The 144,179-nt window shown below is 43.6% G+C and overlaps 2 protein-coding genes across 3 annotated transcripts in view; both read right to left on the minus strand.

Moving 5' to 3' along the window:
• Positions 1-23,463: 23,463 nt before the first annotated feature.
• On the minus strand, positions 23,464-106,235 carry tbc1d8b (TBC1 domain family member 8B). Of its 2 annotated transcripts, XM_084320248.1 has the most exons (20): positions 105,984-106,235; positions 100,853-100,963; positions 96,905-97,023; positions 80,035-80,260; positions 72,258-72,498; positions 64,143-64,350; positions 56,984-57,151; positions 53,833-53,994; positions 48,864-49,014; positions 46,136-46,350; positions 45,053-45,170; positions 43,909-44,194; positions 42,827-42,956; positions 42,636-42,734; positions 42,489-42,557; positions 42,077-42,317; positions 35,932-35,997; positions 30,401-30,448; positions 29,373-29,470; positions 23,464-28,492 (listed from the first exon to the last, which is right to left on the minus strand). In XM_084320248.1, the coding sequence occupies exons 1-20, from the start codon at positions 106,108-106,110 to the stop codon at positions 27,947-27,949; spliced, it is 3,429 nt and encodes a 1,142-aa protein (XP_084176374.1). In that variant the 5' UTR covers positions 106,111-106,235; the 3' UTR covers positions 23,464-27,946. The 2 variants fall into 2 exon arrangements, with proteins under 2 accessions (XP_084176374.1, XP_084176375.1); XM_084320249.1 differs by lacking the exons at positions 23,464-28,492; positions 29,373-29,470; positions 30,401-30,448; positions 35,932-35,997 and having other exon boundaries at positions 42,178-42,317; positions 42,811-42,956.
• Positions 106,236-133,828: 27,593 nt separating this feature from the next.
• The window catches only part of LOC311233307 (charged multivesicular body protein 1b), a 15,813-nt gene continuing 5,462 nt past the window's right edge, over positions 133,829-144,179 (minus strand). Inside the window, exons 4-8 of the mRNA XM_084320254.1 lie at positions 140,485-140,553; positions 140,260-140,367; positions 138,339-138,382; positions 137,262-137,334; positions 133,829-134,989 (exon numbers count right to left, since the gene is read on the minus strand). Coding sequence (XP_084176380.1) covers positions 134,945-134,989; positions 137,262-137,334; positions 138,339-138,382; positions 140,260-140,367; positions 140,485-140,553 — 339 coding nt within the window. The 3' untranslated portion in view covers positions 133,829-134,944. The remainder of the gene's footprint in view (positions 134,990-137,261; positions 137,335-138,338; positions 138,383-140,259; positions 140,368-140,484; positions 140,554-144,179) is intronic.

Consider the following 144,179-nt stretch of genomic DNA (forward strand, 5'->3'; position numbering starts at 1 on the left):
CTTATATACTATGATTCTACTGTCACCATGTATGCATATGCTCACTACATGTATTTATTGCTCCATCTCCGCCCACTACAAACATGGGAACTGTCTAACCCCTGTCCCAACCCCCCCCCCCCCCCCCCCCATCTCTCTGAGTGCTTGTCTCGTAGTGCTGACCAAGGTGGTGGATGTGTTGGGGTCTTGGCCAAGATTGCAATGACTGTTCTACGTGTACCACCGAGGCCATGGATCAGCTTCTTACCATCTTCTGTCAAGTTTCAAGTTTCTTTAATAGTTGTCATACAGAAGTACAGAATACTTTTATACAAAATGCTTCTTACTGTTACGCTCCAGAGACTGTGCTAGACAAGATAAGTATGAAATAAAATAGTATAGCATGTAGAATAGAAGTAAAAATAGAGGTCACAGTGTTCAGTATAGACATATGTACAATGTTCGATGCAGAATAGAAGTAACTGAGTTAACATACAATATACAATATACTATGCAATGTACTAATATACAATACTATATAGTGCAGAGCAGAAATGGGATGAGGTACAATTTAGGTACAATTTACAGTAAGGTGTACGAGTTGTAGTGCAAATCCTTTACCAATAAATATAAAGTGTAAAGTGTGTTTAGGTGATCTAAAGTGTGGAGAGTGGGTGCTGCAGTGTGTTGTTTAAGTGAGTGTGTGGGTGTGTGTGCTGTGTGCATTTGATGGTTGTTGCATAGTGTTTATTGTTCGTTGAGCAGCCTGATGGCCTGGGGGTAGAAGCTTCTTCTGAGTCTTTCTGTGCTCGCCTTAAGACTCCGGTATCGCTTGCCTGACCGCAGCAGTTCAAAGAGGCAGTTGTTCGGGTGGCTGGAGTCCTTGATGATTCTCTTAGCCTTACCCCTGCACCGCTTGTTGTAAATGTTCTGGAGGGTGGGAAGCCCCCCTCCAATTGTGTGTTCGGCTGAACGTGTCACTCTTTGTAGTCTGCTACGGTCTTGTGCAGTGCTATTCCCAAACCAGGAGGTGATGTTGCCAGTCAGGATGCTCTCTATTGTACATGAGTAGAAGTTCTTAAGGACTGTTTTCTTTCTACGTTTTTGTTTTCTTTCTTTCTACCATTTTTTAACCAGTGATCTTAACTGATCACAGTGACTTTTGCTCTTATCGTTTATGCTGTTGGATTTATTGGTTTATGTGACTTTTTACTGGACGTGACCTAAGCTATTGGAGCTTGTTGTTGCCATAGCTACAGCTACACGCTACAGTACTCACAGTGCTAAACTCCCCCGAGGAAATGGCTCCAACGTCAGATGTCGCAGAAATGCGAACGGAACTGAAGTCCATCGAGATACTAGTAATGGATCTTCTCAAGCGTCAAACGGAGCTCATGTCCAGGCTGGCTAGCATGGAACAAGCGGACGCAGGCTGCACCAGTAGTCCCTCCTGAGCGACAGTGGTGAGGGGCCGAAGGAAGCTCTCCCTTCCTCTATATGATCCCGTTGATTCACCTCAACTATCAAACCGATTCAATCCTCTTTGTAATGATCCCAGCCTCCTAGGCTCTCCCTAGTTTCCGTCTCCTGCTAGTACTGTAGCTTTTCTCAAAGACTATCCGATGCTAGCTACTACTAGCCTAGCTACTAGCCAGGCTCCAAGCGAAGCTGCCAGGACGGCGGCCCTCTCCAGCTCACGACTCAACCATGGAAATATAGCTGCAACCCGGAGCAGAAAGCGATCTGCCCTGTTTGCTCTCGCATCGCCAAATTCCCCAGACTCACGCGATGGGTCCGACTCCCCAAAGTTTAAACGTCCTCGCCTGCGGTGCTCTGCAGCCCATGCCAGTACGATCATTCAAACGGCGAGTGTTATCGATAGAAATGCTGCTGTGAACGAGCCCCTCCACACGGCGCTGCTGCCCGACCAACCGTCTAACCCCGCCAGCAATGCAGACGCTACTCCTGCGGCTTTTCACCATAGAAACCTGGCCATCTACGACGGGGAATGCATCCATGAACAGCCAGAGATCCTACTCATCGGAGATTCCATCACCAGGTTTTTGCAAATACCACACGGCATTACATATTCTTTTTCCGGTTTAAAAGTTACTGACTTACTAGAGTGTACTCCCGAAATCATCGACAGATATCCGTCCGCCCACACCGTTATCATTCATATCGGAGCAAATGACGTAATGGCTAGACAATCCGCTAAACTCCAATCTGACTTTGAATCACTAATACTCACTATTGAAAGCCTGGGTAAAATATGCATTGTGTCTGGCCCCATTCCATCCATAGGTCGTGGATCTGAGCGATTTAGCCGTCTGTTCTGGTTGCACCAGTGGCTACAGACCTACTGTACTACTATAGGACTTTGCTATATAAATAACTTTGATCTGCTCTGGTCCAGGAAAGACCATTACAGACCCGATGGCATCCATCCAAACATATCGGGGGTAAATGTGCTAATACATAACGTCATACAATGTGTAGCATCACTGGCCTGACAACCAACCATATCTAGCTCTGTAGACTATATACAGAAGCAGCCTAAGCTACAAAGGAACACGTTGAGTGTCATCCCGATTCTGATCACCAGAAGACTAATCAATTACTCATTATCACGTCCCATATGTAAATCGAACCTTATCAATATCAGTGTTCAACCACAGACTATCTCACGCCCCACTACAGAACCCGTACAGCTAAAACTAGCACTGTTCAACGTTAGAGCGCTGAAACAAAAATCATTTCTGATAAATGAACTCATAGTAAAACATGGTGTACATTGTATGTTTTTAGTAGAGACATGGCTAGACAACATCACTGGTGTAGCAACACTGATTGAGACCTGCCCTTCCAATTTTAAATTCTATCAATCAAACAGACAGAGTGGGAGGGGAGGCGGAATAGCAGCAATCATCTCTCAACATTTTTTATCATTTGAATACCTTGCTATTGTATTGAAAACAGAAATGCCAGTAGTATGTGTGACATTGTATCGACCACCAAGGTACTCGCCACTCTTCATACAGGAATTTTCAGAACTCATATCAATCTGCATTACGAGGTATGATAGAATCATTCTTAATGGAGATCTAAACATTCATATCAACAAAAAGGATGACCCCAGGGGTTGCGAGTTTCTGAACCTACTGGACAGTTTTGGACTGATGCAACATGTTCACGAGGCCACCCACCAACATGGCAACACTCTGGACCTACTAATAACAACAGGGCTAAACATTGAGAATGTATCAGTAAAACAAATTCCAATTTCTGACCATTATTGTGTGTTCTATGGTACAAGCCTAATATTACATAAGACCAGAAGCGAATTCCTAGTTCACAGAAGGCTTCTGGACGCTAGAGCTGAAGCAAAATTCTCTAGTATGATGAAATCATATGACCAATGCAGTGAATCCTCCTTAAATCAGAAAGTGCAAAACTTCCACAGCACCTTGTCAACAGTGTTAGATACTGTTGCCCCTCTGAAGGTTAAAAAGGTAAAAACTGATAGAATCTCTCCATGGTTAAATAAAACCAATGTTAAAGATAACAAGAGAAAATGTAGGATAGCCGAGCGAAAATGGAGGAAATTCAAACTCACAGCTCACTTTAATTTATACAAAGACGCCATGGGCGCATACAATAAGGCAATACAACTTGCGGGAAAGGAATATTTTTCCAAAATGATCTCAGAAAATATGGGTAACTCCAGGGTACTTTTTTCCACCATCGACCGGCTGATTAACATGCCACCCCCCCCATATACCGCAGCAATCAGCCACAAAATGTGAAGAGTTCGCAGTTTTCTTTAATGAAAAAATATCATTGATTAGAGCAAGCATTGTCGTCTTGAAAGATTGGTTGGCTTTTCCGATAATGTACTAAATTGGCTCATAACATACATTAAGGGGAGAAGGTTCTATGTTAAGCTTGGAGACAATGTATCCGAGGAACATGACAGCAGCTTTGGAGTTGCACAAGGAAGCTGCCTTGGTCCATTACTCTTCTCACTATATATGCTGCCCCTCTGGGACATCATTCGAGACCACAATGTATGCTTCCATAGTTATGCTGATGATACACAACTATATATCTCCGCAGAACCAAATAACACTACAGCCATACAGTCCATTACAAATTGTCTGTTAGCAATAAACAAGTGGATGAACAATAACTTCCTAAAATTAAACGAAAGCAAGACCGAAATCCTATTGATCGGCCCAAAAGCGGAAAGGGAAGTGCTGTGTGAAAACCTGGGGAGTCTGTCATCCTATGTAAAGACTGAGGTTACAAGCCTAGGTGTCATCTTGGACTCAGACCTGACCTTTAAGTCTCATATAAATAAGGCCATGAAAACGTCATTCTTCCACCTAAGAAACATAGCGAAAGTAAGACCTTTCGTAAATAAAAAGGATGCAGAGACACTGATTCATGCTTTTGTATCAAGTCGGCTTGACTATTGTAATGCACTGTTCACTGGTCTTCCCAAAGCAACCATTGGGAAGCTTCAGCTTATCCAAAACTCTGCAGCTCGATTACTAACTCATACAAGGAGAAGAGAACATATCACTCCAGTCCTAGCCACTCTGCACTGGCTTCCAATAACTCATAGAATTGATTTTAAGGTCCCTTTCCTAACATATAAAGCTCTTAATGAGCAAGGCCCAAAATACATAGCAAATTCCCTAGTTAGTTATCTGCCCTCAAGAACGCTACGGTCATCCACTACAGGTTTACTAGACACGCCCAGAAACCAAAAGAGGATAGGAAGTATGGCATTTGCCAACTATGCCCCAAAACTATGGAACACACTACCAACACACATCAGAAACGCCAGCTCCATACACATTTTTAAAGGAAAATTAAAAACGTACCTATACAGTCTAGCTTACAAATAGTTATGGCTTGGAAAAACCTGATGGATCCATGAGGCTAGGATAAGCCTTGTGGACCCAACTTTTTAGATGAAGGAACGGGTACATACGCACACAATACACGACCACTGATGGATTCGTAAGGCTTGGATAAGTCTTATGGACCCAACTCTTTAGATGAGGGAACGGGTACATACGCACACAATACGCGGCCACTGATGGATCCATGGGGCTTGGATAAGTCCTATGGACCCAACTCTGACCACTGACCACATGAGGGAACGGGTACATACGCACACAATACGCGGCCACTGATGGATCCATGGGGCTTGGATAAGTCCTGTGGACCCAACTCTGACCACTAATAAAAACGTAACTACACTAGCGTTATAAGAGCTAACATTGCTACCTACCGTACAAGTGCATTGGTTTAGTGCATTTCCTACTTCCGGTTGCTACTGAGCGGACATGTTTGTGCGGACCTGTTCTCCCAAACTGGTAAGCAAATGACTGTTTTCATGTTTTCATTTTTACGTTATTTTCATTTTTACGTTATTATTATTATTATTATTATTATTGTTGTTGTTGTTATTATTATTATTATTATTATTATTATTATTATTATTTTTTTTTTTAAACATTGATCTTAACTGATCACTGTGACTTTATTGCTTTTATCGTTATATATGCCTATGTTTGTGTACAGCACTTTGAGCTACATGACATGTATGAAAGGTGCTTTATAAATACTTACTTACTTACTTACTTACTTACTTACTTACTTACTTACTTACTTACTTACTTACTTACTTACTTACTTACTTACTTACTTACTTACTTACTTACTTACTTACTTACTTCTGACTAACTTGGAACTTCCTTAGGCGCCTGAGGAAGTAGAGGCGTTGTCGTGCCTTCTTCACACCACTGTCAATGTGTGTGGTCCAAGTCAAGTCCTCGGATATGTGGGCTCTGAGGTACTTGAAACTGTTCACTCTCTCAACCGGTGCCCCGTCGATGCTGAGGGGGCTGTAGTCCTTGACCCCCGACCTCCTGAAGTCTACAATCATCTATTTTGTTTTGCTGACGTTCAGGGAGAGGCAGTTCTCCTGACACCACTGTGACAGATTCTCTACCTCTTCCAGGTAGGCCCTCTCGTCGTTGGCAGAGATCAGGCCCACCACTACTGGAAATGGATCTAGTCGATCAACGTCAAATAAGTGGGATCTTTTTCCTCCAGTCTAATCGGCGAACTGTAAGAGGACAGTAACGTTATTTTCAAGGCGATTGTACATTTCTTTATTTACAAACCATCTGATCAATAAATCAACCCATACTACATAAAGCATTTACTGACAATCACGGAAATATAAACGACCCCCCCCCGTTCATCTGCGCATGATGAGTCATAACGTTTAGGATCATGTACAGTTGACATTTTTAATATAGCGTGTATCGGGAATTACTGCAGAAAACGATTAAAACATACTTATATTCTAGACGGTATTTTTGGAAGAATCTATGAATGAAAAAGTATAACGTTCCTACATCCTGAACGATAGATAATCGATGTTGAATGGGCCATAGTAATGTCAATTTAGCAATACAATTTAAAAAGTTATAGCCCTGCAAAGAAGGTGAACATCTCCATAGGCTTAGACTGGTGGCAGTTATCATACATTGATGGATAGAAGCGTGTCAGTCAATGTGTTAACAATTGTGTGTATATATTGAGCTGTACTGTACCCATTCTGCAATCTGTTAATTAAAATGTTCAATCAATCAGTATATATTTGTTATTTATTTTTGGTATAGTGCTTAACAAGCATAATTTAATGTTGCCCAGTTGTGGCCTGTTGAGGGGCAATACATATAAAACGTTCCAAAACATCTATTGTGTTTGTATTTGTATGATCCACTATATAAACATAGTAATTATAATATCTACATACATGGCATTTGATTGGAGGCTAATCTCACTTTGTCCCACAGCAACATTAAAATAGTTTAGATTTGTGTATGTTGTTTATGTAAAAAAAAACTTTTATAATTTACAGTTACTTTTATAATTTGTAACTGAGTAAGTAATTTAGTTAGTTAGTTAGTGGAAGAATGAACTAGTAACTGTAACTAGTTACTTTTTAAAAGTAACTTGCCCAACACTGACGATCACAGTTCTGTGTTTCACCCGACGAAAAACATGGTCAGCAAACAAGATCACAGTTTTGAGTTAAAACAACCCCCCCCCCCCCTGACGATTTTGTGAAGGTACATATATACATGTCATATACCTTTGATTTGGGAGTATTTGGGGTTTCAGGGGATCAGCCAGAACGGTTTGGGCTTATTGCACATAACACGTTTTATCTCGATCTATGAAAAAATACTGGATAATCGTGGAAATGCGCAATGTTTAGCATGTAATAAACTACAAACTGCAGCGTGTGGAAACAAACTATTATTCCCATGTTGCACTACAAGTAATGTTTGTCAAAATGAGCTACACCATGTCTCCACAGCTATAATACAGAACACACACACACAGCTTCGCAAAAAACATAGTGAAACGACTAGGGGTCAAAATAAGCGATACGCGTGGCACCCAAAGTGTTAACCCTCATGTTGTGTTAGGAATTGGCACCACTGACCGTTGTTAGCGGGTCAATGTTGACCCGGGGTCTAACTCGGTCCTGACCACTAAAAAGAAAGGAGTATCACTCAATATAGTTAATACTACATCCTAACTAACATTATATGCATTCATAACAATATAATCCGATTGTAATTCGATTTTATGGCCCCTGAGACACTGTATCATGTCCCTTATTTTTAAGATGAAAATGAGGTTGTTCAATCATAATATACTAAATGTGAAACCCATAGATAATGTTTTCTGACTATAATAGAACAATATTAGAATATAACTTCTGAAAAAAAGTTTAGTATATTTATTTTATTTATTTATATTTAGTATTTTTATAGTATAGTTTTACCTTGCCGGGTCAAGAATGACCCTAACACCACAGTTGTACCTTTTTTTCTGCAGATACCTTCAGAATTTTCAAAATGGTGAAACATAGTTTTGCTGTGCTTATATTGTGGAGGATATCATAAAGCCTTGTTCTAATAAAATCAACTACATGGTAGTTATTACATATTATAACGAAGGTTATTCTATAACCCTAGTTATATGAATTATGGCGAGCGCTCTGCTCTATTGGAACTTTCACCCACGTGTACGCACCCACCTGCCTGACCACACCCACATCCGCTCACAGCAGGGTCATGGCCATACTACCAGCTCCTTCCCCAGTCTTTCACCGCCTAAATGGAAGACCGTGGGGTCCTCAGTGAGTCAGAGCAGAGCGCTCGCCATAATTCATATAACTAGGATTATAGAATAACCTTCGTTATATTTCATTTATGGCTTTGCGCTCTGCTCTATTGGAACGCAAGAGTGGAGCAGAGTGGAAAGCTTGACAGATGTACCCGCTGAGGTCCCCTACAACCATCAGAATCCGGGGAGGATCCGGGCCCCCCGGCCCCCCCTATTGAGGGACGGGAGGGAGACCGAACCCGACTGTGCCAAGAGGGTTTAGCACCTCAAACGCACAGGGTGAGCAGACCATGGGACTTACCGTCGTATAGAAGGGCCTGCGACTACTCAGACACGTATCCCGCACGCCACCAGGGAATGGACGTGAAGCAAAAAAAAAACATCACAGCCCCCAACACCGCGGGTCGGGGTAAAAAAAAGAAGAAAACATGGCAAGGCCATAGCAGCGGGGCGCGGAGGAGGTCCCAGCCCCAGGCCACATCCCGGGGGCTAGGACCCCCTGAAAAAAGGGGCCTGGTGAGGTCAACGAGGCCGCGGCATCGAGACCCCACCAGACGGTCACTGGTGACACCACCCCCCACATCGCCAGCGTATCGGACAGGGCCTAAAATAGGTGAAGGCCCTTCTCCCCCTGGTACTCCGCTCCAAAGCGCTCCCAAGGAGGCTTCACCCCCACAACGTCGTGGGGCCAGCTGGCGCGCCGGGGAGACAACCCCCCAAGGAGGTTGATCCCTCAATCCAGGTCGACGGGTCTTAAGAGCAGAACTCGACCTGTGCCCGGAGCACTGCGGACTAGACAGGAGCCTAAGGGGCCTACTGTAAGAACCGTATCCCGGCGGAAAGGGTGTTCGGTATGCCATGCACCATGTCACAATCTCACGGGGCCACGAACCTCGCGGAGTCGGAGTTAGCCAACTCCGCCAGCGAACAGATTCCACCACAAACCCTGACCCTGCCAATTTATTAATCCTGCGGGTCGAGGTTCAGAGAAAGAGTTTGACACAATTGGCAGACATCACGAAACATGCAGGGGCATACTCTCGGGCAGCCGGGGTCAGACCCGGGCTCAACCAGAGAGTCGACTCTGCTACCAACACACCGGGGAGACAACCACCCCCCTATGTTTATGAACAGAAAATGGTTGCTCCCTTAACCCATTAAGAAACCCCGGAAACATAACTGTGCGTATACACAGGCTATACAATGCAGTTCAAGGCGTTTCAGGTTTAAAAAGGGTTAACCCAGGCCAACAGGTCAACGAGGGCAAGGCCCGACCTGGGCCTGGAGGACCGGGACCTACACAGGGATGCATAGAGGAGTTGACAGAAGCAGCCTCCCATCCCCGGTTTAGCAGGGGGGGAGGGGTGAAAATTAACGGAGAAGGACCAACCCACCTAACATTGTGCAAAAAGTACAGTATGGACCAATGCACAGCACTGTTAAGGGCAACTCGTAGTGGCATCTATATGACACACACATTCATGACATCAACCCCTGTGACGTCCGGCCCGCCCAGGCATTTTCGCCCCGGAAAAGCTCAGGGTCCTTCGGGGTACCAGAACTTGTCTGCGCCCCGGTGGACAACGGGTTAAACTGATCCGGTCCAGCGTGACCAAGACAAGTCCCGTGCCCTTGTCACGCCGCCGCCCCCAGTCCTAAGAGGGGGGTAGGTACGTGTGTCGATCCAAAACATCACAGAGGGCGCCACCAAGACGGTCAGTACGCGAACACACTGCTCCCGGTGGCCCACCTAACGGGTGTGAAACCCCCCTGCTAATCTGTTTGATCTACTCCGTCATCTCCCCCCGGAGATGCACGCGAGTCCTCGAGTCTAACCTAGTGCACTGGTGCTCGGCAGAGACAAAAAATCTCCTTCCCAGCCGACCGCATAAAAAAAGCTGTTTTTATGATGTTGGGCAACCAAGGTGCGCCGGCCCCAAAAAGCGGATTCAATCATTGAAAAACACCTTGGGCCAGCGCTGATCTGTCTCGTAAGACCAAACGCTGATTTATGAAACAGCGTGTATGCTCGTAAAGAACCCGAGAACTGTGACGGTGAATTTCTAACAAGAAAGAGCCCCACAATGTTTCCCCTCACTGTCTGGGACGAGCAGCAGGAAGCCGGTACTAGAGACACAGACACGGGCTCTCATACGACGAGCCTGGGAATAACAACCGCGTCAATTCTGCTCTTTATGTAAGAGGGGAAGACAGCGGTTTTCCCAGAGAGACCTCAACGTGAGTAAAACAATTGAAAAAGGTTCATGTAACAATTGGACTAAGTAGACTAAGTCTCTGAGGAGAAGGCTCCTATGAGGAGGCTCTCTCACTGAGAGGGAGGCTCTGAAACCCTCTGAGGAGGCTCTGAAACTCTCTGAGGAGGCTCTGAAACTCCCTGAGGAGGAGGCTCTGAAACTCTCTATGGAGGAGGCTCTGAAACTCTCTGAGGAGGAGGCTCTGACACTCTCTGAGGAGGCTCTCTCACTGAGAGGGAGGCTCTGAAACTCTCTGAAAAGGAGGCTCTGAAACTCCCTGAGGAGGAGACTCTGAAACTCTCTGAGGAGGCTCTGAAACTCTCTGAGGAGGCTCTGAAAACTAAAAACGGCCCAATATACACTACTGGTAGGGAGCAGAGCAGAAGAACCAATAGTCTTGACTGCATTGCATCCCCTCCTTTACAATGACAGCGGCCCTGTAACTCACGGACATGTCTCTTGGCCAATAAGAAAAAGAGCCTGTGATGTCTTCAAATGGCCGGGGGAATCCCGTGTCCCACCTATCCTAATTTGGTGTGGGAAACAGGGAAATCCCCCCCCCCCCTTTCCCGTGATGAGAGAGAGAACACCCTCGTCAGGGAAACTGATAAGCAGAAAGGAACAACCTCCCGGCCAATCAGTTTCATAAAGGATATAACTATATCCGGGGGGAGGTTTATTCTGTCCACCCCCCTCAACACTTCACCCCTGATACGACGCCATAAAAAAGCAGAGCCGTGACACCAGTTGCATAGTGCGCTACATGAAAGCACATACTTACCTGTAGAGTAAAAGCTTTACATCATGCACGCCAACCTCAGCCAATAACCTCGTTCGTGTAAAAAACGGTTTTACCCACGGCTCTGGCTTATGTGCGAAAAAACTTGCCACCTGCTATTTTTTTACCTTTACCCTTAAGCAAAGAAAAAATTAACAGACTGAAGAGAGGGACAAAAAGTCCTTGGTTCACATGCATACGTATAAATCTGTAAGCTAACAATAGCACACCAGTTGCGGACTCAAATGCTACGTTTAACCTAAAAACTTATTTCATGAAACACACACAACCCTCATCATACAATGAAGCCGTCAAGTTCACTCTTACCATGTAAGAAAAACACTGGCTTAGGTAGAGAAAGGACATAAGCCCCGGCTAAATGCTAGAACACAGCCTAAACACACGTTTTGTTAAACAAAAACATTCCCCCCTAGGAGGGACCCTTTGTGTTATTAACCAAAACATTTGGGGGGGGGGGGGGGGGAGTGGGGCATAGCGGTAACGTGTCCTACCTGACCCCCGGACGCAGGACGAATGGCCGCAACAATGGCTGGTCCACCTCGTTGACGAGGCCTCTTGCTGGCGAGGCCAGAAGTGGCGACGGCTGGAGTCCTGCTCCGGCGTTTTGCCCACATCCTGCGGCCGGCCATGGTGCAGGCTGATGACATCTTCTGCCAGAGATGACGCCGAATCAGAATGTTCAGGGCTCGCTACCTCCCCACGGCTAACACCAACGGTTAGCAACAAGCTAACGGCTAACTCCATGCTGACGGTTAGCCCCTTACCGGCCCACCGTTAGCTACCGGCTAACGCAGCAGCAAGCTAACGGCTAGCTCTCAAAGTCCCACTGTTAGCTACCGGCTACCACTGAAGCTGTGTAATGTGAGGAATAGCGATGCAGGCCTGATCACTTCAGACAGCCGACTGCCTCTTCTTTAGCCCAAAGAAAAAAAGGGCAGACAACACCCGCCTCCCTCACAGGACGGCGTTGCCAGAGATACAGTGGCGTCGGCAGCGAAGCCCCGTTTTATGCGGGCTGCTGCCGCCTTGAGCTCGGGCTAAAAAACACGCAAGCTCGCACCCCTCGTGCCGGGAAGCACAACCCACTTTCTTATTGAAAGGCGGGGGCCAACATCCAGTGCGGATGGCAGAGGGCATCCCTCCTCAGAGACTGGGGACTCGAACCCAGATTCGGAATCGGGGCTCCCAGGAAAACAAAGCCTCTGTTTTCGTGGGGCATCAAACAAGAACCCCCCGTCCCCTCCACGCAATCCCAATTGTCCATAGGACGTTAACGGCTAGCTACAAGCTAACGGCCAGGCCTGTATCTCGGACGTGATGGAGAGGTAATGGAGGAATCCTCGCTTGGAGCCGGCTGTTCTGCGGGGCCGTATGCTTGAGCAGCCGACCCCGCACAACTGACACATCTGTTTAGACCGTCCGCCCTCGCCGCTCACCGCCAATTGACGTGATCGAACAGAGGCGGAGAGCCCGCGTCGCAAGACACCACCCACCCAGAGAGACCATCGGCCAGCCGACTGCCTCTCGCAGCAATAGTATCCAGCTGCACAGCCGGAGAGCAACGCTGGCGGGGGAACTGCCCAGCGACACGCACTCCCCTCCGGGCGCCTCTGAGGCTCACCTGCCTGCCACAACCGTGGAGCAGGCAAGCCCCACTACGCCCCGAGGAAGCCCAAATGTGAAGCGCCGGTGGAGGTCAGAATAATCCTTTCTTTCTCCCGTAAATTAGTGAGAGAGGGAAAAACAAAAGACAATGCCAACACAGCTCCTATAACTAAACTAACTACTTCAGCACTGATCTTGAAGAGGTGCTATACACAGACTTCACGGTGGTGAAAGTAGGGAAGGAGCTGGTAGTATGGCCATGGCCCCGCTTATGTGTGAGCGGATGTGGGCGTGGCCAGGCAGGTAAGGAGCGTGCATGTGGTTGAAAGTTTTCATGATAGCATAATGATTAAAGGGACAGTTCCAATCGAGCAGAGCGCAAAGCTATAAGAAAAATAACTGTTTTTCAGGAAGAGGTGTCGAAAGGCAAAGGGTGGGTTAAAGAGGGAAACCATCTAGATGAGTCAGAACTGACGCGCTGCTCTCACTAAGCACAGTAATAAGGAAGAGGGAGGGTTAAAGTGGGAAACCATCTAGATATGAGTCGGAACTGTCAAAATACTTCCCAAAGGTCAGTGAATACCACGATCACAACACCAGAGGGAGCTCCACAAATCATGTTAAACCCAGATTCGGCTCAAACAAGGGACTAAACACGTTTCGCAATTATGCCACATCAATGTGGAATGCCCTACCCAAAGCTGTAAAGGAATGTGAATCACTACCCACTTTCAAAAACACTCAAAGAACACCTATGGGAGACTGCAATTCGAAACTGGCCCATGTAAATGTCCTAACCCAACCCCCTACAATGTACAGTAAATGACCAAGTATGGTTGTCAATATTCCAATGTACAGTTTTGCTTGTACAGTTGTACAGTGTTCCCCCCCCCACCCCTCCTACCCAACCCCCCCCACCCCACCCACCTCCTATGTACAGCGTTCCCACCCACCCCACCCCATCTACCCAACCTCCCCCAATGTACAGTTTTTACGTCAAATGTATATACTCTTTTCTGGACTCTTTTTGTATCACAAACAGTACTGTATTTGCAAATCTGGTATGTCATAAATGTATAGATGTAGCAGTACTGGCTATCTGTATGTCATGTATGTCATATGTTATGATGAATTGAAAATGGGGGACCCTGATGTAAACAAGACGAAAGTCTTTCTCTGGTCTGCATCCCCTTAACAATTGTGTGTATTGAGCTGTACTGTATTGTACCCATTCTGCAATCTGTTAATAAAGTTTTCAATCAATCAATCAATCAATCAATCTCACTAAGCACAGTAATAAGGAAGAGGGAGGGTTGCAGTATCATTAAAATGCTCTCATCATTGTTTTATCACAAATGACATTGTTATAAATATTAGCTGCTGCACTGCTCATCACACAAATGCATGTTCCTTACAAATGGGGCACCATTTAAAAGGGAAATAAACAGGCTATCCAACGGTATTTAATGTATTGCCAAGAATAATTGTTACAAGAGTATTACTTATTATCACAAACACAAATTTCTGAACTTTTTGTTTGGGGTTTATATATCACAAATTACATTGTTGGATTGCACCATGATTCTTTTGATTGATTGATTGATTGATAACTTTATTAACAGATTGCAGAATGGGTACAATACAGTACGGCTCAATACAAACAACTGCTACGAGGATGCAGACCAGAAAAAGACTTTCGTCATGTTTGCATCAGGGTCCTCCATTTTCAATTAATCAGGACATTTATGACATACAAGACATACAAATATACAGCCCTGGCAGCACATCACCCACACCCTCATCCACCTCCACTGGCTCCCAGTCAAGTTCCGCATCACCTTCAAACTCCTGCTCCTCACCTACAAATCCCTCCATGCCCTTGCCCCCAGATACCTGTCTGATCTCCTCCACCAGCACACTCCATCCCGGAACCTACGATCCTCTGATCTAGGTCTCCTCTCCATCCCTCGCACCAAGTTACGGACTTTCGGGGACAGAGCCTTCAGCGTGGCGTCCCCTACCCTCTGGAACTCTCTCCCCCCCAAAATCCGCAACGCCCCAACCCTGGACACCTTCAAAACTGCTCTTAAAACACACCTCATCACCAAGGCTTTTCCCCATCAGTTAGTTTAGATTAGATTAAGTCCATTATCCCTTACCTGCCCTCATCCCCCTTTTTCCCCCCTACTTCCCTAGCCCTATTTTTTTGTCCTGATTGTGAAGCGACCTTGGGTTCTATGAAAGGCGCTATAGAAATTCTATTATTATTATTATTATTATTATTATTATTATTATTATTATTATTATTATTATTATTATTATTATTATTATACAAATATACGGTACTGTTACTGTGTAAGAAAGGGAAAAAAATTATCATAAGACAAATATATACATCCGAAGGGGGAGAAACTGTACATTGGAGGGGGTTGGGTGGGGGGGGATTTGGACATTTACTGGGGCCAGTTTCTAATTGCAGCCACCCGTAGGTGCTCTTTGAGAGTGGTTTTGAAGGAGGGTAGGGATTCAGATTATTTTCCGGCTGTGGGCAGGGCGTTCCACATTATTGTGGCATAATTGCGAAACGTGTTTAGTCCCTTGTTTGAGCCGAATCTGAGTTGAACATGATTTGTGGAACTCCCTCTGGTGTTGTGGTCATGGAATTCACTGACCTTTGGGAAGTATTTCGACATGTACATGGGTATCTTAGTGGTGTAGTCGTGTATCTTGTAGACCAGGCCCATTGCAAGTTGCTGTACTGTCGTCTACTCTAAGCCATCCTAGGTTGTCAAAATGGGTAGGGGTAAGGTGGGTTTTAGGAGTAAGGCCAAGCAGTAGTCTGACCAGTTTGTTTTGTGATGTTTGTAGCCTTGTTTTTAGGGCCTTTGATGTGCTTTGGTACCATGTCAGTACCATGGTACTGACCATCACTAACAGCCAGGTCAGTAGGCAGCTCTCCAAGATTAGTGTAAATAAGGCCAGAGGACCAGGGTGCTCAAAGCATGTGCGGAGCAGCTGGCAGCACCGCTCCAACATCTCTTCAACCTCTCCCTGAGGCTGGAGAGGGTGCCCCAGCTCTGGAAGACCTCCTGCATCGTCCCGGTGCCCAAGAAGGGACGACCCAGCACCCTCAACGACTACAGGCCAGTCGCTCTGACGTCACACGTCATGAAGACGTTTGAGAGACTGGTCCTGCAACACCTCAAGCCCCTGGTGTGTGACTCCCGCGACCCCCTGCAGTTTGCATACCAGGCAAACATCTGGGTGGAGGACGCCATCATCTACTACATGCTCCACAGAGCGTACACACACCTGGAGAAGCCGCGCAGCTCAGTGAGGATTATGTTATTTGATTTCTCCAGCGCCTTCAACACCATCCAGCCGTCACTGCTAGCGGAGAAGCTCTGCTAGCTGGAGCACGGCTTGGTGGCCTGGATCAAGGACTACCTCACTGAGAGACCGCAGTACGTCAGACTAAAGGACAGTCAGTCTGACGTACTGGTGAGTAACACCGGCGCCCCCCAAGGAACTATGCTGTCACCCTTCCTCTTCACCCTCTATACCTCAGACTTCTGCCGCAACTCAAGCGGGTGCCACCTGCAGAAGTTCTCAGACGACTCCTCCATCGTAAGCTACATCACCAACGATGATGAGGAGGAGTACAGAGCCCTGGTGGAGAGCTTTGTGGGGTGGAGCGACAGCAACCACCTCCAACTCAACACCAGTAAGACCAAGGAGCTGGTGGTGGACTTCCGGAGGGGCAAGAAGAGGCCCCCCCCCGATTCCCATCACCATCCGAGGGGAGGAGGTGGAGGTGGTGGACTCATATAAGTTCCTTGGGGTACACCTGAACAATAAACTGGACTGGTCGGATAACACAGAGGCCCTCTACAGGAAGGGACAGAGCAGGCTGTTCTTCCTGAGGAGACTCAGGTCCTTCAACGTGTGCAATAGACTGCTGCAGTCATTTTACCAGTCTGTAGTGGCCAGCGTCCTCTTCTATGCTGTGGCATGCTGGGGAGGCTACATCAACTCAAGGGACACCAACAAGCTCAACAAGCTGGTGAGGAAGGCTAGCTCCGTGGTGGGAGTCGAGCTACCTAGACTAGAGGTGATGGCAGAGTGGGGGATGAGAAGGAAGCTGGCTGCCATCCTGGAGAACCCCTACCACCCTCTCTACAACGAGCTAGTCAAGATGAGAAGCATGTTCAGCCACAGACTCATACCCCCCCAACACTCAACTAACCGCCTCGGACAGTCCTTCATACCAGCGGCCATCAGGCTCCATAACAGTGGGCAGCGACTGCTGCCAGACATTGACCTAGAACTAATAGGAACCCAAGGAGGACAATAACACTACCTTAGTCATACTGCACCTTATGTGGATACTGTGATACTGTGAATAATGTATATTTCAGTTAGTTAGATAATAAATTATAACACTACCTTATGCATACTGCACCTTATGTGACACTGTGAATACTGTGAATATATATTTCAGTTAGTTAGATAGTAAATTATATTGACCTATTTGTTTACACTGCTTGTGTTGTTTTTACTACCTGTACCTCCCCCCCTTCCCCCATGCTGCTATGATGCCTGAATTTCCCCAAGGGGATCAATAAAGGAATATCTTATCTTATCTTATGAGGTGCAAGCATAGTCGTAGTACCCTTGAATGAGTGCTCCTGTTAGAGTCTTCAAGGTATTCTTGTTTACCAGAGAGGATATCCGGTACAGGAATCTTGTTCGTTGGTTGACTTTTTTGATTACATTGGTTGCCATTTTGTCACAGGAAAGATTTGCCTCTAGGATGGATGTTTGCATAAATTTGCATAAATTAGGAACAGTAAAGGTCCTAGTATGCTTCCTTGTGGAACTCCGCAGCTCACTGGGAGGGGGGGGGGGGGGGGGGGGGCAGTGTACCGTTCACCTCCACCATCTGTTATCTCCCCTCCAGGTAAGATTGCATCCAGATCACTGATGAACTATCAAAACCAATTGCATTTTAGCTTATCAATCAGAATGGAGTGATTGACAGTGTCAAAAGCCTTTTGGAAGTCCAGCATGACCATGCCGCAGTATTTGCCCGTGTCCACCTCGTGTTTGATGTGGTCGTTCAAATAGAGAAGGCATGTGTCAGTGGAATGGGATGTTCTAAAGCCAGATTGTAATTCGTAGATTAGCTTTTTTTCCACAAGGTACTTTTCGACCTGTTCGTAGACAATTTTTTCCATAACTTTCGAGATGGAGGTAAGAATAGAAACAGGGCGGTACTTGCCTGGGTCTAATTTGCTGCCTTTTTGTGCAGGGGGGTCACTCTTGCTATTTTGAAATCTTTGGGGACGTGTCCCTGTTTTATGGAGAGGTTTATTATGTGGGTGATGACTGGCAATATCACCTCCTGGTTTGGGAATAGCACTGCACAAGAGTGTAGCAGACTACAAAGAGTGGCCCGTTCAGCCGAACGCACAATTAGTTGTTACCATTTCGAGTTCCACAATAACCCACAATAACAATTCAGTTGTATCATTTAAACACATTTTACATTTACAGAAAGTGTTCCTTGTGGTAGTAGGCACAGACAAATAAAATAAATCTCCACATCCTGACGTGTAGCTGTGTGTGTTCAAAATAGACTGTGTTCCCACAGTTATCCCCCGAGCCAAGTTATGCATTCGTGATTCGTCCCAACTTGTCCCAAGGAGCAACACGAACAATGCACCGCTTCTGGTGACGTCTTGTTGCGTGCTTTCAGAAATACTGTCTTATACTATCATGCACTCTTCCTACTATACTAATGTCTTTACTACTATGCACTAATCACTGCAGCACCCAAGTTTCAGCACTGTTTGATGAACATTTTTACTCAGTTGTAAGAGTTATGTACATTATGCCACAATAATGTGGAACGCCCTACCCACAGGCGTAAAGGAATGTGAATCTATACCCTCCTTAAAAACCGCTCTCAAAGAGCACCTACGGGTGCCGGGTGGCTGCAATTAGAAACTGGCCCCTGTAAATGTAAAAATTCTCCCCCACCCCACCCAACCCCCTCTAATGTAGTTTCTTCCCCGGATTTAAATTTTTTCATGATGTTCTCTCTTTCTTATACAGTACCGTATATTTATAGTACCCTTATGTAAACAAGACAAGTCTTATACAGTACTATATATTTATAGTACCCTTATGTAAAAAAGACAAAAGTATTTTTCTGGTCGTCATCCTCTTAGCAGTTGTGTGTATTGTACCCATTCTGCAATCTGTTAATAAAGTTTTCAATCAATCAATCAATCAATCGTACCCTTCCTGCTGAAAGAGTCAGCTAAATGACTAAATGTAAATACAATCTGGTGCTCCAAAGATATTCCATTTGAACAGATACAAGAATGCTTGAGGGACAAAAGAGGATGAATACAGTAGAGATTAATTTATGCATTTTTTTTTTTCGTGAATATGTTTATTCATTGATCGGTAATTAGTGGCCAAGACTGATAATTCAACCACTAGAGTGCAATGTCTACTCATTAAAGTGTAACCCGTCATGCCACTAAAATGTCATCTTAAATTCAACCACTAGGATAAACTCTAAAATAAATTGTTTTTAAATACAAGTATTCCCCATATGATGCCAATACTCTAACGTTATATTAGGGTTTCTCAACGGGTGGTACCATCCCCCAGGGGGCCTTCAGAGAGTGTTGGAGGGCGCTGGGTGCAGAATTGTTGAAAGGGGCGTTGAGATGCTCAAAGGGGGCACTCGTTTATTTAATTTATTATCATTGTTTTAATATCAGGACAATAACTTGACTGGAATCAGAGGAGCCAAAATCAGATGGGGGCGTTGACCCCAAAAAGGTTGAGAACTACTGGCTCTATACCCTATAGTACATAGATTACAGTATCAATCTTGTTGATCTGCTTATGAGATCTCAGACACGCACAATTGTATGCCTACACTTTGTTTCAGTCACAGTCACGGTGAAGTGCCATAACTCAATGGCATTAACAAACGGTATGCTACACCATGGACTCTGAAGCTGTGGTCATCCAGTAAACTAAGATGATCAAGCACAAGAAGTGGATACAGATGATAAGTAGTAGTTTTAGACATTTAGGTTAGCATGCTGACCCATATACTAATTTATTTCTCAAGTCTTTATACCTGTACAACTCATGTATATATCTTATTAGCACTATTACTCAGTACTAATTTATATATATTATACCCAGTTTAATCACCTGTACATTGTATATTACTATTGCACTTTACGGTTACATTTGCCCTCTGGTTGGATGACAAACTTATTTTCATTGTAGTGTACTTGTGCTGTATAATTACAATACATTTTAATCTAATCTAAGACATACAGTAGTACTACCCAGATAGAACATTTGGTGTGGCCCAGTGACGGCCCCCATAGCCCCTTTTGCACTCAGCCTTAACAAAGCAAAGAATGACAGTCTGTATGGGTGGTCCAGGAACCATTATTTGGGCCAGGATGTAACCATGTCTAGGCAGTAGTTCCAATATGACGTCTGGGCCAAATATCCCCATCGACAATTGGCCCAGACCTCGTTTGCCGTCTAAACTCTATGGACCGCACCTAGAAGCACTATCCTTTCTGCTCCTGCACTCACGGAACTAGTTCTGCTGCATCCACATGTGGCATGAGTTGTGTGTTCGCACCAGATCCCAGGCTGGGAAAACACAAGAACCTCTGGTATAAAATGTTAAAACATGTGATATTAAACCTAAAAGAATACTCCAGGACTTATCATACTGAATAACTCTAGAGGCAGTGGAGTTCCATTTCAGAAACCGATACATCTATTCTAGATGGACTATTCCCATGTATAGAAACGCCTGAACTCACTATTCCATGTATAGAAGTCATGGATACATCTAGACTTACTATTAAGTAGAAGTCATGGATACATCTAGATTAACTATTCCATATATACAGTAGAAGGCATGGATACATCTAGACTGACTATTCCATATATACAGTAGAAGTCGGTTTGAGACGTTCAGATGAGCAGCCACATGAAAGAGCTCCCGGTCAATCAATATAAAAAAAAAAGGAAGTAAAACAATTCAAAACGAAATAAAAAGTGAAGATTCAAGGACAAAAGAAAGAAGGAAGAATGAACACAAGGACAAATGAAAGAAACGCAACCCCAGATGAAGTAAATACACCGATGGAAAAGACTCAACACGAGACAATGACGCAACAGGCAGAACAAGCTAGCGGGACGCTGAATGTCAGTGCAGAGAAACTACAGGCTAACATACAAACTAGCTTACAAGCTAACATAGAAGCTAACCTGGCCACCACGCAGATTGGATTAGAAGCAATGCGGAGCATACAATGTAACATTGAAAAATCCAACGGAGGTGGCAATGAAACGTCGGAGCTATGTAGAAATAAAGAAAATTCAGAAAAAGAAAGGAATCAGGTCCCAACAACGTGCAGAAGGCGGCGAGGGACACGGCGCGGAGAGGATGGAAGGTGCCGGGAGGGGAAGGAGAGAGGCCTACGCTGACGCAGAGGATGGAGAGGGCGTGCAGGTGGACCAGAACTGAGAGATGAGGAGAGGAGGACAGCAAGAGGACCTGAACTGATTCAAAGCAGATCAACTATGAAGAACGACAAAAGGACACGAGAAAGGGGCATGGAGGAGAAGAGACGTGAAGGGCCACGGTGATCCAAGGAAGGATACACGACAAAATCAACATGGAAGAGTAACCAATACAAACATACACACGGGGGACCTGGGGATGAGAATAGATGCAACAGAGAAAGATAATTGAACAGTTACCCCAAGAAGTATAAGAAAACTATAACACCAGAATTTAGAATAATTAACACTATGATCTACAATACACATGTTATAGACAAACGATTTGATGTATATTTTTTTTAAAAGGGACACACTTATTAGGAAACATATTGGGGAATAATACACGTTGGACTGATATGAAGGAACTACAGGATTACACGTGACACACAATACAAATGAACACTAACATAAGAAAGACAAATTCAGAGCATTGACCGGGAGCTCTGAGGCCGTTCACAGAACAAATGTTGGACTTATATAGTGCGCAGGGGGGAACCGTCACAAGAGGTTTCTTCGCCACTAGGGGAAGCCCTCTCACCAGGAGAGCCACTACTCCTCACCCACCAACAGGGAACAGAGGGATACGATTATGATCCTCTAACACAGGGGTTCCCAAAGTGGGAACCCCCGGGGGGGGTCGCCAGATGATTTCCACACAAAACCTGGGAAGTGCCAATTATATGGCCTATTTTGTTTTCATTATTATTTTGTAAGTCATGTTAGAATAGTGTTTGCTATAAATGTACATAGTGATATCAGTGACATGGGAGGTACAGAAGTGGGCGGGCTTTGTTCAGTGGGGGTGGGTGTCGGGGGGAGAGGCCATCGTTCTGGCGGTTCGACCCAGGAGAGGGGGGCCTTGCTTGTTGTGGGGTCGGTACGGGTGGGGTGGGGTTCCTTGGGGCCCTCGGCCTCCGTGGCCTGGGCGATCTGGTCACGGGGCCGGGGGGACACCAGACTTGGGGTCGCTGGGGGTCTGGGGGCCATTGAGGCGTGGTGCTCTGGCCTTCTGCGGGCCTGGGCTTGGGGTTCTTGTGGGCCGGGGGCCTGGCGGTCGCGGCGGGTAGGGGCTCTGTGTGCTCGGCTCCGTGCATGGTGGACCTGGGATATGGGGGTGTTGTTTCTCGGGAGGATGGCGGGAGGGAGGGGTTTCTCTTATGGGGGTCAGAGCGGCTGAGCTTTGCCCAGTGGGGTTTTGTGTGTTGCGGGGTCGATGTGCGTGGGGTGGGGTTCTCTGTGACATGGGAGGTAGCGGGCTTGGCTCGGTGGGGGGGCGAGTGCCCTCTCCTCTCCTGGGCCTGGCCCAATTTAATTCAAGGGACCCGTGTCGCTGGGTGCTCAGCGGACCTGGGATATGGGGGAATCCTACGGGCTTAGCTCAGTGGGGGGGACTGTCGGGGGGGGGGCATCGTTTCCGCAGTTCGGCCCGGGAGAGTGGGGTCTTGTATGTTGTGGGGTCGATGTGCGTGGGGTGGGGTTCTTGGTGACATGGGAGGTAGCGGGCTTGGCTAGGTGGGGGGGGGGGGGGGGGGGAGTACCCTCCCCTCTCTCCTCTACTGAACCTAGCCCAATCTAATTCAAGGGACCCGTGTCGCTGGGTGCTTGGCCCCGCGTGGGACGGACCTGGGATGTGGGGAGTCCTATTTCTCAGGGTGGATGGCGGGAGGGGGGGGGTCCCTCTTATAGGGGTCTGGGCTGCTGAACGCAGCCATATATCATAGGAATTCAAGGGACCCATGTCAGTGTATTGTTATGTGTTGGATGTCATTTTAAGTATTGTCTAAGACAGTGTTGTATGTCTATAAATGTCAATACAAATTTAAGTTTAAAAAAAGAAGTCATGGATACATCTAGAATAGATGAACTATTCCATATAAACAGTAGAAATCGTGGAACAAACTCCTAAACCCACATGGTGACAGTTGTAATTAATTTTTTATTAAAAACATAGATGATTGATATGAATTTGGCACCCTGCTGTACATGGTCAGCTAAATATACCAGTAATTGTATTTGCAAAGTTCTTTTTTTTAAGTAACTTACAGACAGACTTGTACACAAGTGCTTCCTGAATCCAATCTTTAATTTCTCATTAGGCAAATATTTGCATAAGATTCCTTATGTTCTAACAACTATACAGTTCCTCTATACTTCACAAACAATACACCACTCAAACAGAATTAATAATGGTCTCAAAGTATTGGCTGACTTTGACCAGTAAACATAACATTTCAAGTTTTTATTTTATTTAAAATGTTCATAGCTAAACGTTTACTTTGAAATGTACACTCAATAAATGGATTCACTGTTAAGACCATCACTGATATAGAATGTCAAAGATGCCAAGGTATTACATGAACACCTAATGAGAGCCGACATGAGGATTGGATCAATATTAATGAATGCACTGTGGGAACACGCCTAGATTCAAACAGCTCTCGCATGGTAAGCCAGGCGTCTATTGATCAACCAAAAAGGACCCTGTAGAGAGGCTTATTGGCTTCTAAACACTCATTTAAGCACAAAGCCATGAGACTAAACAAAAGTGGTGTAGCGGTATAGAATAGTGGTATCAAGTTTGATGTACTATATGCAGACAGATGGCAACAAGCAGGAATGTTCATTGTTCTTAACCCTTTCACTACCACACTACAGAAGGTTAAAGGTTAAGTACTGACTATCTGTATGTCATGTATGTCATATATGTCCTGATGAATTGAAAATGGGGGACCCTGATGTAAACAAGACGAAAGTCTTTCTCTGGTCTGCATCCCCTTAACAATTGTGTGTATTGAGCTGTACTGTATTGTACCCATTCTACAATCTGTTAATAAAGTTTTCAATCAATCAATCAATCAAACCCTTTCACTGCCACACTACAGACCGTATGTAGTGTGGTAGTGAAAGGGTTAACCTTCTGTATTGTGGTAGTGAAAGGGTTAACCCTTTATCGGGTAGCGGTGAAAGGGTTAACATTTTGTATTGTCGCAGTGAAAGGGTTAACCATTTGGTAGAGTGGTAGTGAAAGGATTAAACTTGTCAACCTCATTATTCCAATGTATTCATATGGAAAATAAACATCCATCACAAAGCAGGTCATATAGAAATATCTATGCTTCACTTATAACGTTCAAAAGAGGTTTTCAATTACAAGCCACCGAGTGTCTCATCACACAGACCCCAAGTAAAGGACATTTTGCGACGCATTTAGCATTATACAATATTTAGCATTAGGAATGATAACTCGTCAGGACCTGATGAGGCCTGTGCTCCTTCCTGTTCACACAGTGGCCACTCGGGTTCCTTTCCACCCGTTCCCTTAGGTCAAAGGTCAACAGTAGAGGTCGCAATGAGAGTCCTCTCCTTCTACTATTGCTTTCCCTTTGATCATAAAATGTCCTCTCAGTGGTTAGTTTATTAACCCCTGAAGGTCCCATAGACATCCAACATGCTTCTCATTCAGCTCATATCTTGTGCTTTTTTATCAATTGTTTTTTAAGCAAAAACAGGTCACCAATGTCATACGATTGAAAAAAATATATATATATATTCTTTCTTCACACAGGTAAACTGCAAGCAGGACAAAATGCAGATTTGACAAATGCATGGTTAACTCCACGACAATATAATGTGACCGGCTTTTCAGAGACACTTTGGTGGGTTGCGGTGTTGTAGGCTGTTGGCTATTATCACGTGGTGATAATGATGCTACAGAGGCCAATAACATGAGAAAATAAATGTTAAGCCGTCGGATTGAGTCACACGCCCCCCCTCCGCCTTAAATATGTTCTTTTTACACACAGAAATCATACGCTTGATCTTATAATAGCAAAATATATTCCAAAGATACAACTGTATCCATTAAAATCCACTAACTCATCATGCCCAGTCTCAAATATACAATAAATCAAATGACCCATTATAAATTAATCATGACGTGAACAATATTCTGTAATGTTCCTGGAAATGTACAGAATGATACAATATTAAAAAGAAAAGAAACATGCTTTTTTTTTGTATTCAGAAAACAGTATGACCATTCATATCTTCTCTTCCACCATTCTTTTTAATTTTAATTTTTTTTAAAGGTGATTTATGCTGTGTCTGACTGACAGTGTAGTTGTCAGACTGGTACATTGTGTAGTTGTCAGACTGCTACATTGTGTAGTTGTCAGACTGTTACAGTACATTGTGTAGTTGTCAGACTGACATCGTGTTTGTCAGACTGTGATTCCAAAATATGACATTTCTGCCACTGAGACAATAGAGTGTTCTGTAGCTAGCCACTGTAGCAGCCCCTCTCATGTGTTATGGCTTAAGCATCATTATTACAGAAAACAATACCTTATCTTCTCATCCAGTATGGTTTCAGAAAATAACAGATATTCCAATGTATGCCTAGCCTGACAGGGCTACACTCCTCCTACTCCTCATTCTGTGTCTGTCCCCATTGAAAGGTTAGCGTTTCTGATTTAAGAGGGGAATAACACTTGATATACAGTATGACCACTAGTTTGGGTCAGGAGTTTAATTCCCCCCAGGGCTACACATAGTTAAAAAGGTGCTATATTCTAGATTCAACCACTAGATGTCACTAGAGCACCAGCATCTCAAAACGAAAACAAAAGAGTGCATACAGTCTACGCAACGGACACCCCCTCCACCCCCTTTGTGTCCTTAGCAGGCATGCGTTGTTCATGGGACGGGGTAGCACGGTGTGCAACCTCACTCGCTATTTGCATATCAATAGCTCCAGTCGTCAGGTGTGTTAAATACGTTCTCAGACACATTCACACCTAACCTTGTTGTGAAGACGTGTTACATTCCATTCGTAGAGGCAATTAGGCACTGTCTTTAGTCTGTGCCCAAGCGAGGGGACATTAAATGCGCATTCGCGGGAGCGCGCGTGCACGTGGTGCGTGTCACCCCAGATGATTTCAATAACGCACCACTGGTCCTTAGCAATGTAATTATTTCCTGAATATTTCAAGGAAGTATTTGTAAGAAACAATTTCTTGCCTAAAATGTTGTCAAACTTATTTTAGTTAGCCATTTGGGTGGAAAATGGTGGAAATAAAATATAGCACTTTTAAATATAATGCAATCATTCCATTGTTAAGTGCTTTGAGTAGTACTTGTACTAGAAAAGCACTGTATGCAGCCATTATCATTTGACATAGGCTATTCCTCTAACCTGACACAGTTCAATCAATGTGTTATCAGCAAGAACAAGCCTCTCAAAGCGAGAGACCACAGAACCAAGACTTTTAATCTTTCATGCCAATGCTATTTACAAGCTGCAGTGGTTCTGTCAACAAGAAAAGGGACACTGGCTTCCTAAACTCATAGAATGCTTTCACACCCAAATCACCCTCATCGTCATATGTAGTGATAAGCACTCTGAGTCTTCATCTGTTCCAAGTTGTTCTGGAGGTTGACCATACCTTATTACAGGAGCAGGGGGAAACTCTTCTGTTACATTTCTTGCTATAATAATATAAAATATTTATTATAATTTATAATACAATATTGGGAATATTCAATAATGTAAATTTTACTGTCCTAAAAGGTATTGCAAATTCCGACTCCTCCACCCCACAATAATTTATAGCATTTTGGAGCTCTACTTACAGTATGGTCAAAATGATTAACACTGAGTGCCAGCAGGGGGTGCACGATTTAGCATTTGAGTGCCAGCATCCGATCCATTTCATTCAGTCCAATCCAATGGGTGCAATACCATCTGGAGAGACGATAGGGGGTGGTATTTTCCCTGTTCGAGCTCAGAGAGATCCCCAATGGTAACGTGAGGCTAGATTGGTGAAAAATGAATGGAAATCGCGAATAAAAAAAAATAACGATTAAATAACGAGATTTCTCGTCGTTGGCACTCAACGCATGGCATGAAATAACGAGTTTCTCGTGGCTGGCACTCAAAGTGTTAATAAGGTTTACTGGTGTAAAAATGACCTAGGATGAACCAAAGTATAATGAATCAATCTGGACAGGCTTAGAAGAGGATGGTTACGTTGACGTTTAAAGTTACTCATACAGCTGTAGATCTAAAGTATTTAAGGAAGTCATCATTGGACATTTCCGACATCTTCTTACTCGATGACCTTAGCGACACACAGGTTACACAAACACAGGTCTCTACTTCTCTCTGGGGAAAACAACGATGTGCTTCAAGCTGCTTTTCTGGCATCAGAGCTAGACGTCACATTCTGACGGCGCTGTAGCCGGGCAAGCAATGGCCTAATACGTCAAGCTTTCAACAGCAGGCCTCCAGTCTTTGATCCCTCATGATCCATGATGGCATTTGAAAAGATATCTTAAAGCCTACGATCTTTACAAAACTGCCATCTTTTTACAGCCCATTTTTATAGGAGGAGGAAAAGGGACTTAAAGAGGTCATGGCGACGGCTTTGACTGGGAGCTAGAGACACCGTTATCTTCTTCACTTGTTTGCCTTGGCTTTCACCTGGGCGACCCTGGCTTGGTCCAGTCGCGTCTGAATATCCATGGGCTTGTCAAAGAAGCCCACTATGACAGGCTCGTTGAGTAGAGACGCCAGCAGCTGCTCAAAGGCAAAGGACCATTCGATCTCCTGGGCTTTGGGCCCCACTTCCTGGTGAGCGGGGGCACTCTGGGTGTCTGAGCCACACGCGTCCTCCAAGGTGGCAGAGGCCGCTTCCTTTTGAGCGCGGGCACTAGGCGCATCTGAGCCACATGCTTCCTGGTGAGCGGGGGCACTCGGGGTGGCAGAGCCACACACGTCCTCCGAAGTGGCAGAGGCCTCCGGGTCAGCCGGAGGAGGAGCCTGGCTGGTGCCGGCCGTGGACTCCTTGTTGAGGCCGCCTGGCTCCTGCTGCAGTCTACGTCCCACTTCCTCCATCCGCAGGAGGAGGCTGGTCACATGGGCCACAGCCCGGTACAGAGGCTCCTCCTCTGGGTCTCCATGGAAGAGGTTGTACAGGGTCTTGGAGAACTGGATGAACTGGGCCTGATGATCAGAAGCGAGAGAAGAAGAAGAGAGGGTCATCATGCATCTGCACCATTTAACTGGGTTCCCACAGACATTGCACAATGACATTCAAGGACTTTCAAGTACTTTCCCAAGCACTATTTTTCATTTGCGACAATTAGTTACACTTTAGATTAAAAATATATATATTTCTTGATTCAGAAATTTTTTATCATGGATGAACAAAACTTTCAATGTGAATGGTTGAATTTCAAGGACTTTTTAAGCACCTTGTTAAAAATGGGCTGTTTTCAAGGAATTCCAGGCCTTGACTTTTTTGGTAAAAAATCAAGCACTTTAAGCACTTCAAGGACCTTGTGCGAACCCTGGTTTAAGTTAAGATACCGTGATGTATTTCACTCTGCCAATAAATAAAGCGGATACATTATGACCATATATCTCACATACATCCCAAACCTATTATTGAGTTGGAATGTGTGATGTCATTATGATGTCACATGTTCCAGGACGTATTAAGATAAGATAAAATAATACATAATACATCAATCCAATCATTTTTTAAGAACTATCAAAAAGATATTCCTTTATTGATCCCATTGGGGACATGTGGGCGTATTAGCAGCATGGGGGTAGGGGAGGTACAGGTATGGGCAGGCTAATAGAAGAAAGACATAACTTAAATATAGGCAATAAAGACTTGATCTGAATATAAAAATGTGAGAAAAAATAACAGTGTAAAATAAACAATTAACTCTAAATATAAAAATATTAGAAAAGTCTGAGCTCAGATTAATTATAACGCATTTAAAAATAGATGGTACCTTTATTTTTTGGTAGTGTTCCTTAATAAGCAACATTCTCCTGAGTAGCCTGTGAAACACAACAAGGCTTTATCTACCTGGTTGATTCTGGGCAAGTCCTTGATGCTTTCCTCTTTCTTCAGTATCTCATCTTGCCATTGTTTCAGGTAGGCCTGCAGGTCCATCTTTCCTCTACCTGGGAAGTGGTGGAACATTTTAAGTATTTAGGTACTTTCCTGGATAACACCATGAGCTTTGTAGCTAACACAGAGTAGATATTCAAGAAAGCTATGCAACGCTTGTATCTCCTAAAAAAGTTGAACTGTTTTGCTGTAAGTAGGGATATTCTAGAGCTGGTATACAAAAGTCTTGTTGAAAGTGTGATAACGTTTGATATCTCAACCTGGCATGGAAACCTTGGGGCCAAGAATAAGAACAAATTGACAAGGATTGTTAACATGGCCAGTAAAGCTATAGGGAAACCACAAAGACAATTGTCTTGAGTTGTATGTATTTCGGAATAGGGACAAGGCTCAGCGAATATTGTCGGATCCTTTGCATCCCCTTCGTGGTGAGTTTGACAAGCTTCCATCTGGAAGGCGCTATAGAGTTCCTCTAGCCCCAAAAAACATATTTAAGAAGTCCTTCATCCCACATGCCATTGCCCTGAGGAATTCTTAGATTTAAATTTTAACCATAGTACTGGTTAGGTACCTGAAGCTCTGCCCCTGTTTTTGTCTTTGTTGTTTCTCTTTTTGCCTATGTACAGTATTGGGCTGGGCTGTTTTATTTTTTTTGTGCCTGTGTGGTGTTTGTATCGTGTTGTCTTGTGGATTGCAATTTGCAACCATGGTGAAGCCAAAGACAAATTTCCATGAAAGTGGACAAATAAAAATATCAATCTTGTCTAGCACAGTCTCTGGAGCGTAACAGTAAGAAGCATTTTGTATGAAAGTATTCTGTACTTCTGTATGACAACTATTAAAGAACTTGAACTTGAACTTGAATATCTATCAGAGGAACAAAATGTGACAAACATAGAGACAAAGACATGGAGAGATATTATAACTAAGGATTTTTTGTTGGACATTTCAGCAGGAAAACAGGAGAAAAGAGACAATGTTACCTCTTTCTGGGCTCTTTCTTATCACAACGTCTCCTGGGAGGTCAGTTTCTAAAATGTCAAAATGTAAGAAACATGTGAGCAAACTGCGTACAGAACGTCTATGGTTACTAATACATAGATAGTCTATCTATGGTTACTAATGTATATAGATATTCTACGGTTACTAATGCATAGATATTCTATGGTTATTAATGCATAGATAGTCTATGGTTACTAATGCATAGATAGTCTATGGTTATTAATGCATAGATAGTCTATGGTTACTAATATATAGTCTATGGTTACTAATACATAGAGCACAGTGACAATACACAGGGTTCCTGCAGGATTTAACAAGTTCAATTTAAGACTTTTTAAGACCAACCACCTTTGAATAAAATGTAATACCCATTTTTGACTTTAAAATCTTTATTTCGAACATGTAAATACAAACAATATAAAACAAAAACAAATCATTGATCTCTAGCAATGAAATGGAAAAATAAATAAACAAAGAGAACATAACTAAATTTATATATGTTCGAAAAGGAGTAGGAAGAAGTATGCACGTATTTAATCCTACCCCTTTTACAATACTCAAAATGAATGTACTAATTTAAAACCATACATATATATATATATATATATATATATATATATATATATATATATGCAAAACATACAAAAATATATGTAAAACATGAAAGAAATCAAACTAAAAATGTAAACACCCGTGAATGTCAAATCCCTTCCTCATCCCTGTACCTCGTGAAAATGATTTCTTCATAATTCAGTTTGAATCGTCTCACATTCAGACTGTTTCACTAAACACTTCACAGCCATACTGGGGGAACATTATTATGAAAGAAGAAATAAGTCCCAGAATTACTTGTTATTGGTTCCATGTTGATTTATTTCCATACAAATTGTTGGGGGGAAACTGATGAGCTATTACCGTACTGCCTACTTTGTAGCACAACATTTCACCCACAAACCCATTCAAGAAGTTATCGCAATATAGAAGTAACTTCCTAATCCAATACCTCATTACAGGAGGTATTGGCATTAAGACTAGGGATGCCCCGATCACGTTTTTTGCCACCGATACCGATCACCGATCGTCTTGAGCCATATCGGCCGATACCGATCGTTTTTGGTTTTATATAAATAAATAAAATTAAAAAAATATATATACTTTTTTTTAATTTGTTTTATAAAATATATATATTCTATAATTATACTTGTAGTTGTATTATCTGCGAGACATCGCCACCACGTAACAAGTCAAAATGCTCGCTATCTCCACTTGTCTGTGTGTATACTCTGCTTTAGTCAAATCACATTCAGCATGCCCTCAGCAGGGTATCTGCGGCTCTGCAGATATACCCTACTCCCTCAGCTAGCCCTGTTCGTGACTGAGATGCAAGCCGGGGCTCGAACACGCATCGAATCAATGTTATAAGACATTGATATCAGGAGCTATCTGTAGCTACTGCTAGCCGGCTAGATAACGTTAAGACAACGCCTCAGTGAACTATTTAGTTTACTGGGACATTTAGTTTTGAACAGTGAGCTAACGTGAGCTAACGGAGGTATCAACATGCACTACTAGACTATTGCTGGAGCATTTGTTGATATCAGAAGCTATCAGTAGCTAGCCGGCTATATACCGTTAGACAATGCCTCAGGTATTAAACTAAAAGTGAATAGTTGACTGGGTCATTCTGTTTAAATAGTAACGATAGCTAGGTAGCTAACGTTAGCTCATGGTCTCATGCACTAGACTAGAGCGGAGCCTCCTCTGTGTTTACACGGGTAAGGGAGGGGCAGGAGGAGGAGGAGCGGCAGTTTGCAGCTCTGTGTGTCTGAGACAGAACTCAGCGAGTGAGATCTCCGCTAAGAATTGGATCATGTTTTTCGATCGGTTGTCACGATCGGTGAAAATAAAGCATTATCGGAATTCACCAATCTCATATTTATACTGAATATCGGCCGATACCGATCGCTGGCCGATCGATCGGGGCATCCCTAATTAAGACCTATCAAAATAATATTTAAGATAAGATATTCCTTTATTGATCCCCTTGGGGAAATTTGGGCATCATGGGGGAGGGGAGGTACAGGTATGAGCAGGGTAATAGTAGAAGGACTTAAATATAGGCGCAAGGTGCAGGTGTAGTATACACAAGTAACCCTAACTGGTCTCATGCCAGTTAGGGTACCTTGTGTATACGGTGTACCTCTTACTCATAGTATATATATTCAGATTGAAATTCTTTATTGCCTATATTTATTGTAACATAATATAAGAAATCGTCAGTGGCCTATGCTCTGCAGGGAGTGCAAAGGCTTAAGTCAAGTAAGTCATAATATAAGACCTTATACTTTAAGACCCTTTTTAAGACCCTGTGGGAACCCTGATACAAGGTAAGAAGTCAGAGGAGAATGAGGACAAAGGAAGAAGAGAACAGCAAAGAACGCTGACCAGTAAGTCTACTGAAGTAGGAAGAGTCGTCTGGAATAAAGTGCTGGATTCTCCGCTCCTTTGAGTGTAAAGGACTACCTGTGAAAGCTAAAAGACATGCTCTATGAGTGCCTTGAGGAAGACAAAAGTCAGAACAAGGACAGGGGACAGGGTTGTTAGACAGAGCACAGAAGGGGATTAATAACGATAGTATTTTACAAAATTAGTATTTTACAAAGCAGGGTTTCCCAACATCTTTCAGCAAGTGACACCCCCACCCCCTAATTTTGAGGTCTGAAAGCTTACGTGACCCCAGCATACAAAATACATGAGAACTGTGTGTTAACCATTTGGTAGTGTGGTGGTGAAAGGGTTTAACTATGGATGGGCGTGAGTAATCCATTACTCGCCATTTCAATTGAACTTGAGTGCTTTTTGAAGGTGCTCGATTGTTATTCTTTTTATTTTGTTACCACCAAATAAATACATCCACCTAAAGTGCTAGTTTGTTCAGAATTGTTGAAGAAAGCTGGAAGCTGTGGAGCATGGATACAGTAGTAAACTTAACGTTACCGCAAAACGTTTGTTAGCTTAGCGTTATCTAAAAAGATAATAACAGCAGTTTATGCATTTCCTAATTGTGGCAACAACATGTTGCCCACTTTGCGTAGCTTTCATATACTATTGACACAGACACACTGTTGCATGAGTGGAGAGACCTGCTGCAGACTGAGTGGAGGTAATGTAATTATTATTACAAATGGTAACCGACTGTTTCGACTGACAATACGCATTAACCATTGTTATGTCCACAGAACGAGACATATGTACATAACCGTCAATATCTTGTTTTTGCTACTCCATGCGCTTTAAGGTGCGTTCTAAAAATAGATTTCCCTAAACAATTACTCAAGCACTATTCTAAAGTACTACTTGAGTAATTCACGCAAGTACTAATAATAATTCACCACTGGTAGCATCCAACCTTGGGCTACGCAGGCTCAATGGCTGCCATACACTAGCACCAGGCACAGATCACACTACACAATGGCTGAACGGCTCAGGAGACAGGGATTGATATCAGCCAACTAAGGGGAAGAGATGATTAGGTGGCCTTGATGTCACAGACCTGATGGGAATTTAGTATCCATTTGTTGGACAGAGTTCACGTTAGGTTCTAATTAAAAAATAAAACAACAGACAGTAATACCTTCCGTCACTTTTCTATCTGTTGATTGGCGGACGGATAAACGTAGCACATTGATCACATACTGCACAGACATACTGTTGCTGGTTTGGACTGATCCTCTGAGCTCCTCTCCACAGTCAAGCTTTCGCTGCTGCAGGGCTGCTTAATCCGAAATATTTTCTAATCCTCCATTATCGTTGTGTAACGTATGTCATCTCTAGAATCTTCTTTCTCTCCTCCACGTGAAGTTAAAACTAGGTGAAAGTGAAAACTAAAAATAGCTGCGGGTTACACGTTCAGTTTATAATGTTGTCAATAATGCTTGATAATATGTTTAGTGGCTCGACAGTGGGCGACAGTGGCTCAGGAGGTAGAGCAGTCGTCTGGTAATCCGGAGGTTCCCGGTTCGATTCCCGCTACTCCCGGGCAGCGTGTCGAAGTGTCCTTGAGCAAGACACTTAACCCCTAATTGCTCCCGATGAGCAGGTCGGCACCTTGCATGGTTGCCCCCGCTGTCGGTGTGTGAATGTGTGAGTGAATGGGTCAAATGTGAGGAACAAATTGTAAAGCGCTTTGGATAAAAGGGATATATAAATGCAGCCATTTACCATTTAGTATTTTACAAATTAGCATTTTGTATTTGAACGTGGGTACTGTCTGATATGCAAAAATTCAACTAAATGGGTATCATTTCTAAAAAGAAAAAAAAAATAAGTGGGCAAGTAACATACTGCTGAATGTCTGAATACACTAAAGTAACACCGGTATCACTGACTACCGCGGCAAGCTTACCGCTTGCCCCTCATCGACGAGGGTAGAGTATTCCAAGCCTGCCCACTAACCTCATCACCCACGAGAGCCAACCACAACCCTTATACACAACCCCCGAGAGGCCATCGGCTGCTTCCAGTTCCAGTTCATCCTCTCTTAATCTGGCCCCCTGAGAGAGGGAGGCTCGAGTGCAGCGGTCTGAAGCGATGACGTCATCTGCACCATTCAGACGCCCAGGTGGGGTGACTCACGGAGAGCTGTCCTTGGTGCTGAAAGTCAGGTGTGCTTGCGGTTTCCTTGGCACTGGCCCCCCGATACGTCAGCACACTATCCCTGTTGCTTTGCTTCGCCTGCCATCACACAGTACAGTATAGACCACTGCACTTCTGCGTTCCATTGAGCTCATGGCAGAGAGAGTGGGGGGAGAACATTTATGAATGTGGATGAGAGCCTTGACATTAAGTGGTTGTAGCTATGGCTGTGCTGGAGACATGATGCAATATACTTTTATACGCCACTTAATGTCAAGGCTCTCATCCACATTCATTCATTTTCTCCCCCCACTCTCTCTGCCATGATTTCAGAATACCGGAAGTGTTGCGGTGGTCTATACAGTATCTCAGGGCTTTCCCTAAACAATGGTATAGGGGCGATGTCATATGATGTTCTCAAATCAATGAGTAATTGTGTTTAATAATTGTGATTTCAATATCAATCAAAATAAGTGATTATGATTTGCCATAATCGAGCAGCCCTAGATACAACTGACGATGTCACCACATAACCAGCACTGCCATTGCAATTCAAAATGCACTGTGACCTAACTAACAAATTAGCAGAAAGGAAGAAGGTTGACACAGATTTTGTAGACCATAATGGACATGGTGGAGCTCATATAGGCTACAGCCCTGATAAGGTGGTGTGCTGAATGCTTCATAATATCGCAGTGCACAACGGAATACCAGAGGACCTAGTTTGACACAACAGTAGACATGCTGCTGCCTTCTACAGAGTGGAGGTTAACATAAAACATCCACTGCATTAGTCTAATATCCCCGAGTTAAAATGAGCAAAGACAAGAAAGAGGTTAACCTTTAATTCAGACTTTAAAACAACATCTTCACTCACCTGGTGGCAGGTGCAGCTTGAACAGGAACTTCAGCTTATTGGTGAAGGATCCACTATACAAAGTATCTGTGGGTAAAACAAAACACAATTCAAGCAAAGTCAATCAGACTCCAAGACACCTGGCTGTGATTTTAATTAAAATGTTTATTTATGATTTTATTATATCTTTTAGAAAAGCCTCAATGGACTGGTGTTGAAAACTAGCACTAACACATCTGGTCTGTCCACTGTGACTGGTCCAATGTAGCTGTGGTGTCCATTTTAAAAGTTTTCATTCATTCATGATGCCCTCCTAGAAGCACAGTAACTAGGAGACGACTCGTCACCATTTACATTTAGTCATTTAGATGTTTTTATCCAAAGCAACTTACAAGTTCTGTACAACAAGTCAGCAGAAAGGGTACTGTACAATGCTGGCAGCTTAGGCTAAGTAACATTGGGTCTCATTCCCGAATATTTTCCAAAGAGTTCTCTTGGAAGACTTATCTTGGAACCGACAGACAGAATCGACGACAAGTTCACTCTGAGTCCCCAACGTGTGGGGAAGATGTCTTAAGTGGCTCAAACAATCACAGCTGAGATGCATTCTGAAACATGAACGTGCATCCCCGTTCAGGTCATTTGCATACAAAACAATGCCTCCAGAGCTCCTTATAAGGCAACTAATGATGCAGCCGTGTGAAAATAGGCGGAAGCGCTTTGCGACCAATCAAAATGAGATTAGATTAATGTATTGTCATCATATATAGTACAGCTCGTGGTGCACCTGCCACAGCGCGCGCACGCACACGCACACACACACACACGTGCAGTACTGTATAGCCTACGCACGTAATAAATGAACGCAGTATAGGCTTATTCTAATTACTTGTTTTATTAGGAGAGCAGCAAAGATACATGCGCTGCCTGCCCCGTAGACCGTACAGTCCACCTTGCAGTCCGCTCATATACGCCCGACTCTGGCGGCCTTAATATGTGTACTGACACTGTACGTTACTGTACGTAGGGCAGAGCATATATATCTCCTCAGCACTCAGCCACGACCAAATCCGATCTCAGGAAAATTTGGGGAATTGCGCCAGTAGCGCTAATATGTCTTAAATTGGCAGAAACTTGCCTGAGCAAATTTTTTGTCGTAAATCCGTTCCGGAATGAGACCCATTGTTCATCAAACAATGTTGAACTTGAGTGCTACACTCTTGAGTGCATAGTAGTATATACATATTAGCATAGTAGGTAGTAATATAGTCAAGGTAGATTACTTACGTAAGTGCATAATAGTAAAAGACAGTACGCAGGTTAGTTGTTTTTTCATTTCAGATATTGATTAAAGGGTAACTATCTTATAAATGGCCTTTTCCAGTGTTTAGCATTGTTTTCTAGCAATGTGGGGTTGTATTAATGGGGTCTATGTCTCTAATTTGCATTTTGGCTCATTCGTCCAGTTCAGATGTCACAAGATCATCCCCCACTGAACTAAGCCATTCTGAAACTTACGCGTACCTCTGACGTGTAAGAATTCTCATCTGCATAGTAACGTAACGCCCCCTCTATGTTTGTAGCCACCGCGCACACTCAACCATTATTTATTGCAATAGGCAAGCAAATGCGTGGAATTGAAGTTTAACAGTTAGTTAGGATTGGGTTAGCATTTAAAAACGTTATGAGCAAAACGGGCAAGATATGTTGTGCTGTTCCTGACTGCCAAGCAGCGAATACGTCCTTGCATTTATTTCCTGATGATGTCGTGATCCGCCAGCAATGGGCCAGGTTTGTTTTGAGACCTGCCGAATGTTGTCCCAACTGCTCGGAGTCGGGTGTGTACCGCACATTTTTGCAAGGAGGACATTGAGAATCAAGGACTTTATAATGTTGGGATGATTTCCAGGATGTTACTAAAGAAGGGAGCTGTACCGAGTATTCAGGACCCGAAAGAAAATATCGAATCGGTACGTACAAATGTCGTAATTAGTCATTGATTCACTGTCTGGGTTATATTTATTATGGACAGAAGTTGTCAAATCATTACTCAGCAACTGTCAACTGTCTGCACATGGTCAATAGTGTATTAACGTTACTATTTTATTGTAGCGTTTCTGCGTTTTTCCTCTTTCTTATACAGTAGGAAGGGGGAAGAACACTATCGTGGGTGTTCCTATGACTTGTATTCAGCTTACAGCTTCGAAACTCTTAACACATTGGGTGCCATGCAGTATGCCCATCTTTACCACTCTCTGCCAGTGCTGTAACCCTATGGAGTGGCTCACCTTCTTTGCAGGGCTATAACTTTTTAAATATTATAGCTATATGGACATTACTAAGGCCCATTCAACATCAGGTATCTATCGTTCCGGATGTGGGAACGTTATATTTTTCCATTCATACATTGTTGTGTTAGTACTGTCGTGAATATAAGTATGTTTTAGACTGTATAGCAGTAATTCCTAGAACGCGCGTTACAGGCCCCGACGCGTATTATACATTATCGATTGGCGTTTCGTCCCTATACACGCTATATTAAAAATTTCAAATGCATATAATCGCTATACATTATGCTCCATCATGCGTGAAGGAAAGGGGGGGGTCGTTTATGATTCCTTGATTGTCAATAACGGCTTTCTTTAGTAAGACACCATACGTTAATCGGACAGATTAAAATGAAATAAATGGACAATCGAGCTGGAAATAACGTTAGATTCCTCTTACCTCTGGCCGATGTGTCTGGAGAAAAATAATTCCAATTATTTGACGTCGATCTGCTAGATCCATTTTCCGCTTGTATGACGCAATAAACGCCAAAAGCACATTTATCCTTGCATCTTGAAAGCGATCCAATGCACTCGAGGTGTGTATATTGATCCACGTAACAACATATCTCTGGTGGAGCTTTTTCACCCGATGCACCGAGCGCCACTTCCGGTTTAGAGTGGAGTGTAACTCCCCCGAAATCCACCAGGCGGCGGTATTGAGGCGTTGCAATATCAGACAGGGTCGAGCTGGCTCCCGGAGGCTTCCTGGATTATGAATTATGAATGCCAATAGCGAATAAAATAAAGAACGATCTGGGCGCCCCAGTGGCGAACCACATAACGTGCTGAGTCGCGGCCGACCTGGGTTCGATTCCCGGACCCGTCGTTATTTGCCGAATGTCTTCCCCCCACTCTGTCTCCCGTTCCTCCTCTCTCTCTCTCTACTGGACTGCCCAGTAGTAAAAAGTAGGGATGTCCGATATTATCGGCCTACCGATATTATCGGCCGATATCGGCATTAAAATGTGATATCGTAAAATATCGGTATCTGTTTTCAAAAAAAAAAAAAAAAAAAATTTTACATTTCTATAGAAATGATGTCCGATATTATCGGCCTACCGATATTATTGGCCGATATCGGCATTAAAACGTGATATCGGTTGATATCGGTATCGGAAATTAAGAGTTGGACAATATTGGTATATCGGTATCGGTAAAAAAGCCAATATCGAGCATCCCTAGTAAAAAGCGATAAACGCTAAAAAATTAATCTAAAAAAAAGAAAAACTAAAAATAACAATCATAACAACGAGTTTACTCGTTGTTGGCACTCAGCGCATGGCGGCCAATAACAAGTATACTCGTTATTGGCAATTAATGTGTTAAATATTGAAGGATGTCTATGTTTTTCAAGGTGTATATGTATATATATCGGTGGGTGACAGCATCTACTCAGACGGATCTATAGATCTTAAAAGTAGCTGGCAGTCAGAGAGTGTGTTGCAGCAGACTAACACCACAGATGAGGCTGTGCTGTTTAACATCAACAGCTGATAGCCACAGCATCAAGGTTATTTTCTACAGCAGCGCTGGGCAGTCGTCACATAGCAGTGTAACCACAGAGGTGCCGTTGCTATAGTGATGTGGGTCAAAGAGCCAGGGCGTGTCACGGAGTAGCGGTTACTAGGGGCGGGCCTGTCGTTGCTATGGCGAGAATAATATAATGTGAGTTTTTGCCGGGTGTAAGTTAGACTGAGCTACGACACACAGAGGAGAAGCGTTGATCAGAGACTTTGAAACGGCTCCCTCCTCCCCTCGCAAAGGGGGGGGGGGCAGCAATGGAGAAGATGACACATCATCACTAGCAGATATGGTGGTTGGCTACGACAAGGCCCAGAACCATCGGACTAATGACAGGAGATGGAGAGAAGAGAATTAAGACTGAACAATGACAATACAGAACTGGTTTACATCTGATGACGAGGCTAGGTTTATGAAAATAAACATGATGATCTGAGGAAAGAGGTCAAGTTGCAGTGTTGTTTCTTATGACTATGGATGTACTATCAGGGGTTGCAAGAAAAACACAACGCACAACAGAGAGAGAGACGAAGGAGATGATGAGATGAGATTGGCTGATTGCCAGAATCCAACAATATAATCAAAACGTTCCCACATTTCTGTCCGCTTTATCGTTTATCTGATAGTGTATGCGCGTTCACGCGAGGGGGAGTCGGATTCTGGCAGGGAGTCCGAATTCGGCACAACACCGGCCAACGCATTATTTGTCGCCGAGTTGAGAGCTCCCCAGAGTCCAGACTACAGCTGGGCGATCGCCTACAATGGCGATTGCCTAGAGCGAACTATTGAATATTATTATGAAGAGGAAGAGGACAAACGGTGATGATCCATCCATAACATAAGGTGCGTTTTCACCAGACTATGTTGGATTCTAGTATTTTAAAACAGGCTGGATGTAACGTTGGTTGGTGACTGTCACTCAAAGCTCTTTGCGAGTATGGGCAGAGCCCAGCCAAAAACAACTTGGAATCTTGAAGTGGAAAAATGCTGCTTTAGAGCAGTGGTTCTCAACTGGTCTAGCCTCGGGACCCAACATTTTCCTTAGTCATTAAGTCGCGACCCAAATTTCTTAACCACTATGATTTTTTTATTTTTTTTGCAGTAATACACAATATTTCATGCATTGTTAAAAACATGAAATAAACTCAAAGTGCAACTAGGGCTAAAAACCCAATGAAATAAAATAATAATAAATAATATGCTTCTTAGCAGATTTCTTAGCTTAACATAACAGACCTAAGTTTGGGGGAACTAATGGGATAACTGGGGTTGCAACAAAAGTGCAACTAGGGCTAAAAACACAATGAAATAAAATTATAATAATAATAATAATAATAATAATAATAATAATAATAATAATAATAATAATAATAATAATAATAATAATAATAATAATAATAATAATAATAATAATAATAAATAATATATCCTTCTTAGCAGACTTCTTAGCTTAACATCCCAGGGAACTAATGGGATAACTGGGGATGTTGTTTGCTCCTGACAAGAGTCTCAAAGTCTGGGGTGATGGTAGACAAAGCAACTCTGAGGTCATGCTCAATGTCCAATCTGTTCCTCTGCTTTGTCTTAAGCCACTTCCACAAAGATAGGTAGAAAAAAATATTATATATAAAAAAGAAAAAAAAAAAAAAAAAAAAAAAAAATTACAACACACATCCCAATCACGCGACCCAATCAAAATGACCCCGCGACCCACTTTTGGGTCGCGACCCACCAGTTGAGAAACACTGCTTTAGAGTACTTGATTATAAATACAAAACAATGCATTTTTTATTTTATTTTTTAAACGTACAGATGTGTTCCATAGACTCACAGGAATTGTGTAAAATTGCCCAAATAGTGAAAGAAATAGTAAGCTAGTTCCCCTTTAAAGAAGTGTGTTTTTCATCAACCGTAGAATCTTTTTTTATGTATCCCGCAGTTCTTTGTGTTCATGAGGAAGTGCTCTTCTACATGGGACCGGAATTGCAACTGGAATGAATGGGAGTCAAGGCAAGCATGACGCCAGAAATCAATAAAAATTTAAAATCTCAACATCCGCACTGGGCAGCTAGTAATGAAACTAGTTTGCTACCATTCGGTTCATTTTAGTGGTTCAAAGACATCCACAACCACTGTGACAGGTTAGCCAACGTCAATCAGATGCTATTGCCGGTCCCAGGAATTTGTCTACATTGGAAAGCGTCCCCTGTGATGCTACCTTGACATCTCCTTCCTTGTCACTCCTAGGTAACACCACACAGAGGCTGATTAGACATGTGTAGATGAACACAAAGGACAGGGGGGGGGGGGCTCACCGAGGGCACAGCAGAACTCTTTGAAGTTGACAAGGCCATCCTGGTTCTCATCGATCAAGCGGAAGGCCCACAGGGAGAGGGTGTCCTTGCTGGCGCAGAGGGTCCAGGGCTCCAGCAGACCGAACAGCAGCCTGAACTCCTGGAAGCCCAGCTGGTACTGATCCAGATACGCCAGACTGGGGTCATGGTGCAGCAGGGCGGGGCTGTTGATCAGCCAATAGCAGCTCAGGAAATGTTGCCTCTGGAGGGGAGGGTGTAGAAAATAGTGGCAGGCATTAGAAAGTAGTGGTTTCTTTTTTTTTTTATATATAGATATTCCAATTTTCTTGATGTGTATGTGTGAGTGTGACACTGAAACCACTGAATGTTTATTATTTTTACTGTGAATAGTCAGTGCGCTGCCGTCACTCACTTTGAACAATGAATACATCTCATCCAGCTGCGAGGCGCTGAACTTGACCTCTTGTGACACCACCCGAAGCTGAAAACAACCTTTCAATTAAACCAATGCTTTGCGCAACAACAATGGGCAGAGTAGTATAACGCTGGTTGAACTCACAACATTCTGCTTGGTCGTGTCTTCTAAGGTCTGGATCACACGCAGCTTGCTTCTCCTCCGTATGGTCTCCACGTCCTCCGAGCGGATATGTCCGTATTTCTGGAAGACAATTACAATTTGTTTTAATCAAAAACGCATCACAGACCCGGCTTAAATGAAAGTAGGGTGAACCTACTTAAAGATCTCTTAACCTCGTAGGACTCTCGGATCAGGTCACTGATGTCCACCCTGGTGTGAGATGCTCGGTCGTTGTTGCCCACTGGAGCCTGCTGCACCGCGGGGGGCAGCGGACTGTCTTTGTTCGTCACACTGTCGAAAAATCTGCCATGGGAGAAAATAACAGCACGTCACGTGAGAAAGAGAGAGGAACATTTGTGTACGGTGTTAACAATCTGATGTTGTTCAAATTAGCTAGCATCTATTGCTTTTGAGTTCATAACAAATCAATACATTTTGTAATTAGCTAGCATCTGTTGTGTTTGATTTTTAGGGTTAACAAATCACTGAATATTCTTTACATTTCAAGGCAGTTGGGCCCATTTCCTTGTTGACACCAAGGAAATTATAAAAGGCCATCGTACTGGCTCAATTGGCAGAGCCAGCGGGTGGAAGTCGATGGGTGGTATTTGGACGTTGTGGACAGCGACTCCTACAGGTCGGTTGGGGGACGCCTGCACAGCAGAGACAGGAAGTGGCGGGGGTAGTGTGAGCCTCCCATGCGTTACACCTCGCCAATGAGAGTCCGCGCTGGCAGGTGAAAAGATGTGACAGGCTGCCTCCTCGTGTACCGGAGGGGACACGTGATGCAAGGCTTCTATCCTCCCTACAACCGACCAGTGGGGGGCATAGTCGAGCAACGTTCAAGACAGGGGAGAATTGGAAACACGAAATTGGGATGGGAGGAAAATAGAAAATAAGGAGAAAAAGTGGATAAAAAAAAAAAAAGGAAGGGTCATCGCGTCAGAATACCAGCACTCTATGCTCTGCTTGGTGTCAAGACTTTGCTACTAGTTCTATTGAAGCCTGTATTAAAATTCTAAATATACAAGCTATGTAAATGTACATCAACCAATATATCAAACGTTAGCCTGTTAACAATGCAACAAATTGCAGATGATTCTGACATCCGAGGTAATAACCTGTTTAAATGACCCATTCAATTCGATGTCGGCCGAACTGAAAGTTTCCACACTTGGCACCAATGTGCGTTCACGCCCTACACAGCGACATGATGACCCTTCCTTCTTTTATAGTTCCCTTGGTTGACACTGACTTGTTGAGGATGGTGACGGCCTCTGCATCGTCGTGGCAACTGATCAGCCCCTCCATGTTGAAGTGGAGCACGGCCAAGCCCAGTTGCAAGATCGCTTTTATGCCGTCGTAAAAGAAACAGTCCACCACGTTGACGGCGCTCTCGATGGGCAGGACACTGATGAAGAGAGTGAGGAACCAGGACAGGGACACGGAGGAGAAGAAGGACAGGTCTGGCATGTGCTCCACCAGCGGGGAGAGCTGCTCTCGGATCAGCTCCTCAAACACTGCTTGGTCCACCAAGGCACCTGAGGAGGCACAGGAATTGACTCGGAGCGTTCTGTGTTCAGACAAAGCTAGTTCATCCCAGATGAGCCAGCATACTCAACAGCATAACAACAGCAACAGAGCTATAGGCGGTTAATGGTTGTCAGTAAACAATCAAACACAGAAGGAGTACCGGTAGTTAACCCTAAACCTTGAGTTAATGTGGTTTAGTGATGCAGATAGATAAAAATGGATTTTTGATCACAGGGTTTTTGCACTTGCTGAATATTTAGAGAAAGCTTGGGATAAACGCACGAAAATAACATACCGTATGTGATGTATTTTGGCCTCTGGTGGTGTGCACGGTGTGAATGAATGAATGAATGAAAACTTTATTTAACAGATTGCAGAATGGGTACAATACAGTACGGCTCAATACATACAATTGTTAAGGGGATGCAGACCTGAGAAAGACGTTTGTCTTGTTTCCATCAGGGTCCCCCATTTTCAATTCATATAGACATTTATGACATACATAACATACATGACATTTATGGCATAGGGACATATAGGTATTTAGTACTGATACATTTGTGACATAGGCGGTATTCAAATATACAGTACTGTTACCCCTAGATCCTGACAGAGTATATACATATGATGGGGAGGGGACTGTACATTAGGAGGGGGTGGGTGGGTGGGAGGGGAATATACATACGGCGGGGAGGGAATATATACATGCTTAGAAACCATGGGAAGTGATTGTTATGTTCAATTGTTGTTTTTGGTGTCTTATAATCCCGTAAGGGATGGGTCGTCGGACATGACACGAAAATAAAAATGTCATTAATTCATTCATTCATTCATTCATTCACAGAGTCCTGAGCTTCCTCCCTCACCAATGATTCGACGGTTGAAGTAGTCGGGCAGCATCCTCTCACAGACGGCCACCAGCAGCCAGAAAGCCTCTTCTTCTTTAGCGTAGAGTAAAAGGACTGACGTGAGAATGTTCATGGCCTTTACAGGGGAAAAAACACAACTTGATGAACTTTTAAAGCAATATTTCACATTGCAAGTTCTACTTAGCACAGTCCCTCTATGCGAGTGCCATGAGCAGTGAACTGTGGAAAAGTTGCCATGGGAGACCGTGTTCAGCATCTATATATTCTGGGCCTTTTTTGTGCTGTCCAGGGGTGCCGTGCACAATCTGCTCATTTCACATTCTAATTCTACATAATAAATTTTACCACACAACTTATAAAAGCTTGATTTAATTGCATGGCAAAACGAGTTTATAAGCTGGTTAAACATAAATGGTTCATAATTAAAAATGGCATATCAAATTGAATATGCTATTCTCCCTACTGAATGCGAATGTGTACAGTTACGTTGCAAATATGGTTTCTCAACTTTCCTCAAGCACAACTGAGAAATAGTGTTATCTGATCCAAATGATTTCCCTCTAATCAATGAAGACTACGACTAGCTCTGGGATCCCTTTAGCTCGCTCTCTCTCCACAGCATCAGCTGCTAGTTTGGCGCCTAAAGCCCAAGACAAACTAGCAGAATGATCTACAAATGGACCGTCAAACGCACACTAGTCTCTCATTGCCAAACATATCTCCACACTGTGTTATAGCGCTGTGCCAACGCACACAGTGAACAGAGTTTAGCTTTTGCCTTCTGGAGATGAAGGTTCCTCCCTCTTAAACTAACCATAACCCTAAGCTTAACCCTAACTTTCTATCTTAACCATAACCGTTAAACATTCAAACGAATCATCATCATCATGGTGAGTGGGTGGCTTAGTAAGTAATAAGTAAATATATTACTTATGGCTATAACATAACGTACATTATGTACCTTTTTTCCTGTGGTTGATTAGTTCTTTATTTACGTTTTCTGATGAGACAGTGTTATCGGTGTACATGATAATGATTGCACACATAGGGAAGTACAACAGAAGAATACCCGCCTCATACCTGGCAATAGCCGATCTTGGGGTTCCTATAGGCGTAGGCGGTGAGAACTCTGCGTAGAGCGGAGATTCCTGTGTCGCTCTGGAAGGCGGGGTGCTCTGGCAGGGAGCGGTGGAGGTCTCGCTCAATCTCATCTGTAGCCAGCGTGCTGGTGCCCAGAGACTGTTCCACCAGCTCTGTGTAGTGGCCGGGGTGGGCGGCCATGTCATTCACCGCACCTACCGAGTCAAAACCACACACACACACACATTTGAAATACTTTATTTGAATCTGCAGATCAAATCACATGTAGAAAGGATTAAAATACAGAGGTTCAATTCGTTTTTTTGTAGGGGTGGGAATCGTAAGATTACATTTTGAGTATTGGAGTCACGATTGAAATTGAAATAGATTCTGTATTTGTCGTAATTATCTAGGCAATTCCATTGATTCAATATTCTAGATTGCTATTAACCTTTGTGTTACTAAGCGTGTATATTGTGCAAGTCTCTCTGCTTAACTAATCTTTTTAGCCAAGATGTACAGTAGGATTTAACAAAATAACAATTTATAGTTTCTGAGCTTGTGAGAAAGTTGAACCAAATCAAGACTGTGTGTGTGTGTGTGTGTGTGTAGTAGTAGAGACCCCCCCCCCCTCTGGACCACCTCCTAGTAGAGACTGTACGACCGGCTGCGATGAGGAGGGGGAATTGCAACCACCGCAAGCAAAACTTAACCCTTTCACTGCAGTACACGGCTGTAACCAGAAAAGTCAAGTCATTAATCCTCATCTTCGTCTTCTTCCTAGAGAAGTCTCTACTAGGAGGTGGTCCAGGTGTCTCTCTGCTGTCTCTCTCAAAATAGTATAAGTGCTATCTTGGCCCTGAGAGCGTTGCTCTCCGGCTCTGCAGCTGGACCCTTCTCAAATCAGCACGAAAAAAGCTATAAGCTTATAAAACGATTTAATATGCTAAACTTCGTTTTAAATTCTTTAATTCACATTTGTTTATTTCATAAAGATTTTCCCGACATAATGCTACCTGCCCCGACCAGATCCGTGACTCTGTTGCGATACAGATGAATTATCTACTCAGAAAGCTTATAAAACGATTTAATATGCTAAACTTCGTTTTAAATTCTTTAATTCACATTTGTTTATTTCATAAAGATTTTCCCGAAATAATGCTACCTGCCCCGACCAGATCCGTGACTCTGTTGCGATACAGATGAATTATCTACTCAGAATAGTATTATAAAGTGGCTATCTTTTATGCTGTAGATCACTGCTGGTATGTGCGTGCAGAACCTTTATTTCAGCGGGGACTGTACGTATTTATTTGACGTTACTGTACAATATATGTGTGTATTAAAAGACGGAGCTGTCTTTTATTGTAATATAATAATTATTAATATTAAAAATAAATGAAGAAAGGCATTCTTATTCCAGCATGCATTAATGACACCAACGGGCAACGGCAAAACAGTGGTTAATGGTCTTTATTAGTGTTTGCGGTGTCCAGGCAGCAATGGTCTTTTAGGAAGTTAATAGATATAATATCCGACATCACCGTGAACAACACGCTTCCCTCGGCTTAGTCCACTTTTCCACATTTCATGGGGGTGTTCCATTACCGTATATGGTTAATTAAGGGCGGTGCTATATGCAAATACTTAAAACCATGCACGAGCTCAAGCGTAGGATCAAAGTGATATTTATCAAGACAGGTGTGCGTAGGACCTGTGTACGCACGTGTGATAAATCCAGTTTTTTTTTGTGCGTGCACACATTCTAAATTCTGTGCTTACGAATGGAAGTAGAATACTTTCTAAGAAAAATTGATAAATGAGGGCCCTGGAGTGCGTGCCTGGACTTGTTTCCCTATTTTTTTATGTATAGTATCAGAGGTTACAGCACCCAGTGTCAAGTCTAGTGAGGTGAGCGCGTTCTACTACTTTAAAAAAAAAAATTATACCGTCATGGATCCATGCAAAGGTATGGATTGTTACTATACCGTCATCCACAATGTATACATATTGTAAAAAGAATATATATAATTTTTTTTTGTTAATCCAAAAAAAGATTCCTTGCAGCAATATTTAAAAAGCAAAAGAAAATAGACCATTCTGAATTAAATATGACCATGACAATTATATTACAAGATAAAGACTAAAAAAAAAAAGCAAGCAGCCATACCACAGTTCTCTAGAATGCTGCAAGCAGCCATACCACAGTTCTCTAGAACACTGCAAGCAGCCATACCACAGTTCTCTAGAACGCTACAAGCAGTCATACCACAGTTCTCTAGAGAACACTGCAAGCAGCCATACCACAGTTCTCTAGAACACTGCAAGCAGCCATACCACAGTTCTCTAGAACACTGCAAGCAGCCATACCACAGTTCCTGCAAGCAGTCATACCACAGTTCTCTAGAACACTGCAAGCAGTCATACCACAGTTCCTGCAAGCAGTCATACCACAGTTCTCTAGAACACTGCAAGCAGTCATACCACAGTTCCTGCAAGCAGTCATACCACAGTTCTCTAGAACACTGCAAGCAGTCATACCACAGTTCTCTAGAACACTGCAAGCGGCCATACCACAGTTCTCTAGAATGCTGCAAGCAGCCATACCACTGCAGTTCTCTAGAACACTGCAAGCAGCCAAACCACTGCCGTTCTCTACAACGCTTCAAGCATCACTTCTGGGGGCCAAGCAATCGGCCCATTCAGAACAGACGTGTTCAGTGGATACCTGAGAAAAGCATCCACAGCTCTCCTCTCAAGGCCTCTGGGACGCCGCGAACAATCAAGTCCCGTGTCTTCTTGGTGAAGAACATGTTGGTGCCACGTCCGTACTCTGAGAAATGAATGTTCCACGACTGCTCCTTCATCTTCTCTTTAAGCTGTCAAAACATACAGATGGCACACAAAAAGAAAGATTTTACATTTTTAAATGGACTCACTCGCTCGCTCACTCTTAGCCACTCTGCCCCTAGTGGTAGCTCACAGATATGACACTTTGTGTAAGACCAGTTACACTAAGGTCGCTTTCACATATAGTTTGTGGACTCGGTGCGGTTCTGGTGGTGAAGTTGCAACATTGTTGCATTCTTCATTTGGTTCGCCTGCGTTCACATAGCAATCTGTCAGGCGCACCAAACTATCTGAACAATGTCACACGGTCGAAAAGGGCGCTCGTCTATTGGACAGTGGAAATGTGTGTGTGGCTGCGAGCCCGTGTGTGCGCGCGAGCGTGTGTGTGTGTCTGTGTGTGGACTGCGAGCTCTGTCTGACTCCACATCAGCGGAGGCGAGTTGTTCTATTGAAGCCGATTACCACCATCCTCTCGCTAAACAACTTGTACACCACGTTGTTATATATATATAATAATAACAATATAATAAGCCGCGTTTTTTCTTCCTTCTTCCCAAGATGCACAGTTAGATAGATAGATAGATAGATAGATAGATAGATAGATAGATAGATAGATAGATAGATAGATAGATAGATAGATAGATAGATAGATAGATAGATAGATGGATGCAGTGTGCTTGTTTTGCATTGAATGCTGCGAGCAGTGGTAATAATAAGCACTTCCTATATTTGGTTCGTGTTTGGTCCGATTAAGCGAACCGAGACCTACGTTTTCAGGCGGACCAGAGTTCGCCTGTTTGGTCCGGCGGACCGAGTTCGACGCGCATTCACACAAACCCGAAAAACCGGACTATCGAATTCTGGTCCGATAATCCGGACCAAACAGCCCCTGTGTGAAAGCGACCTAAGCTTTGCAAAAAGGGTATGCAGTAGGGATGTCCGATATTATCGGCCGATATTGGCATTCAAATGTGATATCGGAAATGATCGGTATTTCATTTTATTTATTTGTTTACATTTATTTAACCTTTATTTACCCAGGCAAGCAAGTAAGAACTAATTCTGATTTTATTTATTGTCAAGTATGCATAATGTTGTGTTAATTCCACAACGAGAGATATGTAATGTTAATTACCTGAAATTATTCAGTTTTTTGGGGGGGGGAACCCTGCATATATCGGTATCGGTTGATATCGGTATCGGAAATTAAGAGTTGGACAATATCGGTGTATCGGTAAAAAAGCCAATATCGAACATCCCTAGTATGCAGTCCTCAAGTTCAAGTAAAAAAAAAATTGCCACTTTTCTGGGTGCCTGTTAACACATCCACCGCCGTTCACGCTGTACAGCGTTATTGCCCGCCATGTGTTGTCTGCCACACCACGCTGTACAGCGATATTGAGATCAATATTACATTTTTTCGCCATGGCATTCATAATTCATATATACACCTCCGGCGCTGCAGCTGGACCCTACGGCTCAATACAACGATGGCTCAATACCGCCGCCTGGTGGATGGTCGGGCGAGTTACACTGGTAAACAGGATATGGCTGCTGTGCGTCGATTAAATTCATCCGGCCGTCAGATATTGTCGCAAGGCTCCCGACATACACTATGTACATAATGGATTGCTTTATAAACTTAATAATCTATATGATTTCGGCGTTTATTGCGACATACAAACCGGAAATGGACCTAGGCGATCGGTGTCGTATACCTGGGATCTTTCACCGCCAGTCTCATTGACGAACGGTAAGAGGACGCTAACGTCATTTTCAGCCCAATTGTTAATTAATTTCACTGCAAACCGATCTGATCAATATATCACCCATACTACATAAAGCATTTACTGACAATCAAGGAATTATAAATGACCCCCGCCCCCCCCCCCCCCCTTTCCTCCGCGCATGATGACGCATAGCGTATAGGATCATATACAGTTGAATTTTTTAATATAGCATGTATCGTGAATAAATGGCAATCGATAATCTATATATGTGACCAGGTATGGACTTCAGGGTCATGTTGAGGGATCTTAATTTTTTTTTTTTACATATTATGAAAGTACAGATTCATACCTTCAAAATAAGCCATCACTTGAACATTTTGGTGGGATACTTTGCAAGCTACTTCCTATGATTCATGGTGATTATCACAAAACGTATTCAGAGATAATAGCCTTCAAGAGACGAGCAGGCTATTCGGTGACAATAGTGAAACAACTACAACACTACCCAGAAGTCATTGTAATCCATGGCCCCCCTCTCTCTAGGGCAATTAACACCTGGCAGCTTTCCAGTCTGAGGCTCTTTGTTATTACAATGAGTCTGGTGACTGCAAACACAACACCCAGAGGAAAAAGGAAAAGTCATGATAGTTTATTAAAAAATTAGTGTGGTAGTGAAAGGTTAACCTTCTGTAGTGTGGTAGTGAAAGGTTAACCTTCAGTAGTGTGGTAGTGAAAGGGTTAACCTTCTGTAGTGTGGTAGTGAAAGGTTAACCTTCTGTAGTGTGGTAGTGAAAGGGTTAACCTTCTGTAGTGTGTTAGTGAAAGGTTAACCTTCTGTAGTGTGGTAGTGAAAGGTTAACCTTCTATAGTGTGGTAGTGAAAGGTTAACCTTCTGTAGTGTGGTAGTGAAAGGGTTAACCTTCTGTAGTGTGGTAGTGAAAGGTTAACCTTCTGTAGTGTGGTAGTGAAAGGTTAACCTTCTGTGGTGTTGTAGTGAAAGGTTAACCTTCTGTAGTGTGGTAGTGAAAGGGTTAACCTTCTGTAGTGTGGTAGTGAAAGGGACCCTGACAATAAACAAGAGACAAATCAAGTTTCAAGATTTTATTAGCATTTAAAATAACACGAGATAAAAATAGACATGCTAAAGTCAATGTTCAATGTTCTGATGGCCTCTCCAGATGATCACCGTGGTCTTTTTGAACCGCTGCTGGATATTTTGGCTGGTGGTGCTGGGCATGTTATGTCCTGGGCTTCCTCATCACAGAACTCTCTGATCTTGTGGAACAGATAGTGTTGTCTTGCAGAGTCCAGTCCCGGTGGTGGCAGCACAGGAAGTCCATCTATAGGCGGCAGGACACGGACGTCACGGAGCAGCTGGAATCTGGTTTCAGCGCCATCAATAGACATCTTTGCCACAACCACACCAGGTTCCTTGGAATCAAAGCTGCAATAATAAAGTGAAACGTTAGTACAGGGCACATAACAATATCAATGCATTTGTATCATTTGCCAATGACATTCTTTGCACTAAAGTGTGAATAATTAATTACAGTAAATACACAACACACAGTGACCACACCCACCTAAAGTGCTGGTACTGCTTGATCTGTGGCAGTGGCTTGAAGTAAGGCCCCAGATGTTCCTGCCAGTTGTAGGACTGCACGATTACAGTGCCATCTTCCTTTCCCACTAGCTGTGGTATGTTGACTCCAGCCACTGAGCTGTCCCTTACGACTGCTGCAATCTCATCAGGTTAACCTTCTGTAGTGTGGTAGTGAAAGGTTAACCTTCTGTGATGTGGTAGTGAAAGTGGTAGTCTTTTTTCATCGAGAAAAAACGGATAAATAGTTTTTTTACCATATTTCTACACATTTCGCTGCCACATTACAAATTATGAAATCTCGACGAAATACCTCTGAATAAGAATACAAAAAAAATTAAAGATTCGATGACTAATTCGGCCAGAAACGGCTTTGAGGCGAAGCGTTACTAAGCGCTTCTGTAGTGTGGCAGTGAAAGGGTTACAACATCTCTCCAGCCTCGCGCTGCAGCAGCAGCACCAGCACCAAGCCGCGCGTTTGGACATTTGTAACGTCAACACAGCCCAGCTTTCAACAGTGTTATTTAGATGTATTTACCCATTAGGTTGGAAAAAATGCACCCTAACGAAATTCGTTCGCTCATAAAATTCTAACTGTGTTTTAATGGTTTTTAATTAAGTTAAAACATGCGTTTTATAACGGGTCAAGGCCTCTTTTTTATCTTTTTTTTAGACACTGCGTTACGTTGCTTATAACTTATAACATTAAGATAGTGTATTAATAGTGTGTTATTCTCTCTCTGAGAAAGGAGAGCTAAATAATGTGTCTGTGTGTTAACACCTATTAAGTACAAGTACTTGCTACCTGGACAGGCCGCACAGCCCGCTCGTGTAGTTTTTCTCCTCACTTGAAAGAAAATTTGTGGAACTATTATAACAATAATTACCTCATTTACAAGTTGTATTTAAGTTTGCAACTAAGGGCAAATAAGGGAACAGATTAATGACAATTCAAATATGTAAAAAAAAATCAAGATTTCGATTTTTGGGATTTTCTGGACAGCAAGACATTTTGTTCATTTCAGAGCACCTCCCCCTTGCGCATCAAATCGGGTTTGGTCACGGCGGGTCACATATGCGTTTATGCCTATAACTCACGTTCTAGGAATTACTGCAGAAAACGATAAAAACATACTTATATTCTAGAAGGTATTTTTGTATGAATGTTTGAATGAAAAAGTATAACGTTCCTACATCCTGAACGATAGATAATCAATGTTGAATGGGCCATAGTAATGTCAATTTAGCAATACAATTTAAAAAGTTATAGCCCTGCAAAGAAGGTGAACATCTCCATAGGCTTAGAGTGGTGGCAGACTGGCTATATTGATGGATATAACCAATGGCAGGGAATGTGTTAAGAGGTTAACCACAATGTTACCTTAAACTAACCATAACCCTAACTTTCTATCTTAACCATAACCGTTAAACGTTAAAACTAATCATCAGATGCTTCGCATCTATGACACGGTGTGTCCTTGTTTTCAGTGGGGAGGGAAAGTGTGCTTATAATGTACCATTTTGGGGTCGAGGTTTTCGACGTCCTGGGGGTGGAACACAGTCATGAGGGCCTCGGTGCCGACGACCTTGCTGCTGTCTCTCTGTCCTACCATCAGAGTCACGTCCTCTGGGTTGTCCTCAAAGTGGTTGATGAGAGACTGGCATTCCCCTCGTATGACCTTCAAGGTAAAGAATAAGGAGGAAGATCTCATCGTCAGCACTAAGCACAGTGTAGTAATTATTGGCATTAAAAGGTGGAATCTGTAATGGCGTCAAACTCTAGGCAAAAGCGTCTCACTTGGCATTGCACTTCGTTTACATTTTTTGTTTTGGTTTGATGTATGGGCTGGAGTGTATTACAGTGTGCATTTCCTCCCCTATAACTCCAATGAATTTAACTCCAAACCACAAGACCAAAACAAACGTTTTTAAATCAAGTACAATACCAAGCAAGGCTGTTTTGCCTAGAGGTCTCTGATTGACAGCATTACAGATTATACCTTTAAAGATCCCAGTAAGATACAAAGAATCTCACAGACATTGGATTTCTTTTTTATCTTTTAGTATTTTCGTTTTTTTTTATAATTTTTTTTAAGATAGCTCGCTCACTCACTCAAAGTTAAACAATCTGCCCCTAGTGGAGGTTCACAGTCTTTGTTTAATACCAGTTCAATCCATGCCAGCTACTGCTGTAAGTCTTAATAATTCCCAACCGAGGAGAGTAAATGGAGATGTCACTACCATCATTTTGTGTCATATCCTGTGAAAAACACAACATGCACACAGGTACAATTTGTCCACATTTCCTTTCAACACTCCACCAGCGAATTAATGAAGTGAATTACACCACTTAACATCACAATGACGGAACATCTCCAAGGTTTACAAGGGGCTCAAGGTTAAGACTACAATGCTTTTTTTTTTTTTATATATCTACTTGTTCTCCCCATTTTTCTATTTTTCTCCCATCCCAATTTTCGTATTATCCAATTCTTCCATCTCCTATCTCGAACGTTGTTAGACCATGCCTCCCACTGGTCGGCTGCAATGTGGACGAAGCCTTGCATCACGTGTCCCCTCCGGTACATGAGGAGGCAGCCGTCGCATCTTTTCACCTGCACAGCGCGATCTCTCAGTGGCGAGGAGTAACGCGTGGGAGGCTCACGCTGCCCCCGATATTTCCTGATTCTGCTGTACAGGTGCACCAACCGACCTGTAGGAGTCGCTGTCCACAACGTCCGATCCCCACCCACCGGCTTTCCCACCCCCTAATACTGCCAATTGTATTAGTATGAACGACCAGCCAAGCCGGAAGCAACGCCGAGAGCTGGGCTCGAACCCAGCATATCCTGCGTTAGTGGCGAGCGCCTTGCCCACTGCACCACTTAGCCGCCCCTACTACAATGCTTTCTTTGATTGTCTTTATTATATCAGCTTTACTTTACTACACACAGATGATAAAATCGTTTTTTCAGAATATGGTGAAAATTTTATCTTTATTGCGTCATGTCCAACTGTGTCCTAGTGGAGTTGTCTCTGTGGGGGTGTGGGTATGTGGGAAGTGATTACAGAATTGGAACCTGGTGTGGAGGCAGTCCCGAGGCATCCACAGCTGCTGGCGATCTGCAATCAACTGACTACTAGTACCCAGCCCATACTGTAAGACGGCGAATACAGATTGTATTCTCAGCTAACCCAGTCAGTCAGTTGATTGTAGCCTGTTTATTCCTGTACCTGTCCTGCCGTGTCTAACCCCACCTGTCCTCCCTTGTCTCTAGTCCACTACCTGGCTCCCCTCCCAGTGTTCATCCTGTATCCCGTGTATGACCCTCACTTGTCAGACTACCCTTCTCATGGATCCCGGCCTCGTCTTTGACCTCACACTTGTCTACAGTAACTACTCTCCCCTTTTTGATATTAAACACCCTTGGAATCTGTCCAGTTGTCTGCTCTCTTTCTGCGCTAGAATCTCACGGTCAAACCATAACAATTGCCCCATAATTTTTCCCATGTTTCCCCTTTACCACTCCAATAATATGGCAGGTAGTCAGAACTCAGGTAGTCAGAGCTCAGGTAGGTCTCAGGTTGTCAGAGCTCAGGTAGTCAGAGCTCAGGTAGGCCTCAGGTTGTCAGAGCTCAGGTAGGTCTCAGGTAGTCAGAACTCAGGTAGTCAGAGCTCAGGTAGGTCTCAGGTAGTCAGAGCTCAGGTAGAGCTCAGGTAGTCAGAGCTCAGGTAGGTCTCAGGTTGTCAGAGCTCAGGTAGGTCTCAGGTAGTCAGAGCTCAGGTAGTCAGAGCTCAGGTAGGCCTCAGGTTGTCAGAGCTCAGGTAGGTCTCAGGTAGTCAGAACTCAGGTAGTCAGAGCTCAGGTAGGTCTCAGGTAGTCAGAGCTCAGGTAGAGCTCAGGTAGTCAGAGCTCAGGTAGGTCTCAGGTTGTCAGAGCTCAGGTAGTCAGAGCTCAGGTAGGTCTCAGGTTGTCAGAGCTCAGGTAGGTCTCAGGTAGTCAGTACTCAGGTAGTCAGAGCTCAGGTAGGCCTCAGGTAGTCAGAGCTCAGGTAGGCCTCAGGTAGTCAGAGCTCAGGTAGGTCTCAGGTAGTCAGAGCTCAGGTAGGCCTCAGGTAGTCAGAGCTCAGGTAGGTCTCAGGTTGTCAGAGCTCAGGTAGTCAGAGCTCAGGTAGGTCTCAGGTAGTCAGAGCTCAGGTAGGCCTCAGGTAGTCAGAGTTCAGGTAGGCCTCAGGTAGGTCTCAGGTAGTCAGAGCTCAGGTAGGTCTCAGGTAGTCAGAGCTCAGGTAGGGCTCAGGTAGTCAGAGCTCAGGTAGTCAGAGCTCAGGTAGGGCTCAGGTAGTCAGAGGTCAGGTAGGCCTCAGGTAGTCAGAACTCAGGTAGTCAGAACTCAGGTAGGCCTCAGGTAGTCAGAGTCCAGCGGTGTAACAGTTAATAGGGTCCCGTCTTAATACAATACACAGTGTAGGTGCCAAGAAAAACAAGGGAAAATATTTTTTTGGAGACAAAACGATATTCGCATAAACTATTTGATTTTTCATAATTGAACGACAATTAAAATATTCAAAAATTGCTTCCCATCTCCAACTCCCACTGTTAAAAAAAAATACTTCATTTCCCACCCAGTATTTTCTTTGAGAGCAACATATAACATAGCAGGAAGTTACCTCTGTTGTAGCAGAGTGTTGGGGGCTGGCGGTCATCCCACACCTGCTATGGATGGAACTGGCGAGTCGTTCATAGTCCCGGACCTCAGAGAAGCGCAGTGCCCTCTTGCCGCGAACGCACACAGTCAACGCTCTGCTGCTGGCGTCTGGCTTCTCAACGCTGATCACCTACAACAAGCCCTCCTCGTTAGTTACCAGGACTCCAGCTCAAAAACCTTCATTATTGACTCAGACTTGTCTTTGTTTCTATGTACTATAGTTTTAAGTAGATTATGTCCACTGTGTCACATTTAGTTTATTAGATAAGATTCGATTAAAATGTATTGTCATTATACAGCACAAGTACAGTATAACGAAAATAAGTGTGGGTGAAAACCAGAGTGCAAACGTAACAGTAAAGTGCAATAGTAATATACAATGTACAGGTGATTAAACTGGATACAAAATATATAATTTAGTACTATTGAGTAATAGTGCTAATCAGATGTATGTACAGAGTTGTAGTATTAATATGTACGGTGATACAGGTATAAAGTTCAACCGCTTCTCTCTCAAGCTGATACAGAGAAGATAATTCATGCTTTTATTATTAGCAGGCTACAACTTGTACAAAACGTAGCACGCGTGCACACACACATTACACAAATTTTTTTTTATATATATATATATATATATTTTTTTTTATTATTTTTTTTATTTTTTTTATCCACTTTTTCTCCCATTTTCTATATATTTCTCCCATCCCAATTTCGTATCATCCAATTCAACCCTCCCCTGTCACAAACGCTGTTTCTTGCCTCCCACAAGCCGGCTGCAATGTGGACTAAGTCATACATCCCCTCCGGTACTTGAGGTAACAGCAGTTGCATCTTTTCACCTGCGCAGCTCGATCTCTCAGTGGCGAGGAGTAACGCGTGGGAGGCTCACGCTGCCCCCGACACTTCCTGATTCTACTGCGCAGGCGCACCAACCGACCTGTAGGAGTCGCTGTCCACAACGCCCGATCCCACCCATCAGTTTCCCACCCTCTAATACTGCCAATTGTATTAGTACGGACGACCAGCCAAACTGAAAACAATGTGGAGAGCTGGATTCGAACACGCGAACCCAGCGTCTCCACATTGGTGGCGAGTGCCTTGCCCACTACACCACCTAGCCGCCCACATTACACACATTTTAAAGTCCATGCATTAGAATACATTTTAAGATCCTTGTATTGCCTTTTAAGTAACTAAGTAGCAATGAGCCTGCCAATTTATCTAGAACACAATAGCTATTATGGCCCTAGCCTTTGAAACAGCCTGCCAGAGGATTTTGAGGAAGAGTTTCTGAATCTGTGGATTAAAAGAAATCTTAAAAAGGTCCCCCGTCTTATAAATAGCCTTTTCCAGTGTTTAGCATTGTTTTCTAGCAATGTGGGGTTGTATCAACAATGTCTGTGTCTCAGATTCTCATTTTGGCGGATTGCTCCAGTTCAGATGTCACGAGATCCTCCCCTACTGAACTACTGTAAACCATTCGAATTTTACGCGTACCTCTGACGTAGAAGAATTCTCATCTGCATATCTAAGCCCCCTCTGTGGTTGAAGCCACCGCCCACAATCAACAATTCGCTCAACAACGGAGAAGTGGGAATAATGCGGAAGCGGTTTCCCTGTCCCCGACTCTTCCTCTAAAGATAGAGAGAGAGGGAGAGACAGACAGATAGAGACAGGGAGAAGGAGAGAGAGGCTCTCATACAGAGTCGACACAATCACGAGTCGAGCCGCTCACACAGCGCACACGCTCACTCACAGAGCGATCTCTCCTTCTCTCCGTCTCTATCTCTGAGACATTATTTGAAAAAAAACGTACAGATGTGTTCCATAGACTCACAGGAATTGTGTAAAATTGCCCAAATAGTGAAAGGAATAGCAAAACAGGGGACCTTTAACCTCTTCCACCCGTGCGGTCCATCGGCGGACCGCAAATGACATCACGCCATAAATCAATCTCTCCAGACTGTTTGACAAAAGTATCGTTTAATTTTTCAAACGTATTCAAGTATAAACATCATAACCATGCCACAACAGCAGTTATAATGTATATTATCATCAATAGTTTACCAATAGGTTAAAGTGTTATTGGATAGATTTTCGTTTTCGTTTGTGTAGTTTAGTTCGCGAAAGTCGACCATTTTGGAAAATGTTAACGTCGGGAATTTTTTGCAGCCATTTTGAAGAGGACACTGACAGCTTTCGATGAGCATCGACATTTTTTCGAATGACACTTCCCAAAGGCCTCTATGGGGTTTCAAGCTAATTACTTCTGTATGAATTTTTTTAATATCTCTTATTACTCTGGATAATAAATCACAAAACTTAATGTTATTGGTATATATTGAAGCACAGTTAGTTTCTCTTCCCTATTTTTAGCATGTAGCAACAATTAGATTTGAAATTAGTTTCAAAATGGTGCCACCCTGGCAAAAATTAAAAAGCTACTGTACATACAATAGATTTCATTATCGGTTCTTATGCACGCCTGGTGATACTAAATCCAAATTGAACTCGGGCATTTGAAATATAAGATTTGGCACAATCCATAAATGTGCGAATTGGCTATAATAAGGTCATTTATAAGCCTGCTATTATATAATAATATTTCAAATTGCATTGGTCCGGATGGGAGAATTCAGTACTGTATCTACAAAACCTTCTGTTTAATCTTCCCTTTATTCATTTCCTGAGATTTTCTGTACACATGATTTCAAGAAGGTACTGAACGAGATCAGTGGCAGTTTGTCATGTCTGGTCATTTTTTGCATGGTGTTATTCACTGTCAAAGATGCAAAGAAAAATCATAATTCATATTCTCCTTTGTTTCATCACAATTTAAGCAAGGCTAGTAATAGACAATATTTCTGACACTGGGAATACATTCACTGAGGTCCATAGATGTCCCTAGATACAAAGAATATGCAAATTGTCCTTGTAGAAGTGGAGCAATATTCCATTTACTTAGGTATGTATTTTAGGTGGATTTTCAGAAAATAGGGCTCCAAGCTTAACTCAATGGATGCCAACCACGTTTATATACGTGTTTGGCGGACGACCGTTGAACACCAACCACGTATATATACGTTATTAGATCGTTTTTCCTTTTTTCCGATTCTAATATCCTATTCAATGTCAGGGACCCGTATGTTGCCGGTAGAAGGCAACGCCGAGGGTGCAGTACCGGCCAGATCCTCCCAGGCGGCGGTATCGAGCACCCTTTGAAACATTGTATCTTGGCTTGTGGGTCGATCTAATGCAGGGGTCTCAAACTCAATTTACCTGGGGGCCGCTGGAGGTAGAGTCTGGGTGAGGTTGGGACGCATCAAATATTCCACAAAAAAAGGGTTTAAAATATTCCAAAAAAAAGTACAACTGATCCAATCTTCTCTCAAACTCACTAAAACCTCACAAACACCAGCAACTGAGCATTCTCAGTGGTGTCAGTGGACTCATCCACAGCAATGGAAATGCACTGTGCATTTTTTTTAATTCTATCACAAAGCTGTTTAATCAAATCATCAGCCAGTATTTCAGTTATTCTGGTTGCTGTGCTATCTGAGGAGGATTTGCTTTTGTTTGCCTTCAAACATGGTCTCCATCACTTCAGTCATACATTATTTTATTATTTATGCATCAGAGAATGGCTTCTTGTGTTTAGCCAACACCCATGCAACTGAGTGAGGACTTGGTTGCTTTTTCTCGTTGTGACATAGCTTTAACAATAATTCAGCTTGCAGCTTGATCGTTTCAAATTGCCACTCTTCACAAGAGCTACCGTTTCTTGGCATATTAGGCACATTGGTTTGGTGCTGGGAGGATGCATGCATATTTTTCAGTCCATGCACCTTTGAATTGCAGCGATTTTCACTGTCGACTTTTCTTTTACTTTCTTTGAACATGCCACATTTTTCTACTAACTGCCTGCTGGCGAAACTAGGCTACTAGCTACATTTATCTCACGGGGATAAAACTGTGAACGAGGTTACTAGCTACAGTACCTGCAGATTAGACTACCTGCAGATTAGACTACCAGTAGATGCGCTGTCAACTCGCTCTGACTGGGACCCGCTGAAAGACAACACGCATTCCGTGAAGACCCGACCTACTCTGCTCTGATTCGCAGACTGTGGGTGGGGAGAGAGAAACGCTGACGGGATGCTGAATGTGATTGGACCAGAGTAGCCAGACAGACACAGACAGGCAGAGCACTGCTTGCAGAGGAGACAGCGGAGAATTTTGAGGATGCCTGCCATACGCACTAGATATATTTTCCTTCCACTTGGTATCACTCCGGAATCACGTTTCAACCAAGTCACTAATGTAACGTTGCTGTCATGAGCCTGCGCTATGGTAGCCTACAAGTGATAAAATAAATAAAACATCCAACTGACACAACGACCGCACTAACACTAAACGTTGATGTCAAGTAGGGGGCCGCAAAATATCATCCAGCGGGCCACAATTGGCCCGCGCGCCGCGAGTTTGAGACCCGTGATCTAATGGGTCCGGGTTGTTTTTTTCTTTTTGCTCAAGCTCAGCGTTTATAACGGTCGGATTGAGAAGAATCAAATACCCCCGATGCATGATGTGTAGTGGATTATGTTGGCGACACGATGGACATCAATACTTGGAATGGCGATCAGATAATTGGAATATTCTTTTTGGGGTACACTACATCCTAGTCAAGGTAAGGGCTATATGATATCAATCTTGCATTGATCCAAGCATGTCTTCAATGCGAACCGACCGTGTGTATATAATGTTAGTCCACAACGTATGCCCCCCCCCCCCCTTTCATGCATTCATGATGAAACATAATACTTTTGATATATATTTGATTTGAGAATCATAGCGGGTACAGGCAAGAAATGGCATCGGTTTTAGTGTAATACACGCATAAGGCTATTGCTCAGCATTTCAGGAATTACCCCAGACCAATCTAAAACCATACTCACCACGGTATAAATCAAGGATGTATGGATGAAAAGATTATTTCTTTTTCACATATTGAACGATAGATACTCGATGTCAAATGGGCCATAGTATTGTATCCATAGCTAGAATATAGTTATAGCTCTACTAGGGCTGACCCCAATTAGTCGAAGTCGACTGCCAACCTCTTAGTCGAATGCAAAAAAATAAAAAAAATATATATATCATTATAATTTTTTTTTTTTTTATTTATCATTCTTTCCAAAAGCAAAGATGCCTAGAAGCGTGGCTAACGCTAATGGCATGCATACCAGAGACTAACTGCCTAAGAAAACAGGCACAGAGGCACTGAAAGAGGAGTTCACCCATCTAATGAACACACTAGACTAGACAAATATCAAGATGTATCCATCAGTGGACCAATTGCATGCTTTCACAGAGAACAAGATGCCTTCCGTTCACTCCTTTAGACATTAAGCACCCCCACAGCCGACTATCGGCTAATTTTGGCGACTACAAGTCGACTATACAAATCCTTATTCAGGGACAGCCCTAAGCTCTACAAACAAGGTGACTCAGTCCTATCTTTTAAAGCGTGGCAATGCTACCACAGGGCTAAGGCTAATCCCTGGCAGTCAATGAGTTAAGACACCTTTTTAGCATTACTTTTGCCTAGGTTTTTTGCATTGCTTTTATTCAATGTAATATTGTATTATTATTATTATTATTATTATTATTATTATTATTATTATTTATTATTATTATTATTTTAGTTTGAGTTTGTTTCTTGCCTTTTTAATTATTAAAATTATTCTTTGCAATTATTTTCTGTGAAGCACATCGAGTTGCACTGACTGTATGAAATGTGCTATACAAATTTTTTTTTATTATTTTGCATCTTTTGAAATTACACTTTTAAATGTTTCTCTGCCCCACTGGCCGCGCATCCTGCTGTTAGTAGGCCGTCTTTTCGTGGCTGTTTTCGCGATAATTCATGATCTTTGAGGAGCTATTTGTATATTCTATATTATAGCTATGAGGAAAATGGTATGGCTCATTTGACACACTATTTGCAGTACAGCATGTAAAAAGGCGTTTGTTTCTACACAATGTAGTTTGTGGTTTATCACACGCTGAACATCGCCCATTTCCGAAAGAATCTCTTACCCCGAAAATCCGATCGTTAGAAAAAGCCTTGTCTACACTGCGATCGTTACATAAACATGTTCCACGTTCGGTAAAATAGACATAGGGGGTTCTTACCTTAGCCAGAAGGTAATCCAAAAAGAATAATTCCAATGATAACATCGGCGATCGCGATTACAAGTTTTTATGTAATTACACGTTGTTCACTGGACACTAGGTTGAGACGAGCGGATCTGCTTGCGATTGCTTTGGAAAAGCTCCTCCCCCACAGAGCGAGTCAGGACAGAAAGGGATCATTGACAGACACTGTCTGAACTAGACTATCCGAGTTCAAATGGTAGACGATACTGCCATCTGGTGATATTCGATCGGCATTGCAGTTCAAGCGTATGTGGCTGTGCCAAAATGATTCAGATCGCTCCAGGCGAGTCTGTAGCGTGGGGATCAAAGGAAAAAGATCAAACAATCTAATAACATGATTGCCGTTCAACTCATGGCGAGAAAAAACGTATATATACACGTGGATGGCGCAGATTGACCACGTACTTCTAATAGTATAATAAATCAAATTGGTGTGTGCGCACTGTGATGAAATTAGGCCAAACACCTGGGTTGTTTCCAAAGAAACTTTCCAATTTCCCTAATTTCGTCATAGTGTGCATGCGGCAAGTTGAGTCATCATACAATTAGAAGCGTGTGCTGTGCGATCAAGAAAGCGCCAAGCTGGCGAACAAATAATTCATTATGGACTAAAAGGATTTATAAATAAACTCCTTCCAGACTTTACAGTCTCTGTAGCACAGAGTCGCGTTCACACAGCTAATGAAGCATGTCCCCATTGACTTCCAATAGCATTGCTAGCATTTTCTCCTTCCAATAAACCAAAACACTGACGCAAGTGCTTTTTGGGTAGACCGAAACGACTGTGACAAATATGACAGGCTTCCTCAAGACAGGGACTATCCTTTCAAACAACACAACAAAAGGAAACAGGAAATGTTAAATAGTGGTTTCATATTGTGTCTCAGTGTATCGTGGTTTACCTCTCGGATGGGAATTATGACATGGCATTGGCTGCCATCCTGGCTGGCGAAACACAGGTAGCTCTCGGACAGACATATCTTGCCAAGTGTGTTGAAATGGCTGAAGGGCACCCACAGGAAGCTCTCGTGCACCTGCAGGAGATTCTCCTCTTTGGGAAGCCTGAAAAACGCCCGGAACTGCTCGTTCCTAGCATGGGTCTCTAGGCCTCTGGAGGAGAGAGAGGGAGACGGATCTGCTGTTATGTAAGTGATTGATTGATTGATTGTTATATTTTCGTGTCATGCACACAAAGTAGGGATGTCCGATATTATCGGCCGACCGATATTATCGGCCGATATCGGCAGTAAAATGTGATATCGGAAAATATCGGTATCGGTTTAAAAAAAATAAAAAACAATAACAATATTTGTTATATATATATCCAGTGAAATTATTAGTTACCTGAAATTATTCAGTTTTTTGGACGGGGAAACCCTGCATATATCGGTATCGGTTGATATCGGTTGATGTCGGTATCGGAAATTAAGAGTTGGACAATATCGGAATATCGGTATCGGTAAAAAAGCCAATATCGAGCATCCCTAACACAAAGTGCCAAACCCTCATGGGTTTATAAGACACCAGAAATACTGATGCATTGTTCCATTATTACATTACACATTACATTTCATTACTTAAATACAGATTACATGAATACAGATTACAGCTCGGTTTTAGACAAAGTATTCTCTCCCAAGCTTGACAAATATAAATCTGCTACAAAAAAGTTCCTTTCAGTAAAGTTGTTCATATTCATCCAGCTCAATAAAATCTACATAAATGGAGACCATGTATTAAAAATATATATAAAGGAATTGAAAATGGGGGACCCTGATGTAAACAAGACGAAAGTCTTTCTCTGGTCTGCATCCCCTTAACAATTGTTTGTATTGAGCCCAGGGGCGTAACTTGCGGGGGGTCCCCGGAAAATGTCCCCCGCATGATTTCAGAATGCAGTATTTGTCCCCCCCATGTTTTCCAAACCGCTGCAACTGCGCGGCCTGGCGGCCAGCACTGTGACTCGCTACTACACAGTGCCGGCACTGCAGATTTACCCTACTCTTGGAATGCATTGCCAGATCCTCAAAGTCATACATAGGGGCGCTGTCTCGATAATGCAGTGTTATTAAAGCAGCGTGTAGTGTAGCCGACGCATTAACCAGTTGGAACTGGAAATCCGTTGGTAAAGAAATAGCGGCCTGGAATAGTTTTTGTTTTGGGACAATTCGCAGTAAAGGAATATATCTGTCGGCGATGTTGTATGCGGGAACGAATTGCAGAGAGGGAGGACTGACTGAAGTGGAGAGTGTGTTTACTTGCGTCTCAGAAAATAAATGTCTCATCTGATTTCTTTAATAATAATAACCTGGACTTGCTGCAGGCGCAGCATATGCATCAGGATATTCTGGACTCACTGGACATTCATGTTGTCATGAAGGCGTTTCCACCACTCCTGAACGCAAGACCACCTTCTGTGTTTTACCGTCTTCGGAATAGGTAATGTGTGTTATTATTTATCGCTCCTGCAGCGATTGTTGTTGCGACAGTGACACAGAGGGCGCAACAGCCAGGTGGGGTAAACTGGGCTGTGATGTGTGCATCAGAACGCTCAGAGCGCGGAGTTGGGCAGCTGTTTTGATTGAAAAGTTTGATTGAAAAGTTTATTAACAGATTGCAGAATGGGTACAGTACAGTACAGCTCAATACATACAATTGTTAAGGGGATGCAGACCAGAGAAAGACTTTCGTCTTGTTTACATCAGGGACCGTCCCCCATTTTCAATTCATCATAGTATCCTAGTGAACGAGAGTGTTGGTTATGACTGACAGACAGTGGAGCTGTTTGCAGATAGCGAGCATTTTGACGTGTTGCGTGGTGACGATGTCTCGCAGACAATACAACTACAAGTATAATTATATAATATATATATTTTATATAAAAAAAATGTATATATAAAAAAAAAAAAAAAAAAAACGACCCCCCCCCTGCGACGTCACTGACCACGCCCCCTAATATGTCCCCCCCACCGCTGGGACCAAAGTTCCGCCACTGATTGAGCCGTACTGTATTGTACCCATTCTGCAATATGTTAATAAAGTTTTCAATCAATGAATCAATCAATCAATCGTATAAATGTTTTCTTGTTTTTGTTGACCTTCTTCTGTCCATGGAATGTGGTGCTGTCGACGGACACAATTTACCCGAAGGGAGACAATTAAATGTCAAATCTGTAATGCAGTCAAACAGCATTACCAAGTCAAGTCAAGTCAAGAGTTTTAATTGTCACGGCATACAAGTATACAATGAAATGCGGGTGGTCTTGCCCGCAACGATGTGCAATACAGTGTTACAACATATAATAGAATCCAATAAAAAAAAAACATTGTGCAATAAACAGGTAACATGGTGTGACATCTCGGTATCTGTACATAGTTATTTACAGAGCATATAGGACATGCTAGGTAGCTTTGGTAGTGCAATACACTGTTCCTGTTATTCTAATTTAAAGTGGCCTTTCCTTTTGGCCATAAGTGTGTGGCATGAGTGTGTGCCCGCTCATGTTAAAGTGTTAAGTGGCTGCTAGTGTGTGAGCGTGCACAGCGTGCGTGTCGTGTGTGTGTTCATGTGTGCTTGTGTGTGGATAGTTCAGTGTTCTGTGGCACTCAATGTTCATTGTTCAGGGCTCTGATGGCCTGGGGGAAGAAGCTGAGCCTAAGCCGCTCTGTCCTAGTAGCTGGGGTTCGCAGGCGTCTGCCTGACCTCAGCAGCTGGAACAGGCTGTTATTGGGGTGGTGAGGGTCTTTCATTATCCTGCAGGCTCTGGATTTGCACCTCTTGTTGTATAGAACCTGCAGGGGAGGTAGTGCAATACCTGTGGTACGCTCGGCTGAGCGCACCACTCTCTGTAGGGCCTTCTTGTCTTGTGCCGTGCTGTTTCCATACCAGGCAGTGATGTTTCCGGTCAAGATGCTCTCTACAGCTCCTGAGTAGAAGGACTGGAGTATCTTCCCCGATACTCTGAACTTCCTTAACTGTCTCAGGTGGTAGAGGCGCTGTTTCGCCTTCTTTACTACTGTGTCTATGTGTGTTGACCATGTCAGATCCTCTGAGATGTGGACCCCCAGGTACTTAAAGCTGCTCACCCTGTCCACGGTAGCCCCGTTAATCATCAGTGGTGTGTGTGTCTCCTGCTGTCCTCTCCTATAATCCACGATCAGCTCCTTGGTTTTACCAATGTTCAGGAGCAGGCTGTTGTCCTGGCACCAGCGTTCCAGTACCTCAACCTCCTCCCGGTAGGCCTTCTCGTCGTTGTCCGAGATCAGCCCCACCACCACCGTGTCGTCTGCGAACTTCACTATGGAGTTGGAGCTGAACTTGGCCACACAGTCGTGTGTGTAGAGTGAGTACAGCAGGGGGCTTAGAACACAGCCCTGGGGGGACCCGATGCTCAGGGTGATGGTGTTGGAGGTCTGACCCCCCACCCTGACCGCCTGGGGTCTTTCACTCAGAAAGTCCAGTACCCAGGCGCTCAGGGCGGAGCTCAGACCCAGCTCGATCAGCTTGTCCACCAGTCTGGTGGGGACTATGGTGTTGAACGCTGAGCTGTAGTCAATGAACAACAGTCTCACATAGCCCCCCTTCTGACGGTCAAGGTGGGAGAGGGTGCTGTGCAGTACCTGGGAGACCGCGTCGTCAGTGGACCCGTTTGTCCTGTATGCAAATTGCATAGGCACATTTAGACAAAATAGCTTGCTATTGCATTTTTGTTTAAATGGGGTGTTATTATAAGTTAGTAAACATCAGTCCAAAACAACTAATGTAAACAATGTGCAATACTAAGAGGGGTTATTTTGTCTAGAGGTCGCTGTTCGATGGCATTGCAGATTCTACCTTTAAAAAGGACATTTCAAGGACATTAACTCATTGACCGCCACACCCATATGACCAAATTAGGGCTACCACGCCACCACCGCTTTAATCAATGGAAGGACAGGGAAATTTGCGAGTGCTTAAAATATATCTTAAAGGGGAACTATTTTACTATTTCTTTCACTATTTGGGCACTTTTACACAATTCCTGTGAGTCTCTGTAATATATATTTTTTTTTTATTCATTGTTTTGTATTTCTAATCAAGTCCTCAAAAACAGCATTTTTCTACCTCAAGATCTCGAGCCGTTTTGAGCCTGGGCTCCTAAACCACTGCGCCGTGCCGGCGCCGCCTGAACATTAACATGCAGCGGTGTCTTTCTGACATCACATATCGCGCACATTTTCAAATGACTCAGTTCAGTGAGGGTGAATATTGTGAGAGGAGAATTGGAAGAATGCGCCAATATGAGAATTTTGAGACATAGATCATATTAATATAAGTTCACATAGCTAGGAAACAATGCTAAACACTCAAAAAGGCCATTTATAAGATAGTTCCCCTTTAAATTATGGCTATGACTTGCAGTCAACATGTACTGTATGAAACGGATTGTTTTTTCATCTGTACATTTCCGTTTTATACTGTTTTGAATACGAGTATAGTTTTGGAGATTTCTAGTAATTCCAGAGAAAGACGCGATAATAGCCCTTTAGTGGAATACACAAAACATGTTGTCATTTTTCGGCTGATTTATGAATAGTTTTCAAATAAACGCTAGATTATCAATAGTATATGTGTCCTTATGCACGATACAAAAGCGGGCTGAAAAATCGCTTATCCGTGCCTTGCTCAGCGCCAACGGCACGCACACACACACACACACAGACATGTTGTGATCGCTATGAAAAAAAATCTGATTAACCCAAAACTGGTAACATAGAGTCCTTACCTCACATCAGATGTTCTGCAAAAAGATTAATCAAATTCCTGATCGCCATTCCAAATATCGATCGCGTCCGTTGATCCAACGTTATAGTCCAAAACACATAATCCACGCTGCTCCCAGTCCCCCCAGTCAACGTGGTACAACGACACTGCATGCCCGAGAAGCAAAACCCGGACCGGACTTTTTTTTTGTTTGCACATCCCCAGCCAATACAATCCAATGATGTGCAATACCATCCGGGAGACGATAGGGGGCAGTATTTGCCCTTTTGCGAGCTCAGACCCATTCCCAACGATAACATCAGGCTGGATGGATGAAAATGAATGGATATCGCTAATAAAAGAAATAACGATTAAAACCCGACTATACTCGTGATTGCCGCTGAACGGTTGGCTAGTAACCTGACTATACTCGTGACTGGCGTTGAATGAGTTAATAAACAAAAAAAATTGTGCTGTCAGGCGATTAAAAAAATTTATCTAATTAATTATAGGATTTGTAATTAATTAATCTAATTAATCGCATTTTAATCACATATCCATTTTAGGCCTGATGTTTTATATTCTATAATCATATTTCAAATTGCATGTGTCTGGATGGCAGAATTCAGTACTGTATCTACAAAACCTTCCGTTTAATCATCTTCCCTTTATTCATTTGCTTAGATTTTTCAGGTCTGGTCAATTTTAGCATAGTGTTATTCACAGTAAAAAAAAATATATATATATATTTATTGATATTCTCATTTGGTTCATTACAATTTACTCAAGCCTAGTAACAGACACCGTATTTCTGACACTGGGAATACATTCCCTGAGATCCATAGATGTCCCTAGAATCAGATACCAAGAACATGCAAATGGACCATTTAAAAAAAAAGTTTGTAAATGTTTATTCTACGTTCTTATGGAATGAATGAGATCAAAAAATATATTTAAAATTAATTATTAATTTTGAGTAGATTTTCATAACGCGATAATTTGCTGTGTAATTAATTAATCAAATTAACGCGATAAACTGACAGCCCTAAAAAAATAAAACTTCTCTGGGATTTGACATTTCTTTGTTCTGCTTTGTTGAAGCTGTTCAGGACCATTGAACGGCTCCCTCCTACTACCTCCGGTCAATGGTCTCGAACTACACACCCTCAAGACCCCTACGCTCTGCATCTTCTAGCCGCCTGAGACCAACTCCTATTTGGGCTCCTGGGGGGTCATCAATGCGAAGCAGGCTATTCTCTGTCCTCACTCCAGAATGGTGGAATGAACTTCCCACCACTGTCAGGACAGCTGAAACCTACCCAATTTTCCACCGTCGACTAAAAACACACATTTGCAATAATTTGCACCTTGGTGAGAGCCAAAGGGCTACAGCTCACACCCCTCTCTACTCTTTGCTCAGTGTCCCCTGCTCTCCCTCAGTGTTCTCCCTGGTGGCCACTGGAACACTCCGCTCAGCCAAGCTCATTTCACATACATGTACATTGTACTATGTGTGTCACTATTAAACCTATATTGATCATGAATATTAGTCTACGACCATAATTGATGAGTCCGGTTCCAGCACACTACTATGCACTCCAAGTTTGACACTGCTAGACAAACTATCCCACTTATCCTTAGCTGCCAGAGATGTACCCCTCCTGCTAACTTGTTGTTCACAATTTGTAGTCAAGTCAAGACATTTATTTATACAGCATGTTTAAAAACTAAGAGCCAACCAAAGTGCTGTAGTCAAAGCATAAAAACTCATAATACAAAAATACTAAAAGGCACAGCAGTACAAGACAGTACAATCAGAGAATAAGACAACAGTAAGCCAACACACGGATAGAGTAGCACAAAGTACAATATAGCACACAGGGGACAGAAGAACACAAGAAGAGATACAAGGGGGAAGGGGCAAGATAAAATTGCATGGGAGTGTGTGAGTTAGGGTGTGGGAAAATCAGGGTTTATTGAAGGCTAGGGAGTAAAAGTGAGTTTTTAGTCGGGACTTAAATGTCTTCAGCGAGGGGGCAGTTCTGATTTCCAGCAGTAGCTGGTTCCACAGCTTGGGGGCCACAGCCTTAAAAGAGCGATCGTCTCTCAACCTCTTAGCCTGCCCATATGTGGGATGTTTTTCAGACTTTTTGCAACCGGCACTTTGACGACCCCTAGTGGCTCGGGTGTGCATATTTTGTAATACAATATATATATCGAATTGAAGGCTTATTTGTTGCCTGTCGATAGCGACAAAATCCGCCAAAATCTGACAAAATCCGTTCAGCGGTTCTCGAGTTACATACCGGTATTTGAGGCTTGTGCAAAGTACACGTGATTGCGCAAAAATACCACTCCCGACTCAGGCTGCAGTAGTTCCGTCAATCTAGATCCGATCTCGAAAATGATTGTGGATCGTTGTAGCCAATGAGTGTGGCTTTCCAATGATACCCCACATGCATGTATGAAAAAAAAAACAGGAAGAGAAAAACAGCAGAATGAATTGAATTGAGTATTGTATATTATTGTATTGTGCATAGTATATTGTATATTATATGGTAACTCAGTTACGTCTATTCTGCATCGAACATTGTACATATGTCTATACTGAACACTGTGACCTCATTTTTTACTTCTAATTTACATGCTATACTATGTTATTTCATACTTATCTTGTCTAGCACAGTCTCTGGAACGTAACAGTAAGAAGCATTTTGTATAAAAGTATTCTGTACTTCTGTATGACAACTATTAAAGAAACTTGAAGAAACTTGAAGTCTATGAGGAAACTGAGTTTTTCTTTGTACACAGTTTACCAAAATCACTCCTAATCACTAATTTCTGAATGGATCTTTATGAAATGTGGATAGGTACTACATAAGGCTTCAGGCTATGGCTCCGTCTGGATTTGTAAGCCATACCACCTTCTGGGGAAATACTACCTCTGGACTACTAACTACTACAGAAAAACTTGAGTAACAAGTTTTTCTACAACTCAAGTTCAGACCTATGTTACTCTATTACGTTAGCACTAAAAGTGAATTTTTTTCTGGAATCAGAAACTTCAGAATGTTATCTTTCAAAAGAGACCAGGCTCATGCATGTGCTATAAGTATAAAGTATGTTGTTTTGGTTTGCAAAAAAAGTATGCAGTCCTCATTTCAAGTTAAAAAATTGCCACTTTTCTGCCCGCTTGATAGGCCTCTCTTGTAAGTCGCTTTGGATAAAGTGTCAGTTTATGACTAAATGTAAATGTAGAATGTAAATAAATAACCTCTTGGTGATTTGCAGTGGGTCAGAGAGGGCCGGCACTCCGTGGAAGGTCTCCTTGTCGAAGAGACGCTTGATGGAGTAGTCGGCCAGCTGCTCCATGATGAGGAATGTCTCGTTGAGGTGCAGGAACATCGAGAAGTAGTGGTCATCCCCGTGAGCAAGCACGCGGATGCTCTCCGTCAGGATGACGTTGGTGGTCTTCTCCAGCCTCCAGATCTCGTCCCAGGAGACGATCAGTTTCACTGTGGGATCACAATAACGAGACACTTCAAGGGTCAATGAAGGCTGGTTCGTCTTCTTCACCGGTCTCGTACATCATCAGCGTTCCTCGTTGAAAACAAGGGAACAGCGTGGCCCGTCAAAATCCTGATTTGCATCAAAGGAAATGCATCATGGAATTTCGTTTTTTATTTATTTAACCTTTATTTAACCAGGCAGGGCAATTAAGAACAAAATCGTATTTACAATGACGGCCTGGTGAGAGGACAAAACGGCCTCTCTAAGGGTAACAGGGAAAGGCGGACCAAAACAAATTTAATAATAGAAAAGTGACAGACGATATCGCAAAAATACGCCCCATTTTAACTCTGGCTGATGCTGAAACCCTGATTCATGCTTTTGTCTCATCACGTCTGGACTACTGTAATGCACTTTTTTCAGGCCTACCTAATTCAAGCATCAAAAATCTTCAACTCGTGCAAAATGCGGCTGCACGGATACTAACTAGAACTAGAAAATTTGATCACATCACACCAGTTTTGTCCGCCCTACACTGGCTTCCTATCCAAGCCCGTTCTGACTTTAAAGTGCTACTCCTCACCTACAAAATTTTAAATGGGCTTGCACCGCTCTATCTATCCGATCTCATCTCCCGATACTCGCCCGCTCGTGCTCTGCGCTCACAAAATGCGGGGCTTCTATCGACCCCTAGGGTTAAAAAGAAATCCGCCGGCCACAGAGCCTTTGTCTACCGCGCTCCCTACCTGTGGAACAAATTACCTGCCGTCATCAGGGGCGCCTGCTCTGTCGAAGCTTTTAAATCCCTGCTTAAGACTCATCTTTTCTCTCTCTCCTTCAACCTACCCTGATCTCACCTGGTCGGGGACTGACCTTTAGATTAATCTGTGTAGTTTAGTTATGGTACAGGGTACTACATGGTACCACTGGGTAGTTTACTACAGGGTAGTTTAGTTAGGGTACAGGGTACTACATGGTACTACATGGTACTACATGGCACTACAGGGTTCTACATGGCTCTACATGGCTCTACAGGGTACCACAGGGCACTACAGGGTACTACATGACACTACAGGGTACTACAGGGTACTACAGGGTACTACATGGCACTACATGGCACTACATGGCACTATAGGGTACTACGGGGTACTACATGGCACTACAGGGTACTACATGTCTGCTCCTTTGCAGCACCACAAACATGGGAACTCTCTAACTCTTCCCCCCCCCCTCTTCCCCCCCCCCCCCCTTCTCTCTGAGTGCCCGTCTCCTGGCGCTGACTAAGGTGATGGATGCCTCGGGGTCTTGGCCAAGATTGTAGTGACTGCTCTACATGCACCTCCGAGGCCTTGGATCAGTTATTCACCGCCGTCTGTCCGTGGTCCTGTCAACTGATTAACAGTATTAACAGACTGTTAACAGATTAACAGTCAATGCGGTTTCATTGCTGGGTTAAGTACTTCCATTTCTATTCACATAATACGCCTACTTCATATATCTACTCCATTCACATATATGCCTACCACTTGTATCTATTGCTATGTCCGCCTACTACAATCTCATGAGCTGTCTAACGCCTGTCCCGTCTCCCTGTCTCCCTATGACTTGCTGTCCTGGAGTGTTGACCGGAGTGTTGGACGTCCCGTGACGAAGGCCGGGAGGTTGCGACCCTCTCTGCGTGCCCCCCTGTCTCCGGAGGTCTCGTAGTGGTGACCGGAGTGCCGGATGTCCCGCGATGATGTCGGGGAGTTCGTGACCCTCTCTGCGCCGCCCCCTATCTCCCTGTCTCCGGCTGTCCCTGAGCAACGACCGGAGTGTTAAATGTCCCTTGACTAAGACGGGGAGGACGTGACCCTCTTTGCGCCGCCCCTGTGCCTCAAATAGATTGCTATCAGCTCTATCTTTAATCTTTCAAAATGTTCAGTTGCTATCGCTATTAGCTCTATCTTTAATTTTTCAAAATGTACAGTTGCTATTGCATGCACTCATCTGTGTTCCACTACACACATGAGTGCATGCTTACCAACTGTCCGTCTGCAACACTACTATCACCAACATCTAAGAAGGGAGATCCCCCCTTGAATGGCCCTTCTAAGGTTTCTCTCCTCCACACTGCCTGTGGAGCTTTTTTCCCTATTGTTAGGTTTTAGTGAGTTTTTCCTTACCTTCGCGTGGGGTATGTCTGGGAGTGCTTGCATTCTTTCATTTATTTGCATCCATCTAAAAATGTTTGCACCTTATGGTGTTCTTGTTCTGTTCTTGACTTATTGTTATGTTTTCTTCTTGACTTGTTTAAAGAAGATCTGTACGGCCCATGGGGACATTAACGTGTGTTGTCGGGCCCTATAAATAAATTTGATTTGATTTGATTTGATACATACAGATACAGAGGTGATAGATTTCGATCATAATCAGCCAGTATCACCTCGTCACCTGTGTTCGTAAAGTTTCTGCGTTGTGTTTATCTCTTACTCCGAAGTCGACCTTCTCATACTGGCTGTACAACTGTGTCATCCCCGTTAATGCAATCCGTAATCAGAAGAATTCGACACTGGCAAACGTGGTACCTTTCTTGGAAAAACTTTGTTTATTCCATAAACAAAGCCTTGTACCAGATGTAACCAACTCTGTAATGTCCTTGAACAGTCTGAATTCATTCTTCTCCACCGTCTCTTATGCTATTAGTCAAATGGTTCTGGGCCTCGTCGTCGGCCAAAACCTCCCCTGTTAGCCGAAGCTAGCGATGATGTGGCATATTCCCCTCCCCCACCCAGCGAGGGTGAGGAGGGATCTCAAAGTCTCTGGTCAACGCGTCTGCTCGCCTGTGCGTCGTGTCTCAATCTTAACTTACCCCGGAAAACTCATGGCTCATAATGTGTTTTCCCTAGCAATGGGGCCCTGCCCCCTCTTCTCGTTACTAAGGGACACGCTACCATGGCAACAGCAGTCTTTGACAGACTTAACGTCCGTTTCTATCGATGTCAAACTCTCCCCGTAGCTCTGACCAAACCTGCCTCCACCAGTGCTTATCAGTGTTTATGTTAACAAGCTGCCGACGACCTCGGAGCCATGGGCTCTGCTATTAGTCTGCTGCTAACACACACTCTCTCTCTGTTGTCCTCCTCCTCTGAGATGGCTATGAGTAGATGCCGTCATCCACCAGATATTTACATTATAATGCAGATATTTACATTATATACACATTGAGAAACAAGGATTCCTTCAGAGGTAAGGGAAATAATTAAAACACACATCAAACAAACCAAATACAATTACAAGATATGTAATACATAAAGCAGAACAGACTATTTACAGTTAAAAGGCTGGGTGACAGTTGCAGGTGTGTGTAAACAACACTGCAATCGAGTCCTTAAAAGTAGTGAGGGGGCTCCTCCAATAGACCACTGGCGCAAGATACAAACTATGATATCTAAATTTATTTGCCATAACAAATGCCCAAGAGTCATAAGAACTACCACTCAACGTAGGAAACAGGATGGTGGCTTGGCAATCCCCGATTTTAAGTTGTTCTTCTGGTCGTTCTCGCTGAGACCCCTGATAAGCTGGTTTGACCCTGAAATTGCTGTATCGTGGCGCTCCTTAGAGGCAGCAGCTGTATAGAGCAAGTATTAATCAATGTGTTATCGACTATGGTAAGGTGATTATCAGCGATAATTCTCACATAGCGAATCACTCAAAGTAGGTTCATTTTGAAACAGGCCCTCAGGACCTCCGTTTGAAACGTGCATGGAAATCCATCACAGAGGTCTCAAAACATGAAAAAGGCACACAGTTTTGTGTCAACTTCACGGCTCTCGTTCTTTGCTGCACTGAGCATTAGGCTACATTCACACTGCAAGCCTTAGTGCTCAATTCTGATTTATTGCTTAGATTTGGTGTTTGGCTGTTGTTCACATTATCTTTTAAATGTGGACAATATCAGTTTCCAGTCTGAACTGGTCACGCTGCTGCAAATTAACAATAAAGAAGATGGACGTAAAGAATTGTGACAAATGTCAATCTAGATCATGGGAAAGTCGCATGACTGGATGTAATCACATCCTTAGGCTGCATTCACACTGCAAGCCTTATGTGCTCAATTCTGATTTATTGCTCAGATCTTATATTCAGATAATTATCTTTAAATGTGGCCAATATCAGATTCCAGTGTGAACTGATCACGCTCCTGAACTGAACCTGCATGTGCAAATTAACAATAAAGAAGAAGATTTTTTTAAATCTAGAGTGACGTAAAAGTCACATAACTGTTCAGACTGAGGTCACATTGCAAAGAATCAGACCTGTATCTGATTTAGGACCACATATGAAAGTGTCCCAAATCAGAATTGAAAAGATCAGATTACATGTGATTTGTGCCGTTCTCACTATCGTGAAAGAAAAACGATCTGAGTCACATTATGAGCAAAGAAAATGTGATTTGGAACCACTTTTGCCTGCAGTTTGAATGTAGCATTAGAGCTGGGTCAGGAGCTTTTATGTTTAATGTTGCATAACTGGTTAGACTATTATTGCACTATGCTGTATTTCCACAGGAAATACTCCATTCTGGATGAAAGCAATGTGACGAGGCGAGGGTAATTGAATGTGCAGACGGGTCATCGGACGTTGCATGGCTGCGTCCTGATTGTCCCTAGAGACCTCTGGAGCCAAGACGTCATCATTGTTTACAAACGGTAAAAAGGGTTTATAATCTTAAAACAAAGATAGATGCATAATACTGTAGGTCATAAATGGCATAATCTCAATGGTCATAAATGTCTTATGACCGTCGATGAAACGGTGTGTGAAATGGTGTCTGAATCTTTGAATATTCAGTCCTTCACAGCCTTTAAAGTAATAATCTCAAACATGTTAAAAAATAAATGTACATTTTACTACTCTCTATCGCCGATTGATATAATCCAGCTATATACAGTTCATGCTTTAACTCTTTGCCCGCCAAACCCGAAAAAAGTCGCCAACGGTTGAGCGCCAAACCCGACTTTTCTCTGGTTTTGATCCTTTGATCTTTTTCCTTTGATCCCCGTTCTAGACACTCAGCCGGAGCTCCTTGGGTCTTTTTTAATTTTTTTCAAGAACTCCTCCCCCTCAGAAGACAGAGCAACAGAGCGATCGCTCTGAGATTTTATCGCCTCAAACCTATTTCCCGTATACACGCGTATACACATATACCAGTAGCGGCTCCTACTATCGCAGCCTGGTGGGTCGCAGCCGGGGGTTCACGTTAGGTCGAGTTTAAAATGTAATGCTCTGAGATGCTCTGGAGCAATCTCTCTCTCTGTCTCTCGGATCAATCCAATAAAATAATTAACACATGTATATCATTTTAAACAACTCACCATTCATTCATTATGCATCAGCAGAAGCTAAATTAATGTTATAGTTCACAACACAGCAGCGCGTTTTGCATCGCTAGCCTATTATCGTCTCAGCAAGCACAGTCAATCATTTCCGTAGCCGCATTTCTCGGAGACAGCTGTGTAGCGAGAGCGAGAGAGAGAGAGCGAGAGAGACTTACTGTTTAGTTGAAACGTCCAGGGCAGGAGGGCTTGATAAAGTGTATAATCCACTGTTGATGTATATCCAGATCACTGTCCACTGTCCAGACTGCATCCGCCATATAGCTTGTTAGCCAAGTGTTAGCTGTTAGTGTTAGCACCACACAAGACAAGCACAAGTACTTGATTTCTTTGCCCATTTCCGCGTCTAACAGCCTGCAAACTACCTGGCGTTCTATCGCCCTGCTCTAAGACAAACTCTAACCGTAACCAACTTTGAAAGAGTGCCTAAGCTTAACCGTCGAAAGAACTTGCCGTCACGCTCTAAGACAAATAGCTGCATATCACAACAACACACAACTATCTACCACCAACCTAGAAATCTAGAATTGGAACATAGAAAGTGGCGTCGGCCAATCAGAGAGCGTCTCCGCGAAATGCGGCTACGGAAATTCTTGACGCTGCTATGGATGTTTGCCTAGACCGCTTCAAATCGCGCCCGGTTTCCAACATAATACATCATATTTCAACGCACAGCGCGTTACGCACTGATTGGCTGCGACGGATACAGCGATGACGCACTCAGAGCGTTATTGCGTCTAGCCCGGGCGAGAAATACGGCTAGGAGCCGCTAGGAGAAATGCGGCTATGCTCAGTGAGTCACTTCCTGTTCAGGAAAACGATATATATTTTTTTATATATTAACGTTATATTGTGCATTGGAAACACAAACATACTTAAAATGAGTAAATATTATTCATTTTAAACATGTTTATATTATTTATAGGGCTATAAAACAAAAGACAAAAAAATTAAATGTCTTGTTCTTCTCTATTTTAACCAGGGTTCACCAGGGGGGTCGGCGCCCTAGCGCCCCTAGTGGCGAGCCGCCACTGACATATACATGAGTAATCGTGATGGCGATGGGATCACTGGGATTATTCTTTTTGGAGTACCTTCTGGCTACAGTAACCTGTCTATTTTACCGAACCTGAAACATGTTTTTGTACCGATCACAGTGTCGTATTTTACAGGACCTAAAACATGCTTTTGGTAACGATCGCAGTTTTGCGTTAAAACGACCGCCCCGCCCCCCCTCGCCCATTGATGATTTTGTGAAGACACATATGTACATGGTATATACCTTTGATTTGGAAGTATTTGGGGTTTCAGGCGAGCAACCCGAACGATTTGGGCATATTGCATATAACGCGTCATATCTCACGATCTATGAAAAAAGACTGGATCATTTTGGAAAGGGGCGATGTTTAGCGTGTAATAGTGCACAAACTACAGTATGTAGAAATGATGGTTAGTCAGTGATGGACTATGAACTGTCAAATGAGCCATACTATTGTCTCCATAGCTATAATACAGAACACACGATGGGTCTGAAAACATAGCTAAAATGGTCAATAACTCAATAACGCATTGAGTAAAGATGGGAAAAGAGCGTGACGGTCAATGAGTTAACACTTGCTGTTCTAGGACATTCCCGGTGCACAGGACGAGATACATTTTACGTTTACCGACGGCAACAGCTGTTTGTTTGGAATAAATAGAATATATTTCATATATATACTGTATCAAATATTAGATAAATTAAATCAGTTTGCATGACTTTTCAGGACAGAAAGCAAGTATGTGCACTGCAGTGCAAAATCACAACAGCAATGACCACAAAAAAAAAGGATTACCACTTTCTTAATTTTTTGTACACACTAGTCTATCATAATCAATTTTATTTAATTTCAAACCTTTATTTCAACTCGTAACACACTGAAGTTACCCTCATTTACAGCGACGACAAGCTTACAAAACAAGACACCGTTTATCAGCAATTTCATACAGGCACAATAAATAAGAATAAACAATAAAGAATCAGCTAAAATAGTCCACACCCAGTGGTCGGAGATCATACTTATAAATGCAGCAAGAAAAGGAAGACCCTTCAGCTTCAGAGTCAATAATCAACATTATGAAGAAACTGTAGTTAGTAAATTATGTAACCAAACACCTTACCCTCAGATCCCAGCAGGTAGGAGTAGAAACAGAGGAAGTTGGTGCTGAGGTAGAGCCATCCCTGGCAGGGCACTCTGCCTCTCCAGTAGCTACACGAGTAGTAGGTCACCAGCTTCTCCTGCTGGGGCAGGTCGAACCACTTCTCAAACCTCAGGAGGGCCTCGCGGAACTTCTCAGGGTCCTCCTCCTGGGCCAGCGACGACTTCCCTTCCTCTGCGATGAGACCCTGCAGAGGACAAACGAGGGACAATGCGAGGTACCATTCAGATGGAGGTGTTTTAGTTTTAGTAGCCACAAGACCAACAATGGTAAAATAATATGTTCTTCTAAAGCAGGTGTCAAAGCTCAACGTATGAATGTGTTTTTTCTTTTTTGCTATAACTGTGTCATCTAACATTGTAACTGGTGGAAAAGTGGATCAGTGTTTCCAGTGTATGCATTCAGCAGCGGCGAATTAGGACCGCCGCTGCTATGAACTAGACTATAAATGATTATTTTTATCATTTCATTTGGGCTGTGGGGGGTGCTTAATGTAAAAGACTGACCTGAGGAAAAGGCTGCAGGGAGAAAGCACTGCAGTCTAGTCGATTTTGTGTTTTGAGCACAAAGTTCATCATAGATCTAGCCTCTTTATTTTGCTCTCAAAGTACTTTAAAATGTAAAAAAAAAAAAAAGTTCAAAGTTTCAGGGGAAACACTGGGATGTCTCCTCTCCATTATGTAGGCCTGCTCTATTCAGACTCCTTATTGCGTTACTTTGCTCAGGCTAAACTGCAGACATTATGTGATAACCAGCGCAAATTCACAATAGCTGTAACCTTTTTGAAATAGGCCACTCCCATTGCCACACCCCCATTTAGCCAATTGGCATGAGAACACACACACGCGTGTGCGCGCACATGCACATGCACGCACAACCTCCATGCCAAATCTCAGCCTCCTAGGTCAAAACCTGTGGCAACTAGAGGGTGGGGACATTTTTGTAGACTCAACATGAAACAATTAGCGATTAATCGTAAAATAATTACGTATAATTTTATTTCAACCAAAAATGCTTAAACAATAATGTTAGTGCTAGAAGGCAACTCATTTTGTGCAAAAATGGAAAGCTTGCCAATGTTCATGAGGCAGAATTATTACAATAGTCAATAATACATTTGGGATGTATTATTTTCCCAATGATAAATCCCTATACGGGTGGACCATGCGGGAAACTAAAGTGACGTCAGACTACACCTCTGACCTCCCTATAGCTAAAAATAGTGTAACACAATGAACGACGATTGACGAATGAGCGAGGTCTAGACCATTTCCTACTTGCTGCCAGTGCCAAGAAACAGCTGAGGCAAAATGAACAGATTGAGAAGCTCTCGCTCCAACCTCCTGCAGTGAAAGAGAGGAGTCAGGGGGAATGGCCTCCCGTCCACATGAAAACCACACATTAATATATTATGGAAAATGTTTGTAAGTGTAAGATCAAGCTAATAAACAACAGTGACATTTGTTCAGCTAGGGCAGGGGTTCCCAAAGTGGGGGTCGCAACCCCCAAGAGGGTCGCGAGCTGCCGCGGGGGGGGGGGGGGGGTCGCCAGATGATTTCCCAAAGAAATAAAAAAATAAATTTGAATGCAGTCAGGCCACTGAACTTAGAAGCAGGCCAGGCCAGTGTTTCTAGTTGCAGCAGCTCAATAGTTAGATAACCTAGGTGGGGAACAACCAGGAGATCACTGCAACTCACACAAGTTGGAAAACTATCTCTCTCTCCCTCTTGCTCTCACACACACACAAAGGGAACCGCATGTGATTGGTGGAGGCGGGACCCTTACAAAAAACTGTTGTTGCTAATCATTGACACATGCTAGCCTGTAATAATCCCCCCCAGAAAAATCTACTTTGCATTTGATATATTGCAAATATATGCCATCACACACAATGGCATTTAAAGGGTTAGAATTATAAAATGAATATGTGGTGTTATGATCAGGGCTGAAGTTGAATAAAAGATTGTATTATTTTCAATCTGACATTACAAAAAAACAGAAAATCCATCAAAATCAGTGTTGTTGCTAATCATACATATGCTAGCCTGTTTTTTAACAATAATTTGTGATGCCATCACAAACACTGGCATTTAAAGGGTACAAATAAAGAAAATCCCTGCACCAGAATGCAGGAAATGAAGTCTTTGTAACAAGAAATGTCCTGGTGGGGGACCCCCAGATCCCCTGCTTAAAAAGTGGCCTGACTGGGGCTATATTTTGCACTATATTTCCTGGCCTGAATGATTTCCCCAGTCCGGCCCTGGTTAAAAGCCTCCAATGCTTATTAGTGTGTGTGCGTTTGAACGTGTGCATGTTTCAACCATTTATTAAAAAATATATATATATATATAAAAATAAATTTTAATTTTTTTTACCTCCTATAATAGTGGGGGTCGCGGCTCTCTGACACCGTTATTTGGGGGTCGTGGCCTGAAAAGTTTGGGAACCCCTGAGCTAGGGTACAAAGACTTCTTCAGGGAAGACTTCAAATCTATAGCACCTTCTCTATTCTACACAATCATCCATGTCGCAGTCTGTGATTAATACAAGCTTTTTAAACTTATACATATCACCCTACAACAGGGCTATTCAACTGGCGGCCCGCGGGCCAGATCCGGCCCGCAGGATGATTCTGACCGGCCCGCCAAAGATTACATGATAATAAAAAAAAATTAAAAAAAAAATTGTGAGCAACCCATTTGCCAATGTAGCTGCTATTTACACAAAAGGACAAGAGTTCCTTGCATCACTTCACATTGATGAAGGTCTCCTGCAACTTGAAATAATTGACATGCAAGCATCATCTGCTCTGAAGCAGGCACTTGAGAATGAATCCACCACAACATTTTGGATAAAGTGTATTCATCTCAACACATTCCCCAAAATAAAAACGCTGGCAATATCTGTGCTAACAATGTTTGGCTCAACATACACCTGTGAATCCAGTTTCTCTCACATGAATGCCATTAAAACAAGCAACCGTGCCTCCTTGACAAATTAGCATTTGCATCACTGTTTGCGGGTAGCCCTCACTTCCTATGAACCCTCTTTCTCTGCCATTGCCCAGTCAAAGAAGTGCAATCGCTCTCATTAGATGTGTGTATGTAGGCTAGGCCTGTCTGCCCCCCACCCCCCTGATGTTTGAGAGTTAAGAGTGGACAATAAGTGCTAATAAGATGCTGTGATTTGCTGTTGTTGCACAGACATGAAGCACTTTTTTTTTTTTTTTTTTTTACTTTATTTTTTAGCGTTTATCGCTTTTCTGGTCAAGCATGACCGACAGTTGTAGGGTGAAACTGGAGAGAGAGCAGGGGGAGACATTCGGCAAATGACGGCGAGTCCGGGAATCGAACTCGGAGTCAACCAGATCCGTGACGCAGCACGGAGTCCCGCGACGCAGCGCGGTAACATGGTGTGCTACTGGAGCACCCCTGAAGCACTTTTTCATAAGCTCAGCTGCACTATAAATGTGTTTTTTTTGTTCAAGTGTTGATGTTAGAATGTTCAGATGCACATCATGCACTTGTTTGTTTTTTATTTTATTTTTATATTGAAATGTCAAGAGGAGATGTTGCAGTTGTTGCACAGTCATAAATGAAGCACTTTTTGCAGGAGATGTTGCAGATGTGGCACATAAATGAAGCACTTTTTTTGAAAAGTATACTACTTTTGCTATGTAGTTAAATAAAAGTTGTGAAAATGTGGTTGCGTGTTGTGTCAAGTGTACATATATTCATAGCACGGGGAGGCGCCGTGGCAGTCCGGCCCCTGGCCCCTTGGGTTTCTGACAATGTGGCCCCCTGAACAATTTAGTTGAATAGCCCTGCCCTACAACACCATCATCACCATTTTAAAGGGCCACCTCACCAAAAAAGCAATGCCGATTTATTTTGCACATAATCTCACACACATCCAAAAACGAAACCGTTTTGCACACATTAATTTAGTTATTGGGAGTGAATGAGTTTGAATATGGCCACCAGTGATGTCATAGGGCACATTGAGTCCTTGTGTAAATTACAGCTCCATGAAATGATGTAGATGAATAAATAGCAATACCTTGTCAATACCTTGCTACCTTATCATTTCATTGAGCTGTAATTAACACAACATAATAATTCAATGTCCCTGTAGCAGGGCTCTACAGTGCGACCAAATTGCTCGCATATGCCCCTAAAAATATTTGTATGCGAACCGTAAAAATCAATTACGCGCACGCTGTGCGAATACAGATTATAGCCTCTCTCGTCTTTTTTTTCCTCCGCTGCGAGATCGTTAAAAAACTACAAGTCCCACATTGCACTCAAGCCAACGGTCCAATCACAGTAGAGTGAAGTGACTGGTTTCATGGGAAATAAAGCAAATGACCAAGATTCGGAAGCTCTCGTTTTGCTTGTTTACTTCCTGAAACTCCGCGATCAGGGCTCTCGTTTTCCGAGACACCAACTTATTATAGTCTCTCTCTTACCAATAGCAATAGATTTTAGAACACCTAGATTTATCGATAGCAATAGTAATATAACGTTAATGCAACAAAACGAATGCCTTGCTTTGTTAATCATAACGTTGATGCAGTAGCGTATGTCGGTGTGTTGGCTGTAACGGACATGACAATAACATAACGTGTACACATTAAAATTGCGATAATCTATTCTAACATTTTCAAATCGATGCAGTTGAATTTCCCCCTTAGGATCGATGCATTGTTACACCCCTACACCAAAGTCACTGGCCCACTGTGTATCTGTGTGTATAATAACTTGGCTAGCGTTATCAACAGCAGAGGTGGGCAATGGGTCCAGCTGCAGCGCCGGAGTGCAAGCGATGTGATGTAATTGGCAGACTCGACTGTCAATCAATGGTCTACCTGACACGCAAACTCAAACAATGTTTCTGTACTGGAGGTGTGATTGATTGATTGATTGATTGATTGATTGATTGAAAACTTTATTAACAGATTGCAGAATGGGTACAATACAGTACAGCTCAATACACACAATTGTTAAGGGGATGCAGACCAGAGAAAGACTTTCGTCTTGTTTACATCAGGGTCCCCCATTTTCAATTAATCAGGAAAGTGTACAGTATTTCAATAGGCAACCCTGAAAGGATTATTTTTCTAGAAGAGCAACACAGCCAAAACATAAACATTGTATGCATAAAAGGGGCTAAAGTTAAGTGACTGAACCTTTTGTAGCAGTAGTTTGATTTGATAGTTTATTTGATAGGGACAGCACATGTTAATGAACATCAAGTGCAAAATACAAAATGTAAACATGCAGGGTTGTAGCAAGAGCTAATTTACACACATGCACGCACAGTACAAATATACATTTATTTAAAAAAAAATTAAAAATAAACTCTGTTACTTGAAATATTTTCACTGTGCTCCTAAATATTTTTGGGTGCTCCTAAATTTCTTTGTGTGCTCCTAAATTTTTTCATTTAGGAGCACCTGTGCCCCTAGTGAAAAAGGTTAGCGTAGAGCCCTGTGTAGACATCACTGGTGGCCATATTCAAACTAATTTACTCTCAATACCTTTTAAACTAAATTAATGTGTACAAAACTGTTTAGTTTTTGGATGCATGTGAAATTATAAAATATTATAAAATGAGATAGGAATATCTGCATTGTTTTTTGGTGAAGTGCCCCTTTAACTCAATCAGAGCCAGACCCGAGGAAAGTCAGGTTAACTCGCCAACCGTCAGGGCCGGACTGGGGAAATAATTCATACCGGGAGATATAGCGCGAAATATATCCCCAGTCAGGCCACTTTTTAAGCGGGGGTCTGGGGGTCCCCCACCAGGAACATTTTAGTTACAAATACTTAATTTCCTGCATTCTGGTGCATTTTAGTGCATGCAAATCACAAACTAATGAGCCAACAATTGCTTAGTACAATGTACTGTTATGAACCTCAAATAAAACAGTGTACAATGTGTGTCCCCCGTGTCCCCCACCTCCAATGTACAGCCCCCACCCAGCCACCCAACCCCACCCCACCCACCCAACCTCCTCCAATGTACAGTTTCTACGTCAAATGTATATACACTCTTTTTCTGGACACTTTTGTATCACAAACAGTACTGTATTTGCAAATCTGATATGTCATACATGTATAGATGTAGCAGTACTGTCTATCTGTATGTCATGTATGTCTTATATGTTATGATATAAGTTATGTTATGACTGGTCAGATGAACTCAATGGTACACTGGTTGACGAAACATGGCTTGGTTTCAAAACCAAATTCTCAGCAATACTAAACGACATGGCCCCCCTAAGAACCACCAGGGTAAAAAATCGCGCTGAGCCGTGGATGCACTCCGAAATACTGGCCGCTATGAAAACCAGAGACAAAAAATGCTCTGAGTTTCGTAAAAGTCAGTCAAAGCTTACTAAAAGCACGAGCAGTGAACTCCAAGCCCACGTGACTGAACTCAAACTAGAAAGAAACAGACTAAGAAACGACGTAAACTCCATGATCAAAACTGCAAAAAAGAATTTCATCAATGACAAAACTGAGGAAAACAAAAACAAACCACGTGAACTTTGGAAATTACTCAATAATCAACTAGGATGCAGTAAAAAACTTAAAACCAGATTCTCAAACATAAACATAAAAACGGACAACACGCTCATCACAGACAAGCTGGATGTAGCCAATTACTTAAACATTTTCTTCACAAACATAGCCACAACACTGGTAAACAAACTACCCTCCCACTCAGGGCTTTATGGGGTAGAACACATAGTAGCTTACTACAAAAACCTAGGGGTCCGCAAGGACGACTTCAAGCTGGAAATGGTAACAACAGATGAGGTACTCAATAAACTGAGCGCCCTCCAACCTAACAAGGCCACTGGCCATGACAACATCCCCTCCAAATTCCTCAGAGACTCAGCAGCCGCCATCACACCAATCATCACACACATAATAAACCTCTCCATAAAACAGGGACACGTCCCCAAGGACTTCAAAATTGCGAGGGTGACCCCTCTGCACAAAAAGGGCAGCAAATTAGACCCAGGCAACTACCGCCCTGTTTCTATTCTCACCTCCATCTCGAAAGTCATGGAAAAAATAGTCTACGAACAGGTCGAAAAGTACCTAGCGGAAAAAAATCTAATCTACGAATTCCAATCTGGCTTCAGAACATCCCACTCCACTGACACATGCCTTCTCTATTTGAATGACCACATCAAACAAGAGGTGGACGCAGGCAAATACTGCGGCATGGTCATGCTGGACCTACAAAAGGCCTTTGACACGGTCAATCACTCCATTCTGATTGACAAGCTAAAAGCAATTGGTTTTGATAGTCTATCAGTGAGCTGGATGCAATCCTACCTTGAGGGGAGGGAACAGATGGTGGAGGTAAACGGTACCCTATCCCCCCCCCTCACAGTGAGCTGTGGTGTTCCACAAGGAAGCATACTAGGACCGCTACTGTTCCTAATTTATGCAAATGACATGTCGTCAGCTTGTGACTGCAACTTGTTCCTGTTTGCGGACGACTCAGCCCTGCTGGTCTCTGACAAGAACAAGTTACAGGTTGAAAAAACCCTCAGCTCGGAACTAGGCAGAATCTGCATATGGCTCGCTGATAACAAACTATCATTACACATGGGCAAAACAGAGTCCATTCTCTTCGGTTCAAATAACAAACTCAGCAAGACCGACGGCTTCTCAGTTACAGTGGGTGACAATATTGTCACAAGGAAAGATGAAATTACCTACCTGGGTTCCATCCTAGAGGCTAATCTCTCCTGTGACAAAATGGCATCCAATGTAATAAAAAAAGTCAACCAACGAACTCGATTCTTGTACCGGATCTCCTCTCTGGTAAACAAGAACACCCTGAAGACTCTGGCAGGAGCACTCATTCAGGGGTACTACGACTATGCTTGCACCTCATGGTACCAAAGCACCTCAAAGGCGCTAAAAACAAAATTACAAACATCTCAAAACAAACTGGTCAGACTACTGCTTGACCTTACTCCTAGAACCCACCTCACCCCTGCCCACTTTGACAACCTAGGATGGCTTAGAGTAGACGACAGAGTACAACAACTTGCAATGGGCCTGGTCTACAAGATACACTACACGACCAAGGTACCCATGTACATGTCAAAATACTTCCCAAAGGTCAGTGAATACCACGATCACAACACCAGAGGGAGCTCCACAAATCATGTTAAACCCAGATTCGGCTCAAATAAGGGACTAAACACGTTTCGCAATTATGCCACATCAATGTGGAACGCCCTACCCAAAGCTGTAAAGGAATGTGGATCACTACCCACTTTCAAAACCTCTCTCAAGGGACACCTACGGGAGACTGCAATTCAACACTGGCCCCTGTAAATATCCTAACCCAACCCCCTCCAATGTACAGTCATTTACCTAGTATGGTTTTGTCAATAGTTCAATGTACAATTGTGTTTGTTTGTACAGTGTCTCCTCCCCCCCCCCTCAATGTACAGTGTTACTTGTTTATACAGTGTGCCCCCCGCCCCCCCCCCCCCCCCCCCAACCACCTCCAATGTAAATTACCCAGTATGGTTGTCAATATCCCAATGTACCCAACCCCCCCCACCCAACCTCCTCCAATGTACAGTTTCTACGTCAAATGTATATACTCCCTTTTCTTGACTCCTTCTGTATCACAAACAGTACTGTATTTGCAAATCTGGTATGTCATAAATGTATAGATGTAGCAGTACTGACTATCTGTATGTCATGTATGTCATATATGTCTATATGAATTGAAAATGGGGGACCCTGATGGAAACAAGACAAACGTCTTTCTCAGGTCTGCATCCCCTTAACAATTGTATGTATTGAGCCGTACTGTATTGTACCCATTCTGCAATCTGTTAAATAAAGTTTTCATTCATTCATCATTCATGATGAATTGAAAATGGGGGACCCTGATGTAAACAAGACGAAAGTCTTTCTCTGGTCTGCATCCCCTTAACAATTGTAGTCTATAGTATCCATGTGTATTTGTGTAAAGTATTTTAAAATCTTTTACCCAACATTATAATATAATATATAATGCTGTATTGTATGTATCTGTGTGTATGAGAGAGGGATATGCACATGTGTTTGTGCATAATGTGGGGACGGGGGGGACGGGAGGGATTGTTTTTGTGTAGTTATCCTATATAGGTTTAAGAGGGGAGGTCGCTTATAAGCCCTTGGGTTTTTTGACCTTTCCTGCACATTTTAACTGTTCTTCTTTTTACTTATTTTATTCCAGAATGTATATTTGTAAGTGCGAATAACAATAAACAAATAAACAATTGTATGTATTGAGCTGTACTGTACCCATTCTGCAATCTGTTAATACACTTTTCAATCAATCAATCAATCAATCAATCAAGCTAACATCCACGTGTTTATTTTTCTCACTGACTAACCTGCTGGTCCCTTGACTTTGGGCTTGGTGCAAGAAAAGTTGAAAACATTTGATAAATGTTCCCGGATTTAGCAGCATCTCCTGATGCAAGGGCCTTTCTTTTGTTTGCTTTCTCCCTCTCTGATCCACCCTCTCTTTCTTCCACTGTCCATCTTGACATCAATGTTACTTTCGCTCTATCTCTCTCCCGAGTCCCCACTTCACTACCTGGCTCAGTGTAACCTCGTTCCCAGCTTTATCTCGTGAGAGTGCCATCTCTGCCATTCCATTCGCCGTCTCCGCTGTCAATCAGTTGTATGGCCTGGTCCCGCCTCCACCAATCACATTCACCAATCACAGCACGGCTCCATTTGTGTGTGTGTGAGAATGCTCCGCGAGAGGGGGAGAGTCAGACACTACCAATAGGGTCCAGCTGCAGACTCGGAGCCTCGAGGTCCAGATTGATACTTCCGGCGGCCACAGGACTTCCGGCGGCCACAGGACTAATGCGGAAGTATCTCGAAGTACGTCTGACGTAATAGTCCTATAGAGGTACAGGTCACATAATTATAGTACAGTGGAGAAGTAAAAATGGAATAAAAAGGCAGTGTAAACAATATACAATATTATTAACTCTAATAATAACACGCCTCGCGGGCTCATTATAATACGAGAGCCGTGGGTCTGCATTGTATAGAGCGGATCCCCCGGCGTATTCAAGCGCTGAAGCGCTTTGCGATGGATCAAACTGTATTAATATAGTAGTAATAATAGTAGTTGGCTAGTTGCGCGCTTCTGGCCAACTCCCGCAGTGCGCGCATACACACATACTGTCTGTAGCTATACAGTACGTGCAAATCGCACAGGTTGCCTCATCTCATCTGGCTCTGCAAATAGATCTAGAGTCTGAATATCATATAATAGCCTGCTGATGATCTCTCTCTCTCTCGAGTCAAATCCATTCTGAGAACGGAATGCAGTGCCCGCGAAGAGGGTCTTGATTGATTGATTGATTGATTGATTGATTGATTGATTGATTGATTGAAAATTGTATTAACAGATCATGCTGGACCTACAAAAGGCCTTTGACACTGTCAATCACTCCATTCTTGATTGAACATTTTATTAACAGATTGCAGAATGGGTACAGTACAGCTCAATACACACAATTGTTAAGGGGATGCAGACCAGAGAAAGACTTTCGCCTTGGGGGGGGGGGGGGGTCGGGTAGGAGGGGTGGGGGACACTGTACAACTGTACAAGCAAAACTGTACATTGGAATATTGACAAAACCATACTTGGTCATTTACTGTACATTGGAGGGGGTTGGGTTACAACACAGGAGCAGAGTATAAACAACAGTACAGGAATGAGAAACAGTACTGTACTGTTGTTTATACTCTGCTCCTGTGTTGTAACCCAACCCCCTCCAATGTACAGTAAATGACCAAATATGGTTGTCAATATTCCAATGTACAGTTTTGCTTGTACAGTGTGTGTGTGTGTCCCCCCCCCCCCCCATCCTACCCGACCCCCCCCCCCCCCCACCCCCCACCCCCCCCCCCACCCCCCCCAACCACCTCCAATGTACAGTCCCCCCCCCCCACCTACCCAACCTCCTCCAATGTACAGTTTCTACGTCAAATGTATATACTCTCTTTTCTGGACTCTTTTTGTATCACAAACAATACTGTATTTGCAAATCTGGTATGTCATATATATGTCCTGATGAATTGAAAATGGGGGACCCTGATGTAAACAAGACGAAAGTCTTTCTCTGGTCTGCATGGAGTGATTGACAGTGTCAAAGGCCTTTTGTAGGTCCAGCATGATCTGTTAATACAATTTTCAATCAATCAATCAATCAATCAATCAATCAATCAATCAATCAATCAATCAAGACCCTCGTCGCGGGCACTGCATTCCGTTCTCAGAATGGATTTGACTCGAGAGAGAGAGATCATCAGCAGGCGATATTCAGACTCTAGATCTATTTGCAGAGCCAGATGAGATGAGGCAACCTGTGCGATTTGCACGTACTGTATAGCTACAGACAGTATGTGTGTATGCGCGCACTGCGGGAGGTGGCCAGAAGCGCGCAACTAGCCAACTACTATTATTACTACTATATTAATACAGTTTGATCCATCGCAAAGCGCTCCAGCGCTTGAATACGGCCGGGGGATCCGCTCTATACAATGCAGACCCACGGCTCTCGTATTATAATGAGCCCGCGAGGCGTGTTATTATTAGAGTTAATAATATTGTATATTGTTTACACTGCCTTTTTATTCCATTTTTACTTCTCCACTGTACTATAATTATGTGACCTGTACCTCTATGTCTTCTACTACCTGTACCTCCCCTCCCCCCGGCCCTCCCCATGCTGCTGATTTTATATTATTTTATGAATACAACGTTTAATGTTCGCTTAGCTAACGTAGAGAAACGTCAGACGTAATTCGAGATACGTCAGACGTACTTCGAGATACTTCCGCATTAGTCCTGTGGCCGCCGGAAGTCCTGTGGCCGCCGGAAGTACCAATCTGGACCTCGAGGCTCCGAGTCTGCAGCTCGACCCTACTCGACACTACTCCAACTCTATCGCAGACATAGCCCCTTTCGTGACTTTCGGTTTGCAAGCCTGTGGCTTTTGTGACCGGAGTCACTTGCCCACCCGCCCCGATCACCCAGTAGAGAAACGACCAAGCGCCGTCAAGGGGCTCGCGGTGTGTCAAGAATACATCAGATCTGAATTTCAAAGATACCCAGCGTACAATATGGGTCCAACACAGCTCCACGATGGGGTCTGGAAGCTCGCAGTTGCCAATAAACAGTTTAAAACATTGTTACTCGACGAGTGGTATTTACAGACCGAACGTCCATCTCCGCCGTTGGTGTCACAGCGCATGCGCACCATGCCGCGTTCACGTTACTGGGAAGAAGCGGAAGAACCAGAGGACATCTCGTTGCTACAACTAGGAAGCTTCACGCTTTGACTCTATATATATCTATGGATGAAACGCCCACATCCATACTTCCGCAATTCGTGACGCGAAGTGGGAGATATGGGGTCTATAAAAGAATCCCATATGTCCTAGTAGGAATTACCACTAGGAGGCTGACGTGAATGGTTTTTCCCAGTCGGAAGCTGGTTCTTCCGCTTCTTCCCAGTAACGTGAACGCGGCATGGTGCGCATGCGCTGTGACACCAACGGCGGAGATGGACGTTCGGTCTGTAAATACCACTCGTCGAGTAACAATGTTTTAAACTGTTTATTGGCAACTGCGAGCTTCCAGACCCCATCGTGGAGCTGTGTTGGACCCATATTGTACGCTGGGTATCTTTGAAATTCAGATCTGATGTATTCTTGACACACCGCGAGCCCCTTGACGGCGCTTGGTCGTTTCTCTACTGGGTGATCGGGGCGGGTGGGCAAGTGACTCCGGTCACAAAAGCCACAGGCTTGCAAACCGAAAGTCACGAAAGGGGCTATCGCAGACAGTGAAATCCTGGTTGTTCCACCCAACCCACCCACCTATTATCTAACTATCGCACGGCCGCAACTAGAAACAATGGCGTCTAAGTTCAGTGGCCTGACTGGGCAAAAAATATTATAATAATAATAATAATAAAAAAAAAAAATTTAATTATATAATTTTTTTTTTTTAATCTGTCCAGGCCCTGCCAACCGTTCAGCGCCACATCCCGAGTATAGTCAGGTTTTCATCATTATTTCTTCGATATTATATATTCGATATTTTCATTTCTCTCACACGGACCTCAGGGTTACCATAGGGAACCACTCTGAGATCACTAGAGTGCAATACCGGCCGCATCCTGGTAGGTGGCAGTATCACCCACTCTTTGAAACCTTTTTTTCACACCCGGTGTTATGTTTAATTCACTCCGGGCGCAGTTTTTTTGGTCAGGCGAGTCTAGTGGTTCACTTGATGGCATTGAAACGCGTCCAATGCCCCTGATGCATGTGTTGTGGTGGATTATGTTGGCGACACGATGGACACCAATACTGGAAATCGCGATCAGACAATTGGAATATTCTTTTTGGGGTACCTCCTAGTGAAGGTAAGGACTATATGACATCAATCCTGCTTTGATCCAACCATGATTTCACATCGATCGCAACGACCATGTGTAACGTACTCCAGAACGTATGCCGTTGGTGACGATCAAAGCATCAAAAAACGTTTGATTTGGAAATAGTAGCGTGTCAGGACGGCTGGGTGGCGCAGAGGACATTGCGCTCGTCACCAACGCAAGAGACACCGGGTTCGACTCCGGCTGAATGAATGAATGAATGAAAACTTTATTTAACAGATTGCAGAATGGGTACAATACAGTACGGCTCAATACATACAATTGTTAAGGGGATGCAGACCTGAGAAAGACGTTTGTCTTGTTTCCATCAGGGTCCCCCATTTTCAATTCATATAGACATATGCATTGATGGCTCGCTGATAACAAACTATCATTACACATGGGCAAAACAGAGTCCATTCTCTTCGGTTCAAATAACAAACTCAGCAAGACCGACGGTTTCTCAGTTACAGTGGGTGACAATATTGTCACAAGGAAAGACGAAATTACCTACCTGGGTTCCATCCTAGAGGCAAATCTTTCCTGTGACAAAATGGCATCCAATGTAATAAAAAAAGTCAACCAACGAACTAGATTCTTGTACCGGATCTCCTCTCTGGTAAACAAGAATACCCTGAAGACTCTGGCAGGAGCACTCATTCAAGGGTACTATGACTATGCGTGCACCTCATGGTACCAAAGCACCTCAAAGGCGCTTAAAACAAAATTACAAACATCACAAAACAAACTGGTCAGACTACTACTTGACCTGAACCCCAGAACCCACCTCACCCCTGCCCACTTTGCCAACCTAGGATGGCTTAGAGTAGACGACAGAGTACAGCAACTTGCAATGGGCCTGGTCTACAAGATACACTATACGACCGGGGTGCCCATGTACATGTCAAAATACTTCCCAAAGGTCAGTGAATACCACAACCACTACACCAGAGGAAGCTCAACAAATCATGTTAAACCCAGATTCGGCTCAAACAAGGGACTAAACACGTTCCGCAATTATGCCACAACAATGTGGAACGCCCTACCCAAAGCTGTAAAGGAATGTGAATCCCTGCCCACATTCAAAACCGCCCTTAAAGAGCACCTACGGGAGGCTGCAATTCGAAACTGGCCACCGTAAATGCCCAAAACCCCCACCACCTCCTAATAGACAGTCTCCTCCCCACCGCATGTATATATTCCCTCCCCGCCGTATGTATATTTCCCTCCCTCCCACCCACCCCCTCCTAATGTACAGTCCCCTCCCCATCATATGTATATACTCTGTCAGGATCTAGGGGTAACAGTACTGTATATTTGAATACCGCCTATGTCACAAATGTATCAGTACTAAATACCTATATGTCCCTATGCCATAAATGTCATGTATGTTGTGTATGTCATAAATGTCTATATGAATTGAAAATGGGGGACCCTGATGGAAACAAGACAAACGTCTTTCTCAGGTCTGCATCCCCTTAACAATTGTATGTATTGAGCCGTACTGTATTGTACCCATTCTGCAATCTGTTAAATAAAGTTTTCATTCATTCATTCATTCATATATGACATACATGACATACAGATAGTCAGTACTGCTACATCTATACATTTATGACATACCAGATTTGCAAATACAGTACTGTTTGTGATACAGAAGGAGTCAAGAAAAGGGAGTATATACATTTGACGTAGAAACTGTACATTGGAGGAGGTTGGGTGGGGGGGGTTGGGTACATTGGGATATTGACAACCATACTGGGTAATTTACATTGGAGGTGGTTGGGGGGGGGGGGGGGGGGGCGGGGGGCACACTGTATAAACAAGTAACACTGTACATTGAGGGGGGGGGGGGGAGGAGACACTGTACAAACAAACACAATTGTACATTGAACTATTGACAAAACCATACTAGGTAAATGACTGTACATTGGAGGGGGTTGGGTTAGGATATTTACAGGGGCCAGTGTTGAATTGCAGTCTCCCGTAGGTGTCCCTTGAGAGAGGTTTTGAAAGTGGGTAGTGATCCACATTCCTTTACAGCTTTGGGTAGGGCGTTCCACATTGATGTGGCATAATTGCGAAACGTGTTTAGTCCCTTATTTGAGCCGAATCTGGGTTTAACATGATTTGTGGAGCTCCCTCTGGTGTTGTGATCGTGGTATTCACTGACCTTTGGGAAGTATTTTGACATGTACATGGGTACCTTGGTCGTGTAGTGTATCTTGTAGACCAGGCCCATTGCAAGTTGTTGTACTCTGTCGTCTACTCTAAGCCATCCTAGGTTGTCGAAGTGGGCAGGGGTGAGGTGGGTTCTAGGAGTAAGGTCAAGCAGTAGTCTGACCAGTTTGTTTTGAGATGTTTGTAATTTTGTTTTTAGCGCCTTTGAGGTGCTTTGGCGTTGCTGTCGGCGTTGCCTCCGGCTTGGGCCAGCCGTCATACTAACTCAATTGGCAGAGTTAGCGGGTGGAAGTCGATGGGTGGTAATCTGGACGTTGTGGACAGCGACTCCTACAGGTCGGTTGGGGACGCCCTCACAGCAGAGACAGGAAATGGCGGGGGTAGTGTGAGCCTCCCACACGTTACACCTCGCCAATGAGAGTCCGCGCTGGCAGGTGAAAAGATGACAGGCTGCCTCCTTGTGTATCGGAGGGGACACGTGATGCAAGGCTTCTATCCTCCCTACAACCGGCCAGTGGGGGGCATATGGAAGCAACGTTCAAGACAGGGGAGGGGAGAATTGGCACAGTGGAATTGGGATGGGAGAAAAATAGAAAAAGAGGAGACAAAGTGGATAAAAAAAAGAAAATAGTAGCGTGTCCAGGCGAGCAACACCAACGCTTTTAGTAAAATTCACGTATTGGTCCATAGCACCGTTTTATGGAATTAGCCAGGATCACTCTGAAACTATACTTATATTCACCACGGTATAACACGCAAACGTATACATGGGAAAATTCATTCTTTTTCACATATTGAATGATGGATAGTTGGTGTCAAATGGGCCATAGTATTGTATCCATAGCTATAATATAGAATATAGATATAGCCCTGCAAACACCGCCACGCATTCCTATCTCTTAGAGCGGTGGCGCAGTAGTAACAAAGATGGGCTAGGCCCGCAGCGCTGAATGAGTTAAGACATGCAGAGGTAATTAATGATAATAATGGCGGACAAAATTATAACATCACTTTCAAGTACTGAAGTATGGATAAATCTAATCCCTTAAAGAACTGTATACAAATAAATAAAAATAAATCTAATCTCAGCAGTGACCTCTGACCCCATTGTTGCCTTGTGTGATGCGTTTTTTGGTGACTTCTTACTCTTATCTTTCCCTGCACAAAGCTGGTGATGTCATCGCTGGAGTCAAACACAGACAGGGTTCTCATGATGTTCTGCTCCAGCCAGTCCCAGTGTTGCAAGATCTCCTCTTTGGTCGCACCTGAATTCAACAAACAACAAATACTCTTAAAGGCATACGGTAGAATTATCCTAAGAAAACGAACATAATCCCTTTCAATCATCCCTTATGACTCACAGGAAGCGTGTGGTGGTGCCTCTGCCTGGATTTTCTTATTCTGTGCTCAGGACGTTTCTGGGCGTCAACCTTTGGGCAGCGAGTGCACGTTATGTGCTCTCTACTTGTCATTTTAGTGGTAAGTTTGATATGATATTGCTGGATCTTGAGTCATATTTGATCTGCAATGCCTAGTTTGGCAGATTGATCTGAACTAGTTTGATGGTACAGCGTAATCACCACATTGTTTTGGTGGTGCTCTATTGCCACCTAGTGGCTGAAACGACTTAGTATGCCTTTAAAGATCCACTCCTCAAAAACATGTTTTTCTAATGGTAACACCTCTTGGAAGCATGACTTTGACTATACAGATTGTTATTTGCTTAGAACTACTTGTCACATCCAAATTGTTACATCCAAATCAGGTGAACCGTGTTAGAATTACAACAATTTCTATATGTGCCTCCCCCTTTTTAACACTTTAACTGCCAGAAGACGAGTTTAGGCGTCCTTCCCCGCCATGCTCAAGTTGCCGAAGACGCCGTAACTCGTCTTTGATATCAATATTTCAAAAATCGGTGATCGGATTCATATTTCCCATCCGCTGGCCTGAGACCCACCAAAAAGCCCCACTGAACCCTCTAGCGGTTCAAGAGCGCCATCTGGTGGCCGATCGGCGCAATCGCCAAAGAGGAAGTTACTTGGACGATGTGCTCTTCACCCATATTACTTCCGGGCACTCGGTATAGGTCCCGGCACTCTAGTTCGTCACAATACATAGCGATCCGTTGCCAATAACTCGATAAACAACATGATTTGGACGTATATACTATTATACAAGCTGGAAATGGACCCGATATTTCTACATCCCATAATAGGAAGATGTCTGTTCCACGCTCATCGCCCAACGGCGCGAGGAAGATACAGTAAGATTCAGCGTTATTTTTCAATGTCTCCTATACTAACTGATCTGATGAACATATGACCCACACTAGATGAATGGTATAATGTTGCCCACGGAATTATAAACGCCCCTTCACCCATCCGGTCAACATCAGATGACGTGTAGTAACTTCTAGAACCATGTCTAGTTGGAATTTTTTATATCGCGCCGATTGCCATCAAACTGTATTTCATCATCAATATAATGCATTTGGGGCTATAGATCACGTTCTGGAGAAAGCTGCAGAAAGAGATGAAAACATACTTATACATTAGACCAGTGGTCACCAACCCGTCGATCTTGATCGACTGGTTGATCTTTGAGACTGTCCCTGTAGATCTTTCCATGAAAATTAAAAATGAGAAAAAAAGAAAAAAAAACGTGTTTTTTTTTTTTTTTTAGATCTTACCCTGAGAGTCCACATTACAGTTCTACCTTTGTTTTGATGTGAAAAGTGATGCTGCACTTAGCACTGACTGAGAAAGTACACATACAGTTCTACTTTTGTTTTGATGTGAAAATGATACTGCACTTAGCACTGACTGCACTTAGCACTGACTGCACTTAGCACTGACTGAGAAAGTACACATTACAGTTCTACTTTTGTTTTGATGTGAAAAGTGATGCTGCACTTAGCACTGACTGAGAAAGTATACATTACAGTTCTACTTTATAAAATGCTAATTGTAAATATGTTTGTCAATGTTAATAATATGAGAGTCCACATTACAGTTCTACTTTTGTTCTGATGTGAAAAGTGATGCTGCACTTAGCACTGACTGCACTTAGCACTGACTGAGAAAGTACACATTACAGTTCTACTTTATAAAATGCTAATTGTAAATATGTTTGTCAATGTTAATAATATGAGAAAGTCCACATTACAGTTCTACTTTTGTTTTGATGTGAAAAGTGATGCTGCATAAGATGACTGCACTTAGCACTGACTGAGAAAGTACATAATAGTTCTACTTTGACGTTTTAATGTTGGACCAAAGCATTGCATGTAATTAGAATACAGGCAAATAAAAGTCATTTAGTTTAAAGTACAATCTTGGCTGTCTTTTTCTCTCAACGCTTCAATAGGTAGATCTTGCCTTCACCAAAAAAAAAAGTGATCTTTGGCTTAAAAAGGTTGGTGACCACTGCATTAGACCATACTTTAGTATGAATATGTGAATGAAAAAGTTTAACGTTGCTTCACCCTGAACAATACATATAGGACATTGAATGGGCCCTAATAATGGCAATTTAGCAATAGAATTTAAAAAGTTATAGTCCTGCAAAGAAGGGGAACTTCTCCATAGACAAATAGAGCTGGCAACCTATGGTATATCATGAATTTAGCCTTAGGCAATCAAAGTGTTAAGGGACCAAAAGTAATGGACAATTGGCTGCTCAGCTGTTCCAAGGCCAGATGTGTGTTATTCCCTCATTGTTTAGGAGCAGATAAAAGGTCTAGAGTTAATTTCAAATGTGATATTTGCATTTGGAATCTGTTGCTGTCAACTCTCAATATGAGGTCCAACGAGCTGTCACGATCAGTGAAGCCAGCCATCATTAGGCTGAAAAAGCAAAGCAAACCCATCAGAAAGATGGCAAGAACATTAGGTGTGCCCAAATCAACTGTTTGGTATATTCTCTTTTTTTCTTCTTTTTTTTTAACCTTTATTTACCCAGGCAAACAAGTAAGAACAAATTCTTATATACAAAAGCAGCCTGACCAAAGAAAATTAAAGCATTTTGAGGGAAGGGAGGCTGCAACAAAAACAAGGTTATGTACATGCATACAAGTAAATAAAATACAGAATTACAGTAGTAAAAGGCGGCTGGGTGGCGCAGCGGACATTGCGCTCGTCACCAACGCAAGAGACACCGGGTTCGAATCCGGCTGTCGGCGTTGCCTCCGGCTTGGGCTGGCCGTCATACTGGCTCAATTGGCAGAGTCAGCGGGTGGAAGTCGATGGGTGGTAATCTGGACGTTGTGGACAGCGACTCCTACAGGTCGGTTGGGGGACGCCTGCACAGCAGAGACAGGAAATGACGGGGGTAGTGTGAGCCTCCCACACGTTACACCTCGCCAATGAGAGTCCGTGCTGGCAGGTGAAAAGATGTGACAGGCTGCCTCCTCGTGTACCGGAGAGGACACGTGATGCAAGGCTTCTATCCTCCCTACAACCGACCAGTGGGGGGCATATGCGAGCAACGTTCAAGACAGGGGAGGGGAGAATTGGAAACACGAAATTGGGATGGGATAAAAATAGAAAATAAGGAGAAAAAGTGGATCGAAAAAATAATAATACAGTAGCAATAGTAATGTATACATGGACAATTACAATAAATAAGGGAGAGAGAAGGAAAGAGAGAAAGGGAAAAAGAGAAAGGGAAAAAGAGAAAGGGAAAAAGAGAAAGGGAGAGTGAGAACCAGAGGTAGAGAGAGAGAAGAAAGGGGGAGAAGGAGGGATCGGGAGGCAGTTTAGCAGGTGCAACAGTCGGTTATGATCTGTTGCATATTTTGTTTAAAAGCAGTGAGTGATGTGAGGGCAGTGAGTTTAAGGGTGTTTTGTAAGGTGTTCCAGTCAGATGCAGCAGCAAATCGGAAGGCGTTGCGGCCAGGCTTTAGGGGATGGTGAGTTTGATGAAGTTGCTGGGTTTTAAAAAGAAAGCATGCACTGGTGAGCTCAGCAACATCAAAAGACCCGAAAGACAGTTGGCCAGGTCAAGAACACTCTCCAGGAGGTAGATATGTGGAACAACAGCATCTCTAACATATTTGCTTAAACGGAATAGATAATAAAAGCTGTAACATACCACATGCTATTGACCAATAGATCTGGGAGTCTGGTGTGTGGTGCAGAATGCGAAAGGGCGCAACCTTGGATGTGGAGTCCAACACAGTGTCCAGTGTTCCCACCAGAAGACCTGGAACACACAACGCCAGGATGGAAACCAGTCATCTCACACATAAGCATGAATTACATTTTTACAGTGTTTTACAGTGTCCCAAATTTGATTTCTTTGCTCATATGTCTCTCAGATCAGATTTCTTTACAACAGTGTGAACAACCCAAATCACATGAATCTGATATTTTCTATTTGATTTGGGCCACTTTCATATGTGGTCCTAAATCAGATACAGGTCTGATTTTTTTTGCAATGAAACCTCAGTCTGAACAGCTGACTTTCATGCTACTTTTACATCACTCTAGATTAACATTTGTCACTATTTTTTAGGTCCAACTTCTTTATTGTTCGTTTGTACATGGGAGTCATTTCAGGAGTGTGACCAGTTCACACTGGAATCTGATATTTGCCACATTAAAAAAAAAAAAGATGTGAACAGCCAAACAAAATAAATCTGATCTGAGCAATACATCTGCATTGAGCACCAAGGCTTGCAGTGTGAACATAGCCTTAAGAGTTTTGTTTGATTATAAAAAAAATTATTGTAATCAGATATATGGTTAATATAGGTGAAATAGGCATGTCATTTAGTGGGTGAGTCTACATCAGGGGTCTCAAACTCAATTTACCTGGGGGCCGCTGGAGGTAGAGTCTGGGTGAGGCTGGGCCGCATCAAATGTTATTTTTTTATTTTATTTTTTTATTTTATTTTTTTGCAAAATCAACTCTGCCTCTCTTTGTTAACTACAACAAGCAATGCTGTTTGTTATTTAAGATGAGGTCAGACTCGGCACTGACAGATTTGTGTTCACGGTGCTGCCTTTATAAAGCCTCAAATGACTGCTTACAATATTTCATGAAAGCATGAAAGTGTTTTGTTTGTCTAAGATTTAAAAAGGTTTAAACTTTACAGCACTGACAAAGTTGAACAAAGTGCTGTACAAGTCCCACAACATTACAAAAATAATAATAATTAATTAATTTTTATTTTTATTTTTTTACTTTGATGTCAAGTAGGGGGCCGCAAAATATCATCCAGCGGCCCGCGAGTTTGAGACCCCTGGTCTACAAGGTTCTCATTTTCTGCTGCAGTGAGAGCTGGGTCAGAAGACTCACTGTGCTACTTACTGACTTCATACTTACTGCAGGTCTTTTGGACTGGGATTATGCTGCACAAGCTGTTTAAAAAGGTACGACTGTCATTTCATGCCCATTTGCAACACCAAAGAAATAGGCCCCATCCACTTTCACTGCCAGAAATGCAACATGCCCTGCAGTCGGGAACAATTGCTGCTTCCGATTTCTCTGTGCATACTATATCGTATGCAATTTTCAGTATGTGATCTGTTAGTATGCAAATAATGTATGCGACACAGTAGGCCATTCATCGATTTCCAATTTCAAATATGATTTTGTCTTCCCACGATTATGAAAACAAGATAATCGAGATAAAACTATTATTGTGCCGCATGCCGTGTTGCTCTCATTTAGACTTGTTGTAAATTCAGCACACCCTTCCTTCACAGCGGTACAAGTGAAAACAGCTGTGTGAATTCTTTCTTCTTCTAGTATTACGAACGGCCACTTCCACCTGGATGTAAGTCCTCCAATATATGTTGTAGTAGCCTATGTTGTACATGCTACACTCCACTGAACAGTATGTAGTATGGTGTACAATACATACTTTATGTATGTAGTACAAATGTAACTGTTTCGGAGAAGCTGTGCTAGCTAACCTCAATGGGTTAAAAAAGTGTCTACATATTTAATTAGTAATTGTATTTCAAATTGAAAAGAGGTATAAATTAATAAAAAATTTGAGACCTGATCATTTTACCACATATGGTGTGTATTCACGTACAGTCTTGAAGAGTTTGATCTGTAGACATGTCTTCTGGAACTTTCTTAACCCCTCATAAATCACAATATGTTGACAAACATGAATAACCTAAACAAACGTTTACAACCACAAAATGCAGAGAATACAATTCTAAACTCATAATTACCTGTTGTCTGGTGTTAGTTCTTGTGTCAAGAGCTCAATCTAACAACTGGAGAATAAAAACATGTCTCTCTTCTTATTTCATAATGGATCATTGATTGGACCTTTAATCTTTCATTTGTATAGTCTATATTTTGTTACATTATAAAAACACAAACACATTTGTTTCTTACTAACAAATAATTAACCTACCAAATAAATACAAATGGTCTGAGTGGGCTTTACTGCTCTGAAAACTAAAAATGAATCATATAGCCTAATCATAGCACATTAAATGCAGTGAAGAAGTGATGTTCTTCACATCCACGGCTGCGTGCTGGTCAGTGTCCTACGCCTACAACAAGCAGCATTTTTTCAAACCTATCTCTGACAGTCCTCCATGAATAATTAACAAGGTCACAGCTAAACCACACTCTCCCAGCACTGCATCAGCAAAATACAGACATGGCTAGCTGAACATGACTAGCCCGTTTCAAAGATAGGGAATCTCTCAGTAAAGGTTGCATAATTCATTAAGTAGCCTAGTTATCCCTGTAGATTAGAACAACATCAGACACTAGGGAGAGATTTAAATGGACATGTGATACTTAGGACATGAGAGGCTCTTGAGTTGAGGAGGGTTTCAAGAGCGATCTTCAATAGGCCTAAAATGTCAGGCAGTGGTGAATTCCCACTATCATTAGACCGAATAAAGACCGCAAATGTGTGTCTTTAGATCTAAAATACCCATTCATTATCATTAATTAGACCATGACCCTCACATTCTAGAGAGCAGTTAAAGAGATATTGAACACTGGAAGACATTGTAGTGTCTCCACCAGCACAACTAGACTACTATAGACTGGAAGACATGTAGTGTCGCCACCAGCACAACGAGACTACTATAGACTGGAAGACATGTAGTGTCGCCACCAGCACAACGAGACTACTATAGACTGGAAGACGTGTAGTCACTGTTGCCACCAGCACAACTAGACTACTATAGACTGGAAGACATACAGTGTCTCCACCAGCACAACTAGACTACTATAGACTGGAAGACATACATGTTGCCACCAGCACAACTAGACTACTATAGACTGGAAGACGTGTAGTGTCGCCACCAGCACAACTAGAATACTATAGACTGGAAGACGTGTAGTGTCTCCACCAGCACAACTAGACTACTATAGACTGGAAGACGTGTAGTGTCTCCACCAGCACAACTAGACTACTATAGACTGGAAGACATGTAGTGTTGCCACCAGCACAACTAGACTACTATAGACTGGAAGACGTGTAGTGTCTCCACCAGCACAACTAGACTACTATAGACTGGAAGACATGTAGTGTTGCCACCAGCACAACTAGACTACTATAGACTGGAAGACATACATGTCGCCACCAGCACAACTAGACTACTATAGACTGGAAGACGTGTAGTGTCTCCACCAGCACAACTAGACTACTATAGACTGGAAGACGTGTAGTGTTGCCACCAGCACAACTAGACTACTATAGACTGGAAGACGTGTAGTGTCTCCACCAGCACAACTAGACTACTATAGACTGGAAGACATGTAGTGTCGCCACCAGCACAACTAGAATACTATAGACTGGAAGACGTGTAGTGTTGCCACCAGCACAACTAGACTACTATAGACTGGAAGACGTGTAGTGTCTCCACCAGCACAACTAGACTACTATAGACTGGAAGACATGTAGTGTTGCCACCAGCACAACTAGACTACTATAGACTGGAAGACATGTAGTGTTGCCACCAGCACAACTAGACTACTATAGACTGGAAGACGTGTAGTGTTGCCACCAGCACAACTAGACTACTATAGACTGGAAGACGTGTAGTGTCGCCACCAGCACAACTAGACTACTATAGACTGGAAGACATGTAGTGTTGCCACCAGCACAACTAGACTACTATAGACTGGAAGACGTGTAGTCACTGTTGCCACCAGCACAACGAGACTACTATAGACTGGAAGACGTGTAGTGTTGCCACCAGCACAACTAGACTACTATAGACTGGAAGACATGTAGTGTTGCCACCAGCACAACTAGACTACTATAGACTGGAAGACGTGTAGTGTTGCCACCAGCACAACTAGACTACTATAGACTGGAAGACATGTAGTGTTGCCACCAGCACAACTAGACTACTATAGACTGGAAGACATGTAGTGTTGCCACCAGCACAACTAGACTACTATAGACTGGAAGACGTGTAGTGTTGCCACCAGCACAACTAGACTACTATAGACTGGAAGACGTGTAGTGTCTCCACCAGCACAACTAGACTACTATAGACTGGAAGACGTGTAGTGTCGCCACTCGCCACCAGCACAACTAGACTACTATAGACGGTTCCAAAGTGACAACAACATTATAGGACCCACGTTTATTTCCTGTCGCAACGTTGTCAACAGATTTCCAGTGAAACGTTAGTCAGTTTTGTAGTTAGGGCAGCTTAAGGCGCTGATACACACAGGGGAACTTTTTGGGCAACAGTTCACCAGGAATTGCCTCAGTATTTTAGCTTTGATCAAAAACACCATGACCATGACCAATGACCATCAGTACCACTTGTCCTGGTGTTGCCTGTTGCTGAGTTTTTGATATAGGCTAATACAAACACACTGTTTTGGGGAAATAGTCATGTTACTAGCTAGCTAACGTTTGTTTATGTGAGCCTTGCTACTAGCGGTACAACATTTGTATGGACTTAGTTCCAACTCTGTCCAATTAAATCAAACAATTTGTTCGCCGACTACCTAACCTGACCCATTACCGCGTTACCGATCAGCTGTTAGCCAACTCACTCGACCTGTTGCAATGCGCCAGTGTCTTTATTAAACAAGCTAAATATTAGGCTGTGTGTGTACTGTAACGTTACACGCCGCCCCACTCCCTGACCCTACGTGGCAGATTCCAGATGTTAGGAAGGGCATGGAGAGATCTCGTCTTGAGTGCATTTCACTAATGATATGACGATGGTTTATCGAGGCTGCAAACAAAACAGTTGTCAAAACATAACGTTACCTGTCAAACCGCCCCCACCTTCTCCATACCCTCGTCTCCTTTGCAATACGAAATAGTCATTACCCTTTTCAGTCACCCATAACTTGAATGCATTTTTTAGCAGTATCTCCTCGGGTTTTAGCCACATAACTGAAATTTACATGTAGCTATCTATCGAAACGATCAGGCATGTCGCGATAAATCACACACTGTGAACAACATTAACGTTACACTCGTGAACATTTGTTTATGAGTGGCTGGCTGCCTCCCTTTCCCACGTCGACAAGAAAAAACCGCTGTCAAACGCTAACGCCGCAAGGGATTCTGGGATTGTAGTTTCTTAAAGGAATACCACTGACTAAATAACACAGTAACTACCAATAGGGTCCAGCTGCAGCACTGGAGAATCCTCTCACTGGCAAGCTTGTGCCAGCCACAGGACGCGCTGACGTAAAGTACGGAAGTTTCTCGAGGGGACGTCACGTCACTTGACTGATTGAAAACTGTACAACTGTACATTCCCTTGGTTGCGCACAGAACAGATGATTATTATGCATAACAATGTTTTAAATGTAATTGTAGTTACAATTTCTTTAATTGAATTAACTTAAACTAGAAAAGTAAATACAAACTAAATTAACAATGTAACTTAGAGTTAGTTTACTGAAGGACAGTTTCCTTCAGACTGAAGCACAACTTGTCTCATCCTTCCAGTCGGGAGATCAAGCAACCCCCCACCTACAGGGCTTGTATTTTGGTTGTCGGTATCCTATTATTATGCAAAGTCTAGGTGATAAGTGCCGGCCGGGGTATACGGCGCGACAAGTCATTTTTGTGTGCGCGCGTTGGGTCCTCTGAAAGGCGCTATATAAAACGAAGTTATTATTATTATTATTATTATCATTGCGCGCACTTCTGCCTCAGTGACGTAGCCTAAACGCGTTTAACCGCGTTTGACCACCACTGCATGCCTGCTGACAAAGCCATACTTGGTCATTTACTGTACAACTGGGTTAGTACATTACACTTGGGGGTTAGGGTTAGAGGGGTGTGTGTGTGTGTGTGTGTGTGTGTGTGTGTGTGTGTGTGTGTGTGTGTGTGTGTGTGTGTGTGTGTGTGTGTGTGTGTGTGTGTGTGTGTGTGTGTGTGTGTTATTTACCGTTGTCTGTCCGTGGTCCTGTCAACTGATTAACAGCATTAACAGACTGTTAACAGATTAACAGTCAACGCGGTTTCATTGCTGGGTTAAGTACTTCTATTCTATTCACATAATATGCTTACTTCATATATCTACTCCATTCACATATATGCTTACCACTTGTATCTATTGCTATGTCCGCCCACTACAATCACATGAGCTGTCTAACGCCTGTCCCGTCTCCCTGTCCCCCTATGACTTGCTGTCCTGGAGTGCTGACCGGAGTGTCGGACATCCCGTGATGAAGGCCGGGAGGTTGCGACCCCCTCTGCGTGCCCCCCTGTCTCCGGAGGTCTCGTAGTGGTGACCGGAGTGCCGGACGTCCCGCGATGATGTCGGGGAGTTCGCAACCCTCTCTGCACCGCCCCCTATCTCCCTGTCTCCGGCTGTCCCTGAGCAATGACCGGAGTGTTGAATGTCCCGTGACTAAGACGGGGAGGACGTGACCCTCTTTGCGCCGCCCCTGTGCCTCAAATAGATCCGCTATCAGCTCTATCTTTAATCTTTCAAAATGTTCAGTTGCTATCGCTATTTGCTTTATCTTTAATCTTTCAAAATGTCCAGTTGCTATTGCATGCACTCATCTGTGTTTCACTACACACATGAGTGCATGCTTACCAACTGTCCGTCTGCAACACTACTATCACCAACATCTAAGAAGGGAGATCCCCCCTTGAATGGCCCTTCTAAGGTTTCTCTCCTCCACACTGCCTGTGGAGCTTTTTTCCCTATTGTTAGGTTTTAGTGAGTTTTTCCTTACCTTCGCATGGGGTATGTCTGGGAGTGCTTGCATTCTTTAATTTTTAATTTAAATTTTTTGCATTCATCTAAAAATGTTTGGACCTTATGGTGTTCTTGTTCTGTTCTTGACTTATTGTTATGTTTTCTTCTTGACTTGTTTAAAAGACCTGTACGGCCCATGGGGACATTAACGTGTGTTGTCGGGCCTTATAAATAAATTTGATTTGATTTGATTTGATTTGTGTGTGTGAGATGGCATGCCCAGTTTGATGCCTACTTTTGGGGGTTAGGGTTAGAGGGGGGTGTGTGTGTGAGATGGCATGCCCAGTTTGAGGCCTACTCTTGGGGGTTAGGGTTAGGGGGTGAGAGGGCATGCCCAGTTTGAGGCCTACTCTTGGGGGTTAGGGTTAGGGTTGGGGGGGGGGTGTGTGTGAGGGCATGCCCAGTTTGATGCCTACTCTTGGGGGTTAGGGTTAGGGGGGGGGGGTGAGAGGGCATGCCCAGTTTGAGGCCTACTCTTGGGGGTTAGGGTTAGGTCCAGTGATAGGGACCCAACATGGATTTGGATAGTGTTAGGATAGTGTCCTTCAATTCACCTTTGGTACCATGAGGTGCAAGCATAGTCGTAGTACCCTTGAATGAGTGCTCCTGACCACCAAATAATGTACAGTTTTGCTTGTACAGTTGTACAGTTTCCCCCACCCACCCCTCCTACCCAACCCCCCACCCCACCCACCCAACCACCTCCAACAAGTGTCATCCTTTCTTCTCTGATGACAGATCTAATGAAGTGATATTTTATATCCACATGTTTACACCTCTGTCAGCACACAGGGTTTCTAGCAAGTGCAATGGTTCCCTGGTTGTCTTCATAAACAACAGTTTTCTTATATACATAGGTATCCATTCCTTCAAGCAGTTGTTCTAGATAAATACATTCCTGTATTGTCAAAGCTAGAGCCATATATTTGGCTTCACAAGTTGATAGTGCCACTGTGGGCTGTTTCTTTGTTTTCCATGAAACTAGTGAGCTGTCTGTACCCATACTCACACAATACCCTGTGGTACTTCTTCTGTCTGTGGCGCCTGCCGCCCAATCTGCATCACTATAAGCTTGAAGCCCTAAGCCCTCGCTGCTCTTTCTGAAACAAAGCTGTTTATCTGCTGTTCCTTTGAGATAACAAAAAACACGTTTTGCTGTAATCCAGTGCTCTTCTGTGGGATCAGCAAAATGCTGTGATAATTTACTCACTACAAAACATAGGTCAGGGCGAGTACATGTTGTCAAATAAATGAGGCTACCTACAGCTTCTCTGTAAATTTTTACATCTGTCAATTTCTGAGCATCCTCTTGGTAGTCTAGCTTTTGATCACATGGTGTTTCCCTAGTTCTACATTCTTGCATGTCAAAACGATTCAGGATCTTTTCCACATATCTCTTCTGGGATATTTTTACACAGCTGGCAGACTGTTCGAAGTCCATACCTAGAAAATGTTTTAACCTACCTAGGTCTTTCATTTTGAATCTGGTGGAGAGCATACTTTTCACCTGCTCTAGGTTTCTAATGTTGTCTGCTGTGATGATTAAATCATCCACCCAAATCACAATTATTACTTTTCCTGACTCTTTTGACTCCTTTGTGTAAACACAGGGGTCTACTGGGTTCTGTATGAAGTGATCTTCAATTAGACATGTATGAAGCATCTCGTTCCAATTTCGCCCAGACTGTTTCAGGCCGTAAATGGATTTTTCTAGCTTACACACTACTGTAGCTTCTCTCCTTTCTTCTCGTAACCTTCAGGTTGTTCCATATATATCTCTCTATCAATGGGTGCGTGCAGGTAGGCTGTCTTCACATCCATCTGGTGTAAAATCAAGCCGTCTTCAGCTGCTTTCTGCATCACTACCTGTACACTGGTCAGATTGGCTGTAGGGGAGAATGTCTCACCGTAGTCTATTCCTTCCCTCTGACTGTAGCCTTTAGCTACAAACCTGGCCTTGTACTTGTCGTGGCCTTCCCCATGACCTCCTTGATTGAGTACACCCATTTGCCTCCCACTGTCTGTCTACCCTCTGGTAACTTTGTTAGAGTAAAAGTATGATTGTCCGCTAGGGACCTCATCTCCTCATCCATTGCTCTCTCCCATTTTCCTGACTCAGGGGATATCATGGCCTCTTTAAAGGTCTGAGGTACACCACTCACTACTCTGTAGCAGTAATCTATGCTGGTAAGTGTACTGTCATCCTCGTCACTTTCTCTTTGGGCATAGTCTTTCAGATACTTTGGGGGATTATGTTCCCGGGAGGGATATCTCCCACTGCATGAGGCAGGTGACGTCACCCTAGGGTGCTTCCCGTCATCATCCTCTGGGGGTTGTTGACTGTCTGTCTGCATGTCTGTGCTCAGTATACTAGGCTGTGGTGTCTCTCTTTCCTCACACCCTACTCTGGAGTCCAGCTCTGGCTCCTGTGTCTGTGTCTCGTTCTCACATGTTGTCTTTGTGACAAACTTTACTAACCTGTGCTTTTGCACTTTCCCTTTACCGGGATAGTAGACTAGAAAAGCGGGGCTGCCCTTGTCATGCCCTACAAAGAGTCCTTTTTCACACCTGGACTCGAGCTTTCCTCTGTCCTGTTGGTAAGCATAACACACTGACCCAAACTTGTGCATCCTGGCTAGATCACACCTTTTTCCTGTCAGTGCTGTATACGGGGTGGTGCCCGTGTGCTTGTTAAAACACCGATTTCTGGTGTAAGCGGCTTCTTGTACCGCATAATGCCATAGACTCTTAGATAAGTTACCATCTATTAGCTTTTACACCTAGCCATTTCGAAAAGAGTGCGTCCTTCCCTCTCTGCTATCCTGTTCTGGTGCGGGGAGTAAGGACAGGACGTCTCGTGTCTGATCTTGTTCCTTCTTAGCAGTGATTGGAACTCTCTATTTGTGAACTCTGTTCCGTTATCGGACCTTAAGCATTTTATGCTGCCGTAAGGAGCTACATCTGCAAGGAATTTTTCTGTGGCCTGGAGTGTGTCACTCTTTGCTCTGAGAAAGTAAACAAACACTGCCCCTGTACACACATCTGTAAAAGACTGTACATATTTAAAGCCACCTATGGACTCATTATTTACTGGACCGGCTAGATCTGTGTTAACTAGCTCAAGTGGTGTCTTGACTTTTTCCGTGGGACCTCTGTTCCTTGTTTGAGTGAACTTTCCCTTTATACACACATCACATTCTTTGTTATGTCTATACTTTTCACCGTTAATGTGCATGCCTACTGTCACCGCCTGCAGCTTCAGTATATCCTCGTAATTACAATGACCCATGATCTCATGCCATGTCTGAATATCATTACTGACATTACACATATCATTTTCATTACATTCTGTTTGTAGATAATACATTCTCTTGTACACCTCAATGTTAAACCTCGTACCGTCAGGCTCTACAAGAACATCTTTACCTTCATTGAAGAACACTTTGGCACCGTTTGCAGTAGCAGATTGTGGGAACGAGGGTATGTAGAGGGCGTTCTTCAACATCACTGTACACCGGCGCCGCTCACTGTCTATGAGGCATACCTGTGCGTCTCCTCTCCCCTGCGCCAACCCGAATGTGCACTTCCCGTCTGCCAGCTCCATGCTGTGTCTCTCCGGCTCGAAGGTGCTGTCAAAGTTCTTGAATCGGTTCCTGTCGTTGATAATGTGGGACGACGCACCTGTGTCCACGATCAGTCCCTTCCTTTGGACCTGCTGCTGCTGCGTTGACTGGCTGACGTATGCTGTCTGCACCCCGAAGGTGAAGTCCTCTCTTCCCACTGCTCTCCGGGCGTCATCTCGACTCTCCTCACGTCCACCGTTGCCGCCATCTTGCACACAACCGCCATCTTGCACGTGCGCGTACCGAGCGCTCTGTTCGCGCTTCTTTCTACACACTCTGTCCGCGTGTCCCGAAGTTCCACAGAAACTACACCAGACTGTTTTTGTGCATTTATCTTTTCGGTGACCCTTTTCTCCACATCGCCAACACGCCATCTCCGTCAGGGGTCCGGTCTTTCTCTTTGGCGCTGCCCGGGCCTTCATTACCCTTTCTCCCGCCTCTTCGGCGACCGGGTCGGAGTCTTTTTTTTTTTTTTTTTTGATCTTTTTCCCCCTCCATTTTTCCTCCGATTTTTCTCCCATCCCAATGTTAGTTGTATGCCAATTCCCAATCCCCTTCCTGGTCGCTGCGCACTTACCCCCCACAGTCAGATCATCTGGGAGAGTGGAGGCTATCACGTGCTTCCTCCGACACACGTCCAGCCAATCAACCGCTTCTTTTCACCTGGCAGCGCGGATCCTCCCTGAGAGGGCGTAGTGTGTGGAAGGATCACACTATCCCACTCAGGTCCTATCCGCGCGTAGCAGGCGCCCCGACCGAACTGTAGGAGTCGCTGTTTACAACAACCTGGACCCACCCCGCCAGCTTCTCCCACCCTCTAATACAGCCAATTGTATTAGTGTGAACGGCCAGCCAAGCTGGTGACAACCCCGGAGCTGTGAGCTCACAGCTCCGGGGTTGGTGACGAACGCAATCTCCGCTACGCCACCTAACCGCTCCGGGTCTGAGTCTTCTGAGGCCTCGAAGTTCTGCAGCTTGGCCTTGAACTCCCCCAGCGACATGTCCGCTGAACTGTGTGTCACCAACAGTGTGAATGGTTTATACATCTCCGGTAGTCCCCTCATAACCATCGCCATTATTAGTCCATCGCTCGGTGCTTCTCCTGCACTCTTGAGCGCCGTGATGATCTGTTCCGCCCTGATGACGTATTCAGTCACAGTCTCTGTGTTAGCTTTCTTCAGCGCGGTCAACGTTATATACAGGGATACAATCCGGGGCCTACCTCTGCCGATGTAGTGTTCTCTTAACACTATTCGACTCTCACTGCCTTTGTCCTTTGTGTCCCGGAATATCAGCCCCAAGCTCGTGTTGTCTAGGAGTGGTGCTAGCTCGCAGTATGCGTCAGCATTCAGCTTTGTATCCAGGGCTTGCACGGCCGCCGTTATTTCTCCCGTGAGGCCCGTCAAGATTGTCTTTTTCAGCCCCACTCCGTGCATACAGCACAACATTCGCTCTTCCCAGAGCTCGTATTCTTCTGCCCTTCCGTTAAACGTGGGCCACTTGCTCCTTCCTCTTGTTGCCATCTTTTGATGGTAGCGTAGCTTAGCTGCCCGTTAGCTTAGCTTTAGCGTCACGCGGTTCTCCCGCTGCTAAATTAGCCTATACTTTTCAGCTAACTAGCTATCGTTATTTTTGCTCTTCCGTGATCTGGGCCCATAACCTGTTGACAGAGTCACCTGGGGAGCTAAAATAACTGGTCATGACAACGAGGTCCTCTTTAGCCTTAACTGGCGTGGTTTATTTTCTTATGTACATTTGCACCACGAGACCTACTCTCCTTGAGAGTTAGAGTGAAAGAGACAGAGGGGGAGGGAACATTCCCTCTTATACCTGCTACCTGACGTCAGCTACAATAGCTGCGTCTCCTTATGCCTTAGCGCCCTCTCACTGTGGAACAGTTAAAGTGCAGTTACATACAATCATATTAACACTTACACTTAACAGTGTCACATAGCGGCACGGTGGTGTAGTGGTTAACACTGTCGCCTCACAGCAAGAAGGTCCAGGGTTCGAATCCCGCTTGGGGACCAGGTTTCCATGATGCCAGTGTGGTAATATTGCCTTGGAATTTCATAATTAATATGTGTGAATAAATTAGAGAACCATTGTGAGGTTTTGCCCGCTGCTCACTACCTTTTCTCTGTCTTCTTTAAGCCTACTGTTAGGAATTCCCTATTCTCTGTCTTCTTAAGCCTACTGTTAGGAATTCCCTACTCACTCTCTCTAGCCCCCACCCTCTCGTTCCTTACCCTTAGTGGCCACACCTGTTTGATATTCTATTATCTCTCGCACCTGTGGTGGCAGGCTAATTAGTCCCCCTGTGGGCTTTAAATACCAGGGCGCTTCCCCTCGTTTTGGCGTGGGGTCGTGTTGTATACTTGCCGAGTCATATTCTCTAAACATCTAGACTCTTTCGGGAGATCCTCTGTCTGCCTATGCTGTTCCATTCTCCGGCGTCGAGATGTTTGCTCCAGCCTTCGCCTGCTGTCGCCGTTGCCTGAGAGTGGGACTGGTCTGCGCTCCCTAGACTTCCACGGGAGGCATCCCAGTCATCCACTTCAGACCCCCCGCGCAGCTGTCGTCCTGACGCACATCCAGACCAGCGCAGACGCTCTCCAGTCCTCAGCGCGCAACGCGCATCTTCCAAGGACGCTCGAGCTTGGCACGCTCTCCAGACCAGCGCGCAACGCGCATCTTCCAAGAACCCTCGAGCTTGGCACGCTCTCCAGACCAGCGCGCAACGCGCATCTTCCAAGGACGCTCGAGCTTGGCACGCTCTCCAGACCAGCGCGCAACGCGCATCTTCCAAGAACCCTCGAGCTTGGCACGCTCTCCAGACCAGCGCGCAACGCGCATCTTCCGAGGACGCTCGAGCTTGGCACGCTCTCCAGACCAGCGCGCAACGCGCATCTTCCAGACCTTCGAGCTTGGCACGCTCCTCCGTACCAGCGCACAGACGCGCATCTTCCAGATCCTCGTGCTTGGCACACTCCTCCTCGCAGACGCACCCCGAGGCGTCCCTCTGTTCCGACGCGCACACCAAGGTGTGGCGCGCACTCTGTTCCTCGGCTCCGACAGCGGCTACCCGGTGGACGACATCCTCGCCACCGCCACTGTTCAGACGCACCCCGATGCGTCTCTCTGTTCCGACGCGCACACCAAGGTGTGGCGCGCCACTCAGTTCCTCGGCTCCGACAGCGGCTACCCGGTGGACGACATCCTCGCCACCGCCACTGTTCCAGGACTCTGTCCCTCGGCTCGGACAGCCAGCCACCCGGTGGCGATGCCCTCGCCCCGTTGCTGTCCCTGTACCTTTACGCATACGCCTGGGTGAGTTTTGATTGTGATGTCACTCACTCAGCGTAGTGCCCTTGCCCCCCTTCCCGCTGCGTTTCCTGTACCCTTTACGCATACGCCTGGGTGAGTTTGATTGTGATGTCACTCACTCAGCGTAATGCCCCTTGCCCCCTTCCCGCTGCGTTTCCTGTACCCTTTACGCATACGCCTGGGTGAGTTTGATTGTGATGTCACTCACTCAGCGTAATGCCCCTTGCCCCCTTCCCGCTGCGTTTCCTGTACCATTACGCATACGTCTGGGTGAGTTTAGATTGTGATGTCACTCTCCCAGCGTATTGCCTCTGTTTTTGGTTCTCACTTAGAATAGTATTTTTGGACTTTACATCTCCCCCTGTGTGTTTGTCACACGAAGATATTATTACTTTGTTCACTTTGTTATTTGGACTGTTCTGCACCTGCTCTGTTTTTTCCCTTTGTGCATTAACTATCTCCTCTGTCCTGCAGAGCGGCCCAGATGATTTCCACCAGTCCTCCCAGTTCCTCCCTGTTTCCCAGCCCGCCTCCGCGGGTCTCCGTCCCCTCTGTTCCCTAGTTCTCCCCTTTCTAGTTCCACCTAGTTCCTGTTCCCTAGTTCTCCCCTTTCTAGTTCCACCTAGTTCCTGTTCCCTAGTTCTCCCCTTTCTAGTTCCACCTAGTTCCTGTTCCCTAGTTCTCCCCTTTCTAGTTCCACCTAGTTCCTGTTCCCTAGTTCTCCCCTTTCTAGTTCCACCTAGTTCCTGTTCCCTAGTTCTCCCCTTTCTAGTTCCACCTAGTTCCTGTTCCCTAGTTCTCCCCTTTCTAGTTCCACCTAGTTCCTGTTCCCTAGTTCTCCCCTTTCTAGTTCCACCTAGTTCCTGTTCCCTAGTTCTCCCCTTTCTAGTTCCACCTAGTTCCTGTCCCAAGTTCTCCCCTTCTAGTTCCACCTAGTTCCTTGTCCCTAGTTCCCCTTGTCCCCGTTTCTCCTGTTCCCTAGCTCTCCTAGTCCCTAGTCCTCTCTCCCTAGTTCTCCTTGTCCCTGGTTTACCTAGTCTCTAGTTCCTCTGTCCCAAGGCGTTCCCTTAACCTTCCCTTAGGCGTTCCCTTACTTTCCCTTAGTGTTCCCTTTTCCTGCCCGCCTCTTAAAGGCACCTTTCCTTCCCCTCATATTATATTCCTGTATTTGTGATTCTCCCTTAAAGGGACAGTGCCCTTTTCCCTGTATTTCCCTGTTGTTCAATAAATATCTGTTTCTTGGCAAACCATCATACCTGTCTTGTGTTGTGCGATTGGGGTCGGTTACAAACCATAACAGTACGACCCCACCAAGTCTACGACCCCAGCCAGCACAGACTGTGTATGTTGAGTTTGCCTTTTTTTTTCTTGTCCCCTCTAGCTCCCCTGTTAGCCCTGTTAGCTTCCCTGTTAGCCCAGTTTAGCTTCCTTGTTAGTCCTGTTTAGCTCCCTTGTTAGCCTGTTACTCCCCTGTTTAGCCCAGTTTAGCTTCCCTGTTTAGCTTGTTAGTCTCCCCGGTTAGCTCCCCTGTTTGCTTCCCGTTTTGCCCTGTTTGACCCCCCTGTAGCTAGCCATGCCCTGGCAGCTAACCCAGTCCCTCAGCAGAGCCCCTGTCTGCTAGCTTAGCCCCGGCTGCTAGCACAGCCTCTATGTTTATGCAGCCCTTGCTGCTGGCATAGGCCCTGTAGCTAGCCATGCCCTGGCGGCTAACCCAGTTTCCCTCTGCATGGCCCCGGTCTGCTAGCTTGGCCCCGGCTGTTAGCACAGCCTCTATGTTAATGCAGCCTTGCAGCTGGCATAGGCCCTGTAGCTAGCCAGGCCCAAGCAGCTAACCCGGTCCCTCTGCATGGCCTCCACTTTTTTGTGTAGTTTATCCCACTGCTAGGACTGCCTTTTCAGCTAGCAAGGTCAGTTTATCTCACACAGCTAGGACTGTCCTTCCAGCTAGCTTGTTCTCTCATGCTGGTCCAGCCCTGTCTGCCAGCCTAGCTCGGCAGCTAGCGCAGCCTCTATGTTGATGTAGCAGTACAGCTAGCATAGGCCCTGTGGCTATCAGTGCCCTGGCAGCTACCCTTTCCCTCTGCTAGCCTAGCTCCGGCAGCTTGCGCAGCCTCTATGTTGATGTAGCAGTACAGCTAGCATAGGCCCTGTAGCTATCAGTGCCCTGGCAGCTAACCTTCCCTCTGCTAGCCCCTTTCCCGGTGCTTCCATTGTTACCCCTTAGCTACCCTGCTTGCCCCTCAGTTCCTCTAGACCAGTTGCTCTAGACCAGTTCTCTAGACCCAGTTCCTCTAGACCAGTTCCTCTAGACCAGTTCTCTAGACCAGTTCTCTTGCCCAGTTCGCTAGACTAGTTCTCTAGACCCAGTTCCTCTAGACCAGTTGCCCCTCTGCTACCCTAGTTACCCCTCGGCGACCCTGTTTCTTTTGCTAGCCCCACTCTTGTGGTGGCTTCCCCTGCTGGCTTGGCCAGTACCTCTTGTTTTGCCCCCTTCCACTCTGTCTGTATTTGTTTTGGGTCGCCGGGTGGCTCCCGTTGGAGGGGGGGATACTGTGAGGTTTTGCCCGCTGCTCACTACCTTTTCTCTGTCTTCTTTAAGCCTACTGTTAGGAATTCCCTATTCTCTGTCTTCTTAAGCCTACTGTTAGGAATTCCCTACTCACTCTCTCTAGCCCCCACCCTCTCGTTCCTTACCCTTAGTGGCCACACCTGTTTGATATTCTATTATCTCTCGCACCTGTGGTGGCAGGCTAATTAGTCCCCCTGTGGGCTTTAAATACCAGGGCGCTTCCCCTCGTTTTGGCGTGGGGTCGTGTTGTATACTTGCCGAGTCATATTCTCTAAACATCTAGACTCTTTCGGGAGATCCTCTGTCTGCCTATGCTGTTCCATTCTCCGGCGTCGAGATGTTTGCTCCAGCCTTCGCCTGCTGTCGCCGTTGCCTGAGAGTGGGACTGGTCTGCGCTCCCTAGACTTCCACGGGAGGCATCCCAGTCATCCACTTCAGACCCCCCGCGCAGCTGTCGTCCTGACGCACATCCAGACCAGCGCAGACGCTCTCCAGTCCTCAGCGCGCAACGCGCATCTTCCAAGGACGCTCGAGCTTGGCACGCTCTCCAGACCAGCGCGCAACGCGCATCTTCCAAGAACCCTCGAGCTTGGCACGCTCTCCAGACCAGCGCGCAACGCGCATCTTCCAAGGACGCTCGAGCTTGGCACGCTCTCCAGACCAGCGCGCAACGCGCATCTTCCAAGAACCCTCGAGCTTGGCACGCTCTCCAGACCAGCGCGCAACGCGCATCTTCCGAGGACGCTCGAGCTTGGCACGCTCTCCAGACCAGCGCGCAACGCGCATCTTCCAGACCTTCGAGCTTGGCACGCTCCTCCGTACCAGCGCACAGACGCGCATCTTCCAGATCCTCGTGCTTGGCACACTCCTCCTCGCAGACGCACCCCGAGGCGTCCCTCTGTTCCGACGCGCACACCAAGGTGTGGCGCGCACTCTGTTCCTCGGCTCCGACAGCGGCTACCCGGTGGACGACATCCTCGCCACCGCCACTGTTCAGACGCACCCCGATGCGTCTCTCTGTTCCGACGCGCACACCAAGGTGTGGCGCGGCACTCAGTTCCTCGGCTCCGACAGCGGCTACCCAGTGGACGACATCCTCGCCACCGCCACTGTTCCAGGACTCTGTCCCTCGGCTCGGACAGCCAGCCACCCGGTGGCGATGCCCTCGCCCCGTTGCTGTCCCTGTACCTTTACGCATACGCCTGGGTGAGTTTTGATTGTGATGTCACTCACTCAGCGTAGTGCCCTTGCCCCCCTTCCCGCTGCGTTTCCTGTACCCTTTACGCATACGCCTGGGTGAGTTTGATTGTGATGTCACTCACTCAGCGTAATGCCCCTTGCCCCCTTCCCGCTGCGTTTCCTGTACCCTTTACGCATACGCCTGGGTGAGTTTGATTGTGATGTCACTCACTCAGCGTAATGCCCCTTGCCCCCTTCCCGCTGCGTTTCCTGTACCATTACGCATACGTCTGGGTGAGTTTAGATTGTGATGTCACTCTCCCAGCGTATTGCCTCTGTTTTTGGTTCTCACTTAGAATAGTATTTTTGGACTTTACATCTCCCCCTGTGTGTTTGTCACACGAAGATATTATTACTTTGTTCACTTTGTTATTTGGACTGTTCTGCACCTGCTCTGTTTTTTCCCTTTGTGCATTAACTATCTCCTCTGTCCTGCAGAGCGGCCCAGATGATTTCCACCAGTCCTCCCAGTTCCTCCCTGTTTCCCAGCCCGCCTCCGCGGGTCTCCGTCCCCTCTGTTCCCTAGTTCTCCCCTTTCTAGTTCCACCTAGTTCCTGTTCCCTAGTTCTCCCCTTTCTAGTTCCACCTAGTTCCTGTTCCCTAGTTCTCCCCTTTCTAGTTCCACCTAGTTCCTGTTCCCTAGTTCTCCCCTTTCTAGTTCCACCTAGTTCCTGTTCCCTAGTTCTCCCCTTTCTAGTTCCACCTAGTTCCTGTTCCCTAGTTCTCCCCTTTCTAGTTCCACCTAGTTCCTGTTCCCTAGTTCTCCCCTTTCTAGTTCCACCTAGTTCCTGTTCCCTAGTTCTCCCCTTTCTAGTTCCACCTAGTTCCTGTTCCCTAGTTCTCCCCTTTCTAGTTCCACCTAGTTCCTGTCCCAAGTTCTCCCCTTCTAGTTCCACCTAGTTCCTTGTCCCTAGTTCCCCTTGTCCCCGTTTCTCCTGTTCCCTAGCTCTCCTAGTCCCTAGTCCTCTCTCCCTAGTTCTCCTTGTCCCTGGTTTACCTAGTCTCTAGTTCCTCTGTCCCAAGGCGTTCCCTTAACCTTCCCTTAGGCGTTCCCTTACTTTCCCTTAGTGTTCCCTTTTCCTGCCCGCCTCTTAAAGGCACCTTTCCTTCCCCTCATATTATATTCCTGTATTTGTGATTCTCCCTTAAAGGGACAGTGCCCTTTTCCCTGTATTTCCCTGTTGTTCAATAAATATCTGTTTCTTGGCAAACCATCATACCTGTCTTGTGTTGTGCGATTGGGGTCGGTTACAAACCATAACAACCATACTGCAAAAAGGAATGTGTGCCCTTTCAACAGTAGAGGGTGTTTTAAGTGATACTGGTGTTACAGAAATAGTCAATAAACCCCCACTAACAAATGTACTCAGAACAAAGAGACAAAAGTCACACCTACTGTGACCAGATTACCGCAGAGCACAGCTGGTCTAAACCAGAGACCTCATACCGGCTCTGACATTATAAGACAGGACAATCTATTAATCAACTGTTTAGTATCAAAAGGTCTCATAGGATGTCTGGTATCAGTCTTAGAAAGCACTGACTGTACTTGGATGATATTAGACATCTATAGCCATATAGAAGGAATGTTAAAGTTATATATTATTCATTTAAGAGGAGATTTCTGTTGGGACAGACCCATCAGGGAGACAATGACGGGGGCCACTAGCGGCCCCTCTGGGTATTGAGTCAAGATCCACACAGGAGATCAAAGGGGGGGGCAGCCGGCCTCCCCCAGAGAAACCCAGAGGTGGGGGCAACCACATGATTGGATCAACTGTAATAGTGCTATTTTGGCTAGACATGATAGGATATAAGGAAGAGACAAATTGTAATTTGGGAGCTCTCAGGCCGGACCCAACCAAAGGGGGTCTGGGGGCTCCTCCACCGCTTCGTCCACCCAGAGACTACTGTGAGCTGATGCATTTTATGTGAGTAAATCATGGGAAAACACCATTTGTTGTTTAAAGTTTAGTGTAAATCCTTAATATCTGAAACCAGATTTACTCATGTATAAATGTGTACAGCATAGTCAATGTATGTTCAAATTATGTTAACCAAGTGACTGTTTGATGTGCAGTATTTAGGTTTGAGATGCAAACCTGATTGTTGATTCCTGTACACAGCAGCCATGTTGATGTTTTCTGATAAATCCTTTGTTCTATTCACCTTGGACTCCTGGCTCTGATCAAATAAATCAGCTGAGTTGAACTACAATTCTGGTTTGTCTGGCCTACACGTTTTATTCCTCATCTGCTAAAGTCTGATGAGGAGACCAACAATTCTATCAGTATGAATCTTTCCTCCTCTTTCCAGATAGTCAATCTCATTGTGTTGTGCTACAATAACCTCAAATTATTGTAGAAAGTCTGTGGGAATTTACTACACCAGTTACCCAGGTGGGGTATCTCCCAGGCCTTTCTGTGTGGAGTTTGCATGTTCTCCCCGTGCTCGCAAGGGTTTCCCCCCCCGATAAGATAAACCCAATGGAAAAACATGCACAACAACAAGATCGCTAACGCTGTGGCGTCCTTGACGAAGACGGACAGGAGCACTTGGATTGGTCCCCTGGCGCGGCTCACGTGGCGCCTGTCTGCTCCCGGCTGCCCTTGGGGGGGAAGGACGACGGGATGGGTTAATCGCAGATACGCATTGTATGCATGGTTCGCATGTGTGCCAAATGGTGACCTCGGAGCAGGTCCTAAATTATATTATTATTATTATTATTATTATAGCAACCTTGGTAAAATGCTTTACATAACTGTGTATCAAATCAAATCAAATCAAATCAAACGACAACACACGTTAATGTCCCCATGGGCCGGACACGTCTTCTTTAAACAAGTCAAGAAGAAACATCACAATAAATCAAGAACAAAACAAAAACACCATGAAATACAAAATAAAATGTAAAATAAATAAATTAATAAATGAATGCAACACTCCCAGACATACCCCACACGAAGGTAAGGAAATACTCACTAAAAACCTAGCAATAGGAAAAAAGCCCCACATGTTTTTTTTTTGGAGGGGAGAAACCTTAGAAGGGCCGTTCAAGAGGGGATCTCCCTTCTTAGATGTCGGTGATAGTAGTGTTGCTATAAAACAGGCTAAACAGTTTGTAAGCATGTAATGAATGTAATGTAATGAAACACAAATAAGTATATGCAATAGCAACTGGGGTACATAAGAACATTTTGAAAGATTGAAAATAGAGCTGATGACGGATCCATTTGAGGTATGGGGGCGGCTTAGAGAGGATTGCATCCTCCCGGTCATCACCACGAGACATCCACTCACAGGGAGACAGGGAGACGGGGACAGGCGTTAGACAGTTTGCGTGTTTGTGATGGGTACCCCAAACAATATATGCCGGCATTAAGATAGGACTTTACTGGTATTTTGTGGGCCCACTCTTTTGTTTTCGTTCCTTTCCTTTGAGCGTGATAATATGTGTGTTTCCTAATATTTCCCATTCGGTGAACCCTTCTATTTCCTCCCCTATGTTCCCCCTTCCTTCCCCATATTACCGACCTGGAGCAGTATATGTAAACCCTTAGGGAAGGTGGATACTGTGTCTAGCCCAGACGTGGGCAGCACTTAGTCTGTGTACAGTGGACAGCACTTAGTCCGGGTACCGTGAGAGCACTTGGTGCCTAGGTGTAATTATATAATTACCAGACTGTAAGCATTGTGTGATGATACCCATGGTGCAATAATCACCAGACGTAGCTATGTTGTAACTAGGCCCATGATATAATAACACTCAGACTGAACGGGAGCACGGTGTGTGTGTCTTTTATTGAGTCTAATTCTAACCCTTTGATGCGGGTAATATATCTATTATTAACCCCTTCCTATTCAACCTTCCCTTTTCCATTGTAAGGTTTCTGGTGTTAATGAGGGAGGGTACTGCTTGCGGGGGGAACCAAGTTATTTATTTACCATTCGGTCATTAGGTGTGGGGGGGTGCTAAGGGGACAATTGGGGAGAGTGAGGGCGTGTTAGGGAGTACTGCTGACTGCCCAAGAGAGAGGGAGGAAGACCAGAGTACCGGACTAGGTTTGTAAATCCTGGGCCTCATACACCCCACTGCCAGCCTGCAGTTGACGCTCCTGACCCCAAAGCCGGAGGTGCAGCTAGCCAGAGTTCTACTGTGTCTCGCTACCTAGTGACCGTGCACCACAGTTCCCACGAAGCAGGGATAATCCACCCTGCTACAGTGGTCAGCTCCAAAAGGTCTTTGCATATGGTTGCTTTACACAGACACATTGGCTCCTTGAAATGAATCCTTCCAAGTCAATTTACCATACTCTCTGCACTATATATCGTGGTGTTGTGTATCTAGCTACTCCCACCACCTCTCTGCACTATACTGTATATCGTGGTGTTGTGTATCTAGCTACTCCCACCACCTCTCTGCACTATATATCGTGGTGTTGTGTATCTAGCTACTCCCACCACCTCTCTGCACTATATATCGTGGGAGAGAAGCTGTGAAATCACAGACAGAGGACGTCTGGCTGTTATCTTAACGCTCCTTCCCCAGCGGACAGGGGGGCTGGGATCACATTGGGTATATCAACTTTTATATTTGTTTTGTTTTTTATAATGAGTTTTATTGAAATCTCTGCAACTCAATAAACACAAAGGCAGACGGGTGTAATGAAATAACGTAAGGAAGGGAACGTAAAACACATAAAGCTCACAAATTGTAATATTGATTCACACTGTGGAGCATAAACAACATAGATTCGACAGGAAGGACGATGAGTTAACAACAAGAGGTATAATAAAGGTGTGACTTAATACTGAATATATATTTCAATTTCTCTCTCTCTCTCTCTCTCTCTCTCTCTCTCTCTCTCTCTCTCTCTCTCTTAGATTGACATCTACTGGCTGATTGCTCTACCTATTTAGACCTGGCTCAGATGTCATTATGCTGCCAGATAGTAGTTTCTCGTATACTGTACCAGTCAGTCCTCCTTATATTAACGCTCGTTCTCATGTCAGTCCTTGTTCGTTTGCCTTGTCTAACCTGTCTTGGGGTAGGGTGTTGCACAGTGTGGGAGGAGGGGGAGGGGGTGAGTTATTGGTGCATGAGTTCAAGGTGGTGATGGCTCTGGGGAAGAAACTGTTTGTTTGCCGGTTTGTTCTGGCTCTGATGCACCTGTAACGCCTGCCTGATGGCAACAGGTCGAACAGGTGGAAGCCAGGGTGTGAGCTGTCCTTCATAATATTTTTTTGCTCTGTTGAGGCAGCGGGAGTTGTGCAAGTCCTTCACGGAGGGGAGGGGGCAGCCGATGATTCTCTGTGCCGAGTTTATGACCCTCTGAATCGCCTTTCTGTCTGCTTCAGTGCAGCTGGCGTACCACACTGTTATGCAGTACGTCAGCAGGCTCTTAACATCAGAGCAATAGAAGGTCACCATCAGATGCTCCTCCAGTCTGGTCTTCCTCAACACCCTCAGGAAGTGAAATCTCTGCTGGGCCTTCTTGATGATCGCGGTTGTATCTGCGGTCCAGGATAGGTCAGCAGATATGATGGTTCCGAGGAACTTGAAGGAGCTGACTCTCTCCACATCCTCGCCGTTGATGCAGAGGGGGGTGGGAGGAGTGTAGGCGGTGAGTGATGTCTCTCCTCAGTGCATCAGGGATGACGGCACGTTCACCCCTGAACACTATTCCCTCTTGACAACTCGGCTCCTCCTGAAATGAGAAGTACAGCCTGATGAGTTTTGAGTTATGGGTAAGTGCCCCTTTAATTAACGTAGCCTGCCATCAAAGCTGAAATGCATGGTTTGTGGAATTTATGTTCAATTAAAGTGTAAACATTAGTTTACACTGTAAGATGCGTTTTCTCAGCCTGAATATTGCCTGACATAACTTGCCAATGATAGCATGTACAATAATGCTGTATATACCGTATAGATATACAGTATTTATTCTTACCGTACATATATTTATACAGATACGTATGTGATAATGATTGAATGCAGATATGTACTACAGACAGATGTGGATATAATATATATATCCACATCTGTCTGTACATACCGGCATACAATCATTTTTACATTTATGTAGATACTATATCTGTACATATCCTGTACCTACTCTTACTAGTTACACTGCTGGCCAGTATGACTTACTACCATAGTGTCTTTATACCTGTATCACTGTGAGCCAGACCATTTGGCTTAGCTCAGCAATAAGAGCTCTTAAGTCAACTCAAGTGTTCCTATATTAATCCCCTTGGGGAAATTGTGTCATAGCAGCATGGGAGGGGTACAGGTAGCATAGGTAGTAATAATAGAACATAAAACAAGTAGTAATGATAATAGGGATAACAGTAGTAGTAGTGAACAGTAGTGAGTGGCAGGATTTAATCAGACAGTAGTAATAGTGTCAGTGATGATGGTATACACATGGTCCAAGCGGTACCGTAATAACACACTGTACCAGAGTCCGTGCAGCCGGAGTAGAAAATTATAATCGAGAGAGACACTGTAACTGGCAACATTTTATTCACCAGTGTTTCTCAACGTGGCAATTATTATTTTTTAAATAAAAATAATATATATCTTGAACCCCCCCCAGACTAACAAATAATAATACAAATAAAATCGGACAGGCAACAATGATATTTATAGTGCTATAACATATATTTGGCAGTATAGCCCACAGTAGTTCCTAGTATATTTCTCAATATAAATCACTGTCTATTTCTCAGTATAACTCACAGCATAGTTCTCAGTATAACTCACAGTATATTTCTCAACATAAATCACAGTATATTTTTTTGTTTAACTCACAGTAGCCTATATTTCTTAAATTCTCAGTATAACTCACAGTAGTCTATATTTCTACATTCTTCTCAGTATAACTCACAACTGTACACTGTACATTGGAATACTGACAAAGCCATACTTGGTCATTTACTGTACAACTGGGTTAGGACATTTGTAGGGGCCAGTTTCGAATTGCAGTCTCCCGTAGGTGTTCTTTGAGAGTGTTTTTGAAAGGGGGTAGTGATTCACATTCCTTTACAGCTTTGGGTAGGGCGTTCGGTTCCACATTGATGTGGCAGAATTGCGAAACATGTTTAGTCCCTTGTTTGAGCCGAATCTGGGTTTAACATGATTTGTGGAGCTCCCTCTGGTGTTGTGATCGTGGTATTCACTGACCTTTGGGAAGTATTTTGACATGTACATGGGTACCTTTGTCGTGTAGTGTATCTTGTAGACCAGGCCCATTGCAAGTTGCTGTACTCTACTCTAAGCCATCCTAGGTTGTCAAAGTGGGCAGGGGTGAGGTGGGTTCTAGGAGTCAGGTCAAGCAGTAGTCTGACTAGTTTGTTTTGAGATGTTAGTGCCTTTGAGGTGCTTTGGTACCATGAGGTACAAGCATAGTCGTAGTACCCTTGAATGAGTGCTCCTGCCAGAGTCTTCAGGGTATTCTTGTTTACCAGAGAGGAGATCCGGTACAAGAATCGAGTTTGTTGGTTGACTTTCTTTATTACATTGGATGCCATTTTGTCACAGGAAAGATTAGCCTCTAGGATGGAACCCAGGTATAGGTAATTTCATCTTTCCTTGTGACAATATTGTCACCCACTGTAACTGAGAAGCCGTCGGTCTTGCTGAGTTTGTTATTTGAACCGAAGAGAATGGACTCTGTTTTGCCCATGTGTAATCATAGTTTGTTATCGGCGAGCCATATGCAGATTTTGCCTAGTTCCGAGCTGAGGGTTTTTTCAACCTGTAACTTGTTCTTGTCAGAGACCAGCAGGGCTGAGTCGTCCGCAAACAGGAACAAGTTGCAGTCACAAGCTGACGACATGTCATTTGCATAAATTAGGAACAGTAGCGGTCTTAGTATGCTTCCTTGTGGAACACCACAGCTCACTGGGAGGGGGGGGGTACCGTTTACCTCCACCATCTGTTCTCTCCCCTCCAGGTAGGATTGTATCCAGCTCACTGATAGACTATCAAAACCAATTGCTTTTAGCTTGTCAATCAGAATGGTGTGATTGACAGTGTCGAAGGCCTTTTGTAGGTCCAGCATGACCATGCCGCAGTATTTGCCCGCGTCCACCTCTTGTTTGATGTGGTCGTTCAAATAGAGAAGACATGTGTCAGTGGAGTGGGATGTTCTGAAGCCAGATTGGAATTCGTAGATTAGATTTTTTCCGCAAGGTACTTTTCGACCTGTTCGTATACTATTTTTTCCATGACTTTCGAGATGGATGTAAGGATAGAAACAGGGCGGTAGTTGCCTGGGTCTAATTTGCTGCCCTTTTTGTGCAGGGGTGTTACTCTCGCAATTTTGAAGTCCTTGGGGACGTGTCCCTGTTTTATGGAGAGGTTTATTATGTGTGTGATGACTGGGGTGATGGCGGCTGCTGAGTCTCTGAGGAATTTGGAGGGGATGTTGTCATGGCCAGTGGCCTTGTTCGGTTGGAGGGCGCTCAGTTTTTTGAGTACCTCATCTGTAGTTACCATTTCCAGTTTGAAGTCGTCTTTGTAGACGCCTAGGTTCTTGTAGTATGCTACTATGTGTTCTACCCCATAATGCCCTGAGTGGGAGGGTAGTTTGTTTACCAGTGTTGTGGCTATGTTTGTGAAGAAAGTGTTTAAGTAATTGGCTACATCCAGCTTGTTCACCTGTGTTATGCTGCCTTGATTCAGTAATGTAATATAATGCAAACTTACCATAGTATTGATCATGTGGTGTAATACAAAATATATATATAAGATTCCCATTTGCAAATTCACCTTGTTTCTTTTTTGGTGGGAAACTTTCACAAATAAAAGTAATTTGTTTAAACATGCAAAAAAAATTATGTTTGCGACCTATTGTGTTGTTGCTTTCTTATGTGTATTACACCTACTGTCTGGCTACAAGATTTAGATTAACATAATGTAGTTTATAGACATGCTGCTGCTTCCACTCTAAAGCCTTTGGATTCTGTATAACATTCTGCCCTTGGATTTATCACTGGTGAGTTATGGTACCATCATTGTATTCTATATGCTAAGGTTGGGTGGTCCTCTCTGGCAGAGAGACGTGACTTGCATTGGCATCTGTTTCTGTATGAAGCCATTATTGATGATCTTCCTACATCACTTCATTACTGTACTGAAACTTATGCTTAAGGTTCCTAGAGTTTGTATTATGTGCCTCAGAAACATGGAATGTTTTGCAATGCACTTTAAAACTAAATTCATTAGTATCTGTTACAAAGGATCAGATTAAACCGAATATATATATTTATTTATTGATATATATTGCATAGTATTTGTATATCGTTTGATATCCCCTGTATATTCCTTGTACATATACACGGAATATCCCTTTAGCCCAGACCATAATAGTTCATTCTCCTATTGGACAGCGGTCCACCGGCGCCAGGGACCGGCCTCCGGAGCCAGGTTCAAAGTCACCGTCAAGATGTGTCTGGACATGCCCAACCTTGCCCAGGGATACGCAACAGAAATGAGAGTGGAACTAGTTTGTGCACCGTGCGTATAAATACGGCGCAGGTGAATGTAGAAGCCCCTTAGCCCCTTACCTCCGTACCCTTCGTCCATTTAGTATGTTACCGATAAGTTGAAGCCTCACCCACGATACAACGTGCGGTGAAGTATGGCCTGTTTGGCCTCAGAATAGAGCATCGAGACCGCGTGCAAATTAGTAACTGAATTGTCAGAGTTTGGCGCTATACCGTCGAGTGCGACATATTTCTATTGAGTCTTTAATAGTCTATTTGTGTATAGTGTATCGTGCGGTTAGAATTCTACAGTGACCAGCATCCCCAACGCTTTCTCGTATTAGCTAGAGTTCTTATCCAGGCTGGGCCGACCGCATGGCGCTTTCACCCGAGGAGACCTAGGCGAGAGCCGTATGGATTGGATTAATCTACCCGACGACTACATAGCCCTTTGCGGCTGGAATATATTTGCTTTGGTACTGTGATTTATGGAGCGGATAATCGCCGACGCCTACACGTGTTGGATTTACCCCGAGAGGAGTCAAGTCGAGTCGGCGCTCAGAGAGCCTGAGGCCGCCTAGCTTTCTTCCCTGTAGAGCTACAGTCTACAAGAGAACCAAGCTGTATTCGTCTGTGGATCAAGAGGCTACTGCACCGGCTTCTGTACCTGAAGTCTCCCTAGTCATCGTTGACCAGACGTCCTACTACCGACAGATCTTCTACCCCCCCCGCTGGCTTACAACCAGTGGGAACCCCTTCCAGTATCTTCCGCTATATTACTAGTGCACCATAGATATAATTCCCTAAGATTCAGGTTGTATAATTACCTCCTGCGTAACCAGAGAATGGACATTCGTTATTGATTTGCCTACGCATATTCCTTTGCCTTACAAGTGCATTCAAAGAATAATGTAAAGTATCCTATGTACCTTTTGCTCCATTAAATACTTGATTAATACCTTTGACTGGAACCGATTTCATTGTGGGAAGTGTTCATCATATTCATATATCGTGTACTGTATGGCCAGTAATTAAAGTACATAAAGCGGTAGTGGTTTAATGATACCATACTTATCAATACAGTCAGGGAATTGTACCCCTCAGTTACAGTATCTATTGGCGAGTTTAATCTTTAATAGCAAACCACTTGACCAGTCTGCAGTTGTTTTAATTATTTTAAATATTTAATTGGCTTTCTTTTTTGTATTTATTATGTGTTGTATTTCTCAACATTATTGTAAATGAGAGCTTGCTCTAAATGATCCTTCGAGATTAAATAAGAATTCAATGAAAAAATTACTAGCTCTAAAATCATTTGAATTAACAGAGGAAATAATTGCAAATGTCACCATTCACTGTATTGCATCAGTGCCTATAAACAACCATAGCAATATTGTGCAACAGTGTTCTTTTTTAAATAAATGCCTAAGTAGCTTTTTTCCCCGGCTTTGCAAATCTGTCTTCCTGCAAAAACAGGAAGACCTCAGATAGCCATCTCTAATTCACTGACCGCATATCTGGTTATTAAAGGTGCTGTAGACAACATTCAGCCACTATGTCGCACTAGAGCACCAGCACGTCATTTATCCAATCAGGTGCATTCCATGTGGGGAAATGGGAAGTAGGGAGGCGATACATGCCTGCAACATGTAAACAACATTCAATTTGGACCCGCAAATGATTTTTACATAAATTAATTCATCAATATTATTTTTGGAGGGGAAAGCAAAACGTTTATTCCACACCTTTCGAAAAGCTCTGTGGATGTATTTTTTATTTTAATGATTACTCTACATACAAATGTTATCTATAGCACCTTAAAAATAAATAATAAAACTCAAAACAAAAACAGCTTCACAAATTTTCTGAGGGAGCAAACATTGACATTTTTAATTTGTATTTGCTGTCAGAGTTATTAGTGGGCTTATAAGGTAACTAGCCTTAAATCACCCAAGACATTCTTAAAACAAAATGGCACAGTACAAAAGAGGTAAATTCACTTTCAAAGGGAAAGGCCATTTTCACTGCGATGACAAATACCAGGAATAAAAAAAAAAATACATCTGTTAGATGCAATCATCCCCCCCATGGAAAACAACTATATACCAATAGTTCTCTGCCAAATTTTACAAACCTCAAGCATGAAATTGGCAAAGAAGTATATGAAATTGTCTTTTGTTTTTATCCACTTTTTCTCCTCTTTTTTTCTATTTTTCTCCCATCCCAATTCCATTGTGCCAATTCTTCCCTCCCCTGTCTTGAACGTTGCTCGCATATGCCCCCCACTGGCCGGTTGTAGGGAGGATAGAAGCCTTGCATCACGTGTCCCCTCCGGTACATGAGGAGGCAGCCTGTCACATCTTTTCACCTGCCAGCGCAGACTCTCATTGGCGAGGTGTAACGTGTGGGAGGCTCACACTACCCCCGGCATTTCCTGTCTCTGTAGATTAGATTTTTTCCGCAAGGTACTTTTCGACCTGTTCGTATACTATTTTTTCCATGACTTTCGAGATGGATGTAAGGATAGAAACAGGGCGGTAGTTGCCTGGGTCTAATTTGCTGCCCTTTTTGTGCAGGGGTGTTACTCTCGCAATTTTGAAGTCCTTGGGGACGTGTCCCTGTTTTATGGAGAGGTTTATTATGTGTGTGATGACTGGGGTGATGGCGGCTGCTGAGTCTCTGAGGAATTTGGAGGGGATGTTGTCATGGCCAGTGGCCTTGTTCGGTTGGAGGGCGCTCAGTTTTTTGAGTACCTCATCTGTAGTTACCATTTCCAGTTTGAAGTCGTCTTTGTAGACGCCTAGGTTCTTGTAGTATGCTACTATGTGTTCTACCCCATAATGCCCTGAGTGGGAGGGTAGTTTGTTTACCAGTGTTGTGGCTATGTTTGTGAAGAAAGTGTTTAAGTAATTGGCTACATCCAGCTTGTTCACCTGTGTTATGCTGCCTTGATTCAGTAATGTAATATAATGCAAACTTACCATAGTATTGATCATGTGGTGTAATACAAAATATATATATAAGATTCCCATTTGCAAATTCACCTTGTTTCTTTTTTGGTGGGAAACTTTCACAAATAAAAGTAATTTGTTTAAACATGCAAAAAAAATTATGTTTGCGACCTATTGTGTTGTTGCTTTCTTATGTGTATTACACCTACTGTCTGGCTACAAGATTTAGATTAACATAATGTAGTTTATAGACATGCTGCTGCTTCCACTCTAAAGCCTTTGGATTCTGTATAACATTCTGCCCTTGGATTTATCACTGGTGAGTTATGGTACCATCATTGTATTCTATATGCTAAGGTTGGGTGGTCCTCTCTGGCAGAGAGACGTGACTTGCATTGGCATCTGTTTCTGTATGAAGCCATTATTGATGATCTTCCTACATCACTTCATTACTGTACTGAAACTTATGCTTAAGGTTCCTAGAGTTTGTATTATGTGCCTCAGAAACATGGAATGTTTTGCAATGCACTTTAAAACTAAATTCATTAGTATCTGTTACAAAGGATCAGATTAAACCGAATATATATATTTATTTATTGATATATATTGCATAGTATTTGTATATCGTTTGATATCCCCTGTATATTCCTTGTACATATACACGGAATATCCCTTTAGCCCAGACCATAATAGTTCATTCTCCTATTGGACAGCGGTCCACCGGCGCCAGGGACCGGCCTCCGGAGCCAGGTTCAAAGTCACCGTCAAGATGTGTCTGGACATGCCCAACCTTGCCCAGGGATACGCGACAGAAATGAGAGTGGAACTAGTTTGTGCACCGTGCGTATAAATACGGCGCAGGTGAATGTAGAAGCCCCTTAGCCCCTTACCTCCGTACCCTTCGTCCATTTAGTATGTTACCGATAAGTTGAAGCCTCACCCACGATACAACGTGCGGTGAAGTATGGCCTGTTTGGCCTCAGAATAGAGCATCGAGACCGCGTGCGAATTAGTAACTGAATTGTCAGAGTTTGGCGCTATACCGTCGAGTGCGACATATTTCTATTGAGTCTTTAATAGTCTATTTGTGTATAGTGTATCGTGCGGTTAGAATTCTACAGTGACCAGCATCCCCAACGCTTTCTCGTATTAGCTAGAGTTCTTATCCAGGCTGGGCCGACCGCATGGCGCTTTCACCCGAGGAGACCTAGGCGAGAGCCGTATGGATTGGATTAATCTACCCGACGACTACATAGCCCTTTGCGGCTGGAATATATTTGCTTTGGTACTGTGATTTATGGAGCGGATAATCGCCGACGCCTACACGTGTTGGATTTACCCCGAGAGGAGTCAAGTCGAGTCGGCGCTCAGAGAGCCTGAGGCCGCCTAGCTTTCTTCCCTGTAGAGCTACAGTCTACAAGAGAACCAAGCTGTATTCGTCTGTGGATCAAGAGGCTACTGCACCGGCTTCTGTACCTGAAGTCTCCCTAGTCATCGTTGACCAGACGTCCTACTACCGACAGATCTTCTACCCCCCCCGCTGGCTTACAACCAGTGGGAACCCCTTCCAGTATCTTCCGCTATATTACTAGTGCACCATAGATATAATTCCCTAAGATTCAGGTTGTATAATTACCTCCTGCGTAACCAGAGAATGGACATTCGTTATTGATTTGCCTACGCATATTCCTTTGCCTTACAAGTGCATTCAAAGAATAATGTAAAGTATCCTATGTACCTTTTGCTCCATTAAATACTTGATTAATACCTTTGACTGGAACCGATTTCATTGTGGGAAGTGTTCATCATATTCATATATCGTGTACTGTATGGCCAGTAATTAAAGTACATAAAGCGGTAGTGGTTTAATGATACCATACTTATCAATACAGTCAGGGAATTGTACCCCTCAGTTACAGTATCTATTGGCGAGTTTAATCTTTAATAGCAAACCACTTGACCAGTCTGCAGTTGTTTTAATTATTTTAAATATTTAATTGGCTTTCTTTTTTGTATTTATTATGTGTTGTATTTCTCAACATTATTGTAAATGAGAGCTTGCTCTAAATGATCCTTCGAGATTAAATAAGAATTCAATGAAAAAATTACTAGCTCTAAAATCATTTGAATTAACAGAGGAAATAATTGCAAATGTCACCATTCACGGTATTGCATCAGTGCCTATAAACAACCATAGCAATATTGTGCAACAGTGTTCTTTTTTAAATAAATGCCTAAGTAGCTTTTTTCCCCGGCTTTGCAAATCTGTCTTCCTGCAAAAACAGGAAGACCTCAGATAGCCATCTCTAATTCACTGACCGCATATCTGGTTATTAAAGGTGCTGTAGACAACATTCAGCCACTATGTCGCACTAGAGCACCAGCACGTCATTTATCCAATCAGGTGCATTCCATGTGGGGAAATGGGAAGTAGGGAGGCGATACATGCCTGCAACATGTAAACAACATTCAATTTGGACCCGCAAATGATTTTTACATAAATTAATTCATCAATATTATTTTTGGAGGGGAAAGCAAAACGTTTATTCCACACCTTTCGAAAAGCTCTGTGGATGTATTTTTTATTTTAATGATTACTCTACATACAAATGTTATCTATAGCACCTTAAAAATAAATAATAAAACTCAAAACAAAAACAGCTTCACAAATTTTCTGAGGGAGCAAACATTGACATTTTTAATTTGTATTTGCTGTCAGAGTTATTAGTGGGCTTATAAGGTAACTAGCCTTAAATCACCCAAGACATTCTTAAAACAAAATGGCACAGTACAAAAGAGGTAAATTCACTTTCAAAGGGAAAGGCCATTTTCACTGCGATGACAAATACCAGGAATAAAAAAAAAAATACATCTGTTAGATGCAATCATCCCCCCCATGGAAAACAACTATATACCAATAGTTCTCTGCCAAATTTTACAAACCTCAAGCATGAAATTGGCAAAGAAGTATATGAAATTGTCTTTTGTTTTTATCCACTTTTTCTCCTCTTTTTTTCTATTTTTCTCCCATCCCAATTCCATTGTGCCAATTCTTCCCTCCCCTGTCTTGAACGTTGCTCGCATATGCCCCCCACTGGCCGGTTGTAGGGAGGATAGAAGCCTTGCATCACGTGTCCCCTCCGGTACATGAGGAGGCAGCCTGTCACATCTTTTCACCTGCCAGCGCAGACTCTCATTGGCGAGGTGTAACGTGTGGGAGGCTCACACTACCCCCGGCATTTCCTGTCTCTGCTGTGCAGGTGTCCCCAACCGACCTGTAGGAGTCACTGTCCACAACGTCCAGATTACCACCCATCGACTTCCACCCGCTAACTCTGCCAATTGAGTTAGTATGACGGCTGGCCCAAGCCGGAGGCAACGCCGACAGCCAGAGTCGAATCCGGTGTCTCTTGCGTTGGTGACGAGCGCAATGTCCGCTGCACCACCCACCCGTGTTCCACATTAGAAAATACTTATATACTTATATATATATATATATATATATTGCAAAAATGCATACATTTCTTTCCAAACCAGTGAGTATTTTTTTGTGTTTGGTACATAGCCCCAGAATTCAATATCAATGGTGTAGCCATAGGAAATAAACTAATATACCATAGATTCCCCAACATCAACATAGACTATAGATTCTGAAAAAATAATGCAGTAGATTTTCAAAGAGAAAGTAGGAGATGTACAGAGGAATAAAGATGCGAGCGTTCTGGTGTCGTGTCCGTTCCAGGCAGCGAGCAGGTGTCGCGGAGCAGCGCATCACGGTCCCTGCTGACTGAAGCGGTCCTTCACATCTGGTCTCTGAGTTTGGCGAGCCTCGAAGATAACTCGTCCTTCAAGGAGACCGGCGGGCGGGTGAGGAAGACGAAGAGAGAAGAGGTGAGGGTTATTTTGAGATGCGGCCCGTCGCGCTTAACTGGTCATCGATGTGACAAATTGTTCTGTGAAATGTCATTGTGTCGGGTGCGTGGCACGTTACTCGGCTGCCCACTAAACAACGACATGTTTTACCTTGGCAGAGGCCTGAATTCTGAACACCTCAGGATCCGTCTGTCTCCCTCTGTATGTCTGTCTAATAAAGACTCGGTTTACAGTCACTACCACCTAAAACTTGATTCGTTTCTGATCCATCTTAAAATTACATACAGTACAGTATGGTAAACAAGACAAAAAAGGGCAATCTGGTCAAATATGCCACTATGTACGGAAGCGTATTGCTGCCACACCAGAAAAAAAAATGTCCGTATCACGTTATAACATAAAGGTTTCACGTTATAACGTGATAACTTCTTGTTTTAACATAACACGTTTCACGTTATAACGTGATAGCTTCTTGTTCTAACATAAAGGTTTCACGTTATAACTTATATAAACTTCTTATCACGTTATAACATAAAGGTTTCACATTGCTGCCACACCAGAAACAAAAGAAAAAATATCCGTATCACGTTATAACATACAGGTTTCACGTTATAACATAAAGGTTTCACGTTATAACATAAACGTGAAACCTTTATGTTATAACGTGATACGAATTTTTTTGTTTGTTTCTGGTGTGGCAGCAATACGCTTCCGTAACTATGTGTGTACGTAATAATAATAATAATAATGGATTGGATTTATATAGCGCTCTTCGTGACACCCCAGTGACCCCAGAGCGCTTACAGAGTCCATTATTCGTTCATACACAGTCATACCGGTGGTGGTAAGCTACAATTGCAGCCAGAGCTTCCCTGAGGCAGACTCACGGAAGTAATGGAGAAAGAACAGCAATGGGCTACATTTATCGCATTAAGCTCTCCAAATCTCGTTCAAATGTCATACTCTCAAAACCCCTGCTGTGGTCCTCGTCTAGTGTCACTTTGATACACTTGTGCAAAAAGATTATAATACATAATAAAAAGTAAATACGAATAGGAATAGTCTTCCTGTTCCACTTAAATTATTTTAAATCCACTGTCCAGACAGAGATGGTTAACGGAACATCTTACTAGATAAAGATGCTTGTCTATGTAATTAGTCTATATAGATTATGTGGTTGAGAGTATAGTCTGTTGAACTTCAGACTGCAGGCCACTTTTTGAACGGTACCGTCGTCACCCCGTAGTTTACCAGGCTGTTCACGCTGCCCACAGAGAGCATGGTGCTCGACACGTGGAGGTCCACGTCAAGTATCTTCTCCACTTTCATCTAATCTAATCTAATCTAAGGGAAGTCAAAGTGTTCAAATAATTGCTGTGTATGTAAGTATGTGGGGAAATCCGGGAATCATAGCAGCATGGGGGAGGGGAGGTACAAGTATGGGCAGGGTAATAGAAGAAAGACATAAATAGAGGCAATAAAATGGGGCGGCTACGTGGCGTAGTGGGCAAGGCGCTCGCCACGAATGACGGAGACGCTGGGCTTGCCTGTTCGAGCCCAGCGCTCCACATTGCTTTCAGTTTAGCTGGTCGTTCATACTAATACACATTGGCCGTATTAGGGGGTGGGAAACTGATGGGTGGGGATCGGGCGTTGTGGACAGCGACTCCTACAGGTCGGTTGGTGCACCTGCGCAGTAGAATCAGGAAGTGTCGGGGGCAGCGTGAGCCTCCCACGCGTTACTCCTCGCCACTGAGAGATCGAGCTGCGCAGGTGAAAAGATGCGACTGCTGTTACCTCAAGTACCGGAGGGGACTTGTGCTATGTATGACTTAGTCCACATTGCAGCCGGCTTGTGGGAGGCAAGAAACAGCGTTCGTGACAGGGGAGGGTTGAATTGGATGATACGAAATTGGGATGGGAGAAAATATAGAAAATGGGAGAAAAAGTGGATCCAAAAAAAAATAGAGGCAATAAAATTTGATCTGAATATAAAAATATGAGGGGAAAATAAACAGTGGAAACAAAAGGTGCAGATGAGGGTCTGTATGCCCCATTGGTTCTATTATACTGAATTTATTCTTACTCTCAATAAATATAGGTAATAAAGACATTTGAATCTGAATATATACTATGAGTAAGAGTAAAAGCAAACAATATACACAAGGTGCAGCATACACTAGGTACCCTAACTGTGTGTGTGTGTGTGTGTGTGTGTGTGTGTGTGTGTGTGCGCACACACACCTGTTCTGCTGAAGCGACACTGCTGCCCACCGACCCTGTCTGTCCCTGTGGAAGCTCCATGTTCAGATCCAACCTAAACACAACGTCCACACAAGTCAGCACACATTCATCCTGTGGTAATGATACCCACCACTGTGTCCTTTATGAAGAGGTTGGATGGACTCTATCATTGGTATTGTTTATTTTTAAAGCCCTTATTGGCATTTGGCAAACTTCCCCCTTCCATCTGTTGGAATGGAATCTTTTTCCTTTGATGCTTTCAACACTTGAAATGCCCTCCGGCTGACTCTGAAGCTGAAGGTTCTTCCTTCTTTTGCTTTTAAAAGCATGATCTCCGACCACTGTGTGTTGACTTGTAACCGTCTTTGTTTATTCTTGTTCATTGTACCATATATATATATATATATGACATTTTGGATAAACTGTATCTTGTTTTGTAAGCTCGTCGTCACTGTAAATGAGGGGAACCTCAGTGTCTTACGAGTTGAAATAAAGGTTTAAAATGGAATGGTACATTCCCTCAATACTAAACAATACCATGTTCAAGGTAACCTGGGAAGGATACTCTCTTTAGATTCATCACTGACTAAATAATATAAATGAACTGCATCAACGGCCACCGGTGCTACTTTCAGAAGTCAAATATCTATTCTGCTGGACTGGCCCTATCGTTTACCAATGTATAAACTGTGCTACACTTGGCTTTATGAGATGTAAGCAAGGCATTGTGACATTCAAGAAATCAGATTAAGAGATGGCTGTTTTTACAAATCTGGCGCCCCCAATGGGTCAAAATACACCATTGGTTATTCCTTGGTTATTGCAGCGATGTTGAACTGGCTTATGAAACATTGATGAATCTCAGGCTGGAAAGGCATTTTGTTGCAGATTGATAAATCAAAACATCCTATGTAATAGCCTTAGTATAATAGTAATAGGTGCATATTTATACTAAGTTGTGTGCCAATAAGACACAAAGGTATGATGGGTTAGGATAATAATAATAATAATAATAATAATAATAATAATAACTTTAAGAACTTTACAGTAGATAAATAAACCAAAGGAAAACCTTACCCTGCTTCATCAGCCATTTCATGAAGCAATGAGTCCACTTGATTCTGTAACACAGAGAATTGAAATTACACTCAATACCTTCTGTTTAAGAACATACAGTACTAGAAGTCTTCAGCTGAAACTAATTATGTAGTAACATGTACCTATGGGATGTGCTCAGTAAGATGTACCTGTAAGTCGCGTTGGATAAAAGCGTCAGTTAAATGACTAAATGTAAATGATGTGCTCAGTAATACATGTACATGTACCTGTGATGTGCTCAGTAATACATGTACATGTACCTGTGATGTGCTCAGTAATACATGTACATGTACCCGTGATGTGCTCAGTAACATATACCTGTGGTGTGCTCAGTAACATAATACCTGTGATGTGCTCAGTAACATGTACCTGTGATGTGCTCAGTAACATATACCTGTGATGTGCTCAGTAACATATACCTGTGGTGTGGTCAGTAATAGGGATGCCCCGATCACGTTTTTTGCCACCGATACCGATCACCGATCGTCGTGAGCCATATCGGCCGATACCGATCCGATACCGATCGTTTTTGATTAAAAAGAAATTAAAAATTATTTTATATAAAAAGTTTATTTTTAATTTTTTTTAATAAAATATATATATTATATAATTAGACTTGTACTTGTATTATCTGCGAGACATCGCCACCACGCAACAAGCTCCACTGTCTGTGTGTACTCTAGTAGCCTCCAGCTACGGCCAGGATTCTCCGGAGCTGCACCTGGACCTATACTCGAGTAGCCTCGAGCAGAGCTACAGCCAGGATTCTCCGGCGCTGCACCTGGACCCTATTGGCATAACGTTACTTAACTGTGCTCAGCAAGCCCTCAGCTCGAATACGCATCGAATCAGTGTTATAAGACATTGATATCAGGAGCTATCTGTAGCTACTGCTAGCCGGATATATAACGTTAATACAACGCCTCAGTGAATTATTTAGTTCAATGGGACATTTCGTTTTGAACGGTGAACTAACTTGCGCTAACGTGAGCTAACAGGTAGCATACACGTCTCTACTAGACTTTGTGGAGCGTTTGTTGATGTCAGGAGCTATCGTAGCTGGCCGACTAGATGTTATAAGACATTGATAAGACATTGATATAAGACATTGATATCAGGAGCTATCTGTAGCTACTGCTAGCCGGCTAGATGACGTTAAGACAACTATTTAGTTCAATCGGACATTTCGTTTTGAACGGTGAACTAACGTCAGCTAACGCAAGCTAACGGAGATATCAACATGGACCACTAGACTTCTGGGGCATTTGTTGATATCCGGAGCTATCAGTAGCTAGCCGGCTAAATACCGTTAGACAATGCCTACTAAAAGTGAATAGTTGACTGGGTAATTTTGTTTAAACAGTAACGATAGCTAGGTAGCTAACGTTAGCTCAGGTCGAATGCACTATCTAGACTCAGCAGAGGAGGTCCGCCTCCTCTGTGTTTACAAACTCTACACGGGTACGGGCGGGGCTAGGGAGGAGGAGCAGTTTGCAGGTCCTGTGCGTCTGAGACAAGCGAGTGAGATATCCACTTGATCAGTTTCCGCGATCGGCGAATATGACTAATTATCGGAATTCCCCGATCGCATATTTATACTGATTATCGGCCGATAACGATCGGTGGCCGATCGATCGGGGCATCCCTAGTCAGTAACATATACCTGTGGTGTGCTCAGTAGTAACATATACCTGTGATGTGCTCAGTAACATATACCTGTGGTGGGCTCAGTAACATATACCTGTGGTGTGCTCAGTAGTAACATGTACCTGTGGTGTGCTCAGTAGTAACATGTACCTGTGATGTGCTCAGTAACATATACCTGTGGTGTGGTCAGTAACATATACCTGTGATGTGGTCAGTAACATATACCTGTGATGTGCTCAGTAATAACATGTACCTGTGGTGTGGTCAATGTGGTAGTGCTGCTCATGGTGTCCTCCATGTGGGCTGTCTGGACGTCCAGTGTCTCAAACTGATGTTCAAACTTGTCCATGAGACCTGAAATCTGAGAAGATCAAACCTGGGATTAAACCACACAATGACAACGGCCCAATTGAAATGTTTGTACAACAGAAACATGAGTGTTTTGTGTGGTAATAAGCATATTTAAACACACACAAACCTTTTCCAGATTCATACCCTTCAGGACAGCATCCATGCCTTTCACTACTCCAGCCATAGATTTAGTGACCTGAGGAATGAAGGACAATTACTCAAATAGAAACCAAATGTCTGTTAACACAGCAACCCTGCATCTATGAAAATTAAATAAGTGGAAACATTTATAATAATAATAAAGAAAAGCAAATATTTTACACATGAAATATGAAATACATGTCCTGATTCTTTAATTGATGATCTATTCTAGGAACACAAGAGTTTCTGTTTGAGACGTACTGTATATAGAACCTGGCGGAATGGGATTGGAGAAAAGATATACCGGTATACAGTAAGATATACACAATATGTGTTGTGTTTTAAGCAACAAGGTACTTCTTGACACTGTCCTGTGTCTTGTGTTTTAAGCAACAAGGTACTTCTTGACACTGGGTCTCATTCACCAATGGACTTAAGAAAAATATCAGAAAAATTCTTTTGGTCCTAGCTCCACTTAAGAAATGTTCTGACCAATTTTGGGATTCACGAATGGTCCCTTCTCCTGGATTCGGTCTTAACTAAGAGCAGGATTTAGGAGCGCTGAAGAGCAGTCGTAAGTCGAAGCGACTGGTGTGCGCCGTGTTCTCAAGGGCTTTATTTGGGAGGAATCATGGTGATTGCATTAATGTCAACTCTACAGACATCCTTGGAATTAAATAATCATAATAATAATAAAGATGACAATATTTGTATGATAAAACATTTTGTTTTACATTTACAGTCATGCCTCAAGAGGCATCGTGATGTCCGAAAATAAATAAAAACACTACACCACAAACACAACACAACACTGCAAATGACAGTGGATAAATAAATAAAAACTAAAGCTAATCACGTTTATACCATCTTGTTGCACGCTCCTGGCCACCTGTTCAGCACGTGCACACAGTCACACACACATGCACACTGTATAGCCTACGTGTGTAATGAATGAACAGTAGGCTTATATTATTCTAATTACTTGTTTCATTAGGAGATAGTAGATACTGTATGTGCTGCCCTATAGTAGTATGCGCACAATACACATCTTAGCATGACATCTTAACACTCTGCGCCATACCTGACATTTCTCGGATTATCTCGCCAGTGGTTGAGCGCCATACCCGTGATTTCTCGATTTTAATATTCTATACACTCTCACGGACCTCTGTGTTATCATTGGAACTCATTCTGAAACCTCGAGAGTGCAATGCCGGCTGAATCCTGCTAGGTGGCAGTATCGCCTACCATTTGAAATCTTATTTCACACTGTGGGCCGAATCCACAAAGGGTTTGCGCGGCTTTTTTCAACGCATATCGCTCTCAAAGGACGTGCAGCGGCTGAAATGAAGGTGGCCCATGCGTTGCTTCAGCATTGCGTCCGGTGCAATTGGCATGTCCCCTTTCTATGTAAATGAGCCTCTTCACAGGTGATGATCATGGCAGCAGTAACAGCGTGACCGCGAAATAATATTTCGAAGGAGAATATCACTCTGGATGAAATCAAGGATGATATTGAGCAGGAAATGTTGTGGCGTTATGCTCCAGAAAGTTAATTGTATCGGTTTGTTATTTTTTTTTCTTTTCTATATAAGAGACACTTTGGGATATAAACTAAATTAAATATAGCACAATAGAATATATAGTACAATAGAATTATAAGTGACGAAGGCTAAACCGTCTTTTCGTAACACTGTCGGCTTCCCCAATGTCGTGGGCGCGATACCACCCGGTGAAAATGAGCACGTTTTTCGAAATAGGAAACATACCTATTCCATCAATATCCAGATGGTGTGTAACGCTAGTAATTTAATTACTAATGTGGTTGCCAAGTTCCCTGGGTCAGTGCACGACTGCAGCTACATCTTTCGGAACAGCAGTCTATACCGAACGATGCAAGCTGTTCTGAAGGTCCAGATTAATTATTAGAATTAGGTCAACAAAAAGGTAGATTAGGCTATCACCTAAAGTCCACATTTATTATTTTCTATATACCATATATATTAGGGCTGTCCCCGACTAAGGATTTGGATGGTCGACTATGATTGGCCCAAATTTGCCGTTAGTCGACTATTGGTCGACAAAAAAAAATATATATATATATATATATAATATAAAAGTTTTATTTTTATTTTTATGCATCATTCGATTTGGGCTGTGGGGGGTGCTTAATGTCTGAAGGAGTCGACTGAAGGCTTCTTGTCCTCTGCAAAAGCATGCAATTGGTCCACTGATGGATACATCTTGATATTTGTCTAGTCTAGTGTGTTCATTAGATGGGTGAAATCCTCTTTCAGTGCCTCTGTGCCTGTTTTCGTAGGCAGTTAGCTTCTGGTATGCGTGCCATTAGCGTTAGCCACGCTTCTAGGCCTCTTCTTTTGGAAAGAATGATAAAAAAATTTTTTAAATAAAAACAAATATTAGATTTATTTTTTCTATATTCGACTAAGAGGTTGGCCAGTCGACTATGGCTCCTTTCGACCGATTAGTCGACTAATAGGAGTCAGCCCTAATATATATATATATTGTTTTATTTGTATAAGATATATATTTACTGTTGACCTGATAGTGTTTTATTGTTCGCCCATATATGCTCCTTGTATCGCGCGCTGTATACAGCGCGCACCCTGCACGTATTGGAACGGAGAAAAAGATACTGTTAGTTGGGGAAGAAAAGGTGCATCAGATTCAGGAGTTGTTTTTTTGCTACAGCGCTGTAACACTCATCTTTCTCCTCCGGACAATTTAGCCCCCCCCCCCCATTCAGAGCTCCAACGACCTGGTACCATTAGCTTAGGACTCATAATTAATTCGGACATGGTGATATATAAATTCAATTGTGTAATAATAATAATTAGGATACTGATTGCATGTAAACTTGATTAGCCCCAGGATATTAATGTGACCACAGGATATGAATGTGATATGTTACATGTGTGTTTTTATGTTACACATTAAATGTAATAATTCAACTTGGTACCCCTGTCCCCTCCAGTTAATAAGAGTGTCCGCCATTTTGTGTACATTTAATATTGGTTAATAAATCATTTAGTATTTGTCAAGCTCATTATTTAAATACAGTCAGGGTTGTGTAGCCCCTGGCTTAGCTACAGTCCGTTTGTTATTTCTTCCCCTATAAGCGACCTTAGGTTTTATGAAAGGCGCTATATAAAACAAAGTTATTATTATTATTATTATTATTAAATTAAAAATTAAATAATAATAACTCCTCTCCTTCACTAGAATATAATCTAATTATGAAATCAAATATAGGCCAGGGCTTTACAACCTAATAAAGAGATTGAATACAATTAAATGAGATATAAACTGAATTAAATATAGCACAATATAATTAGAGCACTATATTCTTTCATGGTATACATTTCATTTAGTTTCTATCCCATTTAATATATATTCAATCTCTTTATTAAGTTGTAAAGCCCTGGCCTATATCTGATTTCATAATTAGATTATAGTGAAGGAGAGGAGTTCTTATTGATTAATGATTAAGACATTTTTTATTTAATAATAATAATAACTTCAGAATAATAATCATGACATTGCATTTACAAAAATAAATGTTTACTGTATTGATCATCTCAGAACCAAGCATTTGGAATGTCAGTGCTATAGCCTTATTCTAAATCACGCGTTGCGAAGGCTATTGGCACGCAGCTTTAT

This window comes from Notolepis coatsorum (genome assembly GCF_963971535.1).
Source record: "Notolepis coatsorum genome assembly, chromosome: 8".
In the NCBI taxonomy this organism is placed as follows: Eukaryota; Metazoa; Chordata; class Actinopteri; order Aulopiformes; family Paralepididae; genus Notolepis; species Notolepis coatsorum.

Excerpts from the sequence above, each read along its gene's own strand:
- tbc1d8b (XM_084320248.1), bottom strand. The coding sequence starts at position 106,110 with ATGTGGCTAAAACCCGAGGAGATACTGCTAAAAAATGCATTCAAGTTA. Across the intron at positions 64,351-72,257 it reads CCACTGCAAATCACCAAGAG|AGGCCTAGAGACCCATGCTA; the intron begins GTTATTTATTTA and ends TCTCTCCTCCAG. Across the intron at positions 42,957-43,908 it reads GCCGTCACCATCCTCAACAA|ATTTTTCGACAGTGTGACGA; the intron begins GTCAGTGTCAAC and ends CTCCCATGGCAG.